The sequence below is a fragment of the Chenopodium quinoa genome, unplaced genomic scaffold (genome assembly GCF_001683475.1).
Source record: "Chenopodium quinoa cultivar QQ74 unplaced genomic scaffold, ASM168347v1, whole genome shotgun sequence".
Lineage (NCBI taxonomy): Eukaryota > Viridiplantae > Streptophyta > Magnoliopsida > Caryophyllales > Amaranthaceae > Chenopodium > Chenopodium quinoa.
This window is the reverse complement of record NW_018744151.1, coordinates 4,211,566-4,355,744: the sequence shown is the minus strand read 5'-3', so window position 1 is coordinate 4,355,744 and position 144,179 is coordinate 4,211,566. Positions and strand designations below refer to the sequence as shown.

General features: G+C 33.5%; 12 protein-coding genes, 1 long non-coding RNA gene and 1 pseudogene across 15 annotated transcripts; 6 read left to right on the top strand and 8 right to left on the bottom strand.

The window, feature by feature from the left end:
- Positions 1–13,406: 13,406 nt before the first annotated feature.
- On the bottom strand, positions 13,407–14,541 carry LOC110693680 (germin-like protein). The gene is made up of 2 exons (XM_021870839.1): positions 14,324–14,541; positions 13,407–14,185 (listed from the first exon to the last, which is right to left on the bottom strand). The coding sequence occupies exons 1-2, from the start codon at positions 14,445–14,447 to the stop codon at positions 13,641–13,643; spliced, it is 669 nt and encodes a 222-aa protein (XP_021726531.1). The 5' UTR covers positions 14,448–14,541; the 3' UTR covers positions 13,407–13,640.
- Positions 14,542–22,158: 7,617 nt separating this feature from the next.
- Positions 22,159–23,417, bottom strand: LOC110693677 (germin-like protein subfamily 1 member 17). The gene is made up of 2 exons (XM_021870837.1): positions 23,201–23,417; positions 22,159–22,929 (listed from the first exon to the last, which is right to left on the bottom strand). Exons 1-2 carry the CDS (start codon positions 23,322–23,324, stop codon positions 22,385–22,387), a joined length of 669 nt encoding a protein of 222 aa, XP_021726529.1. The 5' UTR covers positions 23,325–23,417; the 3' UTR covers positions 22,159–22,384.
- Positions 23,418–26,276: 2,859 nt separating this feature from the next.
- On the bottom strand, positions 26,277–27,401 carry LOC110693679 (annotated as a pseudogene).
- Positions 27,402–41,427: 14,026 nt separating this feature from the next.
- LOC110693678 (germin-like protein 8-2) lies at positions 41,428–42,496 on the bottom strand. The gene is made up of 2 exons (XM_021870838.1): positions 42,284–42,496; positions 41,428–42,168 (listed from the first exon to the last, which is right to left on the bottom strand). The coding sequence occupies exons 1-2, from the start codon at positions 42,405–42,407 to the stop codon at positions 41,624–41,626; spliced, it is 669 nt and encodes a 222-aa protein (XP_021726530.1). The 5' UTR covers positions 42,408–42,496; the 3' UTR covers positions 41,428–41,623.
- Positions 42,497–46,101: 3,605 nt separating this feature from the next.
- LOC110693676 (septin and tuftelin-interacting protein 1 homolog 1-like) lies at positions 46,102–51,288 on the top strand. Its single transcript, XM_021870836.1, has 2 exons — positions 46,102–48,652; positions 49,951–51,288. Exon 1 carries the CDS (start codon positions 46,545–46,547, stop codon positions 48,642–48,644), a length of 2,100 nt encoding a protein of 699 aa, XP_021726528.1. The 5' UTR covers positions 46,102–46,544; the 3' UTR covers positions 48,645–48,652; positions 49,951–51,288.
- Positions 51,289–53,198: 1,910 nt separating this feature from the next.
- Positions 53,199–57,517, bottom strand: LOC110693675 (receptor-like protein kinase HSL1). Its single transcript, XM_021870835.1, has 2 exons — positions 54,564–57,517; positions 53,199–53,848 (listed from the first exon to the last, which is right to left on the bottom strand). Exons 1-2 carry the CDS (start codon positions 57,154–57,156, stop codon positions 53,457–53,459), a joined length of 2,985 nt encoding a protein of 994 aa, XP_021726527.1. The 5' UTR covers positions 57,157–57,517; the 3' UTR covers positions 53,199–53,456.
- Positions 57,518–76,978: 19,461 nt separating this feature from the next.
- Positions 76,979–78,008, bottom strand: LOC110693772. Its single transcript, XR_002505667.1, has 2 exons — positions 77,700–78,008; positions 76,979–77,228 (listed from the first exon to the last, which is right to left on the bottom strand). It is a non-coding gene; the product is annotated as an uncharacterized LOC110693772 (long non-coding RNA).
- A 21,959-nt stretch (positions 78,009–99,967) lies between these two features.
- On the top strand, positions 99,968–100,755 carry LOC110693673. The gene has a single exon (XM_021870833.1). The coding sequence runs from the start codon at positions 100,037–100,039 to the stop codon at positions 100,682–100,684; it is 648 nt and encodes a 215-aa protein (XP_021726525.1). The 5' UTR covers positions 99,968–100,036; the 3' UTR covers positions 100,685–100,755.
- A 1,831-nt stretch (positions 100,756–102,586) lies between these two features.
- LOC110693674 lies at positions 102,587–103,411 on the top strand. Its single transcript, XM_021870834.1, has one exon. The coding sequence runs from the start codon at positions 102,630–102,632 to the stop codon at positions 103,257–103,259; it is 630 nt and encodes a 209-aa protein (XP_021726526.1). The 5' UTR covers positions 102,587–102,629; the 3' UTR covers positions 103,260–103,411.
- Positions 103,306–106,568, bottom strand: LOC110693672 (pentatricopeptide repeat-containing protein At5g46100-like). 3 transcript variants are annotated; one of them, XR_002505649.1, is made up of 3 exons: positions 106,396–106,568; positions 104,177–105,843; positions 103,306–103,378 (listed from the first exon to the last, which is right to left on the bottom strand). XR_002505649.1 is itself a non-coding variant. In XM_021870832.1 (2 exons), the coding sequence occupies exon 2, from the start codon at positions 105,755–105,757 to the stop codon at positions 104,291–104,293; it is 1,467 nt and encodes a 488-aa protein (XP_021726524.1). In that variant the 5' UTR covers positions 105,758–105,843; positions 106,396–106,568; the 3' UTR covers positions 103,426–104,290. The 3 variants fall into 3 exon arrangements, 1 of the variants encoding a protein (XP_021726524.1); XR_002505648.1 differs by having other exon boundaries at positions 103,330–103,419; XM_021870832.1 differs by lacking the exon at positions 103,306–103,378 and having other exon boundaries at positions 103,426–105,843.
- A 5,626-nt stretch (positions 106,569–112,194) lies between these two features.
- LOC110693724 lies at positions 112,195–113,806 on the bottom strand. Its single transcript, XM_021870897.1, has 3 exons — positions 113,675–113,806; positions 113,325–113,625; positions 112,195–113,267 (listed from the first exon to the last, which is right to left on the bottom strand). The coding sequence occupies exons 1-3, from the start codon at positions 113,804–113,806 to the stop codon at positions 112,195–112,197; spliced, it is 1,506 nt and encodes a 501-aa protein (XP_021726589.1).
- Positions 113,807–118,218: 4,412 nt separating this feature from the next.
- On the top strand, positions 118,219–124,781 carry LOC110693671 (triose phosphate/phosphate translocator, chloroplastic-like). Its single transcript, XM_021870831.1, has 12 exons — positions 118,219–118,879; positions 118,961–119,026; positions 121,500–121,565; positions 121,713–121,791; positions 122,843–122,963; positions 123,140–123,235; positions 123,479–123,591; positions 123,706–123,783; positions 123,913–124,029; positions 124,119–124,218; positions 124,315–124,415; positions 124,518–124,781. Exons 1-12 carry the CDS (start codon positions 118,614–118,616, stop codon positions 124,533–124,535), a joined length of 1,221 nt encoding a protein of 406 aa, XP_021726523.1. The 5' UTR covers positions 118,219–118,613; the 3' UTR covers positions 124,536–124,781.
- A 909-nt stretch (positions 124,782–125,690) lies between these two features.
- On the top strand, positions 125,691–135,231 carry LOC110693670. The gene is made up of 11 exons (XM_021870830.1): positions 125,691–126,040; positions 127,059–127,186; positions 130,430–130,474; positions 130,602–130,715; positions 131,395–131,463; positions 131,546–131,602; positions 131,787–131,900; positions 134,482–134,562; positions 134,647–134,715; positions 134,796–134,861; positions 134,952–135,231. Exons 1-11 carry the CDS (start codon positions 125,848–125,850, stop codon positions 134,994–134,996), a joined length of 981 nt encoding a protein of 326 aa, XP_021726522.1. The 5' UTR covers positions 125,691–125,847; the 3' UTR covers positions 134,997–135,231.
- Positions 135,232–136,179: 948 nt separating this feature from the next.
- On the top strand, positions 136,180–136,632 carry LOC110693722. Its single transcript, XM_021870896.1, has one exon. The coding sequence runs from the start codon at positions 136,180–136,182 to the stop codon at positions 136,630–136,632; it is 453 nt and encodes a 150-aa protein (XP_021726588.1).
- The last annotated feature ends 7,547 nt before the right edge of the window (positions 136,633–144,179 follow it).

The window sequence follows — 144,179 nt, the reverse complement described above, 5'->3', positions numbered from 1 at the left end:
TTCTTACTTTCTCTTCTCTTATTGCTTTATTTAGTTGCTTTCATTATGCTTGAGTAGTTTCCCTTCTACTAGGTGTTGAGTGAGGCTTTGTAATGATTATTTGAGTTATTTGAGATAAATTTGATGATAATTGTGTGATTAAATTGATTGAATTGATGTTGGCATGTTGTTTGTTTTAGATTGGATTGATCTCCCATGATAGCACACTTAATTGCATATTGGTTTAGTTTGACAAGGGATTGTGAATTAGAATTGATATATTTGATTGCATTTTGGGTAATTTTCTTCTATGCACCTAGTCAATGAGGGATCTAGGCTAGGAATTTGAGAGATTACTTTTGAGTGTAGTTAATTCTCATTATAATTCTTTCTTTGCATGATTGATTATCAAATGGATTCTCATTAGCTTATTAATTGTTCTAAGTGGATATTTTCCCCTAGTAGACTTTATCATGCCTTGTTCTTTATATGTGTTTTAGTGTAGTTGTAGTGTCCTTTATCCGTAAATCGACTTCGGCATAGCTTAGGCATTAGATTAAGAACAATCTAGCATTACCGTTCCTTGTGGTTCGACTCCGAACTTACCACTAGACTTGTTTAGGGGTTAGTTTTAGGATTTATAAATTTATTTGATTGAGTGTGGAATGTGCGACCGTTCTAACGCCCATCAGCGGCTTTGCCCGGTCTGACCGGGCGGAGTTTCGCGAAGCGTATTTTTACTACTTTCGGGTTTCTTATTTTAAGGGTTATAAATACCCTTTGTAAATCCCGACTAAAACATACTTAGTTATTATTTTCTAGCTTTAAAATCTTCATTAGAACCCTAATATTCTCTCTAGATCTAGATTAATTTGCACTTTCAAGTTTTAATCTTTGTTCATCAACAATTGGTACTTTTCTTCATTCAAGCAATTAGTATTCATCTTTATTTCTTCTTTTACTTTTAATTGCTTATTAATCATGTTTTCTTCATTGAATATTGTTTTCACTTTCGTTAATATGTGTGAGTAGTTTTCTTATTCCAAGATCTAGCGGAACCCGAATATGATTAATGCATGATTTAATTCTTTAAATTCTCTAATAATAATTGTAATTGATATGCTTAACTGATTATGCTTATGCCAATACTAGATTAGGGATAATTGGTGTTGTTATTAATCCTTTGTTTTAATCGCAACGGGAGTTGGGTTTTGACGGATTTGAATAAATCAATTAAGGGTTTGAAGTTCATCACGGGAGTAGTTGAATGGATGATTAGGAAGTTAGAGTAATGTGCTCAAGGTCTTTAATTTACATGATTCCACGGAAGTAGGCTTGATTGTGGTTAGAGAATCCATTGATAACTCGGGAGAGACCATTGGTATTGTTCATGGATTACTTTTCCTCTTTAATCAATTAAATTATGTGTTAGGGGTAGAACGACTATTGCATTAATTGTATTCGTGGTGAAGCTTGATCTTGGATGTTTTTAGCATTGATTTGTCATATTTTTTTGATTTAATCGTTTTAATTAGTTCTTTAATTATTGATTCTCACTAATTTGAATCGGTTACTTGCTTAGTAATTGCTTGAGTCTATTTAATTAGTTGAACCATAGTCTCTTGGGATCCGACCCTTGCTTGCCCGTCTACATAGTAGTGGTCTAGTTAGGTTTATTTTTGTTAGGTACGCGACACGCCTATCAGGCACCGGTTCAAACCCGGCCTAAGGCACCGGTTTGTACCGGTTCCAATGTGGGGGGGTGCCAATAAGTGGTTTAAAAAGGCACCGGTTCAAACCGGTGCCAAAACTCGGAATTGGCACCGGTTAACCAGTGCTAAAAGTGGCAAAAAAAAATAATAATTGCTTGTTTTTGGCACCGGTTAACCGGTGCCAAAAGTGCCCCAAATTTTTTTTTGTTTTTGTTTTTTGTTTTATCGTTTTATCCACTTAAAAATTAAATAGACTAAATTAATAACCACATCAAAACATAAATCCAATATCATCGAATATTTACAGTATATGAACAAAAAAAAATTATAATATACATCAATAAAATAGTTTGATTACAACGTATAAGTATGTAAAAAAATTACAATATAAATTAAAAAAAAATTACAATATAAATAAAAAAAAACCCATTCACATCTAAATCAATATTCTTGTAACTTGTTTCTTCGATTTCAGATCTAAATAACATACCTGCACCAATTAGAACAAAAAAAACCGATTAATATAATCAAGCTTAAAAAAAAAACCTAGAAATTTAATCCCAAAAATTCAAAACCAGAAATTTAATCCCAAAAATTCAAACCCAGAAAAAAATTGAAATCGAAAAAAAACTTGAAAACCCAGTATTCGAATAAACCCAGAAAACGAAAAAAATTGAAATCGAATAAACCCAGAAAAAAAAAACAAATCGAATAAACCCAGAAAAAAAAAACCAAAAACCGATTAAAATAAAAATCAAAAACTGATTAAAATCCAGAAAATTAAAAATAAAAATCGATAAAAAAAAACTCAGTAAATAAAAATCAAAAACAAAATAAAATCGCTTAAATTAAAAAAAAAATTCGATTAAAATAAAATAAAACCTAGAAAATTTAAAAAAAAAAACGAATTAAAAAAATCGATCAAAAAATTGATTAAGACAAAAAACCAGAAATAAAAAACAAAAACGAACCCAGAAAATAAAACCTTGGATTAAAAAAAAAAACAAACCCAGAAAATAAATATAAAAAAACGAATTCAAATGATTAACAAAAAACAAACCCATAAAATAAATAAATAATAAAAAAAAAAAACCTCGAATTGGTGATGCATGTGGTGGTCTTGGTGGTGTTGCATGTGGTGGTGCAAGTGGTGGTCTTTAAGAGAAAGAAAGAAGGAGATCGAGAAAGAAAGAGAAGGAGATCGAGAAAGAAAGAGAAAGGAGATCGACATTTCTGTGGGCTGGGCTGGGCCGGAGGTGGTGGTTGTGATGGTGATTGTTGTGGCGGTGAAATGGCGGCTGAAAAACTAATTATTCGAGAAGATGGTCAGTTGAGAAGGAGAAGGAAGGAGGAGGATAGGAGAGGAGAGAGAAAGAGAAAGAGGAGGAGAGGAGAGGAGAGAAAAAGAGGAATGAATTAGGTTAGGGTTGAGAAAAATTAAGTAGCAACCGCTTTTTTTTTTTTTAATACTTAAAATACCGGTTCACAAAGGCACCGGTTCAAACCGGTGGCCTTTATGTTTTTGCCACCGGTTTGGACTGAACCAGTGCCTTTTATTCTGCTTTAACTTCCCACCAATTTTGTAGCCCATTTTTGGCACCGATTTGGACTGAACCGGTGCCAATTAGGGGGTGCCTTTTTGATATTTTCTACTAGTGCTTCAAGGTTCTAAACTATTTAGGTAACCTTGTTGAGAATAACCAATTAAAAGTGTAAAATTTGTTTTACCCCCACTCCCCTAAGATATAATATGACACCCAACTTTGGCATGACCCATCATAAATATCAAAGGTTTCATCGGGTTTTTAATTGGAAAAGAATTCTCAATATTACTGGGACCTAGATTTATTATGTTGTGATTATTTAGTGAACTCTAGCGCATCATCAATCAACATAAATAAAATCTAACATGCATAATCTACTAATACAATAAATCATGACATTAGTATGGCCCCTTAGTCCTAAGAAAACTAGAAATGAAAAAGCTCCCACTTGAATCATCACGGATCTCCATCCACCTTGCTCCTTTGGGCCTTCACTTCATGGACTTCTTTGGACTAACACTATTTAAATAACTATTCTATTTACTTTAAATAAAATTTACAAAAATACTTAATGGTACGCAGACCGTATTTAGATTACAAAAATACATCACGATGCGCAGATCGTATTTAAGAATCTATGGGCCATACTAGTCTATATACAGCAACATAATATCATATATTATAAAAGTGCAATATAATAAATCACTCAAAATGCTTGTATAAACTACAACATCGAATGTTCATAATAAAGTCAACGCATTTCCTAAAATATCTCATATTTTAATCATAATTAGATAATATCATATATTATTCATGACCGTTTATAAAATATCATATATTTAATTTAGTCATGAGATAGAATCAAATCATATTTTAATCTCGAAAGATAAATCATATTTAATCTTCCATGATTATCCTAACAAATTTAGGAGATTCTATCCTAATTACTAGCCAATCAAATAATTTTAAAATCAATTATATCCTAATCTAATTATGGGATAATCACATTATTTAAATCAATTATTATCCTTTTGGAATATGCTCAGAATATCCTAATTAATCTTATCCAAAATTAACCACTTTGATTAGGATAATTACCCATTTAACAACTTTAAATATGGATAATATCAAATATAACAACTTTTGAATATTTGATTTTATCCTAAAATAAAAGATTTTATCCAAATAAAATCAATTTTATCTTTTAAAATAAAAGACCATATTTTCAAAATATTCTAACTTATCTAAAATAAAGCTGATTTTATCCCAAAATAATTCACAATTATCTTGAAATAATTTTTAAAATAAGATAAAATTAATTTTTTTTTGAAATACCGCAAGCCACCACCGCCGACCACCGTGGTTGGCTATCCGAAGCTAGCCACGGTGGCTGGCTGCCATAACAGCAGCCACTGCCGCAAGGCAGCAGCGGGCAGCTACTCTGCAGCCGTGGCAGCTGTCGTGCAACACTTGCACGCTGCTACCCACATCCACCCCGACCGCCTGCCCTCCCTCCCTCTCGGACTGCCACCTGGTCGGCAGCCGCCGTGGCTGCGCCACCCAGCCGCGGTTGCCGACCACCTAAATCATTTTTTTTGTTTTGTGTTTTAATTTAATTAAAATAACACTTATCATAATTAAATTAAATCAGTCCATAAGATTAAATTTAAATCACATTTAACTTTAAAATTAGGGTTCTTCATAAAATCAATCCCAATTTAATTCTAACTTTTAAAATTAAATTGATGATCATACACAAAACACTTTTATGCATAAATCAATCTAATTAAAATTATGAATCATAAAATAAATCCAATTAAATCAAAATCAAGCACAAAAATCATATTTTGGGGCTAGGAATTCGAAAAATTCGAAATTTTAGGGTTAGGGTGTTCGAAATTTTCGAACAATTTAGGGCTAAAATTCGGTCTCTTCATGGCTATTTTGAGCATAATTTAATCACATTTAATCTATTCCAAAAGTTTAATCACATTAAATATAATAATTTCTCCCTCTTAATTGATTATAAAATTAACGTGGACATCAAATAATCGTATTATTATGATCTAGCGCGTTCATGCAAGAGGCTAACTGATACCACTGTAGGAGTTAATAGGTACTACGCAGCGGAAAAACATGAATCATATTCAATCAAGTACCAATCCCAAGAATCACATGCATAACACACAAGACACATAATTATACCTTTGACGCGTGAATTCCACGAAGCTATTCGACAGGAAAATCAGGAAGAGAATAGAGCCCCAAGCGTTGCTCCTCTACTTAGTCCACGAGATTCGAACGAGCCGTCCACCAATACTAGATTGGTCGAGTGATTGAGGAAAACCGCGATCACCACCTTTACGGACAACCGACCACCGCACGAACCACCACCACCGCGACACACCACCGGCGCCTAGGAGGAGGAGAGAGCTGTGAGAGAGAGAGGACTATGAGAGGGGTTAGGTTTCGTGTTTGCTAATTAGGGTTTGATCACACTGATCAGTTAATTGCTTTCCTGTACTTGCAAACCTAGGCACCTAGTCTATTTATAATCTCATTATAATTAGACTAGGGCACGAAGCCCAAAGCTCTCTTGTCCACTCCATATGGCCGGCCACCTAGAGTGATGAGGCCCATGATGGGCCTTGTCCTCTAATGCTCGATCTAGCCCTTGTGTGACCTTATAGGATCCGTTCAATTGGGTTTAGGGCTATTTTACTAGTCCAAAGATCGTTAGTACCTCTAGCTATGGCAAAACGACGACCCAAATGTACGAACTTAATTATCTCCATAATTTGATCCATTTATATATCTAGTAATTGCACACGACGAAGACATAACTCCTTCAAATAGTACTCCCTCCGTCCCCAAATAATAGTCCCTTATGGGAAAAAATCACGGGAATTAAGAAACTTAAGAAAGAAGTACAACTCTATGGGGAAAAGAAACTGATAATGATTAACAAATAAATTCTAGGGAGATAAAGTGTTTTTGCTTTGCTGTTTTCCGCTTTTCAGAAGAAACCAATTACAAAGGGTTTTATTTGCTTTTCAGAGAGAAAAAGGGGACATAAAAATTTAATGCCAGAGGAGAAAGGAAGAGTGTAGAAATTTAGGAGAAAATGGCACAAAAATATGAGGAAATTATGGGGGTAAAATGGGAAGGACAAAGGAAAAGGATAAAAAAAATGAGGGTATTTTGAAAAACTAAAATATTAATGCTACTTGAAAAGGCAAAGGGGACTACCAATTTGGGACTGAAAATAGGCCATAAAGGACTATTATTTAGGGACGGAGGGAGTAAGTAATATAATTATCCATAGTTACTTTGTCAAATCAATCATCACATCATATCATCTGTTCTTTTCCATTACTATTGTCAAATTACTTCACTATTATGGTTAAGTCATAATTATACTTTTATGACATTACTATTGTCAAGTCATATCATATTCTGACATCAAATTATTATAAATATAATTATCTCATAATATGACATCATTATAGTCAAGTCACATTACTTCAATATACTTTTATGACATCATTATAATCAAATCACATCACATTATTACACTTATATGACATCATTATAATTCAAAATTTCATGAATTTCAAAGTTAAAACTCATTCTTGGTACTGAATTTTTAGACATCTTTATCGATGTCTTATTGTTTCAAACCTCCTTATACGACTTAAGGAGTCACCCCATGCATTAAGTTCATTTTTTTAAAATGTCAAAAATTGACTCGAAATCGTAAATAAAAATTGCCGAGATACTTACCATGGATTCTAATACACCCCGGGAGTCCATTTGGACAAACTTTCACTTTTTTTTTGACCCGGAAATGAAAATTGCCGAGATGCTTACCATGGATCCTAATACATCCCGGGAGTCCATTTGGGTGGGTCCAACCATCCAATATGCCTTTAAACAGGCAATTTACCCATTTGCAACTAGCACCGATTTCATAAACTCACGCTTATCATAGACATTTATGACAACATAAAATGGTCATATATTGTTCCAAACAACATTATATGACCTTGAGATGTTTCCCCCGGTATCTCAAAACTTTTCGACACTAGGTCTCGAAACCTCCAAAATTCCTCATAAAATGTGGATAATAGCCTTCAATTTTGGAAATTTTTGATTGTTTTTTCGCTCGGAAATAAAAAATTCCGAAATGTTTACCGTGGTCTCTAATACCTTCCAGAAGTCTAATAGGATGGGTGGAACCATCCAATTTGCCTCTAAGGGCCTGTTTTGATTACTGAACTAAGTTAAACTGAACTTAACTGAACTTATTAAAGCTAAACTGAATATTTCATGAGAGAAGGAAATTAATAACTGAACTGAAATTATTGGAGCTGAACTGAACTAAAAATAAGCTGAAGAGAACATGCCTTAAACAATCAATTTACCCGTTTATAACTTTCACCGATTTCATAAACTCAAGCTTGTCACAGACATTTATGACAACATGTAATGATCATATATGGTTCCAAACGGTATTATATGACCCCGAGATGTATCCCCTAATATGTCAAGACTTTTTTACACTGGGGCCCAAAACCTCCAAAATTCCTTTAAAACGTGGATAATAATAACCTTCAATTTCAGAAATTTTTGACTTTTTTCGCTCAAAAATAAAAATTGTCGAGATATTTACCATGGTCCCTAATACCCTTCAGGAGTCCAATTGGGTGGGTGGAACCATCCAATTTGCCTCTAAACAATCAACTAACCCGTTTTCGTACATGCCTCTTGTAATGGCTATAAGCTTTCTCGGGACCTTTACGTAGCCAAATAATGGTCATATATGGGCTGAAATAATATTATATGGCCCCGAGATACATCCCGTACTGTTCCGTGAATTTCCGACACCTCCTAAATCGCTCGGATTTCATGTATTATAGCCTTCATATTTGGCTTCCGTATATCACTTTTCCACCCGGCGAGATTATGCATCTAAGTACTTCCATGGGTTCCCAAAGGACTTTGGGAGTCATAAATAGTGTCCGAAACCATCTCATTTATCCTTAATCATCATGTCTTAAGCCATAGTCGACATACCCTTAAATGACAAAAAATATCTCCATTGGGGTAGGGGGAAAGAGATGAGGTAGGGGAGGGAGTTGGGCGCCGGCACATGGAGAGGGTGGGCTTGTGGCTGGGAGAGGGGTTTTTTTTTTAAAAAAAAAATTATTATTTTTGTAATAATTTAATTATTAAAAATATATACTACCTCCGTTACACATTATTTGCAACGATTTGACATAATGTAGAGAGGGAAAATGTCTAATCGTTGCAAATAATATGTAACGGAGGTAGTAAAACAAAACTAACTATGGTTTTAAAAAAAAATTATTAAAATGGTTAATATCATTGGTAACATAATGTTAATAATAAAAAATATAAAAAAGTCGACTTTTTATCAAAGGAAAAAGATAAATTTGGATTTTTTTTTTTTTTTTTTGGTATTTAGTGAACTTTAATGGCGGATGATGATAATCGATTCCAAGATTCCCTTAATTGGGTGAAAAGCTCTAACCACATGAGCTATATCCCAAGTCCCCAGTCTCGCGATTAAATTTGATATTATCAAAGAAAATTTTCCTTTATTTTTGTGGCTTACTTATAAAAAAAATGTTACTCTGCACTTCTGCAGTATGTAATAAAATATTACTTCGTATATAGGTCTATGTTTATGTTTATGTTTGCTAGTCAAGTTGTATAAAAGCCAAAATGTTCCAATAAAATAGGAACATAAGATTGTAAAGAAGAGTTTGAAAAGGCAGAGTTGTTAGTTGTTACCAACAAATACTCGTAGAAACCAATCATCATTTCAATCCTCAACCTTCTCCCACAAATCCCCAATACAATTCCCCAATGGCCCAACCTACTGATCTGCTCTTGCAAATACTTTGTTGGGTGTCGATGTAACATTTTGTCTCAAGGGTCTCAAGGTGTGGGTTTACAATTATTCCTACTGTATCAAAATAAATGTTACATGATTGGCACAATCATCAATACGAATTTGGACCAATGATATAATTGATTTATACATGAAGTGACGATACAAACCAACAAATAACAAATAAGGTGAAGAGAATCGGGTCTAATTTGAGCTTATCTTAACTAAATTTATCATAATCTATCTAAATTCATTCAGACTTATTTTAATTGCGGCTATTTCACCAAATGTCACAGAGTACTTAAAATATTCACCAAATGCCATCAAGGTTTTCAAAATTAACCAAATGCCATCGAGCTTTTAAATAATTCACCAAATGTCATTAATGACTAACGGCCATTAACTCCGTTAATCATTAAGATTAAATCTTGACATGTGTCATTATATGATTGGTTCATTTTAATTATTTATTTTAATCAATAAAAATAAAAAAAAATTCTTCATTTTCGTGGCAAAAATTGCTCGGGTATAGTTTTGGGGGTCATTTTCACCCTTTATGGATACAAATTAAGCTCAGAATTGACAAAAAAAATCACGTAAATGCTCCGTTTTATATGTTGAAAAATATTTCGATTAGCGTGTCGTTATTTTTTAACCATCAAAATTGATCGGCTAAGGTTTTGGGGGTCATTTTGACTCTTTATGGGTACAAATTACTCACGATTGACAAAAAAACGTAAATACTCCATTTTGTGTGTTAAAAAATATTTCGATTAGCGTGTCTTTTTTTTTACTCATCAAAATTGATCGGGTAAGGTTTTAGGTGTCATTTTGATCCTTTATGAGAACAAATTAAGCTCCGAATTGACTTAAAAATAACATGAATGCCCCGTTTTGTATGTTGATATTGTTATTTTTTTCCAAAAAAAATGCAAAACGGGCCAATTTCGAGTTTAATTTGTCCCCATGAAGGGTCAAAATGACCCCAAAAATCTTACCCGAACAATATTCGTTACGAAAATCGAAAAAAAAAATTATTTTTATTCATTAAAATAAATAATTATTATGTATTAATTTGAAAAAGTAATGTCATTTGGTGAAATGATTTTCCAAAGTAATGGCATTTGGTGAAATAAAAATTGCATTAACAAAAAACTAACGTTCATATGCTATTAGTGGCACGAGGTGTCATTGTATTGTTTATCAGTGGCATTTGGTGAATTTTGAAAAGTTTGATGGCATTTGGTGAATTTTGTAAGTACTAAGTGGCATTTGGTGAAATAGCCGTTTTAATTGTAACTAGAACTTTTCCTAAAAAAAAAAAAAAAAAAAAAAAAAAAATTGTAACTAGAACTTGAATGACCCTTATTAACCTCTATCAAGATCCTTATGTTCCCCTTATTTTCACTTAATTTAGAAAAATAAATACATATAAGAGTGAAGGAGTTCAAATAAGATTTGCATGAAACATATACTTATTACCTCCATTTTTTTAGTTAATATGTATTCTGTATTTCTTTTTAGGAAGTTTTTTTTAGTTGATACATTTCCTTTTGGGTTATGTTTTTTACTTTCCATTTACTATTTACCCCACTCAGGGCCGTCTCAAATAATTTGAAGGCCCTGTTCTAATTATAATTAAGAGGCCCTTAAAATTAATTTTTTTTTTCTTTTTGAAGATTAATTTGGGTTTCTTGAAACTTAAAATTTATTAATTAATCTATAATACTCCACTGTTTATCTGATGTCTGACTTAATTTTGGGCATAAAATAAAACTTGTATAATGTCATTAATAATTACTCCGTAATATTAATCTGGGTAAATAATAATAATAATAATAATAATCTGCAGGTGATGTTCGTCACTATGCATTTCTTGCTTCTCGGTTGCAGTCTGCTGGGTTGCAGACACAACTTCTACGACATGCTGGTGTTGTTGGTCTTGGACGAGCCTTTAAGGATGCGCTGGGTCTGTTTAATGGAACAGTGGATTCTGACATTTTGAGTAATCCTAGTGAGGTTGCTGCCCCTAAACTCGTGAAGAAATTGGCAGATATATATTTCACAAAGGTTACCGCTTCAGCAGACTCTGCTTTTTCTTAAACTCCTCGGAAATCGGCATTATGGAAATCACAGCAAGGAGATCACACCTCTGCTTGGCTTAGGGCGGTCCCTATTCCGGGGTTGGGTCAGACGATGAACGCCAAGACTTATCGCTGTGTGTTGTGCTACCGGTTGGGTGTTCCATTGTTTTCTATCACGACGCCGTGCTCTGCTTGTTCAAGAGTTTTTACTGGGGATATTTACGATGATCACGCGGTGTCTTGTGCTGGTATTGTGGGCATCAAACATCGGCATAATGTTGTTCGGGATACCCTTGTTGATGTTTGCTATCGGTCAGGGATTTCAGCTAGAAAGGAGGTGGACATTGGGTTATTTTGGAGGGAACGACAGGGCTCTCAGACCTGCGGATGTGTTACTTTATTCACGGGATCGTGGTCGCGATGTCTATGTTGACTTGACAGGGTCTTCTGCTTTGACACAGTCTGGGCTTTCTGACTTTGTTCCTGGATGGGTAGTGACTGATGCGGCCAATCGGAAGCGGTTCAAGTACGAATCCAGTTGTCGAGCAATCGAATATGGCTTCCTTCCTTTCTCTTTCTCTTCTCTTAGGGAGTTAGAAAAGGAGGTTGTTGCATTGCTTAAGCGAACACAGAAGTTCTCGAAGACTCTAGATATTGGGGCGCGTGCTGCAGCTCATATCTTTACTAGGATCGGCTTTTCTATAGCTAGAGGAGTGGGGGCCCAGATTGTATCTCGGCTTCTCACTAATATTCTATAGATTGTATAACTTTGTATGGTTTTGAGTAATAATAATAATAATAATAATAATAATAATAATGTTAGTCCAACATGTTCTGTTAATGAACCGAGCCTTGAAAATTGAGCTCGGCTCAAGCTCAAGTGCTCCAAAAAGTGGAGCTCGGCTCGTGGCTCGTTATTGGCTTGAGTCATTATAAGCTCGAAATTGAAATGCTTACCCAAACAACCCAAGGCACAAACTTTAATAGTGGGCTCTTGAGTGTTGACCTTATTGTTTTTATTAACAATTTTTCTTTGACAAGATGCTTATTAACTTATTTAAACATAAAAATACATATATTTATTTTTAAGAAAATCTTCGAGCCTCTTGCGATCTTTTCGAACTGAGCCTAGCCTGGCTCGTGTATTGTCTCATTTAGTCTTGAGCTGAATCCGAACTCGAGCCTAACATTGACCAAGCGGAGCTCGAACAGTTCACAAGCAACCTCAACGGAAAATTAGCAATAAATGAAATTTTGAAGTTTTGACAACTTATGGGGGTAATTAAGTTCTATGAATCTGGTATAATTGTGTTTATTTAGCTCTGATTCTCGTGAATACAAGAAGTCAGTGGAAATGGATTTTTTTTTAACAATTGGGCTCCGAAAATGTTGGGCCCTCAATATTACGGGGCCCTGTGCTAAGGGTCTGTTTGGACATGCCCTTAGCCGGCCCTGGCCCCATTTACTTTATCATTCTCTATCACTCTCTCCTCTCCTTGATATATACAAGTATATGTCTAAATTGAACGCGTCAAAATATAAACGGAGGAAGTATACGTTATGATAAAAATTAATATATGAGAGCTACATAAGGTCATTTTACAACTAAGTTCTAATAATGTTTAATAATTTCGAACAAATTTAGAGTATCAACATTCCATTTTAAAGAAAGAGTTGATATTTTGAAATCAAGTTAATATTTCCTAATAAATTATACTTCTTTTGTTTTGTTTTGTTTTTTTTTAACACTTTAATTATGCATTTTTTGCAAACTTGACATGAAAATTTTATATTCTTTACTTATGTATAATGAATGGGAAAATACAAGTTAATATGCCAGATAAATGAATTTTTGTTAATCTGATGGCATTTTTGTAAATATATTGAAAAAGCAGGGTCATTTATTCAGTACTTTTGGTGAGCTGTCCAGTACTATTTGCTTTTTGCTTTTAATGTTTGGTGAGGAAATTACACATGTACCCCTCAACTAGTACATGAAAAGACGCATATACCCTCCACTGGTACTTGAAAAGTCAATTATACCCCCAGATAAACAAATTTTGTTTATGTGAGGAATTAACTGGGTATCCCTCATAATGAATATATAAGTGACGAATAATAAATTGAAAAGCATAAAAACAAAGTGTGACAAGTAATTAAAGAGAAAGTATAACGTAAAACTTAAGAACTTCGTTTGTTCCATTATAATTCAATAGTAACAAAACAAGCAACATGCGTGTATCAGCACGCTTACAATATAGTAGCCTATACTAGTAGGACTACTAGTCTACTAGGATATATAGATATTTAGAACAAAAGAAGTAACGTTGATAAACCAAGACCATATCAATCACTTGGTTATTATTGTATAAACACTCCAAAATCATATGAATTAGGGGCTCTTTCAAAATTTCGATTGGAGCATCTTCACTATGTGTTCATCTAGCTGGAAGGCCTTGCTTAGTACAGCAACATTAATAGGTGGATCAGCCCCGAAAACGGCGTTAGCAATGGTGACCGTACCAGGGTTTTGGCTGCTTAATCCAGCAATAGCAATAGCAGGATATTTTCCAATATTGAATTGAAAATGAATGAGGCCTTGTGGGAAAACAAACACATCGCCTTTGTTAAGCACCTTAGCGAATAACTTGTTATCGCCGTTAGCAAGGTTGGAAGTTACAAAGCCTACATAGAGGCTTCCCTCAATGACCGTAAGAATTTCGCTTGCACGAGGATGAGTGTGAGGAGGATTAAGGCCATATGGTGCATAGTCAATCCTAGCCAAGGATATGCCGAGGGTGTTGAGCCCTGGAAGTTGTAATGCAGAGACTAGAGTGACAGCGGATTGTACCCTATTGCTAGTGTTCCCGGGCTTGTCTAGCCCATCCTTAAAGAAATCCTCGGGTTTAGCATCCATTGGATTCTTACAAAACAATCCATTCACAAACACTGCAAAATTATTAAATACTCCTTAATTAGCATCAATTTTAAAAATAAAGTACAAATCAAAATTAAAATTAAATAAATTCATAATGTTTGTAATTAAATTGGACAAAAAAAAACAAAAAAAAAAAAACAAAAACATACGTTCATTATTTGGATCGTTTACCGCAACACAGAAGTCTTGTAGCTGAGTAGGATCAGTCGCATAGGCCATGTAGGAAGACATGGCTAAGAAAGTAAGGTAAACAAGAAAATAACGAGCTTCCATCTTAAGTTTTTTATGAAATTGGTATGTTACACTCAATTATGTATGAGAGTATTATTACAAAGTGCAAGTTATAATCTTCTTGCATGCTAATTGATCCTTTAATAGTTCAAAGACGTGCATAGAATTGGTCATTAATTATCATGAAAATTCTTTTTTAATTGTTTTTATTTTCAATGAGGGTAGTTATTTAGTGGTTTAATTTTTTTACTTAGCAGGTAATGACCTCGTCAGTCTTGCATTATTGACATAGTCAGATCATGAATATAGTTTTAAATAATTAACTTAATCAACTAATGTTATAAGATTAGGTTGATCAGTTAGAATAGTATGTTTTAACTAATAATGTAATATTCCAAACATTATGAGTACGTAGGGTGTTTTGATAAATGCGAAAAACAGATAAGCACAATCTAAAGTATATACTTCGTACAAGAGTAAGAATCTAAGATGCATGATTTTCTAACTACTACCTTTATTTTTGTAAAAGTTTAATCAATTACAAACTCTTAAATAAATTTGGTTCCTATATTAACATAAAGATTAATATGTTAAAATAAAAGTCATTATATAGAGTAATGAAAGATTTTTTAATGAAAAATTTAATATATATCGGTGATGAATTTAAGGGGAGTAAGATATGCTAACATATTAAGATATACAATATTTCTCAAAATTTTAATATGTTAGCATATCTTGCACTTTATATTTGTCATTCATTTTTGTTATTTTTTAATGACAATTATTTTTTTTACAGCAATAGAATATGATAACTTTTTATTCAATATTTTTTTATCAACTAGTTCAACCTAATTTGGGCAAATTCTTATATGTGGCTGGCCACATGGTGTGGCCAGTCCGTTTCATATAACGGACTCCGTTATTTTAAATTAAAAAAAAAAGTGCCTTTCTTTTTTTTCATTTTATTACATCAAAAGGTTCTTCTTTCCCAAAGTTTTCTCATTTTCTCGGTTTCCATTTTCTCTCTCCTCAAACTGTTCTTCTTCCTCTCTCTCCTCAAATTCTTCTCCTCAAATTCTCTCTCCTCTAAATTGTTCTTTTCGTTGATAATGACTAAAATCAAGATAATCTTCCCCAAGGGAAAGAAAGGATCGACATATACGCTGAACTCTCCTACTTCTGATATAAATCAAACCCTAATTTTAGTAACTTTTCGAATTTCCTGTCATCTATGCTCTATAATTTGAACAAGCATCGTGAGATTGTTTTGGATGGTGTAAAAGAATTCGTGAGTAGAAATCAAGCAATTTATGAAGAATTACTAGAGAATGAAAAGAAACAAAAGGCAGATGAAATGGAGGCTGCTAAGAAGATGCTCGAGGAGCTTGCTAATGTAGAAGATACAACAATATTTACTTTTTTCATTATGTAGGGATTACTTTTAAAAATTACAGTGTACTTGTTTTAGGGGTTACTCGTTGGTTTTATAGGGTTACTTTTTAGTGTTATAGGGGTTACTTGTTGGTTTTACAGAATTTTCTTGTTAAGTTAGAGGGGTGTAGACGCCCATTTGTGTCTCCCCAAAACCAAACCCGGTGATGAGTACCTTTCACATCGAATCATAATTGAATGAAGCGAAAGTGTGGAAAGTTTAGTGTTGCGGATAGTTTTAATTTCTTTTCTCTTCTTTCTGTTTTTGAAAACTTATTTAAGAAAACAGCCAATCCAGTTTGGTTGGTCCATGATATGGGTCCAATAGTAGTTTAGTTGGATGGGGCTTGACAAGAGCTTTCCAACGATATATTATAAGCCCAATTCCGATGAATATTGAGGAAGTTATGACCAATCTACTAAACTGGGCCCGTTTTGAGATATGCGGCCCAATGATCTTGAGGAGGGCCTAATGTAATTTATCATTCCTAATGCAATTAGGAATGATTTTAATCTTCTAGATTCTTCTAGAAGGTTCTTTTCATTCCTAATTCAATTAGCATTGATAAATTGACTTTTGTTGACTTTTCAGAGTTTTAATTAAAATCAAATAGCATTTTCGAGGAAAATATATGATTTTATCCTCCAGTACGGCAAACTTATCTGATTTTTGAAAACGCGTTAAAAACAGGCTTGGCGCCTGACTCCAGGCACTGGCGCCTGGTGCTAGCCATTGGCGCCTGGCGCCAATTAGCCAGGGTTGGCGCCAGCTCTGTTTTTCGTGCGCCAAACTTTGTTTTGTTAATTTATCTTTTTGGTTGATTTTCTCTATAAATAACGTATTAAAAACTCCGTTTTCATTCACCAATTCTCATCAACAATCAGTTTTCATTCGCAATCATTAATTCCCTAATTTTCTCTTAATTCATTCATCTCTCTCTTTTAAATTAGTCTTTTTCATACAAAATTCCGCATTCGCAAGATTTAGAAACACCTAGCCATATTCGAAGTTATTTTCGCCCTAGACGTGAAAGGTTTAATTTCTGAGGGTTTGGCCCCAAATCTCTATTTCAATTATTTAATTTGATTGTTTTGTTTATTATATTCCTTGAAGTTACTAACGTGTGTATTTTGTTATTAGAAAGAGGTACGAGGCATCAAAGTAAGTGCTTTAATGATTTATTGATTTATTGATGTAGAATTCATGTTTAGATTGTTATCATGATATTCCTAGTATCATGTCTAGGGTAACTTTAATATTAAATATGATTGTTACGATGCTTCCTATGTTCTTCCTAATATTTATGATTGTTAGTATCATGTTAGGGTTAAAGATTAGATTTTTATTGCTTAGTGACATGCTAGAGTTTGTTATTAATCTTGTTAGTATCATGCCTGGGATCTTGCTATTATTATGCTTTAATATTAACATGAACATGATTATGATCATAATTGTTATAATTTATGATGTTTATGAATATTATTATTATTATTTTGACGATTATTATTTTAATATGACGATTATTATTATTATAATTATTTTTATGATTATTATTATTATTATTATTATTATCTTGATGATGATTATAATTTTATTGTCATGATATTTATTGATTATTATTATGTTGCTTAATATTATTTACTTTTTATTGCTTGATCACACCTTTATGCATGTTAAAGGGAATTGGTACTTGTAATCACGTTTAATAAGATATTTGATAATCTTGTTAGGGTTAATTTGATTATAATTCAAGTGATCGTCAATAATAGTTTGTTTGTGCATTAATATTCAACCAACATAGATAAACAGGTTTAGGGTTAATCCTATTGATTGCATGTTAATTAGAAAGCGCACATGAATACGATCAGAATAAAGTAGAGGCCTATTATTAGGGCAGGTTCAATCTATTTTAGGTTGGATTTGTACCTTCATCCCCGAACCCTTATTTGGTTCTAGACCTTATGGAGTTCACGATCTCTTGGATCGTTAAGGGGTGTAACCTTCACCCTGTGAACGGTTTACAAGTTCCTAAAACTTGTTGGCGACTCTTTTGCTCTATCTTCTTCCCTTTTGGATGCCACCGTACTTTAGTGTATGATCACAGTGGGGTTCAAGCTAGGGGTTTAACGCTTGAAATATTCCCCACAGTTTTTTGGCGACTCCGCTGGGGAGGATTTCTATTTTAATTCCTGAATTTGTTTCGGCAATGATTTAGAATGAGTGGATGAGACTCGAAACGTTCTAAGTATTTCATGTGCGTAATTTTGATTAACATTATTGTCATATGCATAAAAAATATCTCATTGGAAAGACCATCCGTAATGAGTTAAAAACATACGATTTTACACGTAGGAAATTTGAGAAATATCTTTCACAACTAGGACCGAAATAACACCGCGCGAAACTAGAAAATTTTATCGAGCACAGAAAGCTGCTGAGGCATGTGGGAAGTAGCGTCAGGGGCCAGAGCTTGGCGCCAGCATTTTAGTCGTAGCGCCAGACGCCAGTATTGGCGCCAGGCGCTACAGTTAAAAGCTGGCGCCAGTCTCTGTTTGCTGGCGCCAATTTCCCCCAATACCGAGCCAGAAATATGCGTTCTAATTTCGACCGGTTTTCGTATTGTTTGCTCGATCCTACTTCCTGATTGAATTTTTTCTCACTTTTCTGAAACCCATATGTGTTCTACATATGGACATAACCCTCTGGGAATTCATGCTCCATCTACCCGATTGAACGCTCCGTGCAACAAAGGGTACATCCGAGATGTTGAATTCACCAAACTATGGAAGCGAGTTTTTTCTAAAGCTCGCGGTGTCCCATCCACTCGCGCCAACCCTTCACGGTTAGGCTTTCGCGCGGTGCATCCGGACAATTAACCATGGACCCTCTATTGACTAAACCATATCCCGAACTTTAGAGAACTAGAGTCATGGTTAGGTTGCAAACTCATTGCATCATATTGTGCCTACTTGACTAATTGTGCATTATTTGTTGTGCATACTCTATGTGATTTTTCCTAACCGTTTGTTTGACTTGTGTTAAGACTAAATAAACTGATTAATGACTAAAGGATTTTGTTTAATTAATTAATTAATTACTTTGAGCTAATAAATAAACATAAAATCGAGTCATAATTCCTTTAAGTCAACCCGGATTTTTATTCCCGTATACTGCACAAACGTCAACTTGTTTTGGTCATAGACGGAGTTCTAGGAAGAACTACGAGTCGTACAACATATGGATCTGTAGCCCCGAGTTTTATCTTTAATTTGGCGTTGATTTCATTCAAATCAAAGTCACAGATAAAAGGTTATGACTAAAATACCACAGTCTGTCAAGTTTAATGCATATACGTGAAGTCTTAACTTAGTCTTTGCTTGAGTCTAGTCACATAGTCTAGCCACATGGTCATGACACGAGTCTTAACGTACTATCTACACTCACTAATCTTAGCACACACTTTGAGTATATGTCACCATGACAATGTCTTAGGTTCATGCATTAGTCGGTCTTTTTCCGTCATTTGAGTTGGGGGTACATTCTATTCCTAATCCTTCATATCCCTCCATCTACATCATTTTTTCTTCACATTCTATTCCAATCTTTCTTCACTTCCTCCATCCATTGCATGTTGAATAAAGTTTGAGTCAAATAATTAACAATGAATATCCCCAAATTCCTTTTCCACAGTACTTGGTCGAGGAGAGAAAGGCGATTAATCAAGGACAACCTCTTTATTCAGGTCTCGCTTTTTGATAAACCGATTCGTCAAAAGAGGAAGGCTAAAAAGATAATGGCAACTCAAGAAGAAGTCAATGAGCTTAGGAACCAATTGGTTACCGTGACTGAGACACTGAAGCTACTCACACTCAAGATCGATGATCCCGTGAAGCAACAACAAATGAACCTCATGCAAGAAAGTTTAAACAAGCTATCTAGTGACTATAAATTTCAGGGGATGAGTTCACAAGGGGTCTCGCTGGACAAGGAACTTCTTCCCCATAAGTTCAACGCACTGACATCCCTAAATTCAAGGCAACAGATAACTTCTGGTCTGGTCTTTGACCGTGCTTCTCTGATCCGATCCTTTATTTTCTCTCTAGAATTTTCAAAAAGTTAATTTTTACCTTTAAAAATTGGTCAATTAATTTCTAAAGTTTAGTAACTTTTTACTTTCTTTAAGTAGTGTATGTTATTGTTTTTTTTTCAATAAAACTGCATTGTTTAAATATAATGAGCTCCTCATTGGTGTAATGATAGAATACTCCGTCCGTATTTTTTTAAGTGTTACACTTACCAAATCCAGTCGTGTTTTAATAAGTGTTACACTTCCTTTAAGTAGTGTATGTTATTGTTTTCTTTCTCAATAAAACTGCATTGTTTAAATATAATGAGCTCCTCATTGGTGTAATGATAGAATACTTCCTCCATATTTTTTTAAGTGTTACAATTACCAAATCCAGTCGTGTTTTAATAAGTGTTACACTTCCTTTTTCTGGCAAAAAGCTACATTAAAATATTACATATCTCTCCTCTCATGATCCCCACCCAAACCCACTACTACTTTTTTTTTATTTTTACTATATCTTTCCTCTCTCATTATTTTTCAATAAACTAACAACTAACCCTACTATATTTCTTTTACAATTTTTTAAATACTCCAACTACCCCACTTATCTCTTATTTTATTTAAGTCAATTAAATTGTCTAAAACTATATTTCGGTCAAACTGTAACACTTAAACAAAAAACACGAAGGGAGTAATATAAATTTTGCTCCTTGATAATTTCAACACCAACATTAGAGACGGGTTAGGTATTTTAAAATATTTTGATACGTTTACATACATTATTAATTAATCTCTTTATTAAAGTGTCGTGTCCAAAAGGTGTGTTACATTGAAAAGAAAACGGAGAAAATATATTCTAGCTAGTAATATAGATATTCCATGGACCATAATGTACTGTAATATCTAACATGAGTGTCAATTATGGGCATGTTTGGCGCTAGCATGCATTTGAGTAGCTTTTAGGTAACTTTTACTTAACAAAAAATGTGAGTGTTTGGAGGTAGCTTTATTTATGAAAAGTTAGAAATATTAGCTTTTGAAAGTAGAGGCCGGTAGCTGTTGAAAATTTAATCTATAGTTTTAAATATAAAATATTGATTTTTATATGTAACAACTAGTCAATCGCTACTTTATCGAACACTCATACCTAAATTATCTATATTCACAACTACATCTTGTTGACAGCTAACAAATACTTTCACATATACTTAGTATATTTTACTCAACACGCCCTAAATAATGTCTTTTTAATGAAGGGAACTACTCTATTATTTGATTTGAGTTGTTATGTGCTTGTTAAATTCATACATCGATCTTTCATTTGTAAATGTTTTATGAAGACTATCTATTAATAATTTGATTATAGTATGATAATATACGACTGTATTGTTTATCATCTACTTTATTTGAATCAATAACAATATTGTGTAAAAAAATCAATAACAATATTTGATTTTTTTTTTTCTTTTTTGACATATAACATTATTTGATTACCAAACCACGCATTCATCACTTCAATCTAGTGATCCTAGATTTGAAGGGTACAAAAGGGAATAATGATCAATAAAGTGCACCGGTCTAACTCTAATTATATACGTACAACTGTACAAGAGTTGATATATTTTGGAATTAAATTAATACTTCACTTTAAAATATATTAACTTTTTTCTGCTTATATTCTAAATTATTTCTTATATTTTAATTTTTTCAGGTTATGTTCTAATTTTTTTTTTCCTATGTTCTAAATTTAATATTCAGCTTATAATCTAAATTTTTTCCTGTGTTTTAAATTATTCTTATGCTCTAAATTTTTTGCTTATGTTCGAATCCCACGTAGGTTAATATTAAAAAAAAAATCAAATATTGTTATTACAGAAATGACATTACTAAATGATCATTTCAGATGATTAGATCAAAACTAATAAACGGCTGAAATTTGTTCATATATAAGATTGAGCTCTTATATAGAAGAGGGTTCTTGTAACACTTTGACTAATGCAATATTTTTTTTGACGGATTTTGATGATTTTAGCTAAGGAAATGTAATTAGTTGTCAAATACATAGTATAATCTTATCCAATTCCCCTTGATTTACACTTTTATAATATCAAATCTATGATATATATTTTATTCTTATTGATAATTAATAATATTGGTGTTCAATATATTGCATTGATGATTAGCATGAAATCAACCGTGCTACAAGAATAAAAAAAATTGAGGAAGTATAACTTAATAAAATGTATTGTATATTATTCAAAGTCCATCATAAAGTATATATCATTGATCATTGTTCCATAACAATTCAAAAACGATATAACAAGTAACAACTAACAAGTAAAACGTGTGTATGTATTAGCACGCACTCATATATATAGTAGGATGTGTATTTAGAACAAGACAACCATAACGATCACTAGGTTGTTTATTGTATGAAATAATACTTCAAAATCGTGGCTTAATCAATTAAAGGCTAATTTAAAATTTTGATTGGAGCATCTTCACTATGTGTTCATCTAGCTGGAAGGCCTTGCTTAGTACATCAACATTGATAGGTGGATCAGCCCCGAAAACGGCGTTAGCAATGGTGACCGTACCAGGGTTTTGGCTGCTTAGTCCAGCAATAGCAATGGCAGGATATTTTCCAATATTGAATTGAAAATGAATGAGGCCTTGTGGAAAAACAAACACATCACCTTTGTTAAGCACCTTTGTAAACAACTTATTATCGCCGTTAGCAAGGTTGGAAGTTACAAAGCCTACATAGAGGGTTCCTTCAATGACTGTAAGGATTTCACTTGCACGAGGATGTGTGTGAGGAGGGTTAAGGCCGTAAGGCGCATAGTCAATCCTAGCCAATGAGATGCCGAGGGTGTTGAGCCCTGGAAGTTGTAATGCAGAGACTAGTGTAACAGCGGATTGTACCCTATTGTTAGTGTCCCCTGGCTTGTCTAGCCCATCCTTAAAGAAATCCTCGGGTTTAGCATCCATTGGATTCTTACAAAGCAATCCATTCACAAACACTGCAAATTTTTAAATACTCCTTAGTCAGCATCAATTTTAAAAGTAAAGTACATATCGTAAATAAGTTAAAGGAAAATGTTATATATAGCTATTAGTGCTACATATAAGCATTAAAAACACTCCTGAAAATTGTTTAAAATTAGAAAATCATGACAAACGCACTATTTACACTGATCTGCGCGTATTTTTGTCATGAATTCCTAATTTTATACAATTTTCAAGTGTTTTTAATGCTTATACATTTGAAATTAAATTGGGCAAAAATCATACACTGATTATTTGGGTCATTCACTGCAACACAAAAATCTTGTAGCTGAGTAGGATCAGTCGCGTAGGCCATGCAGGAAGACATGGCTAAGAAAGTAAGGTAAACAAGAAAATAACGAGCTTCCATTTTTTATTTTTTTTTTCTTGCAAAATTGGTATGTTGCGCTTAATAATGTATGTGAGTATTACAAAGTATGCAAGTGTTATAACCTTCTTGCATGCTAAAGGATCCCTTTTATAGTTGAGGTTGGGGTTAGTACGCTATGGTGTGTCTTATTCATGAAACTTTCTTTTTTCAATTGTTTAGATTTTTAATGAGGGTAGTTAGTTATTGGTCTAATTTTTAACTTGGCAGGTAATGACTGCTTCAGTCTTGCATTTTTGACATAGTCATACATGTAACTTAACTTTATTTAAACAACTAAATCAAAATGTTGTAAGATTAGGTTGATCAGATTGAGTAGGACGTATTAATAATGCAATATCCGATTAGCAAGAGTACGCAACATAGGATCTTTTGATAAATGCGAAAAACAGATAAGTACAATATAAACTATGTAAGACTGAGTTTGCCCCACCTGGTTCACTGAAGCTTAACTCCGATTATATTTGGATTTAAGCTGGGTTACACACCTGGCTTATAGTGGATGTGTCTCCCAATAAGAGATTTTCGCATTTGGTGAGGCTTGAAACTGAGATCTCCCTTAAACGACATCAAGTTGCTTAGCACTTGAGTCAACTCTTGTTGGTTAAACTATGTACAATTAAGATGAATGATTTTCTAACTACTACCTCTAAGTTTTAATTGGAATTTTTTTTTTCTACTGTGTATATTCTATACATAACCATTTTATGGCAATCTTTTACTCCGTATTATTTTTATTTTTGGCAAAATTGGCCGAATATGCACTCAGCAACACGACTTTAGTTAGTGGAGCAAAGTACAACACAACCTTTGGCGGTGGGTGCAAACATGCATTTTTTTTTAAAGGGTAAGAAAAATTTAAACCATTAGGAAGCCCTCCTCACGAGGGGTATTTCCTAATGCATCAGAAGAAATAATAGGGTACAAAGACGAGGAGGTACAAAGAGTAATGTCCATGTTATCACTAACAAGATGACCTACATTAGCGATCCAATCAATAATAAGGTACAAAGATGTCAATGTTATCAAAGGGTGCAAACGTGCAGTTAATGACATACGGAATTAATGAATTTCAACACTGAAATTCCACCTGAGGTACGAATTCTTTTATACTCCTTCTACATTTACTAGGGTGTCCTACGCGTGTCGACACGTGATGCGCGTAAAGGGGCTAGCTCTTGCATAGAAGTTGTACGAAGGGGCTAGCTCTTGCATAGAAGTTGTATTGGCATGTATTTACACCTTCGGTTTAGGAGGTAGACCTGGTGGTTTTAATACGTACTATTTAGTTTATGTGCCTATATGGTAGGCTTTGTAGAAGTATAAGAAAGCCATTAAAATCTTTTATGATAATTATTTTTTAAAACTCATATGAAAGTTTGACAGTGTTATTTCAAAATTATTGTTAAATAATATTTAATTTGCAACCCTTCATATCTTAAGCTATTGTTAGTTTAGAACTCTTAATTGATTTCATGATTCAATAATACTTCACGTGTTTTTCTTCAAACGAATTTTTTGTGAGCTTTGGTCATACGGAGTAATAATATGTGAAATGTTCGTTGTAGCTAAAAACTTAATAATGTAATTTCAATGTTCTACGACCATCTAATATCTACATCTATATCTAATACTAAAGCAATAACCACTTAGTTATATTTTTCCTCTTAAATTCTCTCAATAATTGATACCATTTTTTTCTATCATCGATTTCCCTCGATTTAAGGATTTTTAAGTTATTTTATACCTCTTGATAACATCTGCTCAAATATCATTATTTAATATGAATGTCATTTAAATTCCATAACGTTGTTTATATGCGTGCCATAAATTAATGTACAATTTAAAAGCTAATAAACCTTAACAATAGTTGTAATTAAAGGACAACAAGATTGTAAATAAGAAGAGCAATCACAAAAGAGTAAAAATAAATAAACAGAGTCTTCATACGTAGAATTATATATATATATATATATATATATATATATATATATTTGACGATGTGTATAATTGATGATGTGTTTAATGAAAAATAAACCATTAAATATATTAACGAGTTAGTAAAAATATTAATGAGAGTTAAAACGATAAATACACAATTTTGTACATATTTTTTAGGGTATAGTTGGTATCACACTATCCCTAAGAATTATTTTCTACTTTTTATAAGGAAGGGAGGATATACACATTCCATATTTTATTACTTGCTTCATTTCTTCAAATTTCAGAGTTTTAGAAAAGTAATAAATAGAATGAAAGTGGATTAAAAAAAAAAGGCAAAAGTAAGTATATATAAGTGGTAGGAAAGAGAGTATGAAAATTGAAAAATATTAAAATACGATAGAGGGGAACACTAGTGAAGTGAAAATAGTAAAATATTGTTAAAAGTTTTCAAAAAAGAAAAAATTGAGCAAATAATAAAATACGAGAGTTAATAAGTATATAATTTAAATACAGGATTATTAACAATTGGTAATTTTCACCTTTAAGAATCTGTTACTTTTTTTTTCACCTTTAAAATTAACCCAATTGTAGTTTAGCTTTGGTTAAATAACATAAGGTAATTATGACGGAGCTGACGGTGGCATGGGGACGCGCCTAATGTTCAAAGGAAGTTAAATCCACAATATTTTATTTATTTCAACATAAAAATCTTGGCGCCCTTTCATTTCTACCTTGTTCTTGAACGAAACACAACATGTTGGAGGTAAAAGCTAAGGCAATGCTCCAAGGTGAAAAAATTTCAATATTGACATAACAAGGTACATGTGTGTATTAGCGCGCTCGTACAATATAGTAGGAAGAATGTAGGATTACTAGGATATATTTAGACCATGAAGAAGTAACGTTGATAAACCAAGTAAGACCATATAGATCACTTTATTATTATATAACTATTATAGTACTCATTAATCATACGGAATAAGGGCTTGTTCAAAATTTCGACTGAAGCATCTTCACTATGTGTGCATCTAGCTAGAAGGCCTTGCTTAGTACATCAACATTGATAGGTATATCAGCCCCGAAAACGGCGTTAGCAATGGTGACCGTACCAGGGTTATGGCTGCTTAATCCAGCAATAGCAGGGTATTTTCCAATATTGAATTGAAAATGAATGAGGCCTTGTGGAAAAACAAACACATCACCTTTGTTAAGCACCTTAGTGAACAACTTGTTATCGCCGTTTGCAAGGTTGGAAGTTACAAAGCCTACATAGAGGGTTCCTTCAATGACTGTAAGGATTTCGCTTGCACGAGGATGAGTGTGAGGAGGGTTAAGTGTTAGAATATATTGATATACATCAATATATTCTGGTAGTGTATAGTTGTTAAGTATATATTTTGTATATTATCTCTTCCTTATTTAAAGGAAGTTAGGTCCTTAATTGTAGCTAACTATACGTACTCTAGTTTGTATATAATGCCTTTGATAGGCCAAGATATATTCAAGGAATTATCTTCTTTCATTAAGGCCGTAAGGTGCGTAGTCAATCCTAGCCAATGAGATGCCGAGGGTGTTGAGCCCTGGAAGTTGTAATGCAGAGACTAGTGTAACAGCGGATTGTACCCTATTGTTAGTGTCCCCTTGCATGTCTAGCCCATCCTTAAAGAAATCCTCGGGTTTAGCATCCATTGGATTCTTACATAACAATCCATTCACAAACACTGCAAATTTATTAAATAGTCCTTAATTAGCATCAATTTTAACAATAAAGTACAAATCGAAATTAAAATTAAATAAATTCACAACATTTGTAATTAAATTGGACACACACAAAAAAAAAAAAAAAAAAAAAAAAAAAAAAAAAAAAAAAACATACATTCATTATTTGGGTCATTTACCGCAACACAAAAGTCTTGTAGCTGAGTAGGTACAGTCGCATAGGCCATGTAGGAAGACATGGCTAAGAAAGTAAGGTAAACAAGAAAATAACGAGCTTCCATGTTAAGATGAATACTCAATTGCTTGCCCTTCTCATTAATTATGATCAATATTTATACAAGAGGTCTCCTTGAGCAACAAGGAAGATAATATCAAAGATAATATTAAGGAAATTTTGACTTTTACCACCAAAAAATTTCGACAAATTGTTTTTTACCACCTACTATTTTAAAAGTTGTATTTTACCACCAAATAAAACTCAAAAAATTCTTTTTTACCACCTGCCATTTAGAAAACCGTTAAATCTAACGGAATTTTTTTAAATTCTTCGATTTTCGTGCCCAAAATATGTTCTTCATAGGTTTAGGGGGGTATTTTGGCCCTATGGGTCCAATTTGAGGTCAAAATTGATAAAAAATGATCGGAAATACCTCATTTTGCGTGTTTAAAAATATATCGAATTGCGTGAACACGCAAAACGAGGTATTTCTGATCATTTTTTTATCTTTGACCTCAAATTGGACCCGTAGGGCCAAAATGCCCCCCTAAACCTATAAAGAACATATTTTAGGCACGAAAATCGAAGAATGTTTTTAAACACCGTTAGATTTAACGGTTTTCTTAACGGTAGGTGGTGAAAAACAATTTTTAGAACATTATTTGGTGGTAAAATACAACTTTTAAAATGGTAGGTGGTAAAAAACAATTTGTCCAAATTTTTTGGTGGTAAAAGTCAAAATTTCCTAATATTAAACTAGGAAACTAAATATCCTAGCCTAAGATAATAACATAAATATAGCTAGGAAATATATCTTGCCTAACCATAAGATCTTGAATATATTCTATCATATCTTTCCTAACACCCCCCCCCCCTCAAATTAGAGCACTTGGATCAAAGATTCCCAACTTGCTAAGGAGATAATCAAACTGCTGCTTCCCCAAGGCCTTAGTAAAAATGTCCGCTAATTGCTCATTTGTGCGCACATGATGAGGAATAATTAGACCGTCTTGAATAGCATCCCGAACAAAGTGACAGTCATCTTCGATATGCTTTGTGCGCTCATGAAAAAGGGATTTTGAGTAATGTGTATCGCCGCTTGACTATCACAAAAAATGGGAATAGCACGAGGGTGTTGGACACCCAAGCTCAAAAGTAGACCCTTTAACCACTTCATCTCCATTGTTATAGAACACATAGAACGATACTCCGATTCACCCGAAGAAGTGGCCACCGTTGGTTGCTTCTTGCACTTCCAAGCAATCGGTGAGTGGCCTAAAAAGACCAACCAACCCGAAACTGAACGACGCGTGAGGGGACAAGCAGCCCAGTCCGCATCGCACCACCCCTCGAAGGTGAGATCACTGTCGGTCTTCAGCAATATTCTTTGACCCTTAAGGTAGCGTACCACACGCAATGCAGCCTCCCAGTGAGCTTCTTGGGGAGCTTTCAAGAACTTGGAGAGTACGTGCACAAAGTAAGTTAAATTAGGCCGAGTTACGGCAAGATAAACAAGGCGCCCAACCAGCCTTCGATAAGGCTCCGGATCATGTAAAATCGATGTAGTAGCACGCCCCAAATGATGATTTTGTTCCATAGGAGTCATAGCCGGTTTTGACCCTAAGAGACCTGTTTCCGAGATGATATCCAAAGCATATTTGCGTTGACACAAGAACAATCCGGTACTACTTCTTGCAACCTCAATGCCAAGAAAATATTTAAGAGCTCCCAAGTCCTTCATATGAAAGCAAGTATTCAAATAATTTTTGAATAATTTCAAAGTTGTAGAATAGTTCCCTGCAACAATTAAATCATCCACATACACAAGCACATTGAGTTGAATCGAACCCTTTGTGTAAGTAAACAAAGAATAATCCGAATATGATTGAATAAAACCATATTTCTTCAAGGTCGTAGTCAACTTGGAAAACCAACATCTAGGAGCTTGTTTGAGGCTATATAAAGATTTTCCAAGCCGACAAACAAGATCCGGCTCATCAGTGGAAAAACCCGGGGGAAGTTTCATGTATACTTCCTCATTTAAATCACCATGGAGAAATGCATTGTGAACATCCATTTGATGCAACTCCCAATTCTTTGAAGCGACAATAGCAAGGAAAGCACGCACCATGGTCATCTTGACAACCGGGGCAAAAGTCTCATCATAATCAATGCCTTCAGTTTGATGATTACCAAAGACAACTAGTCTTGCCTTTAATCGTTCAATACTACCATCCGAGCTGTATTTAATTTTATACAACCATTGACTTCCAAGGGCCTTTTTTCCGGGAGGAAGCTTCTCCAAAGTCCACGTGCCATTGACTTCTAAGGAAATCATCTCTTCTTTCATGGCCACTTTCCAACCATGATCTTGCATTGCCTCTTTGAAGGATCGTGGTTCTTTCCCACCTGTAATAGCTGCAACAAAATTTCGGTGTTTTGCAGAAAACTTATCTCAACTAACATAATTTGCTATAGGATACGGCATACCTAAGGGAGGAGTAGCAATCGGATTGAGTGATGCTTTGGATGGACTATTTCTTGCAACATGAGTATGAGTAACAAAATCCCGATACTTAGGATTTGGGAATTTTGGTCGATGCCCACGCCCCATCAAAGTGGGTGTCGTGGGGTCTTCACCAAGGTCAGCCCCTGCTGCTGACGTGTCAGGGGTGTCGGGGTGAGCAGCCGTGGCTGGGCTGGGTGGCGGAGCAGCCGCCTGTGGCAGTGGGGGAGGGGTGGCAGTCACTGGTGGCTGCTGCATTGGCTGCCCCTCCTCACTGTCGTGCATACTTGGAAAAAAATCCAAGTTGTCTCCCATATTAATCGTAGCATTCATACCACTAGTGTCTATATCAATATTGGTACTCTCGGCATCCAAATAAGGGAACACATCCTCAAAAAAACGCACATCACGAGAAACAAAAAATTCCTTTTTATCCAAGTCAAACAAATACCATCCTTTCTTCCCAAAGGGGTACCCAACAAAGATACATTTTCGGCTACGGCTTGCAAATTTATCCCCTTTTGCTCTTTGATTATGAGCAAAACACAAAGAACCAAACACTCTCAATTCACTAAACAAAGGTGGGGTACCAAACAACATCTCATAAGGTGTTTTATTTTCTAGGAGGATCGAGGGTGTACGATTAATTATGTGGGCTGCCGCAAGAGCACACTCCCCCCAAAAATAAATTGGTAACCCCCCCTGAAATCTAAGGGCTCGGGCAACATTGAGAATATGTTGATGTTTCCTCTCAACCCTCCCATTTTGTTGAGGGGTGCCTACACTTGATGTTTGAAATAATATACCCTGGGCAAGGAAATAAGTTTTCAAGCAAAAAAATTCGGTACAATTATCACTCCGAACTATTTTTACTTTTTGTGAAAATTGCCTATCAATCATAGCAATAAACGACATAAAAATCTTAAAGACTTCCGTTTGATCAATCAAAAGATATATCCATACGGCACGAGAATAATCATCAACCAAGGTTAAAAAATAATGACCACCACAAGATGAGGGTTCAACATAAGGGCCCCAAAGATCACAATGTACTATTTCAAAAATACGGGAAGCTTTATTATCACTTAAAGGAAATTTGTCTCTAGTGTGTTTAGAACGACGACACACTTCACAATCTTTATTTAAATGACCACTAGAATTTCTAAGAAAAGGGAGTAGCTTTACAACTTTTTCGGAAGGATGTCCCAACCATTTATGCTAAAGCTTCAAGGTATCTTCAACCGAAATTGCCGCAATTGATGCCTCTTCCCGAAGATAGTATAGTCCATCCTTGAGATCACCCATTTCAATCACCTCCCTCGTGCGTTGGTCCTGTATAGTACACAATGTAGAGTTAGTTATGACTTCACAATTATTAGTAGAGCACAATTGTGAAACCAAAATCAAGTTACAATTTAATTTAGGAACATAAAGCACATTGGGAAGAATTATTTTTTCCGTTATTTTTACAACTCCTTCTTTCATAGCAATCACATTAGAGCCATCCGGAAGACCAACATTGCAAGAAGGGACATCATGAACGGCCGTCAAACAAGAGAAATCACCGGTCACATGATGAGAGCAAACCGGTGTCAATAATCCACTTACCATTCACTCGATGAGATGGAGGTGGTGCATTACCCATAACGACCATCACAGTTTGCCATTGTTCGGGGGTGAGGTGCGGCATTGGAGCGGAAGCCGAGGTAGTATTAGATAGGGGGGCAGCAGTGGACGTGGTTGCGTTAGCCTTGACAGGCGCACCTCTGCCACGGCCAGCTGCTCTAGTGTCATCTTTCGAGCCGTATTTTTCCACATACCACGTGGGAACCCCGTGTTTATCAAAGCAAGTGGTTGCATCGTGGCCTTTTTTGTGACAATATGTGCAAACCAACGCTGCCCTTTCAGCATGAGACAGGCGTGGTCTGGAAATATTATCCATCCGAACCGCAAACCCAGCCACCTCCGGAGTCTCGTCTTTAATATTTGCGATGCCACATACTCTTTCTTCTTGTGCAATAGTCTGAAAAGCACAGTTCAAAGAGGGCAGGGGGTCTTGGGATAAAAGAGTGGAGCGAAGCGCGGCATAATAATCAGAGTATAACCCAAGGAGGAACTGTTGAAGGCGATCCCCTTCACGACGTTGTGCGTGTTGTTTTCCAACATCACATGTACATTTTCCGCACTTGCAACCGATCAATGGCTCGTGCTTATCTAATTCATCCCAAAGCACCGAGAGCTTGCTAAAGTATACAGCGATAGGCATTGATTTTGTTTGTTCACACCGAGAGATTTCAGACTTTAATTGTTGGATTCTAGGTCCATTAACAAGACCAAAACGTTCATGTAATTCATCCCAGAGCTTCTTCGCATTGTCATAATTTGATAGCATGGACCGCACCTCCGGATCAATCGTGTTCATAAGCCAAGACACGAGCATGCAATGGATCGTTACCCAATCGTCCTTGGTACAAGGAGGGGCATAGCTGACGATGGTACCATCCAAGAAGGAAAATTTGCGTCTGGAAGATAAGGCGATAAAAATCGCATGGGACCAATCATTGAAGTTGTTTAATTTTAGACGTTGGGAGGTAATAAAATCACCCGGACGATCTTGGGGTCCTAGGTAATACGGGGAGTTGGGTTCAATTTTAGGTGGCGGTGGCGACGGTGTGCCATCATCGCCGGGCATGGTTTATGGTGGTAAAAAAAAAAATTATGAGAGATAATCTGGCTCCGATACCATGTTAAGATGAATACTCAATTGCTTGCCCTTCTCATTAATTATGATCAATATTTATACAGGAGGTCTCCTTGAGCAACAAGGAAGATAATATCAAACTAGGAAACTAAATATCCTAGCCTAAGATAATAACATAAATATAGCTAGGAAATATATCTTGCCTAACATAAGATCTTGAAGATATTCTATCATATCTTTCCTAACATTCCATCTTAAGTTTTTTTTTTATGAAATTGGTATGTTACACTCAATAATGTATGTGAGTATTGTTGTCAAAAAAAAAAAAGTATGTGAGTATTATTACAAGTGCAAGTTATAATCTTCTTGCATGCTAATTGATCCTTTATAGTTCAAAGACGTGCATAGAATTGGTCATTAATTATCATGAAAATTCTTTTTTAATTGTTTTGATTTTCAATGAGGGTAGTTATTTAGTGGTTTAATTTTTTACTTAGCAGGTAAATGACCTCGTCAGTCTTGCATTTTTGACATAGTCAGAACATGGAATATAGTTTTAAATAATTAACTTAATAAACTAATGTTATAAGATTAGGTTGATCAGTTAGAGTAGTATGTTTTACTAATGCAATATTCCAAATATTAAGAGTACAAATTCTTAAATGGACCTGGTTCACACTAATTTATTGTGGACCACTAACATCAGGAAAACTATGGTTATTTTATTAGTTAAAAAAAGAGTAACTATAATACTTAAAAAGGTTTCTATGTTGAAATAAAGTCATTTTGGTAATATATAGGCTATAAGAGGTTAACTTTTTAATAAAATATTTTATATACCGGTTAATTAATATGAATAATAAAAGTCACTATGTTAAAATTAGGGTCATAACGTTATACTTTAAGTTCACAATAATATTAAACGTTATACTAGTTTTAATAAAGGTTACTATGTTAAAAATAGGGTTACTATGTAAAAATTAAAGGTTATTATGTTTAATATAATGTCAGTTGTGTGTGTATAAACCTCGGGTCCACAATAACATTATTGTGGACCAGGTCCACGCAAGTCTTTTTGTATTAAGAGTACGTAGGATGTTTTGATAAATGCGAAAAACAGATAAGCACAATCTAAAGTATATACGTTGTATAAGAGTAAGAATCTAAGATGCATGATTTTCTAACTACTACCTTTATTTTTGTAAAAGTTTAATCGATTACAAACTCTTAAATAAATTTGGTTCACATTAATTAATACTCCCTCCGTCCCTAAATTATATTCCTATTTCTAGCATTCCTCACATAATAGAGAGAAGTAGGAATGTAATTTAGGGACAAAGGGATACTGTGTATTAGAGACACTATGATTGTTTTATTATTAAAAAAAGGTCATTATATTTTATTTTTTTAAAACAAAAGGTCATTATATTAACATAAAGATTAATATGTTAAAATAAAATTCGTTATATAAAAGTAATGAGAGATTTTTTAGATGAAAATTTTTAAATACTCGTTGATAAATTTAAAAGGAGTAAGAATGTAAGATATGCTAACATATTAAGGGTATGTTCTGATTGACTGAGCAAAACTAAACTAAACTGAATATTTTATAAGAGAATGAAATTAGGAGCTGAACTGAATTGAACTTATTAGAACTAAACTGAACTAATTAGAGCTGAACTGAACTGAAAATAATCGTATCACAACAGGCCCTAAGATATACAGTTTTTCTCAAAAGTTTTATATGTAGCATATCTTACTTCCTTCATATTTTTGTTATTCACTTTATGCTTTCATTTATTTTTGTTATTTTCTTATGCCATTTTTTTTTAACAGTAATAGAATATGATAACTTTTTATTCAATATTTTTTTATCAACTAGTTGAACCTAGTTTGAGGGCTCAAATAATTTTTTTTTTTTGACACACTCAATTAAATTAAATAGACCTCATACTCTATATCTCTTCTATTTAAAGAAAAAGTTGTCTAATACATAGTCCTTTTTTACACTTCTCTTGATTTCTGTAGGTATTAGCGATGTTAAGTCCTAGCCATTGTGTGCCTGTGCCTGTGCCTCTCCGATCCAATCCTTTTCTGAGGAAATAGAAATAGAGGAAAGTTAGACATTTACAAATACATAACAAGAGGTATTCATGTAATTATACATATGTACAAACAAATGCATATTTTGATATCATTGGATGATCAAATGGTACCACTGAATATACAGTGATACTATATACATCCACATAATGGTATTATATATGCATTCAGTTCTACAAAATTTATGCATAAATAGTACCACTGAGGATTCAATGGTACCATATAAACTTTCAGTGGAACAATCAAAATGTGGTCCCCCATCACATGATACAATCCGACTAAAAAATAGGTGGGGTCTACCTACAGATCTCTCTCTCCTCTTTTCTCTCTCTATCATGTGTTTTAATAATATTTTAATAAATATTATGCATTTATAAGGGTGTGTTTATTGGGAGTCTTGTGGAGAGTCTTGAGTAAGTCTTACCAATAATCTTGCTTGAAATTTGGAGGAGTCTTGAAATGAGTCTTTAAAAACCAAACTCTACTCAAGACTCACTTGGCATATATTTGTTGACCAACAAAGAGGCAATTAAGTTGACAAAGTTTGCATGGCCCAATAATACCATGCAACCTCATCATCATCACCAATGTTGTTTTATGAGCAAGTGAGTCTGGAGTGAGTCTTAGGATAATGTGTGAAAATGGAGAGAGTCTTGTGTAAGTTTGAATAATAAAAAAATAATTAAAAACTAGTGGAAAGTTGATGTGGCAGAGTCTGGAGTCTTAATCAGAGTTTGGGGATAAACTTACCCTAAATGTCTAACTTTCCTCCCGTTAAAATTCTTCATCCTTTTCTCTCTAGAATTTTCAAAACTTAATTTTTATAGGTAAAATGTGGTCAATTAAATTTTAGTTATTTTTTACTCTATCTTTAAGTAGTGTATGTTCTTGTTTTTCTTTTTCAATAAAATTGCATTCTTTAAATATAATGAGCTCATGGGTATTAATTTAGTTAAGGAGTTAATACTACTTGAGAAGTTGAGAGTACTAAAATTTGTAAAAAGTTTCACTAAAGGTACTGAAGTTTCAAAAGCTTCAAATAGAGTATTCAACCCATAAGTAACCTACTACAACAGGTTAACATTTAAAAAAAATAATTAAAAAAATAAATAAAAATACTGACATGAAAGCATAAGGTACAAAAGTTTCAAATATGTATGTTCACCATATTTCATGATAAAATTTATTTTAATTTGTAAAAAAATCATAGTGAAAGTTGATACATAAATCGTAAAACAAAATCAAACGTGTTAATTATATAAGACAGAAGGAATACTTCACAACATATAAACCTTGGGCACAAACCATGTTGGAATAAACAAGGCAAGACACGATAATTTATTTACCTTAAGTTCTACAAAAACACTTGCGTGGACCTGGTCCACAATAATATTATTGTGGACCCGAGGTCTATACACACGCAACTGACATTATATTGAATATAGTGACCATTATTTTTAACATAGTAACCTTATTTTTAACATAGTAACTTTTATTAAAACTACTACAACGTTTAATAATATTGTGAACTTGAAATACGACGCTATTACCCTAATTTTAGCATAGTGACCTTTATTATTCATATTGATCAGTATATAAAATATTTCATTACAAAAATAACCACTTAGGCCTATATATTACCAAAATGATTTTTATTTCAACATAGTGACCTTTTTTAAAATTATAGTGACCCTTTTTTTTGTTAATAAAACAACCATATTTTCTCTAATGTTAGTGGTCCACAATAAATTAGTGTGAACCAGGTCCATTTAAGAATTTGTATAAGTTCTAGAGGTTAAATTATTTTGAAAAATTAAAATAAAATAGAGCTATATGTAAGAGATAAAAACATGAAAATTTTATCAATGTCTTATAAAAATGGTCAGTTTTTTTTTTATGTCGTATCAAAATACTCCTATTAATAAAGGCCATGGCTTTTTTTTTTCTCTTTCTTTCTTTTCTTGTCTCTGATCCACTTATATTGTACACCATCAATTACATAGTACTGTATAAGATTCATAACAAAAAGTAGATATTGTCATGTTGGAAATTACTCTATCCATCCTTAATTAGCTTAAGCAGTTACCTACACACACATATCTCTCTCCTCTCATCTCCTCTCCTCCTCTCTTCTAGGGTTTCTTCAAAATATTGGCCGTTTAGGCCGGAAATAGTCTAATTTCTTCGGAAATTAGACTATTTCCGACCCTTTTCCTTTAATTTTATTTAGTTTTGCAATTTGAATTTCAATAAATCTACACAAGTAGTGTAGATATTCGTCCGTCTCCCTATGGTGGAGTCGTTAGTTTCCGTTAGTTTATTTGTTTGTTTTTGTTTAGGGTTTGTTTGTGTGTTAGGGTTCATAAAAAAAGTAATCATCTTTTGCCCTATTGTCAGTTCTTTGGTAAAGATTTGTTCAGGATCGCAACGGTTGTTAATTTTTCAAATGCGTTCAGGCGAAACAGATGAGAATCATCCTTACGGCTACAACAAATCGTTAGACCGTCTCTCCGAAAAGGCTGTATATTCCAGCAATGTGTGCGAGAGATGTACCACAGTGCAAGATCTTTTCAACGACCGTAGCTCTGATGAAGGAAAACCTAATTTGATTCAATTTTATATATTTGTTAATTTAGATTTCATTTGTAGATGCCGAATGGCTTTTAATTAATGAATGATTTGTTTCAAAAAAAATATTAGCTTAAGCAGTTTGACTTTAAAATAACCATTTTAAGAAATTCTTTTTTTTTTTTTTTTTTTTGAAAAATTCTCTTTGGTAAAAAGTGAAAATCTATAATCTATCTATATCATACTATTTTAAAATAAGACACATGTCATGTTGTACTTGTCATTAAATATTTTCCCTTCAAAGCTAAATGATGTCATCGTTTTGTATTTTTATTTTATTTTATTAAAAGTTCTGGTCAATTACATTATTATTAGTATTAAATTTTGAAAATTGGTCAATTCTATATAACAATAGTAATTTAATTTGTCTTTCTCGGATACTTATTTCATCATTCAATTATGAGCTTTATTATTGCTTTTTTTTTAATATGTTATGTTTCATGTTTTAATAATAATTTTGTTTTAATTTTGGTATGAAAAAATTATTAAATTTAGAAAATTTTATTTAATCTAGTTTTCATTATCATTGATAACATTATATTAGCTTACTTATAACATTAAAAATTAATTTAATTAAATTTTTAACTAAAGTTAGAGGTTTTTGGTAAGTTTTTTTTTCTTTTTTAATAATTAAAATATTATGAGAAAATAATTTATTTTTTATTTTTTTTTAAAAAAAAATACAATATATATAAACAAATGTTACTCTGCACTTCTGTAGTATGTAAGATACGGAGTATAATTTAAGTTTATGTTCATGTATGTTATCGAGTAAAGTTGTATAAAACTATAAAAGCCAAAGTGTTCCACTTGAATAGGAACATAAGATTGTAGAAGAGTTTGAAAAGGCAGAGTTGTCAGTTGTTAGCAACAAATACTCGTAGAAACCAATCATCATTTCAATCCTCAACCTTCTCCCACAATTCCCCTATGTGGGTTTATAAATGGGAAAATACAAGTTAATCTGTCAGATAAACTTTGTTAATTTGATGGAAATTTTGTAAATATATTGAAAAAGTGGGGTTATTTATTCAGTACTTTTGGTGAGCTGTCCAATTACTGTTTGTCTTTTGTTTTTACTGTTTGGTGAGGAAATTACACATCTACCCATCAACTAGTACATGAAAAGACACATATACCCCTCCACTGATACTTGAAAAGACAATTATACCCCCAGATAAACAAAATTTGTTTATCTGGGGAATTGACTGGGTATCCCTCTTTATAAATTACAATTATTTCCTTTGTTTCAAAATAAATGTTTCACTCTAATTGGCATAATCGTCAATACGAATTTCGACAAACGATACGGAGTATAATTAATTATCCACAACTATAGATAAGAGAAAGTTTATATTAGGAAAATGTATATACATGGGACGAGACGAACGAACAAATAACAAATAAGGTGAAGAGAATCGAGCCTTATTTAAGCTTATCTTAACTTAATTAAGGACCTGTCCTGATTTATTGAACTAAGCTGAACTGAATTGAAATGAATTATTTATAAGAGAAGGAAATTAGGAAATGAACTGAATTGAAATTAAGCTGAAGAGAACAGACCTTAAATTTATTAGAATCTATCTAAATTCATTCAAACTTATTTTAATTGTAAGGCCAGTTCACTTCACCTTATTTTTTTACTGAACTTAAATTATTTTTACTAAACTGAAATTTTTTTTTGAAATTTCTTTTTTTTTTGCTAAACTGGAATTATTTTTACTTATTCTATATTATATTTCTTCATTAGAGTTACTGATTTTTACTAAACTGAAATTATTTTTACTGAACCGAAATTAATTTTACTGAACTGAACTTATTTTCACTGATATGAAATTACTTTTTACTAAATATTATTTATTTAAGGTGAACTGAAATTGTTTTTACTAATTCTATATTATAAGTTATTATTATTATTATTATTATTATTATTATTATTATTATTATTATATATAAGGGGGGTTTTCCCCAAGATTTTAGAGCGTCATGTAAGATTTTGATTTTTAAAAATAATTAGAGCGTCATGTAAGATTATAATTTTAAAATTTTTTATGTAGGATAATAATTTTATAAAAAATAACTTGAATAAAAATTTTATTTTATTTAAGAATTTTAAAAATATACAATCGCCATGTAAGCCAATTAACGAATGAGATTTTTAATTTTAGATATTAAAAACGATGAATAGGAATTTTAGGATTAAAATAACATAAAAAAATAAAATAAATTAAAAAAAAAACTTTCATATAAAAGATAATCCTACGAATGACATACCATATATAAAATTTAATTTTTTTTAATTAAAATTAAAAGTATGTACAACCCTAACAAAGAAGGTCGTATCATAAATTACATTAACTTTTTGAATAGGCAATAGCAATTTATTTGTTTATTTTAATTTATTTATTAACTTTTTTGGTCAAAAACTGTTAAATAGTAAAATGAATCATATAATTACAAAACAATCTTAGAGTCTAACTAAGGGCCTATTTCGATTTACTTAAATAACTGATTTGAATTGAACTAATTGGGGTTGAACTGAACTAAATAGAGTTGAAATGAATTATTTATGAAAGAAGGAAAGTAGGAATTGAACTGAACTGAATTGATTGGAGCTGAACAGAAGTGAACTGAAATTAAGTTAAAGTGAACAGGTTAGTTCCTTCAGTTCAGTTGAGTTCCTAATTTGGTTCGAACCGGGATAATGGAACGGGGAAATGGATCGGATTGGCTCTAGACCGGACTGGACCAAACTAATCGATCCGGTCTTCGTGTCGAGAACTTTGTTTTTCCGGTTTTTAGTTCGGTCCGGTCCAAAACCCTATAGAAACCGGTCTTGGACCGAATCCGTTTTTTGCTTAAAATTCTACCTAAAACTTTTAATAATGATTAAGATTATCCTTAATAAGCTTGAAAAAAATTAGTTGTATGAGATTTTTTGTGCTAAAATTTTTTTTTAAAAAAAAAAAGGTTAAAATATTGTTTTTCCTTTTATTTTTTTTCGAATTTTCCAAAAATTCTTAAAATTTAGAATTTTTTTTATTAAAATTCCAAAATCGGTCCAAACCGGCCCAGTCCGGGGGTTTTGGACCGAATTTTTCAATCAGGTTTGGGTTCGGTCCTAGCTAGCTTAATCGGTCCGATCTTCGTTTTTTGTAATTCAATTTTTCGACCTTCGGTCCAATCCGGTCCGGTCTTGGACCGATGAACAACCCTAACTGGAAAAAAGCTAAACAGAACAAGCCCTAAGAAATATAAAGAGTATTATTTTTTTTTATATTTATGTAGTTCGTCTTAAAATCCGTGCATCACATAGACTTTCAACTACTGTTTAATAATTTTAAACAAGTTTGGAGCATCAACAACCTCACTTATGTACGTACTACTTCCTCTATTCTTTTTTACTTGACCTGTTTTTTTTATCACGCTTGCAAAATTTTAATGATCAGTAACTTAAATTCTCCATAAGTAAAAATTATAAAAGTTATATATTATGATAGTACTTATTGAGACAAATCCAAAAAGATCATACATGAATATATTTTCCCTTACATATTATTCACAAAAGACGGTCAAAAAAAGGATGGTGAATAGTGTAAAAGTCAAAGCGGGTCAAGGAATAAAGAACGGAGTAAGTATATATTAACATTCCATTTTAAAGAAAGAGTTGATATTTGAAATCAAGTTAATATTTCCTAATAACTACTGTATACTTTTTTCGTTTTTTGAAAACTTATGCATTATTTGTAAACTTCTCGATTAGCACTTGCATAAATGCATAATATTAAAATTTTATAATCTTTACTTATACTAGTATGTATAATGAATAAATATGAGTGACAATTAATACATTAACAAACGTAAAAAAAAAAAAAAAAGTATTGCAGATTTAAAAACAACAAATGTATAACTTAAAACTTAAGAAACTTCGTTTGTTTTACTTCGTATTATAATTCAATATTGACACGTACATATAACAAGTACGTACGTAATGCACGCGTACAATATAGGACGGAGTAACTAACAAATACTTCCTCCGTTCTGTTAATATTGCAACGAGGAGGAAATTACGATCCCGAAACACCTTTTATATGCTAAATATCTATAATTGTGTAAGAGTAAAAATTATAAAAAGTTGATATTGTGGAAGTATTTTATGAGACGAATCCAACGAGATCACACTTAACCATATTTTGCTTAACGTATAACTCATATTATATGGTCAAACAAGAGTGATGAATAGTGCAAAAAGTCAATTGTTACAATATTAATAGAACGGATGAAGTATTATTTATTAGCATGCGTACAATAGAGTAGCCTATGCTAGTAGGACTACTAGGATATGTATAAATTTAGAACATAAAGAACTAACATTGATAAACCAAGACCATATCAATCACTTGGTTATTATTGTATAAATACTCCAAAATCATACGTAGTAGAAAATTAAATTAGGGGCACATTTAAAATTTTGATTGGAGCATCTTCACTATGTGTTCATCTAGCTGGAAGGCCTTGCTTAGTACATCAACATTGATAGGTGGATCAGCCCCGAAAACGGCGTTAGCAATGGTGACCGTACCAGGGTTTTGGCTGCTTAGTCCAGCAATAGCAATGGCAGGATATTTTCCAATATTGAATTGAAAATGAATGAGGCCTTGTGGAAAAACAAACACATCACCTTTGTTAAGCACCTTTGTAAACAACTTATTATCGCCGTTAGCAAGGTTGGAAGTTACAAAGCCTACATAGAGGGTTCCTTCAATGACTGTAAGGATTTCACTTGCACGAGGATGTGTGTGAGGAGGGTTAAGGCCGTAAGGCGCATAGTCAATCCTAGCCAATGAGATGCCGAGGGTGTTGAGCCCTGGAAGTTGTAATGCAGAGACTAGTGTAACAGCGGATTGTACCCTATTGTTAGTGTCCCCTGGCTTGTCTAGCCCATCCTTAAAGAAATCCTCGGGTTTAGCATCCATTGGATTCTTGCAAAGCAATCCATTCACAAACACTGCAAATTTTTAAATACTCCTTAGTCAGCATCAATTTTAAAAGTAAAGTACATATCGAAATTAAAATTAAATAAATTCACAAGGTTTGTTATCAAATTGGACAAAAAAACATACGCTCACTATTTGGGTCATTCACCGCAACACAGAAGTCTTGTAGCTGAGTAGGATCCGTTGCATAGGCCATGTAGGAAGACATGGCTAAGAAAGTAAGGTAAACAAGAAAATAACGAGCTTCCATCTCTTTTTCTTATGAAATTGGTTAGTTACACTCAAATAATTAATGAATAATGAGACTATGTGAGTATTACTAAAGTGTAAGTTATAATCTTCTTGCATGGTAAATGATCCCTTTTATAGTTGAGGTTGGATAACTAGACTATGTTTCGAAGAAGTATACGTAGAATTGGTCATTAATCATGAAACTTTCTAGTCTATTTGTTTAGTTTTTCAATGAGGGTAGTTAATTAATATTTTAATTTTCTCACTTAGCAGGTAATGACCTCGTCAATCTTGCATTGTATAGTCGTCGAGGAGAATGATATGGTTTTATATAATCAACTAATGTCGTAAGCTTAGGTTAATCAGTTTGAGTAGGACGTTTTAGTTATGCAATATCTGAATAGTTAGAGTAGGATGTATTAATAATGCAAAATACTGTACTTTAACAAACATGTACAAACAACTAAAAAATGTTTTTCTAACTAATACTTTCGGGTTTTTTTTTTTGGTATGTTTCACACTTTACTTACCTTTTGTTTTCTTTTAATTTTTTTCTAAATTCTACACTACGTACCTGTATATGATAAATTATTATTACTCCATCTATCTCTTGTCATATTTTTATGCTCAAATTTTGAAAACTTTGACCAATACTCGTAATTCTCAATAATGTGTTTGATAATTTTATAGTATAAGCCACTATAAAGTCATGTTCTCTTCACTTATTTTTATTGAATTAGAATTATTATTCATATATTTAAATTATTTTTGCTAAGTACTAAAAAAAATTCTTTATTAAAACTTTCTTTTGTTGATTCATTGTTATATTTGTTCTTTGAGAACATTGATTTTTACTAGATTAAAACTAATTTTGCTGCATTTAATTTATTTTTACTAAAATTATATTTGAATATTACTGTTCTAACATGAAGTATAACAATTATTTAGTATACATTTTGATTAATTAATTTATGGTCAAACAAAATACAAAGTAAAAATCATATTGATGATACTATTCAATCACTACAAAAATATTTAAAAGCTATGACATTTGAGCAGAGGATTGGATATGTACGTGACGATGGCAAGTAAACCTAAAAGTATATATGTCACAGAAACATGTTATTTATTTGAATAATAAGAGAAATAACAATACTAACCTACAAGTAATTAGTGCTTGTTATGTTTTCAGTGTCCAATTTTGACCGACACATACTAATAATGTTTAAAAAGTGAGTACCCGTACCATAGAATACATCATGGCATCAAAAAAGCTAATGTCATGCATTGCGCCAAAATTAATAAATTCTTCTCTTTTTCTACATCATGTTCTTTGAAGAAAAACAAATTAAAACCTTCATGTATTTGTCACTCTATACATCTTTCATTCAGAAGTCAACTTTAACATTACTTAATAAGTAAGGTGCTAGGTAAGGTACTAAAGTACCATATGCACTCCATGTCAAAATTAGATAATGATTTTATCATGATTGCAAATTGATTTCAATTCCTCCCACATAAATTAATTTAAAGTTTTGGCCTGGCTTATTTTATAAATTTTCATTTAAGACGCTCTTTGAAATTTGATCATGGTGTGCCATGGCTCATGGGCATGGCCGCATGGTTAATGTTAAAGGTTTGTTCCTCCAATACTCCTGTCAAATTAATTAAGACAAAGCACATTCAACTCTGAACCATTTCATTCACTACAAAACTTTAGTCACTCAAATTTAATAAGAAAAATTTGTAAAAGAAGGACCTTTTAACTGGTCGATTTTTTTTAAAAGAATATCTATACTATCTATTAAAAGGCGTTTCTTTTAAAGGAACGGTGCCACATGGCACTCTTCAAAGTATGTGTGTTATGTCTCAATGCCACATCATCATCCAAAGTATATAAGTCACATAAGCTAGCCAGTTCACTTAACAAAATAAAATATGCTTTGAACAAGTACTTGAACCCATAACCTCCAATACATATAGGTAATACATTTACCATCTCAACCAACTATTATTGATGTTACAAGTTTGACATAATATTATATATTTATTTCAATTATTAAGTAAATTAGAGGTAATATAATCCATTTATTTTTCACAAGATTAAATATAAATTAAAAAAAAAAAAAGGTGACATTCGAAATAATGTCCGAAACACTATACACGCTAACTATACAAATAGTCGAATATAATTAAGTACACAAACTAGCAGCCCGGGGTACACACTAGTTTTAAGTGAAAATAAAGTTGTGAAAAAAAGACCCTTTAAGTTATATTTTGTTTTCAGGGAGTACTTAGATGAGTTTTCTGGGTGATCAGGAGCTGCGGTGTTGACTTTCACGTGTTAGTCACGTGAGTTAAACAAAAAAAAAAAATCCCCCCAAATTTCCCTCATGTTCGAACTACTCCTTTCATTTTCCCCCTTTATTTCTCTTTCTTTCTCTACCCCAAAATTTTGGTTTTTTTAAAACTCACGTAAGTAACACGTGAAAGTCAACACCGGAGCTCCGACGTTGACCACCCGAAAAACTCACCCAAGTACTCCTAAATAAATTATACACTTTAAAGATCTTTTTTCACAACTTTTCACTTAAAACTAGTTATTGGCCCGGCGATTCCCCGGGTCATTATAAATTTATTACTTTAATTGAACTATACGAAGTATATATTTTGGCTTGTTTGTCATTGAGAGCTTTTTTTTTTTTTAATATGATAGCTTAAGTAGTTAGTTGTTAGTATGAGCTGGTTTGACCCTCCATATAAGGTAAATGATAAATCAATCCAATGTGAAAAAAAATATATAATTGATAAATCAAATCTGTATAAATGTCAATATATATACTACAGAGTACTCCATGATGCACCCTAAAAAATACTCTTTAATTACAATTGTAATATATATATATAAATCAAAACTTTTACTCTATATTTACAATCTTATGAATTAATGCATACAAATATGGACTAATTTTAGTTTCTTACATATTTTATTATTATGCAATTATTAAGGAGTTACATTCCAAGGTAGGGGAATTTAAATTGAGTGTTATGTATATGAAGAGTTTTTCAATTAAACAAAATATTACGTAATATATAGAGGTTATGCATACATTGAGTTTTCAATCATAAATGAATTTGTATGATGTGGGGTCACAATATATGTCAAATGGAAAAATTGGTGATACATGAAAAAGTAGCATGTATTGCCATGGGTTTTAATAATATATATTGATTGATGTCATTTTACAAAAAGTCAATCAATTAAATGGTTCTTTTTCACAAATTTAATAACGATTCAGTGCATCACTTTGAGCTAATTTCTAGTTACATTTATATATTTCAGTTAATTTAATAAAGGAAAATTTTTAAATTACCACTAAAAAATGTAACTATTTTTGAACTAACTACCCGTTTAATTTTTTATTTTAAATTACCACCCCTTAAATTAAATAAATGCTCGGATTATCACGCATTTTAAAAATTCGGTGGATTTTTTGTCTGTGGGCCCGATCTAAAGCTTATTTGGGCCCTTTTGAGTTTTGACTGATCCCGATTTTTCTCTTTAAAAACGCTCCCTTAACTTCATTTTATATTTTTCTCTTTGAAATTTGGTAGAATTTGGTGAAGGAAATGTAAATTAAAGTTTAGAGAGCGCTTTTAAAGAGAAAAAATCGGGGAAAAAATCAGTCAAAAGGGTCAAAATAAGTGTTAGGTGGGGCCTACACACGGAAAATCCACCGGATTTTTGAAATAGATGGTAATATGAGCATTTATTTAATTTTAGGAGTGGTAATTCATAATTAAAAATTAAACGGATGATTAATTCGAAAATTGTTCTATTTTTTTATGATAATTTAAAAATTAACCTTTAATAAATCAACAAATTGAAAAATAAACCTCAACACTAACCCAAACCAACCCGCTTAATTAAACGTGTGGTGTCGTATTAACCTCAACCCGCCTTTTCTTGCTGTAGTTGACTACTTGACTTCCCTCAATACCTTTTTTTTTTTATTTTGGCGACCTTGCGAGTCACGTAAGTTAGGCGGTGATTAACCAAAGACCAAAGTTTTGTCCTCCATCTTATATTAGCACCTTCAATTCGTATCCCTTTTCTAATCTTTAACAAAACCTGGGATAATTTGAGTGATTAATAATGGATGAATATCAAAAAACAGAGGAATTTGATATGGATAACGATTTTGTCGATTTAGATCAGTTTATTGAGAACGAATCCTTTTACAGAAAACCCAAAAGAAAATTTGTTCAATCAAATAATGATGTATTATTTGATAATTCAGATTCGAACAACGATGATGAAGACGAAATCTTTTTTAGGAAGAACATCAAGAAAAAGAGTAGAAGAATTGGCGGGTTAACTGATACGTTGGTTCGTCACATGAATCCTGTAAATTTTGCATCATCTTATAAGGATGATTTAAGGGAGAATAATGTTGGGGGTTTCGAGAAATACACGAAAGGTATTGGGATGAAGTTGTTGCAGAAGATGGGGTATAGTGGTGGTGGGTTAGGGAAGAATGAACAAGGTATTGTTGCTCCAATCGAGGCGAAGTTGAGACCAAAGTTAGAAGGATTAGGGTATAATGATCATAAGAGGGAGACTGAAGTGTTGTGGAAAGAACGAGGTCGAGTTCGTGTTCGTGCTGATAAGGTGCATCAGGATATTGTTGTTCCGGCAGGAAAAGACAGTTATGATATGCCTATGCAGGAGTTGCAGTATAATGTAGGGTTGGTGTCAGACTTGATGAAGCTTGATGTTGAGAATGTGGAGAGGAAATTGATGTTGGAGAAACAGACTGTCGTTTCGCTGCAGGAAGAGAAAGGAAGGCTTCAGAAAGAGTCTGCAGATCAGAAGAAGGAGATTGATTCTATGGAGGAGATAATTCAGGTTTTAGACAGTATTGAAGAGGAGAATGTATCAGGAAAATTGACTTCAGAGTCTGTTGCAGAGTCCTTCAGAGACCTGCAGAGGAGGTTTCCCGAGGAGTATAAACTCGGTAACCTGTCCTGTATCGCGTGTTCTTTTGCTGTTCCTCTGTTGACTAGAGTGTTTCAAGGATGGGAGCCTCTTCAGAACCCGTGGCATGGTATGGATGTCATAGCTTTGTGGAAAGGTTTGTTGCAGGGAGACGGCGAGGATCATGACATGTCTGAGGATGCAACAGCTCCGTATTCACAGTTAGTGGCCGAAGTAGTGTTTCCTGCAGTCAGAATAGCAGGTTTAAACTCATGGCAGGCTAGAGATCCTGAACCTATGCTTCGTTTTATTGAGTTATGGGAGGAATTGCTTACACCTTTTGTGCTGCAGTCACTGCTTGATATGATTGTGATGCCTAAGTTGTCTGAAGCTGTTAACTCTTGGGAACCTTGCCGCGAAACAATACCAATTCATGTCTGGATGCATCCCTGGCTTCCATTGCTTTCGCGGAAGCTTGAGACTCTTCATCAAGCCATCCTTGTAAAATTTGAAAATGCTCTCTGTGATTGGCATCCTAGTGATATGTCAGCTTACACTATCCTATCCCCTTGGAAGACAGTATTCGATTCTGCTAGTTGGGAAAAACTGATTGTTAGGTCCATTCTTCCCAAGTTGAAAGATGTGATGCAGGAATTTCGAGTCAATCCTGCTAATCAGAAACTTGAACAGTTTAACTGGGTTATGACTTGGGCTTCTGCAATTCCCATTCGTTACATTGTTAGTTTACTGGAGAATCACTTTTTCGGAAAGTGGCAACAAGCTCTGCACCACTGGCTTTGTACAAGCAAAGACTATAAAGAGATTGAGCAATGGTACCTTGGGTGGAAACAGCTTATTCCTGCTGATGTTTTGGCCACGGAACGTGTTAGGCGCCAGCTATGGCTAGGCCTGAAAATGATATATCAGTCTCTAGGTTCGGAGGAGGTTCACCCTGGTGTAGAGGAGAACATTAGCCCTTCAAGGGTGCCTAAACAAAGGCAATATGCAGCTCAACAACATGTTACAGCTTTCGCTGACAGTCTGCCTAAAAATTTGAAAGAAGTTATTGAGGTCTATGCACAGCAACAAGGCTTGCACTTTAAGCCTAAACCTGGGAGAACACACGACGATCACCAAGTATATAGCTTTGGCATTGTAAGCATCATTGTGGACTCCTTCAATCAGAAGATTTTCGCTCGAGTCCAGGAGAAATGGTCTTTGGTAACTCTTGGACAACTTGTACAGATGCAGAACATCTCTACTTCAAGGCGGCGCTGAATTTTGTTGTAAGTTGATGCCTTAACTTTGGTTTTTTAGCTGTATGAGATGTCTGTTAATTGTGATCACATAAATAGTAGAGCATGTTCCTGCATTAGGACTTGAAAAAACATTGAACAAACTCTTTGAGCATTATATGTTTGAGCCTTGATTTTCCTATCTTCATTTTATTCTGTGTGTTCTCTTAATTGTTCATCAATTTCAATTCTTTTGAGGTATGCAGAGGTTGACTGTATGTGAAAGTTCACTTTTGGATTTGGGTCATATAGTATTGGCTAAGTGCTAGGCATATATCATCCATACATCATGCATCCGAAATCTGATTTTATGTTCTCAAGAAAGAAATAGAAGACTGACCCAAGTGGTATAATACAATGTCCAATGCATCAAAGAAACTGAACTCAGATTTTTGAAGCAAAAAAATAAATAAATAAATAAATAAATAAATAAATGTTAAAGTCTTCTTGATATGTATATACATGGTAATTTGGATGAGGGTATAGCTTAATTAAGATTAATTCCTAAAATAACAGATAATTTACTCTTAAATGCGATATTATGATGTAACAAACCCTACTCCATCAAATCTAATAAGCATCAGGGCTTTGCTTCTGGTTCAGAACATGAATATTTATGAAGGCCAGAACATTGGACTCACAGTTCAGTTCATCACTCATTCTCAAACTCGCTAATGCTTCATCTGTCATAATTAAGTCTAATAGCCATTTAGAAGTGCTTTATTAAGGTCAATGGTGGTCTGAATCATTACAGAAAGACTGCTGTTTGATAAAGATAAATAAGCTGTACCAGTATTGTTTAGTTTCTTGTTTCTTTATTTCTATGCTAAAGTTTTCTTTTCTAAGTCATTTTTACTTGATTTAGAGTAGGTTTGATATGATATTTGAATTATCAACTAATACCCTGACCTAATATAGTTTAGTCTAGTACGTATCATGTCGAGTAGAAACTGATAAAAACGATCAATGCATAAGGTTAACTTAATTTTGGAAAGAAACTGACTGAAACGATCAATGCATAAGGTTAAGTCCTATTCCTTGTTCCACTATCTTCATGAATAATTGAATAAGTACTAATGAAAAGAGTCTAGGTATGGAAAAAGGTTCACTTCTGATCTATGACTTTGCTGTGAGACACAGATTTTGTTCGTGTTCCTGAAATAGTTGTCATTTTATGGTGATATCCATGCTATCTTTGACCTTTCATGTCTGCTAATCATCGAATTACTGCCTTAAGGAGGAACGACAATGGTACTCTGAGGTCTCTGACCTACATGTGCCTTTTGCAGTTTCTTGATGGACTAGTCAGAAATGGACTTGTGTGATCTGATGAACGTGAGAGATGACATGCTGAAAAACAGTGAGTTTGGACCTTCATGTTATTTTGCTAATAGTTTTGTTGATTTCAGCTAGAATATGGTCCTTGATAATTTTAGCTGGGAGTTCTTGTGTCACTACCGAGTGTAAGTTGCAACTGTCAAACAATGTTTCGCAACATCGGGATAGGCCAATTATGAAGGTAAATCTCTTTCTCATTTGCTGCTTGGGTTCAGTCTGTTTAGCTCTTGTATTGCTTTTGGTGTATTCGGTGTTTATCAGGCTGAGATTCACCAATTGGATCCCACCTCACCATCTATGCTACTAATGCTACTATGCTAGTCGACGTATCGTACATCTTTTGGAAGTTCTGTGAGTTAAATTTTATTTTCTTCTGACATTTTGTCTGATCTTGAGCAGATCTTGAACCAATATTGGAATTTTGTCTACTCTATTACTTGGACATGGGAAAACTGTATTTGTACAATTGTACACCTTATGATCATTTTAAAATTCTTTTATCCTATTATGCTGCTAACATGGATTTTATTTGTTATTTCAGATTTCATGTACAAGTGAAACAGTATCATCTTTCTTTCCTTACAGACAACAGCTGACAGGGTGATCTAATATCCCCCGGAAATGTCTGGTTTAAAACAATTTGCTCATTTTCCCTCGCCCATAATTATTATGAACTCAGCAACCCTTCTAACCCCCCCCCCCCCAAACCCTCCTCTAGTTGTTTAGACCAGCCAAATTGAATGAAGCAGTTACATACTATTTCTGTAATGCAAGCTCTTCTTGTGTGTTGCGCCTTTAACAATCCAACTGCCCTTATTTATCTGCCCCTTTACACAGCAATGGCAGCATAGAGCCTAGAATTAATAAGCAAGGCGGATGCTTTATAAGTTTTTGATCTACTTTTTTAGAAGTTCTTTACAATCTTGATATTTCTTATATCATTTGTAAACTCTGATAGTCTGATACAATGTAAACTTGGCAGGATCTAGAAATTGGTGTAACGGATGATGAAGCAATCACCGGCGATTTCAAATTCCAAATTCAGAGTCAGTGAAACACTTAAGGGATTAATTTGGCAAAGGTACTTGTAGTACCAATTATAGCTCTAAGTCTAGAGAATGGAAGTTCAGTAAGTTCATGCAACTGCAGGACAATATAACCTTTTGTTTGCGTCCTTTGTTTTGACTCCTATTTTGACAAGCTAACAAAGTAACAATTGAACATATGAAACTTGGCTGTCTCTAGTGTTGTGGTTTTTTTGTTCTTAATTTTACTCCCTATGTTGTCTTATTTCGTCTCCCTCATGCTAATATCGGTGTGTTTAATTTTTCAAAACCGAATTATGTTTATGTCAAAATTATCTTTCCAAACTGGCCTTAGGTTAGCCAACAAGTAATTGAATAAGATGATAAGTGATTCTTTATACTACGGAGTAAAATAAGAGATTTCGATTTCACCTCCAATCCTTATATGAGAATTACTTTTACCAAGAACTTGTCAAAATCATTCTAGCATTCCTGAAAATTAAATTTGGGCTCAGCCTTCATTGATGGTAGATGTAAAAATAATTGGGAAGTGGGCCATACTTCTGCAATTTACTATTCATTCTTCAGAAAAATATCTACATTGGGGCAGATCACATTAAATTGATATTTTGAAATCTACAAATGGGCCAAGAAGGCACAACACAACTTATTGCAAGCCTTTCAAGTCCATCAATAAGAATATAGTGGAAAAGTAGCCTTTTCTTTTCTTTTGTTGGTGCAATAGAAAAGAAAAAGGTAGCTTATGTACAATCGATTAGTCATTAATCATAAGATGAAAAGTTTGGTCTAATTAGTCTTTTCATTTTATTTGGACTTGTTTAGGGCCTAAACATGCACTTTAATGGTCAAAATTCATTAATGTCAAATGTCAATAAAGGTCAAAAATGACCACCTTGTTTATGTAATCCAACCAAATATACTCAATCATGTAGTGTATTATTTTTTGGTCTAATTAGTAATTGTTAGTCTTTAATATCACCTTTAGACTTTGCAAATTAAAGCTAAAGTATTGTTAAATTATTGGTACTGAAACCTAACTTATTAGAATTTATTGTATACTTGTATATGGGTTACTTTAATTAGTCCTATCCTCTTATAAAAATTTTATATGGAGTTATTGAGCATAAAATTTACAAGCGAATTCAATTTATTACTATGATAAACTTAAAATGTTTATCAAAGAGTATAAATATACTTTAAAATGTTTAGTGAGGGGTAAAAATTAATCGAGGCTTCCTCCTTACTTACCTATATGGATTCATTAAACCTTGAACTTAATTTTTATGAAATTCGATTTTTCTTAAGTATAAGCAAAAACAAGGTGTTGAGTGTTAACCTAATTAACAAATGAGTTTACAATTCTAATTTTACAAGTTTATGGAAGAAAATGACTATAAATACGCACTGGTGATATTGTACAAGAAAGTTTTTCTACTAATTATTAATCCCTATTATAATTTCATATCAATTAGGCCGAAAATACTTTTAACACCAAATCTTGTTGACATTTTCCTTTTACACTAATATTCACCTTAATTTAATTAATCAAGGGATCAAGCAACTAACCCTAATGATGGAATCCTTTCACAAGCAGGACCACTATCCACCATTAAAAGTCCATCTTAATTTTTAGTACACCAATTTATTTCAACTTGGTTAAAACCTATATATACTATAGTAACACATAAAGACCCATTATTTTGTTAAAGAAAGTAGGAAGATATTAGGGTACCCTACAAATATACTGGCGTCACCATAACTACCCTTAATTTACTAGCTAAAATAACATGACATAGCTGTACCATTGCATATGATTTAAGGGCTATTGGCCTAAATTTGAAGGGCCAAATCAACCGTTGCAGATGCCAAAGCACAGTTACCCATCTAAGCATTTTTACCACTTTTACAAAAGAACAGAGGATTTACAGTGGCAAAGTGTAGTCTACTGCCCTACTTTTTTTGGGGTTGTTACATCTTTCTTCAACTATCATATCCCCCAGATTAAGGGTATGTAGTTATTTTTTTACCATTGGGGTAAATTTTACATTAATTTTATCTGTGTCACCTGAGATTTGGCAGTAGATAAATATAAGTCAGCAAATCACATCACATATTAAAAGTAAATAATGCATAAAATTGGAAAATGTAGATTGCTTCTGAATTTTTTTGATAAAAAACTCTCATTGGTCAAACAAATTTACAATGTACAGCAGCAACTTATAATTAATACTTACTACAGTAATTAATACTACTACTCTACCCCTATTTATCACTTCCCTCTCTTTTTTCTTTAAAAACTTTTGAACTTTGTTTCTTGGAAATATTTTCCTCCTCACTCAATGCAAACAAAATGACACTAAAATTCCATTTCTTTCTTGTAGATATGGAGTATATATGAACCACTGACCCTCCTAAACTACACTGCCATGGTCGGAAGCATCTTCGTAATAGTACGGTGTCAATTTACCGTCTTTCTTCCCTGCTTTCGACATGGTCTCACCGCTCACTTCTTGCAACATTTTCACCACTCTTCTCATTGATGGACGGTTGATGGGAAGAGGACTAGTACAAAGTAACCCTATGTTAAGTAGCTTGCACACATCTTCCTTGAAGCAAGAATCAATCTTTTGATCAATTACATGGTCCACACCCTTCTGGTCCACAGTGGTGCACACCCACTTGACCAAGTCTTTCTCGCCATACTCCGGGTCCACGGGTTTCTTTCCGGTCACTAATTCCAGAATTACCACCCCAAAACTATAGGTGTCACTCTTCTCGTTTACTCGAAGTGTGTATGCATACTCTGTAAAACAAAACACGCCCACACAAAAAATTAAACACCATCCTGTGTAGCATTAACTCGATCGATGTATTGTAGAAATTGCCAACAAATTTAGATCGAAAAGAATGATTACTCCGTATAAGATTATCCTTAACCCAAGAAAAAACCCATATTTAGCCAATTAACTAACAAAAATCGATACTCAAATTCGCGGAACAGGATAGTAATCAACACTCAATCACACATGGGGATACGAAATAAGGCGTATAATAATAGTATTACTCATAAATTGAACATAGGTAATCCTTACAACTAAAGCATAGTACATGTAATTAATGGTATGTTTATTGTTGATAGCAACATGCATTTGGAATTGTCAAAGTAGGCAACTCAATTACTCAATTGGATCTTCAACACAATAAAATCAGACAGTACCATTAGTTAGTGAACAGAATTCATTATTATTCTGAACATATTCCAACAACTAAAATTCTGAATCTATTCCGGTAGTTCCAAAGAAATTATACTACATACCCAACTAATAATAATTGCATAAAACTATTTATTCCATATCCTTTTTCACATTCTATAATTATCCACAGAATTTATGTTAATGACAGAACATGCTACTATATTAAGTACCAAATATAACAAAAATTATTATGAGAAGCAAAGAATTTCAATAAATTATGACTAGTTGATTAATTAAACAAATTAATAGAAGTATAGGACTCACCGGGAGCAATGTAGCCACAGGAACCGGCGATGACCGACATCGATTTCGTTCCTTTTCCGATAGCATCCACCACTTTCGCAACCCCGAAATCGGCCACCTTAGCACCAAACTCGGCGTCTAACAAGATGTTATTTGATTTCACATCCCTATGAACAATAGCCGGGACACAATCATGGTGCAAGTAAGAAAGGCCTTCAGCAGCATCGAGGGCGATTTTGTACCTAGTAGGCCAATCTAATAACCCTGATTTCGGACCATGTAACAAATCACCCAAACTACCATTTGGCATGTACTCATAAACAAGCAATTTACAATCCTTAGTCTTGCAACAACACCATAACCTCACTATATTCTTATGCCTAATCTTCCCTAGTGTCTCAACCTCGGCCTCGAATCCATTGTCCTGAACAACCCCACCGTTCTCGATATCGCCCCCTTCGGCGAATTTCGATATCGCCCACAGCTTCTTCACCGCAACCGCCTCCCCATTGCTAAGCACAGCCTTGTAAACCTTACCCGAAGCGCCTGATCCAATCACATTATCCTCATCCAAGCAATCCAAAATCTCGTACTCACTAAATCCCAATTTGTGAAACGACATCAATGTCCATTTCGACTTATCGATTGTGCTCTTTACTTGCTTGAAATTTCTGTACTTGTAATAAAACCAAACTACACCCACTAAGAACACAATTGCAGCAAGAACAAATATTGTTCTTAATACCCAAAGATATCTTTCTCTTTGAACTTCCACCTTACTATCACAAAGGCCTGATATATCGCCGCATAAACCCGGGTTTCCGAGGAACGAATTCTTGTACATTTCCTTGGCGTAAAACGGCGGTAGTTCACCGGAAAGATGGTTGTTCGACAAATTGAACTCATTCAACTTCAGATTCTGCAATTCACCCGGAACTGAACCCGAAAGCCGGTTATTCGACAAATCAAGGTAATTCAGCGATGTTAGTGTACCGATTTCCTCCGGAATTGAACCGGATAAATCATTGTTTCCTAAATCAAAATCATTTAGTTTCTTCAAGGACTTAATCCCAGGTGAGATTTCACCGGATAATTGATTATTATTCAAATGTAACCGCTCTAATTGTGGCAACTTCAGCATTGAATCTGGTAATGACCCGGAAAATCGATTATTATCCGCCATGAAACTTACTAAATTGGTTAACAACCCGATTTCTTCCGGAATTTTCCCTGAAAAACTGTTGTTAGAAATCAAGATTAGAGACAAATTCGAAGCAGAAGCAATAGATTTCGGTATCTTCCCAGTAAACTCGTTGAATTCGAGTTCAAGTAGTGAGGTTCGAGGAAGCCCCCAGAAACCCGAAGGTACATTCCCGGAGAATCGATTTCCGCTCAATCGTATTCGTGTTAATGACTTGCACTCAGACAAACTCGCCGGAATTTCACCGGAGAATGAGTTCCCGATCACCAGAAGCTCAGCTAATTCACGATTTGCGCACAAATTCGGAGGTAATTCGCCAGTGAAGTTGTTAAACGAAACATCGATCAGATTTAACGGCGAGTTCTCACCGAGTTTCCGAGGCAACTCACCGGCGAATCGGTTGTTGTAGATCTTGAACTCGTACAAATTCGGCGAGTCCGCTATACTCTCAGGAACCACTCCATGAAATTGGTTCTGGTACAAGTTGAAAGAAGAGAGTGGGAGCTGAGCCAACTCGTCGGGAATCGTCCCGGTAAGATTGTTCATCGCCGCGTCAAATCGTAACAGAGATTTCATGTTCTTCCATCCAAGAGGCAACTCGCCGGTGAACTTGTTCTCGTAGAGCTCAATCTGAATAGCACTGGTCATTTCAGTGAGCGAACTCGGGAGTTTTCCGGTCAAATGATTCTGCGAAACGTCGAAATTCAGCACATTCTTCAGAGTACCGAGCGAGTCAGGCAACTCGTCGAAAAGGTTAGTTTGAGTTGCCCAGAAATACTTGAGATTCGTGAGTTTCCCGAGTTCAGGACCGAGTCGACTCGGTAGAAACGGGTTGAAACTCAGATTAAGTGTGTTTAAAGTAGAAACGTTGCTAAAAAACATGGGAAACTTTCCACTAAAAAAGTTATCCACCAACGAAACAACCTCGAGTTTCTGGAAGCTTCCAAAAGTCGCCGGAACTTCTCCGGTAAAGTTGTTGTAGCTCAAGTCCAAGTACTCGAGCGTTGGAATAGAGGACAGAGAATCCGGCAAATTTCCGGTGAACCCATTTTGAGAAAGGTCCAGATGCCGGAGACTCTGACACGTAGAAATATCCGGTGGCAGGGACGAGTTCAGATAATTATCGTAGAAAGAAAGGTATTCCAGATAACGGAGTCGGCAAACGATGACCGGAAAAGGGCCGACAAGGTTAGCACTGGTGATTTCAATGGAGGTGACAGAACCGGAAGCCGAGTCACAGGTGATTCCGGTCCAATTACAGGGGGTGCGATGAGAGTCATTCCAACCGGAAAAAAAGCCGTTTGGATCGTCGAGAGATTGTTTGACGTGTTGTAAGTAGAGACCTTCTTGGTTGATGGAGAGAGTTGGTGGTGGGAGAGAGAAGAGGAGGAAGAAGACGAAGATGGTTAGCATGTTTGGTTATGGAGGAGAGAGAGTGTGAGTGAGCATGGAATGGGAGGAGAGAGAATGAGAAAGAGGTGGGAACAAGAGTGGATGGTTTTTTTTTGGTGAATTTTGAACGTGGTGTATATAAGGGAGTTAGTAAAAATAAAGTGAGGTGCGTTTTTTTTTTTTTTTTCCATTTTTTGTGGGAGGGTGAATCATGCTCGGATGTTTTATGTGTATGGATCTCGTGATAATATTGTTGATGTGGTGTTACCATATGTCTTTGACCATAGTCTTATGAGTAAACGAGTATTGTTTGTAAATTAAGTTACCGGCAAATTGATAATAGATGAAAATATAGTCTTGTTTACATGAAAAGTTATAGAATTTCAAAAAAAAAAAAAAAAGAATAAAACACATTTAAAAGTTGAAAATAAAATAAAATGTCGACGGTCTTACAAAAAAAAATGTTCAAGACAATTTGACATTAATCTTCCTGTCAAAAAAAGACATGAATCTTATTAGATACGGAGTAACTTTTATTAGGAAGAGAGGGGACTTCACTTAAGGTCTATTCTGATTTAATAAATTGAGCTGAACTGAATTAAATTAATTGGAGCTGATCTAAAATGAATAAAGTTGAAATGAATATTTAATGAGATAATGAAATTAAAAACTAAAATGAACTGAAATTAAGCGGAAGAGAACAGGTTGAAATGGGATTCGAACACCTGTCACAAGGGTGAAAGTTCTCTACTCTCTAGCCACTAAACGAATTTGAATTTTCGGCCAGTAACATAACATGATTCATGTACATTGTAAATTAAGTACGTATATTAATATTGTATGTTTATTACTCATACATACCATATCATGTGTGTAGTTTTTACAAAATGGGTAATGTACTAATGTGCATTAAGTGATTTCAAATTTTACAAGTTATTGAGAAAAAGAAAATAACTGTTTTTTTTTTTTTTTACGGAGTATTAAATTTGATACTTACATAGAGTCGAGTATTTTAAATCAGGTGTATTTGGATACTGGAATACAGGGAATATATAAGTATATAACGGCTTGTCACTAGGTACAATAGAATTTTAAATAAAAAATTATGGGTAAATAGGGAACGGAGGGAGTAAAAATTATAAAGTGCAGAGTAAAAAAAAAAATAGGTGGGTTAACTTTGGAAGCGGTGTGGTGGGTCAAAGGAGGTGAACTTGTTTGTAGAATGGGAGAGTGTATGTTTGGTTTGATGAGACGATTCACGAGGTGTCGTTGATGATATCAAAGGGTTGATGTTTGATGTTTGATGTTTGTTTTATGTTCCCAATTCTTGGAAGCTCTCGTAATTAACTACTACTTTTTGGAAACATGGTTACTTTTTTCTTTTTATAAGGGTAATAAATTTGATACGGAGAAGCATCTCTACTTTGCCTAGTTTTTACTCACTTGAGTAATATTTTCTTTTGTACTCCCCAAGTTTTATGGTCAATCTCGGTTTTTACCTTTCACATCATACCACTTATCTTATTGTACAATTTATTTTATTATTGTTATATTAGGAAGATATTCAACTTCTTTGATTAGACTTGTATATGTAATGTACTACACTTCACACTACTACTCCAATACAACGTACATTCAACTTAAGATAATTTGTATCATATGAACTCTCCTGACAAAGAGAAATTCCTAATGTAATTACTACTGGTAGTATGTTATTTATGTAACAGCATAAACATCAATAAGAATATATTTCCGTACAGCTAATTTTTTGAATGGCTAAAAAAATCTTTATTGATGCTCAAATGGCTAATAGTCTGTTCATATTTACTTAATTTCAGTTCAATTCAGCTCCAATCAGTTCGGTTTAACTCCTAATTCCCCTCTCTCATAAAATGTTCAGTTCAGCTCCTAATTTCCCTCTCTTATAAAATATTCATTTCAGTTCTGTTCAGATCAGCTTCAATCAATTCAGTTTCAGTGAATGTGAACATGCCCTAAAAGAATTCTCTTTCAAAAAAATGATAGATCTCTATTTCTGAAGAAGAAACAAATCCTTGGTCTCTATGTTATCTGTTACGAGTATTAAAAAAAAGGAAACAAAAAAAAGTGTTTCAACTTTTGGTCGTCAGTTTTAAAATTACCACGAGTTTAATAAATTTCACTATTTTTTATTCATTATATGACAGAAAATCACAGTGATGTCAAACAAACCTTAATACTTCCGGAATTTTTTTTTTTATATAGTTGTAACAGTTTGACTTTTACACTAATCATGATATGTGTTTCACTTTGACTAGCTTTGACGATTCATGCTTAAGTAAAACCATAGTCATGTGTTATCTTGTTAGATTTGTCTCAATTTATACAATTTTAATATAAAATGTTTATAATTTTAACATACTGGTAAATAAAGATATAAGCAATCGAAAACATGCATTGCAAAAAAGAGAAATGTTGCAACTATTAAAAAAATAGAGAAAGTATTAATTAAATATATTAATAGGATATTTTCAAAAAAAAAAAAGGTACATTATATTAATGGGATTGAAAATATATGGTGGGATATACTCCGTATGTAAATAGGAAAAAAAATGAAAAAGGATCCTCGTTGATATTGAAAATAAATAAATAAGGAGGATGAGAAAAAGGATTGAGATTATAAGTAATGATATGGAGGAATGAGAGTATGATGTGTCAAATAAAGGTTAAAAAAAAAGTAAATGATAATGGATATATGAAGGGGTGTTCATAAATCGGACCGGACCTAAAAAAATGGACCCGACTAGACTGGACTGACCCAGGATTGGACCAGACCGAATTAATCGATCCGGCCTTCAGGTCTATATTTTTTTCCTGGTCTAGATCAACACCCTATAAAAAGTGGTCTTGGACCAAACTAATTTTTTGCTTAAAATTATGCGTGAAACCTTAAATAATACAGTAGTTAAGATTATCCTTAAGTTTAGAAAATTTTAATTTTATGAGGTTTTTTTGGATTAAACATACCAAAAAAAAAAAAAAAGGTTAAAATATAGTTTTTTTGCTTCAGGGTTTAGACTGATTTTTTTGGTCCGGTCCGGTTCAGTCCCATCTTAATCGGTCCATTTTCCGGTTCTTAAAATTCTAATTTTCGGTCAGAGCCGCTTGGACCAATTAGCTGCCCTAGATATATGTATTCTCTACATTGTTCAAGTTCTAATTAGAGCTGTAGTTTTATTTTTTACTATCTCAACAAAATATTTATTAAGCGGATAGTTAAAACCGCAATATGTTTTATATTCTGTCAAAACACTTCTTATTTGTAAAAAAGTCAAATATAACCAAACCAAACTAATAAAAAATCTCATACGAGTTGTTCTCAAAGTCTCAAAAACAAATTCATCACGATTAAAGGCAACTTGAACTTCTTTTAAAAACAAATTATGAGTAAAAGCTTTTATATAATTAAAGTTGGTTAGCAAATTCAGTGACAAGAGCAAGGAAACGTAGATGAATAAGCATGATTGTAAGGCTAGTGGGGTCATAAAAGAAAGAAAGCGTTGAAGAAGTAGAGACAGACGACAATAGTACGTACAAAGCAGATGCCTGTAAAAAAAAACTTGTGATGATTCTACAAAATAAGCGTGATCTGATTGCTTGTGTAAAGAAGATGACTGACTAGTGAAAATAGTAGAAGTTACTGCATAAACATTTGAATCTAATGGTCTCCAATGCACACTTCATGCCGCATTATGTATAGATTAGACTCTATTCCACTATACTCCACAGCTACCTCCTGTTTTGTTATGATGCATATTGCATGCATTTCATGCCCTCTTTTATGTTCCGTCATAGTAGTATTCCATTTGTTTGTAAATTGGACATTCAATAATAGACTTAGGGTCTGTTTCGATTGACTGAACTCAGCTGAACTGAACTGAACTGAGTTGAACTGAACTGAACTGAACTGAACTTATTAATTAGTGATTTTTAACTACGGATTAGTGATCTTTGATTATTTATTACTATAAATATGTGTATATACAAATGTACATATTATTATTAATATTATTATTAATAATAATTATTGATGATTATTATAATTATTTATTGATTATTATTATTATTATTATTTATTGATTATTATTATTAGTATTATTATTTCAATTATTATTGTTATTATTATTATTATTTATTGATGATTATTATTATTATTATTATTATTTATTACTTATTGATTATTATTAATATTATTATTATTATTATTATTGCTAATATTATTATTATTATTGTTGTTGTTGTTGTCGTTGTAATAAGAGCTTAAAAGAATGAAATTTGGTTTTATATCATTAGCAATATCATTAGACGTAAATTAAGAGCTGAACTGAACTGAATTGAATTTCAACGGAAGAGAACAGACCCTTAGGCACTTCTCTCATCAGATTCAGTTCAGTTCAGTTCAACTCTAATAATTAAGTTCAGTTTAGTTAAGTTCATATCTATTAATTCAGTTCAATTCAAAAAATGAGCCCTTAGGCCCTTAAAAGAATTGCTCTGCTCTGCTGAAATATGTTATGCGTGCTTTACTTTGCTTTGCTAAGCCCTGATGTGTTCTATTCTATTGAAATATGCTCTGCTTTACCTAGAAGCTAAAAAAAACAAGGCTTTACTCATTCTCAGTTTTAGTTGGTGTGGTCCCTAGAATTTTTTATACGAGTATTTTAATTGTCGTTGAAATGTTGATTAATAAATCTACATACCCAGTCAATATAACTCTTAATAAAGTAAAAACTGTAGATCGATCAAACTTTGAGCAGCGAGATGGATTATTTGTGGCGTTGTGGACTTGTGGGGTGATTTAAGTATGTATTTTAAGGGCCATAACAATAACAAGGTGCATATCATTTTGCCTAGCTAGTTTGGCTTTTTTGTGAGAAAGCATGTAAATGCGTTTTGATTGTGTCATGTCTCTCCTTTTTCATGATCTTATTTTTGGTTTACTCTATACATACATAAAACAAGAAAAAGTAAATGTTCTTTTTATACTGTTATGAGTAACATATTTATCTTGTTTATTTACATAATTACACTACTCGTGTTTTTTTTATGTATGATTTCTCATGAGTAACATAGTTGTCTTGTTTACATAATTACACTACTCATGGTTTTTTTTATGTATGATTTCTCATTAGTAGAGTTAAATTTACGAAATCATGCTGAGAAATATAATGTATATTCTCCCTACTTAATTAACTTAAACCCCACCACACCCTAACACTGTAATTACGTAAAAAAATTTGGACCTTTATTTTTGTTACTTTTTTAAAAAATGATGTAATGAAAAAAAAAATCTGAACTAGCATGATCGGATTGTATTACAAGTGATAGAGTGAGTGTGACTTGTAATGTTTATGATATCAATTAACAAAGGCTATGCTCAATTCTTCTAAACCTGAATTATATTCCAAGTGATAAAGGCTGAGCCTGAGACGACGCTGAGTGTATTGTTGGGGAATTTGAGTATGAACAAGGGTCACAAAAATAGCAAACAAGTTAGAACGGAAAAACTTCGAGGCGTGAACGGAATCACTTTCCCAAAAGTATAATTCTGACCCTATACTACAACCGGGTTTTCACGGAAATTTACTTAGGATATACAACGTAGAAACAATTGCAATCACAAGTAGGATGATTACAATTCAATGTATAAAAGCTTGTGTAATTATGATGATGATTATTAGAATTGCAAATGAAGGTTTCAAGAAGAAAAAGAAAATTGCCTTACTTTTCTTCAAATTATTTTGTCTTTAATAATCTTTATTAATTAGTTTACAACACCTTTGCCTAAGTAGACTAATTAATTAACATGGATTTGTTTAAATTCTCAAAATTATTCAACAATCCTCCCCCATTTTGAGAATTAAACTAGACACATTGCAAAAAACATCATCATCACAAAACAATCTTGTGCATAAATGAAAGTGTACATAGAATTGAACTCCCACTTAGTGCAATATACAATTCAAGAATCCGTATCCATTTGGTATCGTAAAACGTTTGAACCAAAACAACACATTTGGAAACTTGAAGATATTACACACACAAGATTAATTACTTAAATACATATTAGCTTGACACTATAAGCCATGTGTCCATATCTATTCATAAGTACATCAAAGCTACACCCCTAATAGATTCTTGAAGCGGCTAAACCTCGTACTTATATAGGTAGAATTTCAACATGCTCCTGTGACCAAAGCACTTCTATCAGGAATTCTATTAAGTTTAAAACAACCTCTTTTCATCACAGAAAACCGGAACTTTACCTTGGATGAATAAACAAGTTCCCAACCATCAATTAAGAGAATTAATCTCATTGAACTTAAGACCCAACGTCTTATTGGGCGTTAAGTTGAGATTCTCCTAATTGAGATTATTTAGGGCTCCAATCCTAAACCGATTGCCATCCTAGTGTTAACATCTCTAGCCAATGCCTTTGTAAAACAATCGGAGAGATTGAGATCCGTTCGAACATAATCAATAGTGATCACACTATCCTTGATAAGCCCTTGGATGTAACTATGCCGTACTCCAATGTGCCTTGACTTACCATTATAAACTTGGCTATAAGCCCTTGCCAAGGTAGCATTGTTATCACAATGTATCACTATTGGTGATATCGGTTTTGGCAACAAAGGAATTTCAAACATGAGATCCTTCAACCATTCGGCTTCTTTACCAGCCGAATGCAAAGCAATAAACTCCGATGTCATTTTGGAGTCCGCAATGCAAGTTTGTTTCTTTAAAGCCCATGAAATGGCACCTCTCCCATATCGGAAAACCCATCCACTTGTGGAGGAATGATCTTTGTTAGAGATCCAACTTGCATCCGAATACCCTTCTACAACCGAAGGATATCCACTACAAGACAAACCAAATTCCTTGGTTTTCTTCAAGTACTTCAACAAGCGTTGAACCGCTTGCCAATGTTGCATACTAGGCTTGCTAGTGTACCTGCTCAGTTGACCAACTGCATAAGCAATATCTGGTCTAGTACTTGTCATGGCATACATCAAACAACCTATTACTCTAGCATATTCAAGTTGTGAAACTGCATAACCTTCATTAGGTATCAACTTTATGCTAGGATCCATAGGTGTTGAATAAAGAGAAGTAGTGTCTTCACTCACATTGAATTTCTTGAGCACTTTCTCAATGTAATGAGATTGTGACAAGATCAACTTTTCTTTTTCCCTCTTTATCCTTATGCCCAAGATGACATCCGCTTCCCCCATGTCTTTCATAGAAAATTTTGAACTAAGAAATGAGTTTGTCTTTTCAACTTGTGACAAATCAGTTCCAAAGATCAACATGTCATCTACATATAGACAAATTATGACACTTTGACCATTGTCATCAAATTTGCTATAAATACACTTGTCTGAATTGTTCAACTTAAAACCATTAGACAACACAACCTCATCAAATTTTTGATGCCATTGCTTAGTTGCTTGCTTTAGCCCATACAAAGATTTAATTAACTTGCAAACCTTTTCTTACTGACCTTCCACAACAAACCCTTCCGGTTGTCGCATGTAAACTTCTTCCTCTAGATCTCCATTCAAGAATGTTGTCTTGACATCCATTTGATGGATCACAAGATTGTGGATAGCCTCAAGTGCTATCAACAATCTTATAGTTGAGATTCTAGAAACAGTTGCATATGTATCGAAATAATCGATACCAGGTTTTTGTATAAAACCTTGTGCCACTAACCGGGCTTTGAACTTTTCAACCGTTCCATCAATCCTCAATTTCCTTTTGAAGATCCATTTTCACCCAATTGGTTTACATTTTGGTGGTAAAGTAGCTAAAACCCAAGTATTATTTCCCATGATGGATTCCATCTCATCATTAATAGCTTCCTTCCAAAATGGAGCATCACGAGACCTCATAGCCTCATCATAGGTCAAAGGATCGTCTTCTACATTAAAAATGTATGGAAATGTGTTGAAACAGATTCCCTTGATCCTTCAACTAAGTACACATGAAAGTCCGGGCCAAAAGATTTTTCTTTCCTTGCCCTCTTACTTCTCCTAGGTTGTGATGATGATGTAGATGCCTCCTCTAAATGAGTTTGGTCATCCACCTCTTGATAAATGACAATTTGATCAATACTTTGAGCATTGGCACTTGGAGTTATGTCCTTTGGTCTAGAAATTGAAGAAAATCGATGTTCATCAAACAATGCATCCCTTGACTCAATGGTGGTGTGAACCGACCAAAAGTCATTTTGTTCTATTACATAGAACCTATAGGATTTTCTATGATCCGCATATCCTATAAAAATGCATTCAACTCCTCTTTCACCTAATTTTTTACGTTTAGGTTCTGGCACTTTTACAATTGCCCTACAACCCCAAACTTTGAGATGACTCAAGTTTGGTTTCCTTTTATACTATAGCTCATATGGGGTTACATCTTTCCCTTTCATGGAAACACGATTTAACACGTAACAAGCCGTTAAAACGGCTTCACCCCAAAATCTATCACTTAAACCTGAATATGACAACATAGAATTTACCATTTCTTCTAGTGTCCTATTCTTCCTTTCCGCTACAACCATTTTGTTGTGGTGTATATGCCGCGGTAGTTTCATGTAGTAAACCTAATGATTGGAAATAACTTGGGTCATAGTATTCACCTCCTTTATCAGTTCTTAACTTTTTAATCTTTTCATTGGTTTGCAATTCTACTTCACTTTTGTAAATTTTAAATTTATCAAGGGCTTCATCTTTAGAGAATAACAAATAAATGTAACAAAATCTTGAATAATCATCAATAAAAGTTACCAAATATTTCTTATTCCCTAAAGAATGAAGGTGTGTTGTGAAAATCACACAAGTCACTATGCACTAATTCAAGCAATGAATTATTTTTCTCAACAACTTGAGGAAATGGTTTCCTTGTGATTTTGGTTAACATGCATGTTCTACACTTCTCTATTCTTGGATCAAACACAGGTATCATATCATGCTTTGACATAAAATATAACTTTTTATAATTAACATGACCAAGTCGCAAATGCCATAGAGAAAAGTTATCATTAACAACATACACTACATCATTCAAAGTATTTGAAATACTTAATTTAAACATACCATTACACAAATAACCAAGTCCTACAAATTGACCTCCTTTAGACAAAATAAATTTATCTGACTCAAACACCATCTTAAAACCTAATCAATTCAAGATCGCACCGGATAAAAGATTCCTCCTAAGTTCGGGAGAATACAACACATCACTTAAAATAAGAGATTTTCCCGAACTAAAGACTAGCTCCACTTGTCCTTTGCCAAGCACCTTAGTTGTAGAGTCATTGCCCATATAGAGAATTTCTTCATCATCAACCTCCAAGAAGGTCTTAAACAATGATCTATCCTTGAACACGTGCCTCGATGCTCCCGAATCGATATACCACGAACAATCAGCCTGTACACAATTGATTTCAGAAATCATACACATATAATTCATAAATTAATTAAATGAAATTTGTGCACAAGATTTACCTTGTTTGTCTTGGGATTGGCTAGCATTGCCATTCCCATCTTAAGCCTTCTTCTTGCTCATCCTTTTCTTCCAGATTGTGCAATCTTTCTTGAAGTGACCGGGTTTTCAACAAACCCAAAAAGCACGTGACTTTGAACCATCACCGCTTAACTTAGGCTTTTTGCCTTTATTTTTGTTTGAGTCATTACCCCTTTTTCTCACATTTTGTTTGGCATCCTCCACTACATTTACCGTGGTAGAACTAGGATTTCCATCCTTATTTCCCTCTTGCACCCGGATTTCTTCCTCAATTCGGATGTGAGAAGCCAAACTTTCAAGGTTAACATCATCCTTCCTATGCTTTAAAATACTTTTAAAGTCTTTCCAAGAAAAAAGTAATTTGTCTATTATAGATGACACTACAAAGGTCTCATCAAGAACTATGTTATGCTGTCTAAGACTTCCTAATATTCTTTGTATCTCATGAAATTGTTCCATAATAGGCCTACTATCAATAGTTTTATAATTATTAAATTTACTAACAAGAAACTTCTTGCTAGAAGCATCTTCAGCCATATAATTAGCAGAATCAATAAACTAATAGATATCAAAGAGTTCATCAGACATACCGTTGAGAATATGACCACAACAAATATAATTGTCATTCTCCTACTTGTTGCGTTTCCTTGCTTCATCAATTGTTTCCTCCTCTTTTTCCTCGGGTTTTGGAGTAGCAAGAACATAAGTCACCCCAACTGTAGTCAAGAAGAAATGCATCTTCCTCTGCCACCTTCGGAAATCAACACCCTCGAAATTGTCCAACTTTTGAATGTTGGCCATCAATTCCTTAACATTTGCCATCTTCGGAATTATACTTTTGGATTGTTGGGGAATTTGAGTATGAACAAGGGTCACAAAAATAGCAAACAAGTTAGAATGGAAAAACTTTGAGGCGTGAACGAAATCACTTTCCCAAAGTATAATTCCGACCCTATACTACAACCGGGTTTTCACAAAAATTTACTTAGGAGATACAACGAAGAAACAATTGCAATTACAAGTAGGATGATTACAATTCAATGTATAAAAGCTTGTGTAATTATGATGATGATAATTAGAATTGTAAATGAAGGTTTCAAGAAGAAAAAGAAAATTGCCTTACTTTTCTTCTTAAAAAAAACGTGTAACCCAACATATGTACAGTAGTACATTTATATATTTGAACCAAAACAAAACCAACAGCCATGAAAATAACTGCCATCATTTGAAGGAAACCGTCTAAATTCAACCATCCAGACATGCGCGCCCGATCGGGCTGCCACCGCCCGATCGGGCGGTTCTGAAGTGACGATTCACAGCCCTTCAAAATCCCAGCAAAATTATACCTCCCTCTCGCGCCCTATCTGGCGGTAGCTGCCCGGTCGGGCGGTGGAGATGGTAAAATTTCAGCCAGCCTCGCGCTCGATCGGGCGAGCACCACCCTGACCGGGCTGCTGATCGGGCACTAAGAGGACAAACACTTTGTCTTCTCTAAACCATAGATACATGTTTCTCGTTGTCGAGAACATAATTTTTCCTTCAAATTATTTTGTCTTTAATAATCTTTATTAATTAGTTTACAACACCTTTACCTAAGTAGACTAATTAATTAACATCATGAATTTGTCTAAATTCTCAAAATTATTCAACATGTATGACCTGTACAATATGAATATGTTTTGTTCGCCCTATTTATTTTAGAAATTTATTACTTATTCTAAATCAAAACATAGAACTTTACATAATCAAGAAACTATTTTTTAATATATAACTCCAAAATATTATGATGATTATTATCACTGATACAAAAACCACAATTTCTATGCTACAAGCACTAATAATATACTCTAAAACAACTACGGAGTCCTATGTTTTAATTTATGTTAGACCATCTTTAATAATCTATACTTATTTCGCATTAATCGCATATGGTGATACTCCGTTACAACTTTTAGCCTAGGCATGACTCATATTGCTTTTTCCCACTAGGTTTGAATGGGGGATACATAGCATTCGTATGAGTCTTATACATGGTGGGTTTGGATGGAAACCATAAAAGGCAAAATATATAATATTAAACTGTAGATTTTGGTCGGAAAAAAAGGTATAACACTTATAAAAACACGTCCATATTTGATAAATGTAACACTTTTTAAAACACAAAGGGAGTAGTGCATATTAGATTTTTAATTTTTTAATGGTCTGTTCTCTTCAACTTAGTTTCAGTTCAGTTTAGTTCAATTCAACTCCAATCAGTTCAGTTTAATTCAGTTCAGCTTAGTTTAGTTCAGTTCAGTAAATCAGAACAGATAATTACTTTTTTACCATATTACCCTCGACCTTACACTATGTTATTCTAATTTGCTAAGATTCGTTACCTTAAGAACTAACAACCCTCATAAAAGAGATCGAAAAAGAGAATATATTAACCCATATAATTTGGGCTATGATCACCGGTGCTTTGGGATTAGCTAGGCCTAACTCACGACTTGACCCATGAGCTACAAGCCATGTTCAATTAGCTAGGAGTAGCTAGCACACGTGTTTTGGGATTAGCTAGGCCATACTCACAGGGCCGTAGCAAGGGGAGGGCAGCTGGGGCGGCTGCCCTGGGCCCCTTGTTAAAAAGCTCATCTTCAATACTCCATACAATACAACGCCCCAGAAAAATATACTTCGTTAATACTATGATTTTTTTTTAAAAGAAAGAAAATAAGAAGTGTGTACTATACAACACTACAATAGTACCGTAGAATTCCAAAATATTAAATGACATTTTTGGTCAACTTATTTCTTCCCTAATTTTTTTGCCCAAATTATTCACTTCCTAAGTGAATTTGATTTTTAAAAAAATGTCATTAATTTTAATTGTATCCTCGTTATTGGTAATTTTATTTTTCAAAATGTATCTCATTACAATTTTCAGTTAGTTAAATTCCTTCTCTTTCTCGATTCAATTGAAGATGAAAACTAAAATAAACGATCCTTTTACTCTTCAATTTTCAACGGAAATTTATCTAATTATATATAATTCTCTTTGCATACCCTACTTTTTTTTTTGAACGGTGCCTGTATGACTTTATTCATCAAGTTCTCTTATTTGTATTAAAATTATATTTTTCTTAAACTGTATAAATAATTTCATTCAAATATTACAAAATTTGGGGGAAAAAATCTAATTGATTGGTTGGATACTTGGTTTGAACAGTTTGGCTGGTGTAATTACTTCAACGAGACTTACGGGAATGTAATTTCAATGTTTTATAAAATCTGATATTTTTAAAGATTATTAATCATAATAAAATATGTATTTTCATTTTGCATACCCAATTTTTAAAAATTTTATATAGTATATGTTTGAATTAGGGCCCAATTTATGTTTTTGCCCCAGGCCACCGAAATTTCAGAAACGGCCCTGCGTACTCATTAACAACCTAAGCTCACGTGCCAACATGTCACGTCGCGCAGAACTTGTGTGCCTATACTAACATATGATGTTGTGCCTACAAAGTGCCGCGACTCAATCGGATTCTATCTAGTGTTATCTTTATTTAGCAATATCTATTCTCCTTGAACTAAAACAAAATACTACCTCCGTTTTAGGTTAGTTGTAACTTTGAGCTCGACACGGAATTTAAAACAAAATTTCATAATGGTAGATTAGTGAATTAAAGAATAATAAATTAAGGGTAGGAGAGAGAAAGTGAAGATAACTAATAAATTGGCCAACACCACCAACAACTGCAACACAACAACCATTGCCCAACACTAACCACCCAGAAACCACCCATTTCACAGCCTGAACTAGCCGGACACCACCCACACGCACTGGAACAACCCTAAAACCACCACCTCTCAGCCCAAAACCACCCCCTTCTTAGCCCGAAACCACCCCCTTCTTAGCCCGAAACCACCCCCTTCTCAGGCCAACCACCCACAAACACCCCCGAACAATTATAAAACCACCCCCTGCAGCCCAAACCACCCTAAAATCACCCTCTTTCAACCCAAACGACACCGAAACCACCCCTGTCTTCAAGCACCGATAGATCTCGAGCAGCGACGACCTCGAGCACCAAAAGATCTCGAGCACCGACGACCTCAAGCACCGAAATCAGATCTTGCAACGACGACTTTAACGGTGGTGGATAGTTCCGGCGGCGGCGACAAAGTTGAGAAGGTGGTGTCCAAACCACCTCGAGGCACTCCAAAACCATCCCAAACTAGCCCAATCATCCCTCAAAAAAGCATTAGATCTAAGCAATTTTATTTTTGTAAAAAAGAAGAAAAAGAAGAGAGAGAGAGATAAGAACACCGAGGGAGGAGGCGGTGACTTTGAAGGTGGTGATGAGCAACAGCGTCGTAGGTGGTGGTTTGGGGTAGCGGTGGCAATGCTAAAATGGTGGTCTAATAATTTTGTGGGAGATGATGTCGTGATAATGGATGTGAATGATTTTTTGAATTGATTATTGATTTAATTGAGTGACTTTATTATGTTAATTAAATTAGATTATAAATTTAATGAAATCTGATTTAGGTAACTAATTGTGTTTATGAAATATTTAGTAAGGGTAATTTTGTAATTTCATTTTAAAAAACTTACTAAAAAAAGAAAAGAAATGAAAGTTGCAACTGATGTGTAGCACCCCTTTATGGCAAAAGTTTCAACTAATATGTAACGGAGGTAGTACTACATTCGTTTCATATTATTTGCAACGATTAGATATTTTCCTCTCTAGTTTATGTCAAATCGTTGTAAATAATATGAAACGCAGGTAGTATACATATTACCCGTACAAGATTAGCCAAACATATCTGTAGACGTTAAGGAGTACTCCGTAGTCCGTATGGTTACCGTAGCTAATTGTAGAAAGCCAAAGCGACCCGAAACACGAAGGAATGGGATTTGGTCTCTTGAATAGCGCATGGGTTAGATTTGACACTGGCAAGTGAGTGAGTGGAGTGACACTGGCACAGCCAATTAACCAAAGCCAGAGTATGCAAGTTTTATCAGAGTAAAAAAGAAAAAACAAATTCAATAGGCGAAAGATGACAAAATATGAGATGCACGTGCTTTCTAAACTACCTGACAACCCTTCTCTTTTTATTTTTTTAAATTTTTTATTTTATAAATTTATGATGGAAGACAATTCATAGTCGGATATTCGATGAAAATTTTTCAGTGATGAATCGATAGATGTCTCATTGCTTGCTTCGGGAATCCTTATTGCATTCAATATTTCAAGTGTTACCAACAGATCAATTGTTGCACCGCCAAAAGGGATTCCCCGCGACAAATTTACTTAAGTTGCACTTTTTTTTTTCTTTTTTTTTTTTTATTGTACAAGTAACGAAATAAGTGAAAGTTTATATCGACAATTACTAGTATTACAATATATTTAATCATGTTTAAAAGTAATAATAATACAGTAGAATATTGCACATATATCAATGTATTATTTTGACTTTATTTTTATATAATTGAATTCGATCTTGCTAACGAGCGTCCCGGGGCGTTAGATAAGGATAAATTATATTGGTTAAAATAGTATTAAGTTAGGAATTTATGACAAAATCACACGTCGTTCAGTGTAATTAATGTTAATTTTACTATAATATTTACACTTTAATTCTCTTATCTAACGCCCTGGGGGCGCTCATTAGCTTTTCCCAATTTAATATTAATATTTTTTTAAAAAAACTATATTATGAAACTTTATACTACCTCCGGTTCAAATTACTCGCAACAAAGGAATATTTTATGTCTCACAAATAATACCCCTTTGTTGCGATTAATAAGAACCGGAGGTATTATTAAAACCTACAGTATCTAACAACATATTTTATGATAAATTATATTTTTATTATGTTAATAAAAAATTATGGTCAAACCTAATGCATGAATAATGAAGAAAATCCAACGTCTCATGTATTATGGGACAGAGGGAGTATTATATTCCAATAACCTACGTTAAGATAAATTTAACAATAATTGTTTTTTTTTTTTAAAAAAAATCAAAACTCTTAAGACGTTTTCATGAGTCATTCTTAAAATGACTACCACCATATATAATTTAATTTAATTGAATGATTTTTTTATTCATCAACTTTTGTGTGTGGCTAAACTCGGTAACCTTTGATTGAGTAACCCCTAACCGACCAAGTAACCCCTGATCGACCGAATAAACCCCTGACTGAATAACCACTAACCGACCGAGTAACCTGTGATCGACCGAGTAGCCCCTACTGACCGAGTAACCCCTGATCAACTAAGTAGCCCCTACCGACCGAGTAACCCCATTTCTTCATCATATATCATCATCTTCTTCTTCTTCAATGGGTCTCCTTCGAATATACTCCAATGACGCCAAAAAAGACAACGACAAACAACCCCAGCTCCAACAAACCAACCCAAAAACCCAAACAAAATGACAAAGAAATGCAACGATAAATCGCGAACATTTTTTTCTATTCTCTTTTATTTCACCCCGCGTTTCTTCAATTTCCGCTACTCTTTCTCGCTCAAACTTTCAAAACTTTATGTGGATTTTGCTCAAATTTGCTGCATACTCTAGGATTTTGCTCAATCAATGTAAGTTATTATGCTTTTGTTGTGAAATTGCTTGAGAACTTTGTCAAAAATCGCACGTAAAAACCAAAAAAAAAATTGATTTGGGGTTTTCAAATTACTTGTTTTTTGTGTAAATTTCTTGCATGAATTTGTTTGTATGTTGTACCAAGCATCCTCATGGAAGGTAGGAGAAAGAAAAACATGAGAATTGGAATACAGTGAGGAGTGAGAAGTGGGAAAACAATTTTTTAAAAAAATGTTTCTGAAGCCACTTCCTCCCTTTTGTTTAGTTGCTACATTTTTAGGGTATGTTCTTTTTAGCTTAATTTCAGTTCAGTTTTTAATTTTCTTTTTTCATAAAATATTCATTTCAGCCCAGAGTAGTTCAGTTCAACTCCAATTAGTTTAGTTTAGCTCAGCTCAGTTCAGAAAAGGCTCTTATTTTCACGATCTCCTAGATAATTTTTTTTACGATGAGAGATATAGAAATAATAATAAGAGGAACCCATGAGGGTATGTAGGAGAAACATAGAGAGAAAGAAATACTCCCTCCGTTTCTTATTTTTTGCAACAAAGGGGGGTTGCACATTTCCCAAGTCAAAAGATTTTAGGGAATAAATCATGAGTTAATAGCATGTGATTAACTTTAAAAAAGGAGGGAAGTAATAAGGGACCACCTTTTTTTTTTTTTTTTTTTTTTTTACTTTCACATGGGCAGAATTTGGGAGGGTGTACTTTTCCCTCCCAATTTTTCACCAAATTTTAAAAATTCAGTTTTCCACCTTCAAATATTTCCCTCCTCTTACTTTTTCCCCAAGCAAGAGAGGGTATAAATACCAGTAGTTCTCAGCAAAAACAACAATTCACTTAAATTCATTACACTGCCATTTTCATCTACCAGCTAATGAATACATCTTAGCATTAAAATCGGCAAAAGTTAGCACTAAACAAGTTCAAAAACTACCATAAGTACACCCAGCCTACATCCTAACATCTAATTAGTGCTAAATTAGGGGCAACAGCTTCATTTGAAATCTTCAAAAACCAGGTTCCGTTTGAGTTGTCCAAAAAGTTACATCCTCCACTTCATCACCATCGCCAGACCTAGTTCAGAACAAGGTTGTATCTGTTAATGGATATGGATATGGAAGATTTTTTTTCAATAGAACAGTTTCTAGGAGAAGAACAAGAAGTTTTATCAAGTGACTCATCACTGTCCAGTACAGATTCAGAGGATGAGTATGCTGCAGAAAGGGCATACTCTCAGATTTTACAGAATCAGCAGACAACCCAACTAGGAGAGAAGAGGAGAGACCTTACCATTGAACAGAAAAGGCAAATAGTGGATGCCATTATGTTAAAAATGCAAGGAGGTGATATGCCAAGGGGTTTTTTATCATAACAAGCAAGACAACATGACATTCATATATCAACAATGTCAAGATTGTATGCAGAAATTAAGAAGCAAATGGCCCAGGGGAATGTCATTGATGTCAGATCTAAAAAATTAGGAAGGACTGGTCCAAAACCCAAAGAGTACTCTGATGAATGGTTGCAATTTGTCCCACTATATAAAAGAACAACAGAGAGAAGTTATACAGGTGCACTGAATGTTTCACATTCAACAATTCACAGATTAAGGAAGAAAGGAAGACTGAGGACACACACAAGCACAAACCATCCTGCATTGACATCCAATCAGAAGGTGGCAAGGTTGAATTGGGTATTAAGTCATATAAACCCAATTCAAACTCAAGGGGACCCAAAGTTTGTTGACATGCAAGAAGTAATTCACATAGATGATAAATGGTTCTACTTGAACCCTGAAACCAGAAAATTCTATCTCCTTCCAAAAGAGGAAGATCCTTACAGGTGTCAACAGTCTAAGAGGTTTGAAATCAAGGCCATGTTCATGGAAATGATAGGCAAACCAATTTATGCAAGAGACGGGACTCTACTGCATGATGGAAAGTATGGTATATTTCCATTTGTCAAAAAAACAGATGGCAAAGAAAAAGAGAAAAAACAGAGAAGCTGGTACATTGGAAACTAAAGTTGTACAGAATGTCAACAAAGATGCTATCAGAGAAATGCTAATGGAGTACATCATCCCAGCAATACACCAACAATGGCTAGAGACTGTCCCAAAAAATGTCAAAATACAATGGGACAATGCAAGGCCTCATCAAATTCCTAAAGATGAAGAATTTATTTCTGCTTGTCTTGCTAATGGTTTTAATATAGAAATGGTGTATCAACCAGCTCAATCTCTTGACTTGAATGTCTTAGACCTAGGGTTGTTCAAAGTCATTTAGTCCCTACAACATCAATCCTTCCCCACAACTTTGGATGACTTAATCAAAGAGGTGACCAATGCATACAATGCTTTTGAGGCTAAGGCCAACAAGTACATATGGCTAACATTACGGTCAGTCATGATAAAGGTCCTGGAAAAGCAGGGAGGAAACAACTTCTCACCACCTAATATGAAGAAGAAGAAGCTTGACAAGTTAGGTGTACTTCCTAAACATCTACATGTTCCTAGGCAGTTGATACATGAAGTTGTGAATTATCTAGACACCATGTTCAACCCAACAACAAATGCAGCAGATGAAGACCAACAAATGGAAGTTGATGCTGACTGAAGACAGAGAAATGCAAAGACCCTTACAAGTATGTATGACTGCCACACATAACCTTCATAGTATTTTGCTGACCTAGGTAAGAATTAGTGTTTGTTATTTAAATGTTACAAGTATTTGTAGGTAATGCTTAGGTTATGTGTATTTTGATCAACCAAATGCAACACATGTAAGGCAGTCATGTAAAGTAAGGGTATTGTTATTTTGAAAACAGGGGTGTAATTGGTATGTTGTTGGTTTCTATGATATGAATGCATGAATTGAACAAATCAATGATTGAATTACCATCAGCAAGGGTATGTGTATATCAATCAGTTCAGCTAGGGTTGTTACCTCTACACTAGGGCCATAAGGCCATTGATGGAGCAATGCTACCACTAGCAACTGTTATTCATATGAGTCCCTTCATCACATGGCTCAATCTACTAAGGCTTAGTCACACTGCACAAAACCTAGGTTGGGACTCACACAAAACATACATAGGTTGGGACTCTTCACACCAACACATAATAAGGAAACAAAATATCATGGCAATTAAATTCAGTGGGTAGTCAAAACACCATCAGTCATAAAGGGGGTTGCTGAAACACAGAGAAACATAGATTGATATCCCATAAGCCAGTCAATGTGCATAAGAGTGGGACTCTTAATAGCATAAATTCACAAAGAACACAGTTTCACCAACAATATAACATAAGACTTCATCATTCATCAACATACACTGGTAGAAAATATCAATTGGCCACCGGTTCAAAACCCCCCTATGCCACCGGTTTTGAACCGGTGGGCATTTGGGGGGTGGCAATAAACTGAAGCAAGGCCACCGGTTCAAAACCGGTGGCAAAAACTATTATTGCCACCGGTTAACCGGTGGCAATACACACGTCCTGCTTTTTTTTTTATATTAAATTAATGCCACCGGTTAACCGGTGGCAATAGTCCATGTAATTTTTGTTTGTTTGTTTTGTTTTATTCACTTTAAATATAATAAAAGTGTGGATATTGAGTGCTCGTTTTTCCTAAAAAAAAAACGAATAAATTAAATAATCAAACAATTGGAAACGCAACATCATAATTTTATTACTGAACAGTTTTCTAATCTACTAATTGCTCGATATAGATCACAATTACGGACATCAAAATTACAATATAAATCAATATAATCTAACAATTACAACATACAAATAAAAAAATTTACAATATAAATCAAAAAATAAAAGTTACAACATTAAAACCAAAAAACCCCATACAACATCTATATCAATATTCATGCATCTTGATTCTTCAATTTAAGATATAAATCATTATACCTGCATCAATTAAAACAAAAAAAATAAATGGATTAATATAAATAAGCTGAGAAAAAAATAAAGAAAAAAAACCCATAAACCCAGAAATCAAACAAAAATCCAAAGAAAAAAAAAACCCAGCAATTATTAAAATTAAAAAAAAAGAAAAAAAAACCCAGATATCATGCAGGTACCCATAAACCTTCGAAAATCAATCACACCCAGCAAAAAATTAAACCCAGAAATTTCAAACAATATCGAACCAATCAATTTCGAAATTAAACCTAGAAATTTCGAAACTCAATTAAACGCAAACAACTAAACAAAATCAATTAACCCCAGAAAATTCCAAAATCAATTAAACCCATCAATTTCGAACAATATTACAACAATCAAACCCAAAAAAAAATCAAGGAATGTAAAATAAATAATTAAACCCAGAAACCCTAACCCCGAATAATTAAACCCAACTACATGCACTAAGCCACTAACCTCGAATTTTACCTAAAAATAACCTCGAATTTTACAAGTTGTGGTTGATTTCGGACTTGGTGGCGGCGGTGGTTAGTGGCGTTGGTGGGCAGAAGACAGAGGGAGGTCGGAGAGATCGAGAGGGGAAAGAAGAGGGATAGAGGGGAGAGAAGAGGGAGAGAGGGAGGTCGGAGAGATTGAGAGGGGAAAGAAGTCGACAGCGGCGGTGGTGGTGAGACGAGAGAGAAAGAAAGATAAGAAGAGGGACGGCGGCGGTGGTGGTGGTGAGATGAGAGAGCAGGAAAGAGGAGATGAGATTGGAGACGAGATGATATGAGATCAGGAGAGAGAGGAGAGGAGAGGAGATGAGAGGAGAGAATGAGGGAGGCTGAGTGATTTGAGAGTAGGGTTTGGGTTTTTATAAGGGGCCTTTTTTTTAAAAGGAATAGCCATGGGTTCAAACCGGTGAAAATAATGTTTTTTGCCACCGGTTTAGTTTGAACTGATGGCAAAAACATCTCCTCAAAATCCCGCCTATTTTTCCCCACATTTTCCCCATCGGTTTTTAAAAACCGGTGGCCTTAGGGCGGTGCCAATCTTCTTTTTTCACCTAGTGATAACAATCCCCTGGCCATTATCAAACCAACATTCAAGGCATCATAGAACAACCAAGACAGAGAGTACTAACAAACCAAATACCATAACATAGAAAAAAACAATCATGAAAATGATAAACCAACCAACACAGAGATTACCACAAGCGATATTCACACAACAATGAAACAGGGACTCAAAAGACAAGTAAGGTAGCAACAATAAAACAAATGGAGAACAAAATAAACATGAATTGAGGAGAAGTAAGGTTATACGCTGCAGGGTTAATTGTTAGAGAACCACTCAGGGTGCATATCCCTCGGAAAATCCATGTAATCCTCATCACAGAGAAGCTCCGGATCAACAGGCAGCCCTGATCTCACCCTTGAGAGGGACCATTTCTTCTGCTGTTTGGCAGTGACAAACTCACTGCCTTAAAACGGGACTCCTTCACCACCCCTTCGGAAGACCCAGCAACTTCCCCCTTCACAGATCCCTCGCCTCAGTCTCCCCTTCCAGATTTGTCACCTCAATAGGGTTTTTTAGGGTTTTTCCGACCAATTCAGATTGGACCTCACTCTCTTCATCAGAAGGTACATCAAGTTTCGCACCACGGCAAACCCTAAAGGAGAGCGGCCTCATCCTACCACGGCGCAAGGGTTTGATCTTCCCAGATCCCCTCTCACAGATGTATCGAGTTGCACCTGGAGGGAGGTCATCCTTGGGTGTTTCAGGGGGAAGATTCTCAAAGAAAAACAAGCTAGCATCATTTTTTTCAGAGGAACTCATATAGTTGCAAGAGGGAAAACGATAGATCTAGAAGGGGAGTAAGGTGGAAAGTTAGGAAGAGGGAGAAAGTGGCGATTCACAGCAAAAGAACTAGGGTTCAAAAAAAAAAAAAAACAGGAGATAGAAAGTTTCGATTTTAAAGGGAAAGGAGAGAGACGAGGAAGCCATGTAGTAAATGCAGGTTGGTGAAAAAACTGGAGATGAATTGAATGAAGTGGTTGGGAAGATGAACAATTTTGTTCAACAATCAATTGGATAAAAATATAGGGGAGATAAAAGGGTGATGATATTTTTGGTGGGAATGGTTAGCAGTTGATGATAAGTTAACAATGTGATTACAAATAGGTGAGGGTCATTTATCAAATTAATGATACATAAGCAAGGGTAATATATACGGTAAATTTACCTTTAAAAATTTACTAAATAAGGAAAAAAAAACTTGTTGCAAGAAATGTGAACCATCCAAAAATGGCAAATGTTGCAAGAAATAAGAAACGGAGGGAGTATTAAAAATAAAAAGTGTTGCAACTAATTAACAAGTTCACAAATAAGAAAGTGTAGCAAGTAAAAAGAAATGAAGGAAGTATGAATGTTTGTAATTTAATTGGTTTTTGATTTTTGTTTGTTGGTCAAACTTATTAAAAATGAATATTCTTTTTTAAATATTTATAATTATTAAATTAAAATTATATGTGGCCGATGTTATTTGATAAGGGGTTACTCGATCGGTCGATTACTCGGTTAGTCAGGAATTAATGGGCAGTTAGGATTGAAATTGGTTAGCGTTTATTAAGTGGGTCAGGGGTTATCCGATCAGTGTTTTGGTGTGTGTCTGTCGGCCACACGATGTTGCTATTGCCACACAGAAAACGTGCTACAACTAAATTGAGTACTCATAAAGGGGTAGGCTATTATATAGAATTTATGTATTTACATTTTAATTTTATAATATATTTAAAATGATGGTTAAAGTTTTTTTTTCTTTTTTTTTTAAATGTCAAAGGTGTCAATTAGGGCCTGTTCTCATTGACTGAACTCAGCTGAACTGAACTGAACTGAACTAAACTGAACTGAACAACTGAGCTGAACTGAACTGAACTGAAATGAATATTTTATAAGAGAAGGAAATTAGGAGCCGAATTGAACTGAACTGAATTTCAACGTAAGAGAACAGACCCTTATTATAGAATAGAAGGGGTAATGTATAAGTATTTATGGAAAAAAAAATCAAAGCATGTTAATAACTATGAAACGGAGGAAGTATGATACTTGTATCATATTTTAATTCGCGTTTTCTCCTTTTGAGGGTTTTACACAAGGGTGTATTTTTTTTTTTAATAAAAAAAATCATATTTATCATATTTGACCCATTTATCATATTTTTTTTACCGATTTGACCCATTTATCATATTTCGTAATGATATTATGTTTTAACATTATATGAGATAGTTTTTTTTAGTACAACCCAAAATATAACCTGAACCCGCCCTGATGACCTAAATTGACATTCATGTAAAATATATTGTATACGAAGTATATTAATTGGGATAACATGCATATTGTTAATTTGTTATACAATATCAATCTAAGCTCTGGATCATCAAAACATTAAATCTACATTCAATAGCACAATAGGCCATCAACCTTTGAAGTAAAGCATCCAAAATTAACGAAGACTTATTTTACCTTCCAGGATTATGCAAAACGTGACAATTAGTGATTTAAGTAGCAATATATATTAGTGCCTATACAGCTATTCTTATGTTAGCTTTGCTTTTAAGATTATAATTTTATCTCTTGAAAGGCTAATCTATACCACTAAATCTAGCTAATTATAGATAGTTTTGATAACATGATCCAACATTTTATCCATTATGCACCCAAAATAGAGATTCACTTCAAAAAGGCATCATATCTACCAAGTTACTTGAATAAATACCAATATGATGAACATTGTAGTAGATAATTCATGCATATATTGTGCCACAAATTTGCTAGTGGTCATATACAATTTTATATAGCTGGTCTCTCAAAATATACATAAGTGTCTAGCAGACTACAAATTAATGCGTGCAACAAGTCTCAAGGTTATAAATAAGTATTATCCTCGTTCTCTAACATGCAAGTCTCAAAATCGATCTCTAGGATTTGTGCTTGAGCTTTAACAAACTAGTCACAAAGGGAAAAAAAAAAATCAAATAAAATGAATGTGTTATATATTGTATTCTTATAACCTAATACTAAGAGGGTAGATGACTACTAACACATAAGTTTCTATCACAAATTGGTGTTCATATTAAACTCTATTAGCTTTATACATGGTTAAAGTTTCTTTTAGAGAAGGACCCTATTGGGCTAGAACCTCTCATATGTCCTCCTGGTCCGGGTTAGCGAGTTAGACACTTTAAAAGTAGGAGGGAAGGGTAAGAAAATCTTCATTGCAAAGTACCTCTAGTGAGATTTGATCCCGCAACCTCAAATTTGGGAGATACAAATCTTATCACTAGAACAAACTATGCTTGGTTTTAGAGTTGGCTTAATTGGCCTAAAGAATATTTATCAATTATATCAGCATGATGCCTCTTCTTATTTTTATCTTTCAAAATCTCACTCACTCACTCACTCACTCACATGATCACATAAATCTTAGCTTAATGGGTGCTCCTCTTTATTTTCAGCTTTAATTTAAGAATGTGATCTTAATATTAAGTGCTATTTAAATTATTTGATTCTTAACACTAATTAAACCAAAAAAGGAACACAATTAAACATAGAATATTCCCTAATGATTTCCTACGCACTTCTTGGTGACATTTGATAATATAAAGATGTAAGCATCAAATGATAAAGCATAGCAAAGCGCTAAGCACCAACCCATTAGAGTGATCATCTACTCCAGCATTATAATTAAAATTTACCAAAGAAATTAATATAAAAACTATAGTATATAATTTTATATATGAGGCTGTGGTTGACCGTATACTTTACAAGATTAGGAGTTAATTAATTGGACCTACAACCAAGATATTTGGGGTCCATAACAATGCTTTATTGCAAGCTTTGAGACAATAGAAGAAGATCTAGATAATAATTTAAGTCCTCTAAAACAAAAAAAAGGTGTAAATAGGGTCAACAAAAAAAAAAAAGGTGTAAATTTGTTTGGGTGATGCCAACCCATTTGAACTTGTCTCCATACCTCAATCATCATTATTCCTATCTTATGGCTTGGATTCCATGGTTCTTCAACTACTAGTGATATATTGTGGATCAGGCATCAATATACTAACATTAAGTGTAGTGAATTGCGATTCTCATATTATGTTTTACCGTTGTCAAATCAATGATCGATGGTATTGATTGTACATTATACACTGTATAAAGTAAAGGGTTTAGATCGGATAGTTTGCCCTCTTTTCCTTTATTATAGAAATAAAATGACCTACAAATCGAGATTTGACAAAGATTTTCTTACACTCGAATTATTATTTGAACTCGGATTTTTCCTACTTATGCATTTTAAACTGGCAATTATTTTATATTACCCTCTATCCTAAAGAAATTGCCGGAGTGATAAGTTTGATAACCCTAATTATCGACCAAAAATTATATCCCTAAAATCTTTTCTAACAAATCTTTCAAGGAGGAATTTTCCAACTTTCACACTACTTTCTCTAAATTCATGGCAAGCTCTCTGTATATGATTGATGAGTAGACTAGGAAAGACCGCAAAAAAGGATTTTTCCTCTAAATGAATACTTTTTTAGTCGTTTGGTCTACATTTTGAATTAGTAACAATGGAAATGATTATATTAGGCCTTGTTGAGTATACCTCTTCTTGCTAGTTGTCAAAGTAATTTTATCGCTATACATTATTTATTTATATGTAGAAATATTATTATTCGTTAAAACAAGGAGCTATATCCAGTTAATTCTCCAGATAAATATGGGGGTGTAATCGTCTTTTTAATAACCAGTGGAGGGGTACATACGTCTTTTATGTACTAATTGAGGGGTACATGTGTAATTTCCTCACCAAATAGTAAATGCAATTAAGTTGCAAACAGTAATTGGATAGCTTACCAAAAATAATGAATAAATGACTACGCCTTTTCAATATATTTATAGAAATGCCACCAGATTAACAAAAATTCGTTTATTTGGCGGATAAACTTATATTTTCCCTAAAACTTATAGCTAGCAATTGGATTATAAGGTAACAAATAATAACATTATTTTAATTTGTTAAAAAAATAACCTTTGTTACCTCTCAAAGATACGTATTTTTCTAAGCTTCTTTGTTTAACTTTTATCACAAAGAGAGGCATGTGACTTCATACAAGGTTACAACTCACATGAGAGTGAGGTTTTTGTAATTTGTGGAATTAATCTTCATCTGTAAACCCAAACTTTACAGATAATTCACAATAAAAGGTAAATTATTCTAAATCAGTCTTGACTTTTTCACATTTTGCTGAACTAATTAAGAACTAACTTTGATAACTAACTCATAATCTAGTAATTAACGGAAACCTACTCTTAATTTTTTTTTAGATTTTACCATAAATAACTATGACAGGTAACAACGTAAGTATGTAACACCATCAAACAAGAAGATGTAGCCAGCAACCTAAATTTTTTATTTTAATTTTTAACATATTTTATTTATTTAATTAATTAATACACAGTACATATTTTTACTACTATGGATGTATATTATTCAGAAGCAGCTTACCAAATGATGATTATATAGTATACTAAACCAATAAATTATAATTTAAAATTGAAGATGCTCCTTTTAGACCAAACTTTTGGACCATATGCTTAAGTTGGACCCTTGTTACACCTAATGCTAAGGAAGGTTCTATAATTAATATGTGTGCTTTTTAGTTAGTGATTAAAATGAAATTAAATTAAAAGGGTTGTTTTCTTCATTTTCTTTGAAGTCACTAGACTAGACATAGTTTAGTGGCTTGATTTGATAGGCTTAGTTAAACGGTAAGAAAATAACGTGTGATTAAATCCAAAATAGTGTTCAAAGCTAAACTTTGTCTTCATATTAAAATAATTAATTAAAGAAACAAGAGGAAGCTGAGATGCAGAAACCTTAAGCTTTAGCTAACCAAGGCCCACCCTTTAATTATAAAGATTGTAATTACTCCGTAGTATACACAACACACTGTTTCTTTATGGATTTTTCTCATTCAAGCTAAGCTATTTATATATTATAATAATCATATTGGGAAAGATAAATAATTTAATATATTAGACGCCACATGTCTCCTAGAAGGTATATAATTTTTTCCTGTAAATTACTCGGCTGTCACATAAATTATACGTTAGTTTTGAGTTAATTAATAAGAATGGAAAAGTAAAGAAAAGGACGACCAAATTTTAGTTCAAAATTATCAAGTTGATAGTTATATGAAGTCATGATTATGATATGTTATTGTGAGGTAATTTTACTTAAAATGATTATGTAAAAATATATACAAATAGAAGTAATTTAATACAAGATAAATACAAGTAATAGATAATTGAACCTTTATATATATATATATATATATATATATATATATATATATATATATAATATATATACACCGTATCATGCAACAATACTATTAGGCTTGACGTATCTTTAACCTAACCTAACATATATGTACATATATACATTATCTCTAAATCCCTAATCCAAATTGATATTACTAATTTAAGAGAAGCTTGAATGGGCTCCAATCAAACTCTTGTCAATATAAATTTTTCTTTTATTTATTTAATTATTTAATAATAAGATTTAACATTGTTGTTGATATATTTTAAACTTAATATAAAATTGGCTCGAGCAGGCCTGTAAAGTCGAATTACCAAACCTTATTAAATAGTGCAAATAACCTCACACAAAGAATTCTTTGTATTGCGTAAAACATATCCATTAATCTCAGCTCATTGTTTGACTGTAACCAAACCTTCCTTCAAGAATAATTCTCACTAATTATCCCATAAAATCATAAACTATATGGATAACAATCATATTGGTGACACTTAACTCATCATGTGATACATACAAATATATTCTCAACCTAAAAACCCTATACATAGATTGAACCAACCTAATGCCCTATACATAGATTGACCTTCTACACATAATAGGTGTTTAATTATACAATTATTTACTGAACTTAACTAGATATATATATTCAAATTCCGAAATTAGTAAATTGTACTATATATGAATAATAGGAGTAACAAATTGAGAAAATACACACACTTTGATCCGACATGAGAAAACAATTTTATATTATGACTCAATAAGTCATAATAGTATATACTTTTATATCGTTTCTAAATCGTGGAATAATTAATTAAAAAAAAAGACATGTTTTCCTACTAAAATGTTCTAGAAGCTTTTTAATTAGCTAAAATTAATGATGTTTATCTTCAATCAAGTCCTTGTTTAAGTCAATTGGTTAAGATTGACATAGTAAAACACATATATTGTTACAAGTGTGACTGTGTGAAAGTTTTACTAAGGCTTTAGATGGAATTCTTCCTGTTTTAAGATCTATTCTCTTAGCTTCATCGCCTTATTTAAATAGGTTCTTAATTTATATAAGAATCCAATTAAATTAGATCAGACTTGAAATGTTTGACCAAACTAAAACACATCATTTAATTGGAAATTTTTTTCGTTTAATTCATCGTTATATGAAATTTTATATTAATAAAATTATTCAAAAGTACAAATAATACAAATGATAAGAAAATAAAAAAAAATTGTGCATTAAGAGGAATCTAATAAGACCCCTTGCTTGATGATATTATGCTTCATATATATTAACATACAACCCATGCTTCATATATTAACATACAAATAATACAATCCAAAAGACGACTATAGTTAAATCAAATGATAAGAAAAAAAAAAAAAAAAAAAAAAAACCAAACCATAATAGATATTTAGAAATTTAAACCACAACATTTTACTTCAAATAAAAAAAAAAAACAAATTACTTTATGATAGCAATAGCCAAAATGCAAAGGAGGTGTTTGATTATATTTGAGTGGACGATGTAATGATTTATAGGCTTGTCAATGTAAAATTTGATGATTAGCGTCTTTCATTTTTAATAAGTAAAATGCTTACATTGTTAAAACTATTAAATAATGATACATATTTGTGTAAAAAAAGAAAAAAAAAATAGTGATACATAAAAAGACACATCTATATAGTAAGATAGCACATGTTTTGTTTACGTTACTAGTAACAAAATCTTCTAACTATACATTTTCAACATTTATTCACGAGACTCTTTCAGAATTAAATTTATAGTCATCACTCTAAATATATTATCACATCAATATCTAACAATACTTGTATAATTTAAATTAACAACATATATATTTGTTAGTAGGGAGAGATTTACAGAGCATAATTTAACCGGTAAGAAATTAAATTCAATAGACACTAACCTACCAATCGATAATTTGTGTACATACTTGGTATGTGGTTTTAAAATTAAGCAACAATAATAATAATAATAATTATCCATATACTACTCAAAGAGAGACAAGAGAAGCGTCAAAATTGGGTTACGGATCTAAAGTAATTAGTGGTTGCTTTCTGCCATATCATATGAAGTATGTACATGTTGTTGTCCAAAAGAATAAGAATCTTTATGGTAAAATAGAATTTGAAATCCAAATAAAATAAACCATTATATGTGATTTTGGGAGCAAAAAGATAAAAATAAAGTAAGGTGTGAATAATTAGAACGTACGTGTTCTAGAACTAGAGACTAGATGAGGCTCCCTATATATGGTTTTGCCTAAGCTTTTGGAATTTTCTTACTGAAAAAAAAAAAAGCTAATTTTGATGTGGAAATTTGAAAGAGACAATAGGCTTTAGGTTGACAAAGTCTAAACGAAATTGCTACTTATTGAGTGTGCCCTTGTGTCATTTTCATTGCTTTGGCTTTTTTCTACTTCACTCCTTTTTCCTATGGACTGTGGATTATTGTGGTCTATGCCTTCAATTCACTAAATTTTATACTAGTACGTATTTTTAGCTTTCTAATTGTCTCCTTTCTTTTACTATGCATATTTATAGGGCTATAGGCATATACCAAGTAGGGATTAGTTATAGGCAATTATAGATAATGGATGAGATTTAGTAAAGAATGTAGAGGTTTGAGTTAGAGTGCAATTATAATAATAGATGTGATTTAGTAAAGAATCGTAAAGGTCGAGTTAGAGCGCAATTGTAAATAACAGATGCAATTTAGTAAGGAATCGTAAAAGTTGAGTAACAGCGTAATTCTAAACAATGGGATAATTCACTAAAGAATCATAACAACTACGAACTCAAATTAATTTCTCATTTCCTTAAGGATGTCTTTGTCAATTTGTCATTTTAGGTTTTCCCCATTAAGATTTCTCTATTTCTATTTTGAATGTAAGTCCTCATCATTTATTCACTTAGCTTGCATGTACTCTATAATTATGAAAATTGACTTAAACAAGCCTTATGAACTTGGAAATTTTTTGCTTAATACTTGCTCAATTTTGTAAGACTTCCAACACTTTGGCTTTAGTACGTATATACTTGATTTAATCTTAAAAAAAATATATAATCACATGAGATCTTGTTGAATACAAGTATACAACTCGATATATACTTTTATAATATCAAATTTTTGCAATGTTTTGGAAATGTGAATTAAAAGTGATTGAAATAATATTGTATTGGTAAGCGTAAAATGAGAAGCGTTACAAGTATTAAAAAAAATAAACTAAGAAAGTACTTATTAAGTGGAGGTTAGGATACATCAACTAAGTACAACCACCACCGTGACCATAAAAGATTATCGGAATGTCAATAAAAAGTCCTATAATGACCCTTCAACATAAAAGCCCAATCACAAACTTTTATATGTGGCTAGCCACACCATCATATATAGGGGTTAGTTTGTTATTATTACTGTATAAGGATATGTCAACTACGTACAACCACCACCACTACCACACCATTACGGAAGTTACTTCGTCAATGTTATAGAGATCGATGGACTTTTTGTGAAAAACTACCTTATATATACATCAAATTTTGTGAAAAACTACCTTGTAAAAAATTGTTGTAAGAAACTACCTTATAAAAATTAAATGTTGTAACTTGTAAGTTGGTACCATGTGTTTAATTTAACAATTAAAGAAAGGGAATTGGGGGTTATAGGGGGATTATAGAGAAATTGGGTGGAAAAAGGGAGAAAAAAATGATTGAAAATGGGTTATTATGCGTCTCTTATTCAGTACAATAATTCGATAAAAGATAGCTTTTTACAACATTAATTGTTTTATAAGGTAGTTTCTTACAATATTTTTTCATAAGGTAGTTTTTCACAAAATCTGACTTGTATAAGGTAGTTTTTCACAAAAAGTCATATAGAGATTACACTATCAATATTATGAGGGTTATTTGGTCAGCCTTATAGGGGTTACTTTGTTATTTTACAAGAGGTCACATATGATATGATCAGTCACACACAAAACACATTGAAGCTCAATTTAACCTTATATTAAAAAAAAAAAAAAAAAGGGATCAAGACCTTTTAATATGCGACCCCATCCGACCCTTTTAATTGGACAAACCTGTCCAATAACCCTCTTAGCTTGTAGATGGTGGTGGTGGTGGTGGTGGTGCGTGGCTGTCAGGTTCATGAGTTGATGATGGTGGATTGGATTGTTGTGATGGTGCGTGGTTGGCATGGGTGGGGAGTTGGGGATGATGGTGAGGTTTGTTAGAGAATCTATAGTAATACTTCTTTATATAAACTAAAGTGGGGATTTAGGTGATAAATTTTACTTACCTTAAATTATGCCTCTCAACTTTTTTTAATAGTACAAGTATTATATTGTAGTATTTATCAACCGTTTTTTTAAACATTCAATAAAAAAATACTCGATGACTTCATCAATTGGTTTATTTATTTATTTTTTATTTTATAACAATTATAAAAGATTTCTAATATTCATTGTATTGTACCAACAATTTTTAAATTTGCATTCACTAATGTTTATTGTTTTTTATTAGAATGAGAAAAATAACGCTTGAAGATTCGTTCTTACATTGTACGTGCACGCATTGCGTGTGTTTCTTTATTCGTTAGGATAAAAAGAGTATTGGAGGGATAGAAATGTATCACCAAGATACCAAGGGAAATGGATGATATATTATCAGGGGTGAAGCCAGGATTATAAAGTTATGGGGGCCGGTTAATATGTTAAATTGATTATAGTCTATAATAGATATTACGGAGTATTATCTTTTATTCTTGCACTTATTGGGATGATAATTATAATTATACATTTGTTTACTATATAGTTTGTTTTTATTATTTTTTTTTTTTTCAAGGCAAGACATAGTAGTAGTTTGGGATCACACTCAAAGTTTAGTAAATATAAAATTTAATGTAATGTAAGCAAATAGTCCTTAAAAGTGAAAAAATGATTAGAATTGTTGTAGTATAATTATAAAATATATATTAATTAATCTGCTAGTTTACTTAGGCCTCTTTTTTTAACTTTGTCAAATAAGAAAGAATCTAGTCTACAGGCTTATAGCCTGCCACCAAGCAGCATCTCAGCAAGAGTTAAAAAAAATGAAAAGTTAATGATAATGAGGATCGAACTTAGTGTCACGGGGTTTGAAAGTTAAAACATGAAGGCAAAGCACCGCTATGCCAAACGCTATACCACTATTTAATTGTGAAATGTTTAGTCTATATCCAAAATCTTGTAGGGGCCAAGAGTTAAATTCTAACCCACAAAGTTGGGCCGCGGGGGCCGGGCCTCCACCAGCCCCCCGTGGCTTCGCCCTTGTATATTATGACAATAAATTGTCGGATCGCATAAATTCTATTTATGCATGTTATATAAAAGTGTAGCAACTATTTTGACAGGACGAGATTACTAAGTATCATGTTAATCATCTTCTATGGTCTTCCCTAAGCAAAGAGTCCTAATTAGCGGAAAGTTAGGCAATCAATCATATAATAGATACTGGTAAGAAGCATCAACCATGAAAACGAAAGGGAACAACCATCACATACAATGTTTGGGACAATTCATAATTATGATGACAAAGAAAAAGATAAAGAAAAAAAGAGAACAAGCATAAAAATTCAATCCTAAAATTCTACAAGGAACAAAACCTATAAGCATACGAATTTGTGCAAAAAGGGCCTTCCTATTTACTAGAGTACTACCAAAAATGAATAGCAATTGGCCCATTTATCATACTGTAACACTTTTATGGAATTATATGAAATGATGAAAATTAATGATTTTTATTTTGGAGAAAAAGCACTACTCTTTATGGTTTAGGACCTACATACTTATGTACCTTTTTTTTGTTTAGCTCAAATTATTGATGGTGAATATATTGTCAAGACAAAATGATTTTTACATTTCTGAATTTTAGGTAACATGATATAGAGGAATTTGTTTTTTTTTTTTGTTTTTTTTTTATTTATTAAAAATCTAAATAGACACTAAATTGTAAGTTTGCTAGGTATTTCCTCTATTTTTAAATACTTGCTCTACTTTTCTTTTTTAGCCTTTTTTTTTAAATTCTTGCTCTATTTTCTTATTTAGAAATCTTTTATAATATTTAATTCAATTCTCTCACTTTAGTGGAACCAGCATAAATTATATTTTATTAATTTAATATTCTCTCTCCTCCACTTCTCTCAACCTATTTTACTTTTTATAATTTTTTATTCTTCCTCTACCCACATCCATATTGTATTACTTTCTCCAATTTCTTTTATTACTCCGTGCATAAAAAAATGGAGCAAGTATTTAAGAATGGAGAGAGTATATAATATTTCATATATTTTAAAATTACAAAAGTTGTCCATGCTTTATGTAATCAGAAAAAATTGCTTATCAAACTATCTAATAAGGTTATTATAGCCTTTAATTACACATGTTGTTAGTTAAATAACATATGTTCGCCAAACAACCTAACTCGGTATTTTAAAATTTCAAGAGATACCAAAGGAGCAAAACAGTTGCATCAATTATTTGATTGCCATCTATTCATAACCTTCTAATTATAAAGAGTAAAACCTAAGCTAAGTAGCATAATATATGTTGTGGATTATAAAGTTCAAGAAATCAAGAACCTTTTACCTCAATAAGTGAAAAATGTTGCAAATTTTCACTTTCGGTGAGTTGAGCGTGTAATATTCTTGCTTTGTGTTCAAGCATTCTCAATTTGTACTGTCGATTTAGGATTTATATCATGATAATAACTTCAATATATTAATCATGGGGTGCAACTTTGAACTTTCTATTTTATAGAAATTAGTATGAGATTAATTTTGTGCAAGGCATGTAATGTTGATTGATAGAACCATGTTAAAGGATCATCTGAACCAAAGGCTCTGATACTATAAGATCATACCAATCAAAATCTTAAGCTAATGTTTAAAATACGAGAATATGTTTTATACTCTATCATTGATCAAACAATTCATAAAGGATTAAAGGGTAATTACTTTCTTTCTACGAAATTGATTGGACGGCTTAACTGATTAACAGTCTAAACAAATGTCAACTAATGTCGTTTTGTATGAAAACAACACAGTGATATGAATAAGATGACAATAACATTAGATAAGACAATTTTTTTGGCTAACTACTGATGTAGCAATAAGATTTTAATAAGTTGGTTGATTGTTGATTAATTAGGCCACTAATTTTAATTGCCTAAAATTAGTTTATTTGGATTGTTTTATCAATTGACAATTAAGTTGGTTGTTTTGATTATTTGAGTATGTTGTTAATAGGAGTAAATTAAAAATATTAGCTAAGTCCAAATATATCAGGTTGAGTGGTTGACTGTTTATCTTTGGGAAAAATAACATGTTATGGGCAACCCATCCAATTTTAAGTTTGATAAGAAGTCAAGAAGATATTTATCGATTTCCTTTATAAATAAGAGATATTTACCGACCGACAACTACCTTACAAATTTTGTTTTAGGGGAAAATACAATTACAACTTAGTCTGATTAAAACTTGAAGAGTTTTTTTAACAAAATTTTAAGAGATTGATGGTATATACGTCTTACAGCCTGTTCTCTTCAGATTATTTTGAGTTCACTCCATTTTAATTCTTAATTTCCTTTTCACGTAAAATATTCAGTCAGTTCAGTTCAATTCAGTCAATTAGAATAGGCCCTTACTCATGTAAAATAATACTTATTATGATTAAATTTAAGAACATACAATCTTTTTTTTTTTTTTTAATAAAGGTAAGAAAAATTAAGGAAAACGTTAGGCAGTAACTTTTTGGTGCGGCAGGAGTAACGAATTTTTTTTACTAGGGATTACTCGAGTTTTTCAGTCAAGGGTTTATTGAGATACTCGATCAGGTGTTACTTGAGGGGTTCGGACAGGAGTTACTCGAGGGGTTCACTTGATTAAAGGTTATTCAATTAGGGGTTACTCGAGTTTCTCGATCAGGCCGCATACAAAAAATTGTGACTCGAATAACCCCTGAACGAGAAACTCGAGTAGTCCCGGCAATTCGACTAACCCCTGACCGAATAACTCAAGTAACCCCTGATCGAGAAACTCAAGTAACCTCACAAGGGGAATGCCTTAACGCAATACAATCTTTGTGATTGAATTTAAGAACATATACACATATTACAATGTATATAAATCTAATACTTCGTACATGCTAACAAACATAGATAGAAGCAGCGAGGAGTAGGCAGCAAAAAACCTAACTTGTGAGATTACAATCAAATGTGCGTTAGGAGTTGTTTAGAGATTTAGTATATCATTTAATTATATTTGAAATTATATGACTTAAAGGACTACCAAGTTCCATGTATATTTAATATTTAAAGATGAAACATGAGTAGCGTACATATTGTACAAAATTTCTACATAGTTTATAATAAAGTCAAGATTCATTTCCTAACATCTAATAAAACTTTTTGAACTGATTAATTCTCCTATTGACGATCCAAGTGGGATAAAATGGCTAGTCTTGATTTGAAATTTAAGATAATTGGCCAGACATATTCAAAGTTTCTTTGATTATAGTTTCCTATAAATTAAATTAATTGGTTGAATTGTCAAGTTTGGAATATGTTAAAAGGGCTTTGACACATTTTTATAAAGAATGTTTATGTCGAAATATTGATATGGAGTATCATAATTAGGAATGGCTAATAAATTTGGCCATCTATAATTTAAAGGGATTTGTTAAACATCGCCCGCAAATCTTCACATAAAGCCCACAAATTAGACATGGTTTGACAATTTTGCCCATTTCTAAAATCGTACCCAAAGTGAACAAATCTCGATCTAACAAATGTGGAGTCGTACTGGGTTGCCCAGGGAGGCCGGAGAGGCGAGGGTCGCCGGAGATACGTCGTCTTCGACGGAAAACGAGGTGGCGCCTAGTTTGGACGCCGGAACCATGGCAAGGACGTTCAGGCAAGGCGCCACAACTAGTGCACTGGCGTCTAGCCCAGGCGCCTCAACCAGTGCACTGGCGTCCAGGCCAGGCGCCACCACCAGTGCACTGGCGTCTGGTTTGGACGCCGCCCTTACTTTTTAATTTTTTTTTATTTTTTTGCCTTTTTTTTTATTTTTTTAAATTGTGTTTATTAAATTTATGTTTTGATTTAGGATGTGGAAATTTATGTTTTTTATTTGATTTTATAAAAAATATATATACTAGACTTATAAAAAATAACACATAAAATTAATAAATATTTTAAAAAAAAAATCAAACACATTAAAAAAAAAATTAGAAAATTTTTCTGATTTTCCAAAAAAAAATAAATAAAAAAAAATTAAGGCAGCTGGGGCGCCTGGCCAGGACGGCCCGTGGCTGGTGGTGGCGCCAGGTCCGGCAGCCACGTCCACCGGCCTGGCGTCTGGGCAGGACACCCAGCCACAGTGACTGGCGCCTGTCCCAAACGCCACTCACCGTGGCTGGGCGTCCTGCCCAGACGCCAGGCCGGTGGACGTGGCTGCCGGACCTGGCGCCACCACCACCTTGCCGCCACGAGCCACCACTACCTTGCCGCCACGAGCCAACCACCTTGCCGCCACGAGCCTCGACATCCCCGTACTTTGATTTTTATTGAGGTTGTGTTTTTTTTTAAGGTCAAGGGCAATATTGTAACTTCAATATAAGTTTGTGGGCTTTATGTGGAGATTTGCGGGCGATGTTTAGCGATCCACAATTTAAAATGGTTGTTGGTATTCACCTATTCCTTGCTAGGTCGGACTTAAACAATGAGGGAGAAACATTGAAAGGAAATGGTGAAATTTATCTAGGATGTGAATATACTGGTGTATTTAGGCGTATAGGCTTTATGTATTTCGCATGCATATAGAAGGGCGGTATGGGATTCGATGGTACATTTTCTCTCTTAATATGGTATAGTGGTACATTTTTGTGTACTATTATCATAATATGAATGTATAATGTACCATTAAAGTATAAGTTGTCTGAATAGTACTTTTGTGTACTAATAATCATGTAGTGGTATTTTTTACCATCATATTTTCCACCAATTCTTTTTATCAAATTCCCATTATTTACAAAAATGTCATGCTATTTGCATGCGAAATGCATAGGGCCTATGCGCCAATACTTCTCCTTAATATACCGAAAGAGAATCTAGGTTTTTACTACCTCCGTTTTATATTTTTTTTTGCAACTTTGGGCATTATTTGTGAGATATAAAATGTTTCAAAGTACACAAAACATGAAACGGAGGTAATATTTAATTTGAAGTTAAACAACTACACATTATAATGTATGGGCATATGGCGTAAATAAGAATAATTATACTTACTCCCTGTTAATGTGTTACAACTTACAAGTATCCCCTCTAAATATCTTACTCATAGCTTATCTCACCTGTCGAAGTATGTCCTGATGAGGGCTGCTACTAGGGAGAATTAGGCAGATTTTGAAGTTGATGGAAGCTTCTTCATTTTCAAATTTCAAAAAGAGAATAGGAATTACTGTATGAAATAAAGGGAATTTATAACCAGCATTCATAAATTCTTCAATCAGGAATTTGTTTAAACCTATTGTCGGAAGAACATCACATCAATTTGGGTTTAATCAATCAAGTCATTTGTAAAATTATGATAAAATTACCTGTAATCAAATTTCACCCTATTCTTTTGCTATGAACATGTATGTGTTTATAAAGACTTGAACATGTACTGATCATGTTGTCACTCACAGTTAATGTTATTATATCCGTTTTTATACGATTGTCTCATATGCTAAAAGTAAATATCCCGTCAGAAATATCCTTAAAAATGTTGCTCCATAATCCATACCAACAAATTAAAATTTAGGAAAAATGTAAACTAATAATCCCACATTTAGTCGGTCTTCCATAAACAATCCCACCTTTTGAAATTCCAGAAACAATCCCACCTTAAACCCCCATCTTCCATTAACAATCCTTTACCGGTTGTATGGTTTTGATAACCGGTTTTCATAGGTTATAAGACACGTGTCAGGTTTTAATAGGTTTAACTTTTTTTTTTTAAAAAAAACAAACTAATAAAAAAAATAATAATAATAAAAAAAAACAAAACCAAAACCCCCAGCCTAGCCACCGTATCCCTTCCCCATCCTGCCACCGCATCCCCTCCCCATCCCCGCCCTTGCCTTTCCCGGCAACCCAACCTACCCCTTCAAGGCGTCGGAACCCAACCCCTGAAGCCCGAAATCAGCACTTGCAGCCGCCTAGCTTCCCCAAAAACCCAACCCAATCCGCAGCCCAGAACCCCTCTTTCTCCTTCTCCTTCTCTTTCTCTCTTCTCTTTGGTATGTTTCACTCTCCTCTGAATTCATCAATTCATTCCCTTTCAATTCGATTTTTCAGATGATTGAAATAATAATTTGCATTTAATTTCAAACCAAAAATTGAATTGGAGACGTTGGGTGACGTTTTTCAGGGCCGGAGTAGACTATTTCGTGGCTGGGGTGGAGTATTTCGTGGCTGAGGATTGAGTTTCAGCCTTTTAGGGGGCTGGTGTGGGGATTTTGTGGCAGTGGGTGGAGTTTTCGTGGTGGGGGTTGGGTTTCGGGGGTGGTTATTGGATTTTCCGACGTGGTTGGTGAGTTTCGTGGTGGCTTGGTTGTGGGGTGGCGGTAAGGAGTGAGTGTTGGGTGGTGGTTGGACTAGTGGCTTGAGAAGGAGTATAGTTAAAATGAATAAATAAATAAATAAAATAATCTGCTTAACAAGTTGTAGGTCAATGGGATCGTTAGTGGAAGATGAGGCTCAAAAGTGGGATTGTTTCTGGAATTTCAAAAGGTGGGATTGTTTATGGAAGACCGACTAAAGGTGGGATTATTAGATTATAATTTTCCTAAAATTTATGCACTTGCAACTTTGCAAGCTTTGCTTGATTTGCAACCCCATTAGGTCTCTTTATAATCGGATTTTTTGCTCTCTCTTTATAATGGGAGTTTAAAAATCCAAAAGCCCATTCTACTTTGCATTACAATTTTTAGTACAGTAGTTGCAGCCCAAAAAATCTTATTGGGTAACATAGTTATATAGCTCATAATAATTTTAAGCAAGCGTTTCTTTTTCAGTCCATTTCTTATGGTCTAACACTCTTGCCAAGAAACGGAAATGACGTACAACCAAATAATCAGATAATCTACTACACAAAGCATGGGAAAGCCACACCTTCACATCCTCCCTAATAATCCTACGAAGCTCCATGAGAGCACTACCTAGAAATCCTAGAATAACAAGATTTTCCGATTGAACCTTTCCACATTGACAAGCCAGTTAGCTGCACGATTACCTTCACATAATTTATTCATAAATGGAGAATTAGGTCACTTTATTATCACAATATGTTCAATGCAAAGGCGGACTATTGTAGAGGTCGGACGGGCGTAGGGAATAGTTTCAAGCCTTTAATCCCACTATCTTGAACCTCACTGTGATCATACACTAAAGTACGGTGGCGTCCAAAAGGGAAGAAGATAGAGTAAAAGAGTCGCCAACAAGTTTTTAAGGAACTTGTAAACCGTTCATATGATGAAGGTTACACCCCTTAACGATCCAAGAGATCGTCAACTCCATAAGGTCATGAACCAAATAAGGGTTCGGGGATGAAGGTACAAATCCAACCTAAAAGAGATTGAACCTGCCCTAATAATAGGACTCTACTTTATTCTGCTCGTATTCATGTGCGCTTTCTGACTAACATGCAATCAATAAGATTAACCCTAAACCTGTTTAATCTATGTTGGTTGAATATTAATGCACAAATAAACTATTATTGGCGATCACTTGAATTATAATCACATTAACCCTAAACAAGATTATCAATTATCTTATTAAGCGCGATTGCAAATACCAAATTCCCTTTAACAGGCAATAAAGGTGATCAAGCAATAACAATAAAAATATAATACATATCAAGCAACATAATAAATAACATCATTAATAATAATAATATCAATCATAAATAATGATAATCATAATCATGTTAAAGCATAGCATGATCCTAGGCATGATACTAACAAGATTAATAACAAACCCTAACATGATACTAACAAGAATAAATATTAGGAAGAAAATAAAAGGCATCATAGCAATCATATTTAATATTAAAATTACCCTAGACATGATACTAGGAATCATAACAACAATATAAACATGATTTCTACATCATAATATAAATTAAAGTACTTACTTGGATGTCTCGTACCTCTTTCTAATAACAAAATACACGCGTTAGTAACTTCAAGGAAAATAATAATCAAAACAATTAAATTAAATAATTGAAAGAGAGATTTGGGACCAAACCCTCAGAAATTAAAACCTTTCACGTCTAGGGCGAAGGCAACTTCGAATATGGCTAGGTGTATCTAGATCTTGCGAATGCGGAATTTTGTATTTGAAAAGCAAGAAAGAATGAAAGATGAAAGAATACTTGAGAATGAGAGAATTGGTGAAGGATGAATGAAAACTTGTGAATGAAGAGAGTTGATTAAAACTAATTGTTGATGAGAATTCGTGAATGATGATTGTAGATGATGATGAAAACGGAATTTTTAATACGATATTTATAAAGAAAATCAGCCAAAAAAGATAATTTAACAAAACAGAGTCTGAAGATCGCAAAACAGCATTGGCGCCAACCCTGGCTAACTGGCGCCAGACACCAGTGGCTAGCGCCAGACGCCAATGGCTAGCGTCTGGCGCCAAGCCTGGTTCTAGGCGCCAAGGCCTGGGTTTGGACGCCAAACTGGATTTCAACGCGTTTTCGAAAATCTGATAAATTTCCCGTACTGGAAGATAAAATAATATAATTTCTTCGAAAATACTATTTGATCTTAATTAAAACTCTGAAAAATAAACAAAGTCAACTTATCAATGCTAATTGAATTAGGAATGAAAAGAACCTTCTAGAAGATTCTAGAAGACTAAAACCATTCCTAATTGCATTAGGAATGATAAATTATATTAGGCCCTCCCCTACATCATTGGGCCGTACATGAAGCTCAAACCGGGCCCAGTTTAGTAAAATTGGCCATAACTTCCTCAATATTCATCAGAATTGGGCTTATAATATATTGTTGGAAAGGTCTTTGCAAGCCCCATCCAAATACACCACTATTGGACCCATGTCATGGACCAACCAAACTTGATTGATTGTTTTCTTAAAATAAAGTTTTCCAAAACAAGGAGAAGAGAAAAGAAATAAAACTTTCCGCAACACTAGACCTTCCACACTTTCACTTCATTCGATTATGATTCGACGCGAAAGGTACTCATCACTGAGTTTGGTTTTGGGGAGACACAAATGGGTGTCTACAACGGGGTTTGGCCCCTGATAACATTTTGGATAAAAATTTTTATTTAGTGTAAAGACCCATTTTAACTAAAAAAAAAAGATTGGTTTGCCGGAAAGCTAATTAGTAATTATAGTATATATACTCCTAATCTACCAAAACTACTCAAGCATTAAAAAAACAAATTGATTTTTAGGCAAGGTCAATAAATTATTAGGTTAAAAATATAGAGCACGTTTTGCCTTCTGGTATGTCGTTCTTTATTTCTCTACTTTGGGCATGTTCATATTTGCTAAACTAATTGGAGGTGAACTGAACTGAACTAAACTAAATAGAGTTGAAATGAATATTTTATGAGAGAAGAAAATTAGGAGTTGAATTGAACTAAACTGATTGAAGCTGAAATTAAACTGAAGTGAACATACCCTTAATCTATCAATTGACAAGTTGTTTTTAACTTTTGATTTATACTTATGATTTGTGAATTGTAATGCTTTGATAATAAATAAATCAGTCACTAACAAATGTATGCTTAATTGCTTAAAGTTAATCACTAGAAATTATTGGCCCTCGAAAGAAAAGATTTCAACATCCGCCACTGGTTCAATGTTTGAAGTTAACTGATGTCTAAATTATGTTTGAAGTCAAGTTCTTGCAGTTACAAGCAAAGCATGAACTAGATTTTTTCTTTTTCTTCAAATGTAATACGAAGTATGAATTATGAAATAATAAATAAAGATATATAAACGTTTTCAAAAGAAAAAAAAAAGGATATATAAACGCCACTTGATCCGTATGTTAGCGAGTAAACTTTGAATTCCAAATATGCATCGAAACAAATCTACAATTGAAAAGATATAAATTGCAAAAATTCTTCTAATGCTACCATAATAATTGTCAAAGTTTCAAAAATTACTATTGGTGGTCAAGAACACAAGCTAGGAGCATGTCATCGGTTATGTAACTTTGAAATGAAAAGGTCAGCATTACCTCAAATACAAACTCAATTTTCATATTTCTTGCCATCACTTAAATATATTGCCATTAACCACTTATTAAAGTAACCCAATGTGCCATAATTCATTTAAGAAATCATGAAAATTAAGAGCAAGCAAACCAAGATTAAGAAAAGAGTGAAGATGTCAAACTCCGAGCCTTTCCTCGATGATAATGAAGTTTTATCTGATACAATGATAAGGAGGAATGGAAGACATGAAATTCTTAGTCAGACATTACAAAGCACAACAAGCTTAGCCAATCTACTACCAACCGGAACCATCTTAACCTTCCACCTTCTTTCTCCTGTTTTCACCAATCGAGGTGATTGCGACAATGTAAATGTTGTGATGGCTTCCACCTTTCTCATGCTCTGTGCATTATTGGTGTTCATTCTCTGCTTCACCGACAGCTTTAGAGACAAACGTGGAAATATCTCTTATGGTTTTGCAACCTTTAATGGTCTGTGGCTGATAGATTCTGAGGTACCTCTATCACCACGGCTGGCTTCCAGGTTCCGTCTTAGAGTCCTGGATTTTGTGCACGGTTTCACATCAGTATTGGTTTTCTCAGCAATTGCGCTATCTGAAAACAATACAGTAAAATGTTTTTTCCCATCACCATCCAGAGATCTGCAGCAGATACTCACTGCGCTTCCTGTTGGAATTGGATTCGCCTCGAGTTTCTTGTTTGTTTTGTTTCCTACACAGCGCCATGGAATCGGTTACTCCTTCCATGCCAAATGATCTCGCTTGCTCAACATTAATCTGGTTTCTGTTTCTTGAATGCTCTTTCTGCTGCTATGCTCAGAGCTTCCAAATATTGTTATTAATTTGAAATTTTAGTGCAAAACTCATGTAAGACAGTTTGACTAAAGAAATCTCGACTACTGTTGGGCAAAGATGATGATGATCAGAGGATAATCATTAACTTCCTCCACTCTTCATTAATTGCTTCAATTCATAACTAGGAAAGTATGAAGCATTTTACAAAATAAAATTACTTCGTTTATTTTTATCCACTATTTCATTTGTTTTCCAGCTCATATTATTATGTAAGTCTCTCTAATTGTATAATCTCTAAGGCGTTGGACATATGTTTAAAGAAAGTAAAATATAAATCAATAAAATTGTCTCACTAATTTCAAAAGTCATCGGCAGACTCCAATAGCAAAACAAAATAATCGAATTCATAAAAGAAAGGATGATTTAACACATTTCTCTCTAATTTGGGATAGGATGGCTAAAATAATACAAGCATCCAAATAAATACAAAATTACAAATATACGCCAATATAAATGACGTCCTACAAAGTAGGCACACAAAAAAGGAGCCGTTACGTTATAAACAAAAGCAACAACACAAAAGTGATACAATCTTTATAAAAAATCATACTCTAAAATGTCTACTGTATTAAACAAGGTACTCGACATGTTTTAGAATAAAAGCAACACCCACACAAACAAAAAAAATATATTAGTAAATGCAAACAAAGCAGCACAACTGATTTTCTGGAAAACATACCGTACAAGGGATGAAAGTAATGGACAAAAACATTATATCATATCAGGTTCTAAAATAGCCAAGAGAGCTCGGTCTGATGGTGCGATTCCAGACCTTGCTGGATTTTGGTGGTGAGAATTTCTCTTCCCCCCCCCCCCCCCCTCCTTCCGGCCTACAAAAATGGACTGAGTTGAGTGTATGGACTAGTAGAGAATTGAAGCAGGATCCTCCTACCATCCCGAAACTAAAAATTCAGTACCTGCCAATCTACCATGTGTATTACATAATTTTCATGTCTTAAAGTAATAAGAATTCCAAAAAATCTTCTTAATGAGCCTTGTCAATATTACTAATTCATCAATATTTCACCCAAAACAGAATTTTCAAAAAAGAAAAAAGAAATTCGCAAACAGGTAAAATCATACTTAGTACTCCGTATATCTAAAATATATACATCTGGTGATCACATGCTATAAGGAACCACCATAAGTTATCATTATTAATAAACCACTCTTTCAGGCCAAAATTAAAGGGTTTATAAGTCCAAGAGAAGATAAATTATCATCACAAAGTTTAAGCTAACTGATATACAACCGTGCAAGTAACTTTATCCAGAAGTTGCAATCAGCAACAAATTAAGTAGAAAATTAGGTTGAACTCCAAACACCAGACAAAAATAGGATGAGATAATATATCTAAAAGCAACCCTTAGTTGTGATTTACTATAAACTTTGGCAAAAAAATATCCATTTCAGATGCTCTATAATCAATATAGTAGAATTCTCCAGCAGTTGCAAAAAAGATGCAATGGTTATACACAAAACATTGAAATAAGTTGGAATTCAAAGCAATCTCCCAAAATGTGTGCCCTCTCATCTTGTAGACCGATGTCAAATTAAGAAATGCATCGTAGCTCTTATAGTTTCATAACTGTAAACAATTTATAATATCTTTATTAACTAAATTACAGGAGCGACTTTCCCATGATTCTAATAAAGTAAGCTTTACCTCAAATATAACTTAGTTTCTTCTTTCTTGCAAGGCATTACTAACCAGCCCTCCCATTCCTTTTGCTCTACTCAATGCAATTATTAGCCATCCTCCCCCTCTTATAAAGCAGTCAGCCTCTCAAAGACCTGTAAAAAGCAGAACAGAGAGCAATCAGAGGAAAGATCAAGAAAGCGAGACATGGATGTCAATACAATCAGTGAGCAAGATCATCAGAGTGATGAAGAGCAAAAGGTTCCCCTTCTCCGAGATATACCTACAGTGGACAGAAATCCAATACAAGCAGCCATCAGCCAGACATTTCAGAGCACGGCTCACTTGGCCAATTTACTACCAACTGGAACAGTTATGGCCTTTCAGCTTCTCGCACCAGTTTTCACAAATCAGGGTGAATGCGACCCAGTGAGCCGAACGATGACTTCCATCCTAATTGCTCTTTGTGGGTTGTCATCATTCCTACTCAGCTTCACCGACTGCTTCAAGGATAACGATGGGAAAATCTATTATGGGTTTGCCACTTTCAACGGACTCTGGGTGATAGATGGGCCAGCAACTATTCCATCCCAGCTTGCTTCCAAGTACCGACTTCGGTTCATAGATTTTCTGCATGCTTTCATGTCAGTATTGGTTTTTGCAGCAATTGCCTTATTTGACAAGAATACGGTTCAATGCTTCTATCCAACGCCATCAAAAGAGACCCAAGAGATTCTTACAGCACTACCTGTAGGAATAGGAGTACTTTGCAGTATGCTCTTTGTAGCATTCCCTACACAACGCCATGGGATAGGTTTCCCTGTAACTGCTAATTGATCATTTGATGTAACACGGACGCCTTACACATGTTCTTATGTGACTAATTTCAAAATTGTATATCTTCGATATGCATTATATTGTATATAGCTCTAGCTGCTTCTACATCTCCACTGACTCTACAAAATGCTCTAATAAGATCAATTCATCCTATTACAGCCTGTGTTTGAAATAAATAAATAAATAACTGATACAAAAAAAGGAAAGAGATAGAAGGATGAAGACAGAATTACCAAATACAAGTCTGCAATAAGAAACAAGCAGCTAAACTTAAGCTACTTTCAACAAGTTGTTCACAATAGAAAAGTATCACAAGATTCCTAGTGCTATGAACAAAAATTGGGAAATAAAGGGGAGATTATAGGTAGTTGTTCAAGATAGAAAGGCAACACAGGATTTCTTGTGCTATGAACAAAAAGTGGAAAATAAAAAGGGAGATTAAAGGTTATCATCTACATTAGGAACAACCAATGACAAATAACACAGCAATATATTCCTTTTAGAGTAAAAGGCCCTAAATAATATCATTTCGCAAAAACAAAGGATACTACCAGTCATAAGACAGAAATGACTTATCACATTCATTTGCATTCAGATCTCAGACTATTCCAGAATCTAGCAAATCTTCTTTGATATGGTCTCGTTTTTTTTAGTATATGATTATACATTTATTGCTGAGAACATACCTTAATATTCTGAGCATTGGAACAAATAAAACTACCATACTAAGGTATATTTTGCACCAGATCAAATGCTGTGGTTCAAAACCGACTTTGTCAAATTAAATAATCCTTACAAATGTTTCGAGTGCCATAAAAAGATGTATAGAAAAAATAGTCAAGATACAGTAGTACCCTTGAACACGAACTGAAAGAAAAAAAAAGTAAAGGAAAACAAACCTATAAACAGCAACCCACCTTGCAGGAGATATTCCTTCAATCTAGATCATTGTTGATGGCCGAAAGCTACTAGCAAGGAGAGCCATCAAAAACTTAAACCCACCGAACTACTATATACTTAGTCTTGAGCTTTTATATTTCATAGGTATTTTGATCAATCGATAATTTCTCAAGCTCATCAATATCCTGTACCAACAGCATGTGAAAGCTTTCTATGGTCTTCAATATCTTTTTTTGATCGAGAAAAACTCTTAAGGTAGTCTTCCATATCTCCTCATCTGGTAGACAACCATCACAAACCATCTCATCAAGAATGCGGCAAACATTGTGCAAGTCTCCTTTCTTGCAGAAGCCATTGATAAGAGAACTAAACACTTCAGATTCAACAGACAGACCCCTGGTTCTCATACTTAGGTACACATGAAATGCTCGATTGAGATCAACCACACAAAGTCCTTGTATGACAGCAGCATGAGTCCTAACATGAGTACTCCAAGTTAACCTATTCGGTGAGATTCCAGCAAGGACCATTTCATCAAGGAAATTGGCAGCCTCCCGGAACTTGCCCAAGTCAGAGAAACCACTAATGATCTTAGCATACAGTGCAGCATCAGGTTTAAGACCTTGAAGTTTCATTCTGTCAAAAAGTTTTACAGCTTCACAAAGATTCCCATCTTTACAAAGTCCAGGAATTAGAGTGCTATAAGTTACCATGTTGGGAGAAAGATTATGGTGAAGCATCATATCCAGTAGATCTAAGGCATGTAAAGATCGTCCATGCTTGCAAAGACCATCCATCAACGCACTGTAGGTAAATACATTTGGCTTAATGTCTTTGCTTCTCATCTCCTCAAACAATGTCAGAGCATCACCCAACTTTTCAGATTTGCACAGACCATGCATCAAAGTAGTGTACGTAACAACAGAGGGTAGGCAACCCTTTGTATCCATTTCTCTGAAAAGTTCATTTGCTTCCTCAATTCTTCCACATTTACACAACCCACTAATCAATGTGCCATAAGTATATGAATCTGGAGGGCACTGACGATGTGGCATTTCACGAAATATATTAATGGCAGCACCAATTGTCTCATTGCTCTTACAAAGGGCTTTAATCAAGATATTAAGAGAAACAACTGATGGTGGAATACCTTTTTTCTTCATGTAACGGTAAAAACTCATGGCCATCTTTAACTGGTTTTCATCAACAAGAATTGAAAAGATAGAGATGTAAGTCTTATCAGTGAGTTCACATTCATATCCTTTCGCGTTCTTAAAAATCCTAACAGCCTCCAATGGCTTATGAACTCGACCATATCCCCTACAAATGGAGAGGATTATATCCTCATTAACCTGACACTTCTCTTCCTTCATTTTGTCAAGAAGCTCCTCTGCAGGTCTAAACTGATTAGCAGAGACTAATCTAGAGATCATTCGCCCAAAAGTAGTGTGGTCATGTTTAAAACCATTTTTGTACTCAGCTGTTGCCGAATCAAATATCGCAATAGCCTTATACAAGTCTTTTTCAGCTCGAATTAGCTGTTCCACCTGTGATGTTGTAATCTTCTTAGACCACTTCAACGCCGCCTTGGTTCCCATGATCGCGACTATTCAAGATCAACCAATCTCATATCATGGCTCAAGACGTTCTACACAAAAATAAGTCCAACAATATGTAACATAACCTGCAAGAACACAGAATGACACACTGCTTGAAATCCTTTCCGATATCTTTGACAAAAATTCGACACATACATTCATTAGATTTTCGATAAACCAATTACAACAGTTAATTTGTTTTAGCAGTGTACATAAATTTACAGTCAAATTCCAAGCATATTATGCATACATAGCAACAAGCCGAAAAATCGGCTGCCATAGCACAATAAAAAAGGGTTAATTTTCATAGTTATGTCTTACAAAAAGTATTATAAACAACAGATTGCAACAAATTAGCAATTACATTTGAAACAATAATCAAATTAAGCTCGAAACAACGCATGACAATCTTCTTGCTTACAAATTAACGTGAATTACACATAGCAACATTCTAGCAACAAAATCGATAATTATAATCATTCATAACTTGAGGAATTATAATCAAGAGTTCAATAATCGACATTGGAAGAACCCTAAATTGACAATATTGCTATTAAATTAACGATAAATTCTATATTGTGAAATTGATATTTGATGATTTGCTGAAGAAAAACGGTAAATGAAACACAAACACTTACCTTTGAAGCTGCTTCAATGGAGGAGAGCAAGCTCAGAAGCCGCTTCAATGGAGAATGAGTTCGAGCTTCAATGGAGTAGACAGAAGGAGGTGAGTGTAAAATGAGAAAAAGTTTCAAAGGAGAAAAAAAAATTTGAAAACGGAGGACGAAGATTAATGACACGCTTATATGGAGTAATGTCCACCGTCAGATCTAAGGTTATGCAGTTATGCCCAGGGGTGAGCATGGGACGGGTACCCGTACCGTTAGTACTATGGTACGGGTACCCGATAACCAAAATCACTAAAAGTGATACCTTTAACCGAAATCGATAAGTTCGGGTACTCGAATTCCGTATCAGTTATCGGGTACCCAATAAGATATCCGATAATGATAATTAAACTTAATTATGTAGTTATTATGATATAATTTACAACTAATTAAAAACAATACCAGACCAAATTATTAATAATATTACTAACATTGATATTATAAAGTGATTATGAAGTAAAGTAAAAGTTTAGATTTATATTAATAGATTTAAGTAGGGAAAAAAAGCAAAAAAAAAAATGCTTATCGGATCGGATCGGCTAACCGTTAATTTTAAAATGATACCCATAACCATACCCGATAACAAATTATCGGAACGGGTACCCGAATCGTTATGGTTATCAGATTGGGTACCCTAATTTTCGAAACGGTTACGGATCGGTTTTTCGGGTTTTTGGTTTTTCGGGTAGTTTTGCTCAGCCCTAGTTATACCCAATTGACTCACGACTGATTCTAACTTACCGTCGCAAATAGAGTCATGGTAATATCAAGTGGACCAACCGCTCACCCACTCCACCCGCCTTATCGGACAGGTGAAAATCTAATAGATGGGTGACGGATTAACGAATGCAACCATGCGGGTGACGGATTGGATCCGAGTAGACAATTTTCGCCCACTTATATTGGGCTAGGCCCAACTGAATATTTAATTTCTAACCTAATGTCCTAATTCCTAACCCTATCATTTCAAAAAACCAAGCCTCTTTAGATTCGAGTAGACAATTTTCAATTTTTTTTTTTAATGTAAAATGTATAATTGTCAAAAATCATATAACTAATATATAAGTGTCACGCTACATTGGATAGATTTCATAAGATAAAAAAAATTAGGTAAGAATTCTGTTTTCAATCAAATTAGGGTAGAATTTTAGAATAAGATTATTAGTTTAGAGTTATATTTTCGATAAAATACCAAATAATAAATTTATAATTAGGCCACAAGACAACATCATTTAGCGTTTTAATTTTTCGCCAAGTATCGTACCACGTTGGATAAATATAGATTGAATTTGTAGCAAAAAGAGTTAATTTAGAATTCTATTTTCAATCAAATTAAATTATAATAGTAGTATAATTTTATCTTAAAAGTCCATAAACTATCCGGGCATCGCCGGGGCACAAACTAGTCTTATTATTAAAGATATTCCGAGATTTATTATTAAAGATATTCCGAGATTTATTAAAGATATTCCGAGATAATATCTTGACTTTCTTGACATTGTTTCTCAATTAATATTATTCATGGATTTTCAGCATATATTTAGTCTATATCATTTGACTTTAGATTGCTTAATTCAAGGAGAGTATATTTTGTTATTTTGTACTCCGTACATTATATTTTAGGTTTCCTTATTAGCACACGTACCGTACAACTATATTAGAACAGGTTATTCCTTCAACCTAATTTTTCCTCCCCACATAATTTCTATGGCTACTAACACCATTCCTAATGATGTTGAACCTAACTATGCTCTGTTGTCAACCTCACTAATATTATCAAACTCAATTCAACCAATTATTTATCTGAAAAAATCAATTTGAGACTATACTTGTGGGATATGACCTTTTCAAGTTTCTTCATGTATCTCACCATGGCCTCCTCCATCCATATCTTTTATATTTAAGTTAAGTTTATATTACGGATTAGTAAAAGATATATTTGATTATATATTAAATCCCACTCAAATATACTAATTGTTTAAATTAGCGAGGTTGACAACAGAGCACAATTAGCTTCCACTACAAGAAAACAGCTAAATTGCGACGGAAAAAGTTCGTCGTAAACTATGTAAATTCCGTCGTAAAGTTGGTTTACGACGGAATTCCGTCGTAAATAGTTGTCAGAAAACCCTTTGTAGGAAAATGACCATTTTACGACAGAATTTCCGTCGTAAACCAACTTTACGACGGAATTTACGACGGAAATAATATTGTCGGACTTGGAATTGGCCTTTGCTGAAGATCCGTCGCAAACTTCCGACGGAAAAAGTTCCGTCGCAAACCTTAGATTACGACGGAATTTTCCGTCGTAAAATATAATTTACGACGGAATTATCTGTCGCAAAATATTATTTATTATTTACGACGGAAAATTACCTCGCAAAATATTATTTACGACGGAAATTCCCTCGCAAGTTATTATTTACGACGGAAAATTCCGTCGCAATGTATATATTTTACGAGGGAATTTTCCGTCGTAAATAATATTTTGCGACAGATAATTCCGTCGTAAATAATATTTTGTGAGGGAATTTTCCGTCGTAAATAATATTTTGCGACTGATAATTCCGTCGTACATTATATTTTACAACGGAAAATTCCGTCCTAAATATGTACATTACGACGAATTATTCCGTCGTAAATTGTATTTCCAGCCCAAAACAAATTTTTGTAATTTTCTGCATTTTCAAACCTGAATTTTTTTAATGATAAATCGACAAAAAAAAACTAAATATTGAGTCCTAAAATTGTTGTTTAAAAAAAATTAATTACCGACCTACGAAATTAGGGTTATGTACATATATATATAATAATTATGTCCTAGTACAAAAGATAGTCCACATTTTGGTATCTATACCAAACAAAAGTTCGGTTAGAGTGATTCTATGCTAGACTAAAGCTAAGCTACGCAATCGCTTGGAAACCCTGGCCTGCTCCACCACCACCCGGGTCGTTCCTAGGGTCTCGATGCTGAGGATGAATGGTGGAACATGAGTCGTTGTTGGTGAGACGACTCATCATCTCATCGAAACTCTCCTTGTATCTCCTCTCCATTTCAGCCATTCGTGCTTCCATTTGAGTTTGGAGAGTTTGCACCCTGTGTTCCATCTGGTCTTGCATTTGAGAAATGACAGACGGCGTGTATTGCTGTGAAGAACGGGAACCTCGACCCTGTTTGCCATAGTAAAGCTCTGCACTTTGGCCAAGTCCCTTCACACGCCCCTTCTTATTGCGCCCACCCACCGACTCCCAGTACAACTCATTGGGACTCTTCTGAATCCCCTGACTCCTTGTTTCTTCGAGCTTCTTCTGGTAGGTGTCCTACAAAATATTGAAGATAAAAAAAAATATTGTTAAAAAAACAACCAACAATATAAGGTAAGGTTTCTTTCTTCTAACATTCCAATATCACATACTTTTAGGTGCCTAAGGATAGAAATTAAGAAAATTAAGCACATAAGTCAATTTTCAACCCTCACTCATCCAAAATCATCCAAATTTGGGCTATATCGCTAAAACCATGCCTATTTTCTATGTTTTCAATGAAATGTAAGGTTTCTTTCTTCTAACATTCCAATATAAATTTCTTTTAAGTGCCTAAGGATATAAATTAAGAGACAAAAGCACATATGTCAAATATCGACCCTAACTCATCCAAAATCATCCAAATTTGGCCTATATGGCTAAAACCATGCCTATTTTCTATGTTTTCAAGCAAATGTAAGGTTTCTTTCTTCTGACATTCCAATATCAATTGTTTTTAAGTGCCTAAGGATAAAAATTAAGAGAAAAAAGCACATAAGTCAATTTTCAACCCTAACTCATCCAAAATCATCCAAATTTGGCCTATATGGCTAAAACCATGCCTATTTTCTATGTTTTCAAGCAAATGTAAGGTTTCTTTCTTCTAACATTCCAATATCAATTTCTTTTAAGTGACTAAGGATAGAAATTAAGAGAAATAAGCACATATGTCAAATATCGACCCTAACTCATCCAAAATCATCCAAATTTTGCCTATATGGCTAAAACATGCCTATTTTCCAAGTTTTCAAGCAAATGTAAGGTTTCTTTCTTCTAAAATTCCAATATCAATTGCTTTTAAGTTCCTAAGGATAGAAATTAAGATATAAAAGAACATAAGTCAATTTTCAACCCTAACTCATCCAAAATCATCCAAATTTGGCCTATATGGCTAAAACCATGCCTATTTTCTATGTTTTCAAGCAAATGTAAGGTTTCTTTCTTCTAACATTCCAATATCAATTGCTTTTAAGTGCCTAAGGATAGAAATTAAGAGAAATAAGCACATATGTCAAATATCGACCCTAACTCATCCAAAATCATCCAAATTTGGCCTATATGGCTAAAACATGCCTATTTTCCAAGTTTTCAATCAAATGTAAGGTTTATTTATTCTAACATTCCAATATCAATTGCTTTTAATTGCCTAAGGATATAAATTAAGAGAAATAAGCACATATGTCAATTTTCAACCCTCACTTATCCAAAATCATCCAAATTTGGCCTATATGGCTAAAACCATGCCTATTTTCTAAGTTTTCAAGCAAATGGATTCGTTCTTTCTTCTAACATTCCAATATCAATTGCTTTTAAGTGCCTAAGGATAGAAATTAAGATAAATAAGCACATAAGTCAATTTTCAACCCTAACTCATCGAAAATCATCAAAATTTGGCCTATATGGCTAAAACCATGCCTATTTTCTAAGTTTTCAAGCAAATGGACTCGTTCTTTCTTATAACATTCCAATATCACATACTTTTAAGTGCCTAAGGATAGAAATTAATAGAAATAAGCACATATGTCAATGTTCAACCCTAACTCATCCAAATTCATCCAAATTTTGGCCTATATGGCTAAAACCATGCCTATTTTCCAAGTTTTCCAAGCATTCACATTTCGACCTAGATCTCGTGTTTTTGTGTCAACTGAGGGCTGAAAGTAATTGGAGCAGAAGTTTGATATCTCTTCAGTGAGATAAGCGTTGCATATGGAACCTTCAACACGAGCCTTATTACCAATTTTTCGTTTCAGGTGATTGAGGAACCTGTAATTATGTTTATGTAGCCGTAGAAGTATAAGTAACGGAAATCAATAAAAGAGATGAAAGTAAGAGTTGAGAAAGGACCTTTGATTTACCTTTCGAAAGGATACATCCACCGATGTTGAACAGGTCCACATAACTTGCCCTCATATGGCAAATGAATTGGTAAATGCTCCATGGAGTTGAAGAAAGATGGGGGGAAAACCTTCTCAAGCTTGCACAGGATCTCAGCTATGTTTTTTTCCAATCGCTCCATGTCGCTAACTGTAATTGTGTAGCAACATAAATCGCGAAAGAATTGGCTTATCTCTGTAATTGCATTCCATATATGGGTAGGGAGCAATTCTCTCAAAGCAGTGGGCAACAACCTCTCCATGAACACGTGACAATCATGACTTTTCATTCCATGTAACTTACCTGATTGCAAATCAACGCATCGGCTCAAATTGGAAGCGTAACCATCAGGAAATCGCAGCTGTTTGACCCACTCACACAAAACCTTTCTCTGAGCCTTGTCAAGAGAAAATGGAGCCTTTGGCATGAATTCTTTTCCTCTATCATCCTCTTGAAGATGTAGCTGGGGCCGTTTACAGTATTTAGCAATGTCATTCCGAGCTGATGGCGTGTCACGAGATAGCTTTTTCACGTCCATTATAGTGTGAATCAACTGATCAAAAAAGTTTTTTTCAACGTGCATGACATCTAAGTTGTGACGAACAAGCAGATGTTTCCAATATGGAAGGTCCCATAGAGTGCTTTGCTTGAACCACCCTTTTTTTCATTTTTGAGACGTTTCAGTGCCTCGGGGCCATCTGTTGCTTTCGGGAGGTTTTTCACACATTCCCAAAGTTCCTCTCCTGACATGATGTGAGGTGGTGAACCTTTTTCGACTTTGTTTTTACAAAATGCATTTTTACTATTTCGAAAAGGATGATTTGTCGGAAGGAATTGACGATGGCAGTCAAACCAAGAAACCTTACCACCATTTTCGAGCCAAAATGCTTTGCTTTTCTCCATGCAATATGGACAAGCCTTCTTACCGGCTGTGGTCCAACCAGATAACATACCATAAGCTGGGAAGTCATTAACGGTCCATAGGATGGCTGCTCGAAGATTGAAATTTTGTTTTCTCGAAATATCGTAAGTATTTGCCCCAACTTCCCACAACTGTTTCAACTCATGTATGAGCGGCTGCATGTAAACATCCAAGTTGCCCTTAGGGTTTTTAGGACCAGGAACGAGTAACGAAAGAAACATGAACTGTCTTTTCATACACATTGACGGAGGCAAGTTATAAGGGGTCAAAATGACAGGCCAACATGAATATTGTCCCCCAAACTGACCATGTGGAGCAAATCCATCCGTACATAGGCCAAGTCGAACATTACGAGGTTCAGAGGCAAACTCAGGAAAGCAACTATCTAGGTGTTTCCACGCTTCACTATCGCTAGGGTGTGCCATTGTGCCTTGAACTCGAGGATTTTTAGCATGCCATGTCATTTCCTCAGAAATGTTTTTAGTTGCAAAAAGCCTTTGCAACCTAGGTGTGATAGGGAAATAAAATAGAACATTCAAAGGCACTAAGCTACCTTTAGAAGTCTTCTTGTATCGGTCGCTGCCACACACCCTACATGTAGATAATTGAGCATCATCTTTCAAAAACAACATACATCCTTTCGGGCATGCATGAATCTTTTCATGGGGCAGCTCTAACCCCTTAACAATTTTCTTGACCTCATAGAATGTCTCGGCCATGTGGTTGTTGTTAGGAATCGCTTCATTAACCAAAGAAGCAAGTCCATCAACACATATGTGCGACAAATTTTACTCACACTTTAGGCTACTGATTCTAGAAGCCATCTCTAACACATACAATGAACTCCCTTCGTATAACGGTTGTTCAGAAGCCCTTAACAAATCAAAAAATGGCTTGGCTTGTGCATTAGGCTCCTCCTCTAATGAAACAGGTGGCTCTTCGGAATGGCCTTGATCTTGAGACTGACCAAAGGCATCCAAAACCATTTCACGATATTCATTTGACTCCCCGAGTTCCTGGAAACCCTTCCCCATGACACATCCACTCGTAGTAATTAGGTAAAAAACCGCTGCGATACAGATGAAGTTTGACCGTATCTGGATCCCAGAGACGTTTGTTTTTGCATTTAAAACATGGACACCTAACTTCATTCGGGTTGCTACTCTCGGGATGATCTTCCACATATTTAAGGAATTCATCTACCCCCTTCAAGAACTCAGGATTAATAGAATTCCCAACCTTCCTTTCGTACATCCAGCTACGTTCTTTTCGTTTCATGATTACAAGTTCTACACAACTAACACATATGCCATTAATCACATTAGTCATAAAGCACAATATATATTCATTATAGATCAAACTGTTATGGAAATGCAAATGAGAAGAGAAATGATTTCCAAGGGTCCTTATCACTCCAACCTAACCCATCCTTGTACGTTTAATCTCACTAGTGAATGTATGCCAAAATTTCAATTCTATGGAAAATCCGGCAGCATCTCCCTACAGTTCCCCGAGTACACAATATAGGCGATTAGAAACACCTATATATGTACATAGAGAACATTGTAGAGAAATGACAAGCAAGGATCTTCCTTAGAATTAAAATTAAGGAATACATTCACCACCTAAGTGAGAATAAACGTACAAGGACGGTCCCAACTGGGGACTATTCAAGACATACTCCTAATGTGTATGCCTTGAACGGGTATCTAGGCATATGATTATGAAAATGATTTTTTAAAAAATATATATACTTAACTAACATACATAATATTAAACAAATATATCAAGATTAAACTAAACAAGAGAAACAAATCAAACCAAACCAAAGTAAACTAATATATCATATTAAACTAAACCAAACCAAACTACTGTTTTATATATTAAATTAAACTAACATATTTCTAAAAAAACTAAACTAAATTAAGATACTTTATATTAAAATAAATTAAACTACAACACATTATATTAACATAATATTAACTAAACTACATTATGTTAAACTAAACTAAACCAAACTAACATTGTTTATTTTAAAGATCAAGGAAGCAATTAATTAATTATAAGATTAATTTAAAAATATATATACTTAACTAACATACATAATATTAAACAAATATATCAAGATTAAACTAAACAAGAGAAACATATCATAACACCATACTATTAATATAAACCAAATCAAACCAAACCAAAGTAAACTAATATATTATATTAAACTAATCCAAACCAAACTACCGTTTTATATATTAAATTAAACTAACATATTTCTAAAAAAAAAACTAAACTACAATAAGGTACTTTATATTAAAATAAATTAAACTAAAACACATTATATTAACATAAACTTAACTAAACTACATTATGTTAAACTAAACTAAACCAAACTAACATTATATTGTTTTTTTAAAGAGAAGGGAGCAATTAATTACTTATAAGAGATCATCAATGTCACTAAATTAACCAAACTAAAAGTTATTGAATATCTAACAACCAAAGTAAGATACACATATACATTATATTAGGGTTTGTAATGTAACTAACCTTTAGATCTGCACTTCTTTTTAACAATTAAACCAACAAAATTGTACAAATCCTACAACAAAATTAAAAAAATAATAATTAAGGCTTTATAAGTAAACAAAATTAAATTGAAAAAAAAGGGGGGAAAGCAAAGGCAACTTACTGTCAGGCGGAGGTGGGGCGTCGCCGGAAACAACCAAGGGCCGGTGGGTTCAATCACGGCTAGGGGACGGAGGTGCGGCTGCGTTGTGGTGGTTATATGTTAGCCGTTGGTAGTTTTTTTGCAAAAAAAAAAAAAAAAAAAAATAATTGACAATTGCACACACTTACCTAGACGCGGCGGCTCGCCGGAAACCACCAGGGCTCGACAGCTCTCCCTTCCTCCCTTCCTCCTTATCTTTCTCTTTCCCGTTCTCTTTCTCCTCTCTCTTTCTTTCCCGTTCTTTTTCTCCTCTCTGTTTCCCGTTCTCTTTCTCGCCGGCTCATATGCGTCGCCGGCGTAAAGGGAAACCACCATCGCCGTTCTCTTTCTCCTCTCTCCTTCTCTCTCTCCTTCTCTTTCTCTCTCTCCTCTCGCTGCTTCAGTTCTCTCTCTGCGTTTCAATTATTTCCCCCTTTTTTTAGGGCAAGGTCGCAATTTTAATTTTCAAAAAATGACAGTAAATTTTACGACGGAATTTATTTCCTTCGTAATTTAAAACTTACGACGGAATATTCCGTCGCAAAACACTTTACGACGGAAAATTCCGTCGCAAGTTTTAAATTACGACGGAAATAAATTCCGTCGTAAATTTTATGAGGGAAAATACCTCGTAATCGAAATTTTCCGTCGCTAAATTGCGATGAAATGTTTCCCGTCGAAAATATCCACATTAACGACGGAAAAACATGTTCGTCGTAAGCATTCCGTCACAATTTAGCCTATTTCTAGTAGTGTTCTACATCATTAGAAATGGTGTTAGTAGCCATAGGAATAATGTAGAAATGTTGTGAATTGTAAATAGCTTATAAATATGTAGATTGTGCTTTCTCTAAAAAAATAAATGTAAATTGTGATACAATTATAAAGACTTTACTAATTTGGATCCAAAAAACCGAAATAACCGAAATATGAAGGAATTATTTTATAAATAAATATGGTTAATATTTATCATGTTAAACTATGTTTATGATTATACTAATATATATCATGTCAACCTATGGTTTCATACTTGTATTAATCGTGTACAACTATATTTTTAAAAATTTATTATTACATTTTTATTTTATTTTTATAATCACATTAGGACCAAAAAACTAGCAATGTATTTTAATTTGGATTTCGAATTGGATCCCAATAATTGAATTATAATTCGGATTAGATTGGATTTGGTAAGAAATTCATATTGGATTGGATTTGAAAATTAAAAATCAAATTTATTTCGGATCAGATTAAATTTGGGCTAAATCCAAACCGAAAACCGAATGGACACCCCTACCTATTATATTAGGTCACTTGACACGTATCAAGTCCTAATTGGTCCAAAATTTAAAAACAAAAAACCAGAAAACCAGCCATCTTACCTTCCCCCCCCCCCACCAATCCACCCTAACCTCCATTACTACAGCCCAGCCCGCCGCCCCTCCCTTTGTCGGACAGTCGCGTCTCTCCCACTTCTTGCGTCGTCATTTCCCCCATCTCCGAAACCCCCTTCCATTCTCCCACGCAACCACTGAAACCCCAAAATACCAGCCATTGAAACCCTAAAATCACAAATTCCAGCCAAAAACCCACCAACAAAAATGGAAGTTTCAGGGGTGGGTTTGGTGTCTTCGGGAGTAGTGGAGGGCGAGCTGTCGGCGTACATGTGGTTGGATTTCGTGGCTAGGGGCATTTGAGATGACAGAGAAAATGAAAAGGGGTTTCATAGCTGGGGGCAATTGGCCAACGGGATGAGGGAGGGGTTGGCGAGGGGAGGGGAAAACCAACGCGGTTTAATTTATTTCTCTCATCTAGCTAGTGGACCTAATATAAATTATATTATATTTTATTAATTTTATATTCACATTCTTTCAATTCTCTCAACTAATTTTGCTTTTTACAATTTTTCATTCTTCTATTATCCCACCATATCTATATTTTATTACTTTATCCAATTTCCTCTAAAACTCCGCGCATAGAGAAATAAAACAAATGTTTAAAAATAGAAAGAATATATGATATATTTATTTGAAAAATACGAGCTACAATGAATCTAATAAGATTTCAAATAAACATGTTTTTTCTTAAGTATTCATATAAAACCCAAAATAAATTAAAGTAATTTATGTGAATTGTGTTGAAGTTAAAATGTGTAAAACTGTAAACTGATGTAAAACAAAGAAAGTAAGCATGTAGCAAATTTGCCATGTCCTCCACGCTCCACCACATTTTGTTCCCTAATTTTTTTTTGTTTCCCTTTAGCCATGTAAGAATTATAATGAATATGATTGTAATTCCATCACATAATATTATTATTTATTACAAATAAACCTCTCTTTTTTTTGAAAACAATAGCTGAGTATTTAAATTATACTCACTTTATTTCCTTTCATCATAATCATTATTTTATACATAGTTTAATGCACACATTTAAAATAATCATATTTAAATACGTATTGTACAAATTTAAACTATAATTGATTGAGAATCAAATAAAATCTTTCATAGGTAGTATGTTGTTTCCTATATGTCTATGGAAACAATATAATTTAATTTGCAATATATTGAAATTTCTATGAGGATTTCAATAAAAATTAATGTGATCGTGTAACAAAATATGTCATTCGCATCACATTTACTTAGGCTTCCCGTATTCATAAGCTAACCACGAGCTCAAAACAAATTATCCTGCTACGAAGTTAATATTCACATAATTTGAGTGGATTAATTAATGCTGAGTATCCAAAACACATACGTATATTTTAATTTTTCTTTTGCCATTTACTTCTCTTAAACTATTTTTTTGTTTTCTTCTCAAAAAAATTCATCTTATATTCTAATGTTACAATCAAATCACAAATAAAAAAGGAATAATATAGATAACAAAATTGAAAAAAAATAAAATAATAAGTGTTGAAAAATTATGATTGGACAAGAATCATATATAATCACAAGACAAAACAATGCACACCACTCACTTACTATGGAGTGAGCTTGGATAAGGTTATCACGAACATCCCGCCATCTTTCAACACTCCCTCATCCTTTTCATTTTCTTCATCCAAACACACCCTTATTCTCCACAAGATCCTCTACACTCAATCCTACCTTCCATTTCCCTACTCCCTCAATCTCAACCGTCCATTTCTCAATCAAACCCCATCATTGGGTCCCTTATTCACGGTCCATTTTAATTAACATGAAATGGGATGTACTTGATAATAGTTTTCATAGAATCAAAACAAAATATCAACCGCTAGTTTTAAGCATTGTTTGGATTCCAATGCTTTAAAAAACTCTACCTCCACAAACTTAGCCATATATTCATATTCCTTAATAATTTCTAGTGTTTGTTTTTTGCTGAATTGTTCACTGTCTATTATGGAGTCGCGAGTATTGTCGCGGACTACGGCGATCGCCGCCCTCCCGAAGCTATTCCGGCCATCGAGAGAGGCGGCGAGTTTAGGTGTCGCCACCGGGGTGAAGACGCCGGTTGGATTGATTAAGGATGGTGGGAGTTTGACATGGGGAAGGCAGCTTAGGCCGGTTTTGTTGTTTGAACCGCTTCAATCCGGTTCGGTTTGTGGTGCTACTAGGAGGGAGAAGACAGCGGTTCAGCCGTGTCGTGCCGCTAGTGGTTCTTCCGGGTGAGGTTCGTTTAACTTCGTTCTGATCCGGTTCGTGTCGGGTTGTCGTGTTGGACTAATTTTTGTTTTGTTTTTGATCAGGGAAGCTAAGGTTGGGTTTTTGGAGAAGTATCCGGCTCTTGTCACCGGTTTTTTCTTCTTTATGTGGTATGCATTGCGTTGTTATTTTTGTGTTGTTCATTAGTGTTACTGTGTTAGCGGTTCAATTTAATTGATGTTGCTATTGTTAGGTGTTAGAAAGTCGATGTTAATGTCCGAAATTAATCAACCTCACACAGTCACATATTAGTATGTTAAGTGTAACAACTCTGTTAATATTTATGTATGTGAGATTGATCTATCGTGTTTTGCTTTGATTCAAAGATTAGGTTTATTAAAATAATAGTAATATTTAATAGGGACATAGAATGGAACTTATGACCAAACATTGGTGCTTTGGAGCTTGAAACTGATTCCCTTTTGTTAAAAAGTGTATAAGCTATCCTTAAATAATCTTGAACAAAATACAACCTCATAATTAGTCAATTCTATCTGATTACAATATCAAAAGCATCTGCATTTTATACAGTATTTTATCTATTTATGGCTAGAATTAAAGAATATTTATATTTTGGTCAAAACTCAAAAGAAATACGAAGTACTTGTATATATCTAGCTAATGAAAATTAAGGAGTAAGGATTTTCTAACGTGTGCAATTTCATTATTCTAATTTCTAACCAATCAAATTTGAAACATTAATTAAATTTATGTGCTGAACTTAAATTAAGAAAGAGAAACAATTTGATGTACTTAAAATACTAGTACAATTTATACAATAATTTAAGTGGCAGATAGACCAGAAACTTGCTGGTCTGGCCGGTAGTATCCAAGGTTTCAACTCAAAGGTTTTACTTTTATTTAATCGACAACTAGTTTTCGGCAAGAATCGTGCACATTTGCAGAAAATACACCATTTTGGTAGACCAAGACATACTTTGAACTGAATTTCTACCATTTGAATTAGTACTTATACGTTGAAATTCAATTCAATTCAATTCAATTCAGCTCGGTTGAGTTTAGCTCCTAATTTCCTTCTCTTATAAAATATTCATTTCAGTTCAGCTTAGCTTAGCTTAGCTCAGTTCAGTTGAGTTCAGTCAATGAGAACAAACCCTTAATTTTATAACTCTTATAATTAGTTTATTTTTTTTAACTGAGAGTGAGGGATAACTCAAGTAGTTAGAGCTCATCTCTCGATTCTTGGTGATACGACAGACAAACAAAGCATGCATCTCATTTAATCATTTAGATGTGATATTTTCCTCTCTTGTAATTTTTATAACTCGAACAAATATTTGAAGATTATAATTATAAATGATCTATAAATTTTTAGCAAGCAAATTAATTTAAATAAAAGAGAATATTCCAAGTAAACAGTAGAATAAAAATTTATAAGTAATGAATATTATAATCACGAAATTTATAACATCGATTAACATAGAGTAAATCATCATTTCATTAGTGGTAATTTTCGACTTTTTACTTTATTTTTTTTTAATTTTTTTTTAAATTTTTAACACATACACAAAATAGAGAAGAAAACATGGTAGGGTCACGCCAACTACATCGTTTTGTAAAATACGCCAAATATTTGTTTTTCTATATTTGTTTTTTTAGAAAAAATACGCCCTAAACATATGAGGATTTCAGTCAAGCTAAATTTGTTAAAATACATGATTAGATAACCGATGTACCAATTGATTGATTTGCTTTTCAACGTGCTTTACCTCCACTTCCCAATCGATTCTCAAATAAAGATATATTATAAATAATTTCAATTTAGAAAAATTAGTTTCAATTCTGTAAAAATAATTTCAATTAAAAAAAAAAACAATTACACCCAAACTTTTTCTACGCATTAATCATGCACTTAATTTTTAGTAGGGTTGATCCTCAAACATTTGCAATTTGGAGTTACAAAAGTTAAAAAATTGGTAATTATATTATTCCATACACAACTGCAAGTAGTTGTAAATTTATCAAAATTTCATATATTTAGTTATGTTTTACCAATGAATGAAATAGAATCTATAAATCATAGATTGAACATAGCATTAGGTTTTTTTTTTTGTTTTTGTTTTTTTACGAAAAACCTAGCATTTCGTTTAGATTCTTTAAATAATATGTTCATTAAAAAATTATTTTCATGTAAATCATCGATTTTCAAATGAAAATTTACAAAAAAAAAATATCTAAAGAAGAAATGATAGGAATTTTCTTAGAATTTATAATCAGTTGCATAAGTACTAGTGTTTTAATATCAATCACTCTAATCCATTTAATTTTTTCGGGTAGCATAATTCATTATTCTAGTGCATATTTTGATTCTTCAATAATTTAGCTTAATTTGCAAAAGTTAGAATGTTTAAAAAGAAGCAAAATGGCTTTACTTTTATAATTGTTAGTTACGGTTATTTTGTAACATGTGTCAACATTTAGAGGCGGATTTAAAATTTTATTGTGAAACAATAGTGAATTTTTTAAGATTTTTTTTTTGGTTGGCTAAATTTCATTATTTCTTATTTTTATTTTTTTTGGGCTAACATGTACTCATATGGTATCTCTTTATTCCTTGTGTAGGTACTTCTTGAACGTTATATTCAACATTCTTAACAAGAAGATCTACAATTACTTCCCATATCCTTAGTAAGTATTCTGCCCTTTTTCTGGTTAAATACTTCTTATTACTAAAAATAGTTTTTATTTTATTTTATTTTATTTTGTAACATTTTCTTGGCCAAACATAACTGAGTTGTGAGTCTTGTGACTTAAGATATTTGTGTGGTGTTGCAGCTTCGTGTCGGTGATCCATTTATTTGTTGGTGTGGTGTACTGTTTGGCTAGCTGGAGTGTGGGCCTTCCTAAACGTGCTGTAAGTTTATTTCTCCACAAAAGCCCGTTTACTTTTTATTTAGTCCAACTAGCTTAAATGTCCAATTAACTTTGTGGTGCTAATTGTTTCTTTTTTTTCAGTGTGAAATTTCTCCCACTACTTTTCTTTCTTCTAGGCTCCATACCTTTTGCTTAATCATGTTTAGCTGGAAATTTCTACCTCCATTTCGTAATAATTGCAACAATTTGACTTTGACTACACGTTTTACTAATACATAAAAAACTTATGTTGCTATGTAAAATATTATTGGATTAATCTTTATAGCTTTTGCTTAATCATGTTTAGCTGGAAATTAATACCTCCATTTCGTAATAATTGCAACAATTTGACTTTGACTACACGTTTTACTAATACATAAAAAAGTTTTGTTGCTATGTAAAATATTATTAGATTAATCTTTATGTGTATAATAGTATATTTCATTATATTAATCTTTTATACCTCTTAATAATATACAATTACATATACTAATGATTAAAGTTATGCATTGACACGTGTTCCAAACAATGTGAGTGTGACGAGTATTATGAAACAAAGAGATAGTTACTTGGGTGGATTTTGTTTCAAGTTTATCAAAAAATGAAAATTTCATATAAGTGAGGGAGGGGAGAGTTTGTGTTTGGTTTTGGGGTAGTACTTTTTAAAACAGCTTAAAATAGAAGTTAAGTAGTCTTTCATGAACACAGGTTAAAGTATAAGTTTGTGTTAAAAAGAAAAAAAAGAAAACAAACTATCAACTCAATTATCCATGAATTCCTAATGATAAGCTAGCATCTATACTATGGGATTTGTGCAGTATAACTGTATAAGAGATGGCTTAGCTTCCTGTTCTTCAGTAAGAGCTACAACCCATAGTGTTTTAGGCTCAATTGGTTTAAGGTGACTAGCAAATGAAGTATTTTGCATAAGAATTTGATTATCATAAGGTGCATTTAGTAATCATGCGGATTTCTGCTTAATATTGACCATAAATTTTACAGAAAGATATTCAGCATTCTAACAACGTGATAATTTTTTGATATGTTTGTAGCCTATCGACTCAAACCTTCTGAAGTTGCTCATTCCAGTTGCAGTATGTCATGCACTAGGCCATGTTACCAGCAATGTCTCTTTTGCTGCTGTTGCAGTTTCTTTCACCCACACTATTAAAGGTGACACTTTAAGTCTTTAACTCTAATTTCCATTATGCTAGCAGTATGCTACCATCCTTCCAAATGTGTCTTTAAAACTTCTGTGCAACTGGTGTGGATCGATATTATTTGTTGTGTAACTATATTTGTATTTATAGTCTTTATATGAATATGTGCTTCTATTTGGTATTGTGCAGCCCTGGAGCCCTTTTTCAATGCTGCTGCTTCTCAATTCGTTCTTGGACAGTCTATTCCCATTACTCTCTGGCTCTCCTTGGCTCCAGTTGTGATTGGTAGGTATCTCTTTATAGCTATCATCTTCATTATGTTAAACACAGGAAGGGTAAAGTTACTACTTAGTAGTGAGCTCTTTTAACTAAAAGATTTTTGTTGCTGATTTCTTTTAAGTAATGGATAAATATAAAGTAAAAGATAAATTACACAAATGCATAAAACTTATGCAAAAATACTATATAAAAGATTTGTCCAATGAAATCTTGTATACACTCTTACGAATGGTAACTTGTTGAGTGCAGGTGTTTCCATGGCTTCCTTGACTGAGTTATCATTCAACTGGCTCGGCTTCATCAGCGCTATGATTTCAAATATTTCCTTCACCTACAGGAGTATCTACTCAAAGAAAGCCATGGTTATGCTTCTCTTGCAACTTCTTCAATTACATCTGCATTTGGATTTCGCTTCCTAACAACTTATTAGTGTATTTGGCTTTCGCTTCATAACAATTTTTCTCCCCTTTTTTCAGACTGACATGGACAGTACTAATCTCTATGCCTACATTTCCATAATTGCTCTATTTGTGTGCCTTCCCCCTGCAATAATTGTAAGTACACAGAAATGTGTTTGTTCAGCAAATCTACTATTGTGTTTTCTTTTGATAAAATTGCGAGTTGTTCTATCATTCTAATTGTTGTTTTTTTTTGTTCATGTTTGCTATGTATGATGTATCCAGGTCGAGGGTCCTCAACTTATCAAGCATGGTTTCAGTGATGCCATTGCGAAAGTGGGGATGACCAAATTCATATCAGACCTCTTCTGGGTGGGAATGTTTTACCACCTCTACAACCAGGTCCATTTTCGTCCTCTTTTCTTTGTATTTTCAGTGATTTACATTATTTTCATGCTAACAAAGATATTTGACCTCTCTTCTATTTGCAGCTAGCTACCAACACCTTGGAGAGGGTAGCACCACTTACCCATGCAGTTGGCAACGTTTTGAAACGAGTGTTTGTCATTGGATTTTCCATCATCGCCTTTGGTAATTATCATTTTCAACCATTCGCTCCGTACAAAATCTTTCTTTGGGGAAAAAATGTTTCTTGGTGGTTTATAACTAACATGTTTCCCCTTGCAGGCAACAAGATTTCAACACAAACCGCCATTGGAACCAGCATTGCTATTGCCGGTGTAGCCATGTACTCTTTCATTAAGGCCAAAATGGAAGAAGAGAAACGAGTAAGACACACTTAACAGTTAACACCAGTCTAATGTCAAAATTGTTGTCCTGTAATAGCATTCAGACATTCAATTAACTTGATTCGAAATTGTTGTTTGCAGCAAATGAAGACTACTTGAGTAGAATGACTTGGCCCGAAACTGCATTTTCTTGGAAGGTGCTGTAGATGTGATAATTTTCCTTCCTGAAAAGGAGAACAACAAAAAAAATGTTGTAAAATTAATTTTTTTTCGTGTCAATTTATTCGATTTGGAGAATGAACCATTGCCAATCTGTAATCTTCTTGTATTCAATAATAAGCATATATCGTACTGTCTTTGGTCCCTCAACTCGAGGCAAGTGTTTGAATGGGCATTAGAGAAGAAGCAAATTGTTATGGTTGTCTTAGGAGATTTTGAAAGGTTAATCACATTACAGGTTACCCTGAATCATGGTGTTTTCTGATGGTTGAATACTTGAATAATTATATAGTTTAACATTCTCTAGTATGTTAAAAGTAAGTTTAAAAGGGTTAAATAAAAGAGTTGAGCTCGACTTCCTTTTATTTTGCCCAAACAATATGAATTTTTTGAATAGGATGTTTGCTTAAGAATTGGAAGTTGATGGCCTTGATTGCACTTCTATTTGATGATCATTAATATATAAAAAGTAATATTAATCCAAAACTAGTTATTGAAAAGATTTTATAGCTACAAACCTAAGAAGCGTATTCTGATTTGAACTATAGCTAGTAACCAAAAAAATATAAATTTTACCAAGAAAACAGTAACTATTTACTAGATAATTTATGCAATTATTGCAACTTTTCAATAACTTTAGTATGAAATATATCATATGTTTATGTATATATTCAGGTATTCTCGTGAAAATTACTAAAAAACAAGAATGAATTCACAAACGAACTATTAGCAAGCCCAAATGAGTCAATATATAGTTATTCAAAAATCCATATAAGGTCACTGGTTAGTGGTCACATAGCGACTTACTGCAACCGCAAGATTTGACCACATTTTAACTAGACTTAATTTACATTCCTACCGGATTCTATAACAAATTAGGGTAAAATCGCTTATAATGTTAGGGTTTTGCACGTGAACAATGAAGTTTGCGACTAGATTAATTTTGCGAGATTATCAAATTCTTATATGTGGCTAGCCACACCATGTGGCCAACTATCATGAGAGCTACTTCGTTAATGTTATAGGGGTTACTTGATTTAGCATTATAAGAATTACCGGTCAGTAAAGAGTTACTCAATCGGTAATATACAAGTTATTTTGTCGATGTTATAAGGATTAATTTGTTTTTTTCACAAGCGGCCACAGTAGCTAGTCGCATACAAAGAGGCTCTCTATTTTTTTCATTACGAGAAGAACAGAATTGAGAGGGAAAGTGGGAAGTCAAGACGTGAAGAGTAGCAGCAAAGTGGCAATGGCGATGACCTTACCAACGGCGTACCTCGCCATCGCATTCTTCCTCTCTCTCTTCTCCACTTCCAATGCTGTCACTGTTGATTCCACTGAGATCAACCATCCTCAATTTCAAAATCACCAAATTTGCTCAAATTCTGACACTAATTTGGAATGCGAAATCCAGGATATGAAGCTCAAAATTGCTCGATTAGGTATCTCTTCTCGATTTCTTCCTAATTTAACAATATTCATGATTGCTGATTATTACCTTTGTAATTTCGACTGTATTTGAGTGTTTTTGATTGGGATTAATCTGGAAATTTTCCGTACATTTGATTTGATTTGTGAGTAATTAAGTTCGATGATTGATGGAGCATAATATCATATTATTGAAAGTATTTTCATTATTAATTTCATTGATTTTGTAAATTGGTACAGTTCATCGCATTGTAATGTACAAGTACTTCGTAAATTGGCTTATAATTGAAAATTGATTCAAAATAGTGATATTTGAAGTTGCATTCATATTGTAGAATGATTTAATTTCTTGCAACAGAAGAAAGTTGTGAAACGACTAAGATTTTGAGTAGAAAGGAGAATAAGAATAGCTAAATTCTCTTGTAAATTGAAGTTTATGCTAATTTCTGATTAGTTTGCTTGAATGTTGACATTTATCTGCAATTTTGTCGGTTTCAAAGCTGATTTCAGTCCAACTGAGCAATGATACTCCGTAAAAATTATAAAAGTATATAGTAGTTTTATATTATGATTCAAAGTTCTCTGTGTTTTTCATTTCCTGCAATTTTAGAAACGATTGATAATATTTTGCTAGATTGATAAATAGATAACCCTGCTGATTGTCTTGATTCGAGGCTTTAACCAAAAATGGTGTGAAACGAATAATAAGGCTGCAATCTTCTGCAAATTCTGCTGATTTTGGCTTATCACTTTTCCTCAGCTTAAAGTTTGAAAAGATTAAATTATGTTATACCTTTCTGTGTACTGACTAATTTTGTTTTTCTTATGTTTGTGGTCACTTTGTTCATTGGTATATGAATTAGGTCACTTTGTTCATTGGTATGTGAATTATTGCAAAATTTGGAAATGTTATCATTTGACGTTGTTTTAAGTTCTGATTTGCTTATCATTCCTTGCAGACGTTTTAATTCCTATAGATATTTGTTCTGAATGATATCTACTCATATATGTTGTGGATCAATATTGCTACAGAACATTTGACTGAGATGACTGGCCAAGAACTCGACAGTAAAAGCCTTCTTATTGGAAATTGTGAGATGAAAATTGAGGAGCTTAGCCGTACTATACAACACCTGGATTCTGATTTGTCCAACTTAAAGGTCAGCAGCTTCGTACCTTTTTCCATGATCTGGAAGTTGTCAGTTGTTATTCCCTTCATTCCAAAATAGATTGTTAGCCACTTAGCCAAAATCTTTTGATCCTAAATGTTTGTTACTCTACAACATTAATGCATCGTTACATGTTTTTTTTACTTTTTTATTTTTTTAACATCAATAGAAGATTGTAGGTCATTTCATGATATCGATGTAATATTAGACACCACTTTGTCATGCTAATGCAATTTTAACTAAATTGAACTGAATTCCTTACAAGTGTATGGGATTAGAGGTGTATATCATTTACACATCTGCATTGTTGAGTTTGCTTGACTATACAAATATACCTATGTTGTCTTTGCGAAATTAGGAGGAAAGTTGAAAAGAGGTGAGAAAGCCATGATTTGCCAATGCAAATGTTTATAATGTGATAACGCTTGTATAAGTTTTTATGATTTTGTAATATGCTACATCAAGGCAGTGGCGATTCCAGGAATTTGTCATTATGGGTTCGGACTCTCGAAGTTCTCGAATATACCAGGTTTTTTTTTTTTTGGACTAGAAATATAGTTAGTTAACTGATGTTTATCCAAAAATATTATATACTACTCCCCCCGTCCCTAAACTACATTCCTCCTTTCTATTTTTGGTATTCCAAAATTACATTCCTCCTTTCTATTTTTGGTAAGTTTTTTTTAGTAAATCAACTCTCTTTTTCTGTTTTATATTTAATGCTTTCTCACTCATCCTTACCTAATCTCACTCATAATCCTTGTGCCAAATTACAATGAATATGATTGGTTAAAAATTTTCAATTAGGAGCATGTGATTGGTCCTTTTTTTTGCAAAGGATTGATGACATGTCATGAGTAATAACTAATCTATCTTTGTACTTCCCATTGCATTATCTAATTATTGTTATTTGTCTTATTCTTTCCTCCTTAATTTCCGTGTAAATTTCCAAAGAGGAATGTAATTTAGGGACGGAGGGAGTACTTCCGTTTCATAATTTTTGCAAGTTTGGAGTATTATTTTTAAGATATAAAATATTTCAAAATTGCAAAAAAATATGAAACAAAGATAATATAATACTTGTACAAAATAAAAGTATGATGGTGTAAAATAATACATGTATAAATTCTTTGATTTTAATGAAAAGGAAAAAAGTAATCCTAAGTATACAATAGTAAAATAAAAATAAATATAATATAATACTTTTTTTCAAAGGAAAAAAATATAAAATAATACTTGTATTAACTAAAAGTATGATGGTATAAACAGTAAAATACTAAAATAGGCTATTGTGTTAGGGTTTGGCAAGGGGTTTGATCCCGCGTCCCCATCTAAGAGAATACTTTGCACGTGAATTCTTTGACCGCTGAACCACAGAAGGTATAAATGATATAAGAAGTTGCATTTTTTATTTAACTTAGAATTCTTTTTCCCCTCTAAATTACGAATTTTCCCCAAATCCAGTATGGGTTCAGCTGAACCCATACTGGAATCGCCACTGCATCAAGACTGCATGATTTATGACCTTACCCATGCCTAACCAAATTAAAGTGCCTGAAGTGATAGTTGTTCTAGAGACTTTCCAACTATGCTGAGGAGCTCATCAACACTGCAAAAAGCTTCTTGATATTTCAGTGATTGGATGGCATCTAATAATCAAGTTCAGGCGCATTTAAAATTAAAACAATCAGGGGATTGAAAACTAAGCATATTTTCATAACTGTTCTAGCTACAGCTTCAACAAATTAAAATGGAAGGATCAATATGCAGCTTAGCAGTGTCTTGTTGGATTAGTACTTGTATTTGTAACTTGTTTTCTCTGCCTTGGCTTGGTCATTTACATTGATTAGCTAGCCATGTCTTCTAGATTGCTCTTTTTTACTGAGCTTTTCAGCTATAGTCTTAGCTTTCTATGTTTTCATTGCTTGTTGGTTCTCATGGTTGACACCTTAGCTGTGAAAGAAATATTTCCACAAAATGGATTGCTTCCATCTGTGTTAAACCTTGGCTGTGGATGGCAAAAAAGTGACTTTTGTATGGAAGATGCTCCCCTACATTTTTGGAGTGACCGGTGTCATTCTTCTACTTCTAGAGTTTTCCTTCTAGAGAGGATGAATACATTTGATATTTATTTCCCTCAAGTTAATTCATATAAATCAAATCTCATCACTGTGAACGTAATTGTGTGCATATTTTGAAAGGTAATATTGACATTAGCGCTTTAGGATTGAGCATTATATTTTAGTATATCGTAAATAGATATGGAAATTTTTAAATAGTTCAAAAGAGTAAACCTACCTACATCTTCAAGGAGACAACAAGGAAAACAAAAATTCTATTGTGTTTTTTCCATTTACACTGTCTTTAATGCAATCAAATTATCAAATACTATCTCAACCAGCCTTCTTTATTTCAGCAATGGATTGTCAATTTAGCCATGTCAACTATTTACTAGAGAATGTATATTAGTTATGCTAATAAAATCTGCAGTACATAAATGGATTCATTTTTATGCACATCCCAGTGTGTATTCTTGGTTGTTTTCTGCATACGTCATCCAAAGACCAAACAAGAACAACAAAAATGTTCCAACAAAAATCAAGATCCTGTTGCTCTGTAGATAAAGTGATTTTCTCTTGTAACAAATTGATGTTTTTTTACCACTAACTCATTATGCAAGTGTTTTTGGATGTCGGTTATCTATTAATGAGGCTGGACAGTGGTTCAAGGGTCTCAGTTATCTTGTATGATTGATAGAGGCAGCAAAATCTTCATGCGAGCCAGGATTTCTGTACCCTCCAAAATTTGAATGTGAAAGTTGTTTGGATGTATAGACTATAGAGCCTTGGTAGCGAGAGAAAGACAAATTGCCGAGCGCATGAAACCTAATAGAGAATGTATTTTAGTCATGATAATAAAATCTACAGTACATAAAGTGGGTTCATTTTTATGCATATCCAAATGTGTATTCTTGGTTGTTTTCTGCATGTCATCCTTCATCGTTTGGTTGATATAAATGATCGCTTATGAGTGTTGACTATCTTTTTGGCATAAAACTTTGCTGAATAATTTTGACCTATGGAAGCCTTTTTTTGTTTGATCTTGTCTAATGTGATTGAATGTTTACTATCTCTTACTGTATTAATGATTAAATAAGCTGGAAGCATTGGTGTTCGGATCGCGGGATCGGTATAAAGTTTATCATCTTTACTCATCTTGTAAAATAATTTGCAGGATGCACCAGACTATGAGGAAATGATAAATTTGCTTGAAGAACAGGTATGCTAAAGTTTATTGGTTTGGTCCACTTTGGTGCTTTTTAAATTGGGTTTTCCTTTTTAATGATCAATTGAAACCATTGAAAGGGAATAAATACCACTATATTTATTCACTTGGGCATCCTTAGGTACGAGAATTGGAGGCTGTCGTTAGAAGAAATGACTTGAACATCAGTCAATTGAAAGTCAGGGTTAAGGATGACAAGAGATCAGTGGAATCGCTTGCTTCAAAAGTTGAATTGGTAAGGCATAAGCTAGAACAGAGTAAATTCATCAATACATGCAACTGAAATGTTCTCTGAGACTGTATAGTCACTTTTGGAAAAGTAAAAATTCCGCTTGTCACATTGACATGAAAAGTTCATCCTGAGTAAGGCATATGCAGGCTTTATGGAATGAAAGCAAAGTTAAGAAGAGAATTTCACGAACATTACTGCCCAAACTAGCAAGCAAGTCTTTTTGATTTTCAAATAATACGAAATGCTTAAAACACTAGAATTTTCTGCCTGCAAATTGCCGTACATTCCATGTGTGCCAACAGGATCTGATTTAATTTTAATTGTTTTTCTAGCATGCTGCCCATGCAAGATACTATACAGTTTGTTTGTGACCTTTAAGGTTCTGATTGATGGTATATTCCAAAATACTTGTCAGTATCCTAAAGTTACAATGCCACTGAGATGTCCTCCTCTTGTAAATTATGTATGGAGTATATAAACTAGGTATTACTACTTTCTTATAAGAGACATTCAGGCTGTAATATGCCTTTGTTGTTACTGATTAACCGTTGAAATTGTTAAGCTATCATCGTACATTTCCTGGGTGACAACAGGTTTTTTGTTTTTTTTTTGTTTTTTATAAACAGTATGCCGTATCAGCTATTTCATTCCTAGCCTCATCTAATGGGCTACTGTTTCACAGATGGCAAAAATCATCCCAGAACTCTGGTTTCATGTTCAGAAGCTTGAGCAGGCTCGCGAAGTCATAGAAGTATGTCTCACCTAGCTGAAGTCTATGCTTTCTGTTCACTATATCTTTTATGCTGCCTACTGAGTTTATAACTTTTTGGCAGAGAAGAACAGGGGAGCTACGATGGCACTTACGCAATGAAAGATGTTTATTCTTTAAGGTTGTAGCTATGCACGTGTTTAAACTTTTTGTTTGATTCTTTCTCCCCCCCCCCCCTCTCCCTCTTTTCTGTGAAATTTGTATATGTTAAATGTGTAGTGCTTAGTGATTTAAATGGCAGCTTCCCTTTGACTACTTCTGTATGTTTTACATTTCCTTGGTTAACCTTTCTGTGTCTCTTGTAGTTTATTAACAAATTGCCTGGTAGAAGATATCATGATATGCTAGTTGCCTACTCTTCAGAAGCAATAAACCTACTAAGAAGATCATATACTGCTATCAAAAAGTATCACCATCAGGTTTGTCATCTCTGAATTGAGTCCCCTTCTCTTTATCATTCACTCTGTGGCCCTTTTTTTTTTCCTTTTTCTTTTTGGGGTGGGGGTTGGGAAGGGTGGGGAGGAGATTTTTCAGAATTGCTTGTTGATGCTTTGGCTCGAGTGATTTTATTTGTTAAAATATGCCTTGATTTGTTTGCTCCTATAAATAAATTTAATCATCAATATAGTTGATGGAAATCAATTCGATCAATCAAAAATTACTTAGTTCAATCAAACAAAATTCATGAGAATAGCAGATCTTACATGGGAACTAGTTACATCGTGTGATCTCCAGGCTTATTTCCTGAGGTTTTAACCTAGCCTATTCCATGACTTTATTTCACTCAAGATCAATAAAACATCTTCTTGCTTGCCGGTGGACCTAGCTCACACATTTTTAGTGAAGCATGTTTGTGTTGTTCTTGTTTATGTTCCTTGCATCTGTGTAATAGATTGATATTCCTCATGCTAATAACAGTAAAATAAAGAGAAAGATTGTTTGGTAAATTAATTTGTAAAGAAGAAATAAGAAAGATGGAAGCTTTACTATTGGTTGATAATGCTGGAAGGGTTACAAAGGATTAGTTAATAGCTTAAGGATATTACTCTCAATAGTGATTTTGCTCATAACTCTCCAATGAGTGACTTGAGGTCACAACTCTCAACAAGTTTCAATCCAATTTCTGCCTACCTTCTTCTTTCTACCCTCCCTCTATTTATGCTAAGGTTACAAACTACTAACCTAATAATACTAGATTTACCAAATTGCCCATACTACATTTGATAACTACTAACATACTAAACTACCCATAATACCCTCCCTTAAGTCACTTCATTACTATCTGTTACAACAGCAATCCTTAACACATTGTTTGGATTGAGAGAATTGGAGGGAAAGGAAGAGAAGGGAATAGAAGGGATTCATCCCCCCCTTCTTTGGATACCTTTTGGTAGGAGGGAAAGGAAGGATCCATTTCCCTTCATCTTTCATAAAACAAATCCTTCCAATGCTGGAAAGATTTGGAGGGAAAATGTGACCTTACCTTCTCCCTCCCCTTCCATTCCTTCCCCTTCCTTCTTTTTCCCTCCCCCTCCCTTTCTCTTCTACTTTGTTATCAATCAAACCGTAGAGATAGACTACTTGTTTGTGAACTTGTTATGACTCAACTTACATAGCTTTTCCTTGCTACCATTAACAAACATCTCTTGTATATTTTCCCTAGAAAGATAATGCAAGGCAAGCCCTTAGTTACAAAACTCAAGTGGTGATTAGGATTTTTGGCTAGCAATTTCTTCACCGTAGGTACCTGCCTGCTGATAATGATTCATATTTAGCATTTTCAGAAAATTTATTCATATCAAGCCAAAGGGACATGGATTACCTAAAACATAGTACCCCTATTAAGCACAATTTATTTATGTGAAAATTACTAGATTTATTTTTTCTTTAGGACCTAAACCATGTGGCCTGGTGTTGGAAGTAGTATCTTACAATCTAGCATCCAACTTTCATCTTGAAATGAGGATTTGATTCTTATTGGATGTGGGAGTATTTTCCCAATCTTTTACTCCCCAGTTCCCACCTCATGACCTCAGATGTCGTCCTAGTTCCTACTTTATTTCTTAATTTTTGGTCATCTATTTCGATTTTCGAAGTACAGAGAATGAAATGCAAAACAAGTAAACTAGAAAAAGGTGTGACATAGCTCCAATCACTTTTCTAGTACATATCAACATAGCTCCCTTGATTTTCTCTGACTACAGTAATTTGAACCCTCTGCTCTGCTATTTTATTTACCCTAGTCTGGCAGAAGCTATTTTAACAGTTTTTCATTACAAGTGAGACTAATCTCATCTATTCAGTTTCAGTGGTAGGTGAACTCACCACATGGACTTACTAGGACTTTTAAGTTCAATAGTCTCTTAAATATCAATGTCGGATTAGAGGCTTATCACTTACGAAGTATGTTATAGTCTGCTAAATCACTAAAGCTTTATAGCCTATCATTTGGCAAGCCATGATCAAAGAATTACTAGATTGGTTTTTATTGAGCTATACATCAAAGTATGTAACTTGATCTGGTTGAAGCTTACATCTCATAATAAGGCAATATGAGCTGGAGCTAATGTGATTTATGTCCAAAATTAAAATTATGCATGAAAAGCATGCTGTGTTTGACATTAGATTGAATAACTGAACTCTGATAGATTTCAGGCTTTCTTGTTGGGTTTAGGATACTAATGAATTCTGGTTTCTGATTTGAGGCTAGTTCTGTGCTTCTGTCACATATTATGTATAATGGTAATAAATTAGTAAAATCGATGTTGATGAGATTTGACCAAAAAATCAGATTCAGCTTATTATTCTTTAATGGAGAAAAAATCACTATGCTTTTTCTCTTACTTGTTTATTTGGCAGTTGTAGACAGTAGCCAGGTGCGCTTATAGCCTTAGTTTGACGTGCACCTGAACTGAGCATGCTTTCCTACTGCTTTCTTGACATTGAGCTTTTGTATACTATATTTCGTTGTGTGCTTGTTGCTAATAGATATGCTTATAGTTGCAAGGTTTTCTCAGACAAAAGATGGAGATAAATGATTTTACTGCTGTTTTTGCCAGTGAAGAGTTGGTGTTCTATCTGGTAAGTTAACTTACTTAACTATGGACCCTTAATAAACAAGTTGTCTCATAATTGAACTGATATTTTTGAGTTGGCTTATTCCAGGTGTCTGTTGTAGTTGTATTTCCTACCATTCTTTTTCTGAGATGGTTGTTATCAGTTTTTTTTTCTCTGGTAAGTTTATGATGAGCCTGGATTTTTACAATTCTTTGTCGTGATTGAGCTGAAGCAAATTTCGAGTTTGCTTATCGTAGGCATCTTCTGTGGCTGTTTTCCTGCTTACACTTGCCATGAGCGTGTTGTCGTTGGTGCCTTTTCTGGTAAGTCTAATGTGGATCTTCTTGTTTGTTGAATACTCTCTCGTAGTCATAATTAAGCTGGAAGCTGATCTTAAGTTGGATTTAATTCAGGTTTCTGCTCTAGCTGTTTTCTACCTCTTGTTTGCTTTGAGATGATTGTTGCCACACTGAAGATAACTAAGAACAATGCACATACAGAAGAACCCTAGAAGAAACGACAATTTTGGCGTTGATAATACGTAATTCAGGATTATAGGTTGTAGGCTAAATATATCATTACTGCTATACGCGAAATTTCAGTGTAACAATGTTAATGTGCAGACTATTACAGATTGTACAGTGTTTTGCAAAACATGTTCTCGTGATTATCATATTGCGGCGGTTGAATTCAGTCTGTCTCAGCACATGGAACACAAGTAACATTACTAGGAGGAAGCCTTTTGCAAGCTTATTATATAAGAAAGCTGCAAACAAAGAAAAATATGGATTATGTCAGTCTGTTAGGCTTGCCTTTTCACTTTTCTTCTTGTTTCAGGTATCATTCTTCTTACAGTTTCTTCAACCCTCCTGAGCTATTGAAGAAATCTAATTAATGAAATTTTACTTGGTCCTTCGGTGATCTATCCATGTTTTAGTTCAAAATATGAAGTATTAATAAGCGTGCAAGTTTAGTAAACACTAGCTCAATATCAAGCTTATTAGAAGAATAGAAGACACATGTAAAAATAAGTAAAAATAAGCTTATTCAATTCAATCAAGTAAAAATAAGTATCTGTTAAGTAAGGGTAAGAACTTTCAGACACAAGGACATTGTCCTAATTTAAATGTGGACACTAGTGAGAGGGAACGACATAAATGGAACATATTCCTAATTTTAGATAGTTCTACTCGAATTGCAAGTATTATGTCGTAAAAATACTTTACACACATTTTAAGCGAACTTGATTGTTAATCTTGTTAAAATGTTATTTAAAGCCTATTTATAGCACATACTTCTTTTCGTTCCTTTTATTTCTATATTTTCTATGGTTTTGTGGTTAAAGATGATTGAAGCATCTAAATAAGCATTGAAGTGTAAAGTAAGGAATTTATGTCCTCGTGTGAGTGTCGAGTGTCCAACCCGGATACAAAATAGAGTCGAAATAGCGTACTTTGACATGACACAATGTGTAGCACGGCATACATCCAACCATAAGACATACATGGTGGGCACGAGGCATAACCCAAAACCATCTTACACTGGACTAATGAATACAAGAGTGGACGTATGGAACAAAAAATTCAAACCAATCCTCTCACTCAATACTTTCATTTCTAGCTTTCTCCCAAAGCAACAAAAATGGAGGATACAACATGGGAGCAAAAATTCACAGCCCTAACACACATCTTAACAAACCCAACTACAAACCCATCACTCCACTCTCAATATTTCATTGCTAACCAAATCCCCTGTTATCTAAACTGGGATTTCCCACCTTTACTCTGCCCCAAATACCAAAACAACCCAACATTCAACTTAAAATGGAGTTTCTCTCTCTTCCTTAAAAGATTAAGGGCACCTCCTATTTCTTGGAGGTCAAAGTGCCCTTACAGTCAACCCCCACCTCTGATTTTGGGCAAAGGAGTTGAAGAAGCTAAATGGGATGATGAAAGTAAAAGATTGTATTTCAGGAAAAGATTGTTTAGAAAGAAGCTAGTGAGTGAAGTTAATCCTTTGATTCCAATTTTGGTTCCTAATGTCTTGTTGGTTTGGGTCCTCTTTTGGGGTCCAATTCCTCTCGATGATCCTTGAAGGTGTTTGATAATGTTGGTTGATGAAACTTTTTTTTTTTCCTTCTTTGTTTTTGTGTATGTGGTGGAGAAACTCTCTTGGTTGCGTTGATAATGTTGAGTTGTTGACAACTTGCACATTGCAAGTTTTATTAATATTGTCTTCTTTTATTAATATTGTCTTATTTAGAAATTTGCACAATTATATAATGTACTCCGTAACATATTGTTATACTCTTTTATCAAAAAAAAAAAAAAAAAAAAAAACATATTTGTTATACTCCTAATAATAATAATAATAATAATAATAATAATAATAATAATAATAATAATAATAATAATAATAATAATAATAATAATAATAGTTCTAGGTACATGATATTAAAAATATATTTGTAATACTCCGTATTTAAGAAATAAAAATAGAGATATAATAAAATGTCACTTCAACGTCTTTTGAAGTATTTATTTTCTGTTTATTTCATTTACTTTTTACATAATTTCAATCAATATAATTAAAATATACGAAGTATATAGTTTTAACTATATTAAAAATATATAGATTTAGGGTCAAACAAGAAGAATGAGAAGGATTTTTTGTGCATAATTTGTACTAAATGTGCAAAAAAATATTTGGCTCAAATTTGATGTGCATATTTTTTGAACAAATGTGCATATTTTTCGTTTTTTCAGGAAATTAAATTTTTTTATTAGGTTGAAACACAATTATGCACATTCAATATAAAAAAGGACATTTTGTGAGAAACTACCTAATAAAGCCTAAATTTTGTGAGAAACTACCTGATAAAAAAAATGTTGTAATAAACTACCTAATAAAAGATAAAATGTTGTAATATACTACCTTTGACCAAAATTCCACCGTTAACTTAATTTTAGGATGTTGATCCACCTTAGAACACCCCCAAAACCACCGTTAGGGTTGGTTTTCAAGGTGGTAATGTTATTTTCGGGGTGGTTGGAGGATATTTTGAGTTGGTGAGGGTAGATTAGTGCTTCGGGATGGTGGTTTTTAGGGTTAGAGGTGGTGGCTTTGGGGTTGGAAGGTGCTTTAGATGTGGTGGAGACGATTTCAAGCAAGTTGTGTTAGTTTTGGGAATGAAAACGGTGGTTTTAGAGTGTTTTGAGGTCAATCAACGGTGAAAATTCGGTATAGATAGTATTTTACAACATTTTACCTTTTCTTAGGTAGTTTTTTACATCATTTTACCTTTATTAGGTAGTTTATTACAACATTTTTTTAATAGGTAGTTTCTCGCAAAATATTGGTTTTATTAGGTAGTTTTTGACAAAAAGCCCAAAAAATGCACATTTAGTGTAAAATATATGTACATTTGTTCCTTCTCATCCTTCTCATTTTAAGGTCCTTCTCATTGGATCTCAACTATATTCTATTAGAAAAAAAAAATGTTGAATGCTAGATTATACTACCTTAAAATGAGAAGGATATATCTAATGTTTATAAGTGAGACAAACATTTCAAATGGGAAGGAGCTTTATGCACTTTTATACTACTTCGTACCATATATACTACCTTCGTTTCATATTATTTGCAACGACTATGTCAAATCAAATCTCTTAATAGCTCCAAATAGGATTATTAAAAAAATTAATAGTAAAAAAATTTGTTGGATTTATTTGAACAAATTCCTAATTAATATTGTACAATCACATTGCATTGAACTCAATTTTTTTAAAAGTAGGTTAACGATGTTAGGATCCAAACTACAAATTAAAATATGCGGGTGTTCAGGCTCCTATTTGGTACTTGGCAAGTACTTAGGGCATGTTCTCATACGTTTATTATCAGTTCATTTCGGCTCAGCTCAGCTCAATTCAGTTCAGTTCAGCTGAGTTCAGTCAATGAGAATAGGCCCTTAGTTGGTATAAGTTATTTTAACTGTTTGATTAGCTATATGACCGATTACATTAAATGATTTGACTAACTCCTTAAATCATCTATCTTATCAAATGCTAAAATAGCTTATAGCTCTTTCTAAAAAAAAATTATAAAAAAAAAAAAAAAAAAAAAAAAAAAAAAAAAAACTATCTAACTTAATAACATTAAAATAATAAATAAATACAAATATTACATAACAAAAAATGGTATGACTTTTTTTATTCATATGGTGAATTTTGTGATTGTCTTAAAATTGGAATCTTGATATAAGCATTAGTATAATTTATAATTTCTAGAAGAGAAGGATACACATGACACACATATATACTTGATTTAGATCATTTATTTAAAAATATATTATTACTAGTATATGGCCTGGATAGTGCCCAGAATTGCTACGCTGAATGTCATATCATAACTTATCGAAATAGTAATCAACGATTTATTAAATATATAAATCAACTAAGAATAACAAGTCATATAATATTTCAAAGATATATATATATATATATATATATATATTTATTTATTTATTTAATTTTTTTTTATAAGATGCCAAACAAATTATTATAGTTAATGATTTCAAAGATATTATTGTGAAGTACTCCTTCCGTCCCTAAATACAATGCCTCTTTTAAGCAATTATTCCTCACATAATAAAGAGAAAGAGGCATTGTATTAAGGGACGGAGGGAGTACTTAATTTTGAAATGGGTAGTTTTAGGTTGTTCTTTTATTTATTTATTTATTTTCTTTTTTTTGGCCAATAATAACACAACACGTGGCTTATGGGCCCACTTAACGGATTCCTAAAGGGAATCAGTTAAGTGGTGGTAATACCAAATTTTTGGAAATTTATTTGGTGTTAAAATCCATTTTTTTATGGGGGTGTTAAAATCAATTGTTGCGTTTTTGTGAGGTGCTAAAATCTAAAATTTCCTAAAATTTACTACTCCGTTGGAGTGATTTTTGCTGTCTACAAGACTATTACGATCTAGGGGTGAGCATGGGACGGGTACCCGTACCGTTAGTGCTAACAGTTCGGGTACCCGATAACCAAAATCACTAAAAGTGATACCCATAATCGGAACCAATAAGTTCGGGTACCTGGATTTTGGGTACCCGAATTTTCGGATCGGTTATCGGGTCCCCAATAAGATATCCAATAATGATAATTAAACTTAATTATGTAGTTATTATGATATAATTTATAACTAATTAAAAAAATACCATATGATCTTGACCATATTATTAATAATGTTACTAATCATTGATATTATAAAGTGATTATGAAGTAAAGTAAAATTTTAGATTATGTTAATAGATTTAAGTAGGGAAAAAAACAAAAAGAATGCTTATCGGATCGGATCGGGTAACCGTTAATTTTAAAATGATACCCATAATCATACCCGATAACAATTTATCGGAACAGATACCCGAACCGTTATGGTTATCGGATCGGGTACCCTAATTTTCAGAACGGATTTTCGGGTAGTTTTGCTCAACCCTATACGATCAATGAAGAAGTGAAAATCCTAGCTTTTATTTCTTTCCTTCTTGTTATAGGTCACCTCTTTATAATTACATGAATGTTGGGCCATTGTATATTTGTATAGTTTTCTTATTATAAGTTATAAACACACACCAAACGACCCAAGCCCAATAGTCTCCACTCTTTTTTCTTCACTAAACAACCCAACTCATTTTCCTCTTAGCCCATTATACCTCATTAGTTATTTATAGGGATGTACAAAATCCCTAAACAATTGAACCGAATATGCAGCCAACTTAACCAAACTACTAGAGTACTAGGATTAGGAACGATTTTTTAAATCTTAAGAGATATCTTGTACATTACAATTATGTCTGATTTAGTAAAGATATTAAGAGATAGAGATATCATGCATCTCTTGGTATCTTGGCCATTGTGACATACTTCATCCGTTTCTATTTAGTTGACACGTTAAATTTAGGCACATATATTAAGGAGAGGAGAGAGAGTGAGAGAGAATGAAAAAGCAAGTGGGGTAGCCTGTAAATACAAGGTAAAAAATTTACCCCAAAGGAAAACGTGTCAATTAAAAAAAAACTTCCTAAAAAAGAATACATGTCAACTAAAAAGAAACGGAGGTAGTATATGTTAATATTGTGAGAATACCTTTGATATTACTCTATTTTTTTTTTTTTTTTGGTGTTTAGAGAGACGCAAGTATAGGTGATGAGAACTGATCCTCAAATCACCTAGAATCGGGAGGAGAGCTCTAACCACTTGAGCTACTCCTCACTCTTTGATATTACTCTTTATAATCGTAAATGTGTACTTTGTATCTTAATAATATTATATAATCTTATTTACTTCTTCCTTTTTTATTTAATTGACACGTTTAATTTAGGGGAGAGGAGAGGGAATGATAAAACAAATGAGGTAGACTAATAAATACAAAATATAAAAACTTACCAAAAAAAAAATTGTCAACTAAAAATAAACTTCCTAAAGAGGAATAAGTGTCAACTAATAAAAAAAACACTTTTATTCTCTCTCAAGCATTGACTTAGATATCGGAGATTCTGAATAGATATTCTTGAACACCCCCAACCTCAATTCAATCTCCTTTCAAAAAAAAGTAAAACACAAGCAACTAGAACAAAAGCCTTTCAAATTCTACATGAAATTAGGGTCTGTTCTGAGTTATTGAACTGAACTAAACTGAACTGAGTTGAAATTAAGAGTCTGTTCTCATACGTTTATTTTCAGTTCAGTTCAGTTCAACTCCTAATTTCCTTCTCTTATAAAATATTCAGTTCCGTTCAGCTGATTTCAGTTTATTAGAACATGTCCTAAGTCCAAGAGAACATGCCCTTAATCCCTAACTTTAGCGAATGTTGTATAAGATAGGTTGAATCAACATCACTTTTTATCAGGGGCTCCCTTAAGGAAAAGTACGAAAAAGTACTGTAATTTCACTTTGTATTACTCTTCTTTGAATGTTAAGCAACAAATTAAGGCAATCATACCCTCCGTTCATCACGCAAGAACTTCGCACGCAACCCAAGACATGAAAAATAAGAGGTGGTTGTGCATAGAGTTAGTAAAAGTTAGTAACCCTCTATAATTTGGGTCATCAATCACACATATTTTGTCCACCGAATTAAATATAAATCACTCCTGCATTCAAGCAGAGAAATATTTCAAAAAGGAATTGAAAGACTTTTTTACATTGTACAAATTAAATTAATTAGTAATCATAAATTAATTTTCTATACTACTAATTACTAAACATAGTACTTGTAATGTTTTAGTATTGTTTTGACAATGACTAAAGTCAATCGTATTGTTTAATTTACTTCAATTCCATGCATTCATTATTTGTTGGTTAGTTAAAAGCTGTTGAAATATTAGGTTTTGAAATATTGCATGGGTGAGGGTTGATGAACTAAAACCTGGTATGTACAAAGTCATGACACTATATTGTGACACTCCAATATGTCTGAATCCCATGTTAAGGACTTACGGTACGTGCTAAGCTAAGTACTCCGAAAGAATTTATTAGTGTTGATATTTTGTACACCTACTCATTACACTACTTAATCTTTTATTGTCACCTCTAATTATATGTGATTATTTGAGATAGAATTGTTGTGGTTCATGTTATGGACATTATCATGCTTTAAAAAAAAAAAAGTAATTAGGCTCCTTGCCAAATTAATTATGAAACTCTTATTAAGAAATTGGTGCTAGAAGGGCCAAGAAATCTAGAATCACTATCCAATGGCTTTCAATTTTTTCTTAAATACCGACCACATCTATATAAAAGCAATTACAGTTCATTAAACTAGCTTATGAACATTATAATGGACCACTTCTACAGTCTACAATCCTACTACATTCATTATTCAATGGCCAATTAATATTTAGGTCATGTTGAAAATTTTTAAGTTGACTCTTCTAGAGTAGCTAGGAAAAAATCACTACTATTCTAAAAATAACTCCATTACTGTACTTCGTATGTCAACTATCTTAGTTGATTAGCTGCATAGTACTATTAAGTACTATCAAATCCCTAATTATAATTATATTTTGACTATATCTTTTACCGTTTACACCTCTTTGTATATCAAAAAATTAATTAATCCGTGAAATAAAAAATAGTATGTACCCCGGATTGATCCACATACAAAAGTATAATATTACTGTGTAGTTAATGGATTGTTAATGACCTCACAGTCCGGTAATTAATGGACCATTATAACTTATAAGTAGTGACTTTTATGGAGATAACATATGATCGAGACCTATTGACGAATTGGCGCACTGATCCACTATTCTTAGCATTCATTGGAAAAATGTTGGTACGTGGAGTATGCCTAATTCCATAACACCATGCTTTATGTGTACTCAATTTTCAACGCCTTATTTATTTGGTAATTGGTAGTCCGATTTGTACCTGCTCACTTCTCTGTTTTTTCCTCAAGAACAAAACAAAAAGAGGTCAGAAAATGTTGAAATTAATGATGTAGTTTCATACTATTATAATTACCAGTAGGATAATTTGCCAATTACTACCGCAAGTTAATACCACTTTGTAAATTACTACCGCAAATTAAAAAATTTGTGAATTACTACCGCAGAATTTTTTAAGATGTTGCGATTACTACCGAACCTCCATTAAACCCAACTATGACGTCATTATATCCCTTTAACCCGTGTTTGACCATGGTTAAGGGCTTTAACCAGCCCCCCCCCCAAAAAAAAAAAAAAAGAAAATGGATTAGGGATATAATGACGTCATGGTTAAGGGTTTTTAACCATGGGTTAAAGTGATATAATGACGTCATAGTTGGGTTTAATGGGGGTTTGGTAGTTATCGCAACATCTTAAAATTTTTTGCGGTAGTAATTCACAACTTTTTTAATTTGCGGTAGTAATTTACAAAGTAGTATTAACTTGCGGTAGTAATTGACAAATTTTCCTTATCAGTCAATATACTCGTATCAATTTTGTCATGATGTGTTAATCAATCCACACTTTACGCCTTAAGGAACTTATTTTACAAAGAATTTTGGTACTAGAATTATATATACTCTATGTGTCTACCAAATCTTGTTCAAATGGTTTATTTATTTATTTATTTTAAAAAAAAATTTAAGTCAAATTACTACATAGGAATAACGATATAGATAAAGTATATATGATTTCAACTTTAGAAAAAACCTACACACGTACTTAATTTTAGAATCAAATTAAAACACGTGAAATTTAAAAAGTCACCACTATTTACTGGATTATCCATGTTATGGACCATAAATTTTCACAATGAATATGATTTGCAAATGTAGCTATGATTGTGAAAGTATGTATTAATCCTTAGCTTGCAAGTAATTTTTAACCTTAGAAGTAAAAATTAAATACGTAGCACAAACAATGATTTCCGTATTGGCATAGAACAATTCCTTTATACATTGACCTATATAGTATATTTAGTATATACATACTACTTATATTCTCTTCTCCCCAAAAAAGGACAAAACCATTTCTTATGTTGGTTTAACTTGTGTGTATAGCTTATCTTACTATTTAATACTAATCAAGAAAGGACATACACTAAACTTGATTTACACAATGCTCAATGTTCATAACGTAATAATAAATCC

What these genes read in the sequence shown, in the direction of transcription:
- LOC110693680 (XM_021870839.1), bottom strand. Translation starts at nt 14,447, where the DNA reads ATGGAAGCTCGTTATTTTCTTGTTTACCTTACTTTCTTAGCCATGTCT. An exon ending in AAACGATCCAAATAATGAAC is followed by an intron (nt 14,186 to 14,323) that starts GTATGTTTTTGT and finishes ATAATTTTGCAG; the next exon opens with TGTTTGTGAATGGATTGTTT.
- LOC110693677 (XM_021870837.1), bottom strand. Translation starts at nt 23,324, where the DNA reads ATGGAAGCTCGTTATTTTCTTGTTTACCTTACTTTCTTAGCCATGTCT. An exon ending in GAATGACCCAAATAATCAGT is followed by an intron (nt 22,930 to 23,200) that starts GTATGATTTTTG and finishes AAAAATTTGCAG; the next exon opens with TGTTTGTGAATGGATTGCTT.
- LOC110693678 (XM_021870838.1), bottom strand. Translation starts at nt 42,407, where the DNA reads ATGGAAGCTCGTTATTTTCTTGTTTACCTTACTTTCTTAGCCATGTCT. An exon ending in GAATGACCCAAATAGTGAGC is followed by an intron (nt 42,169 to 42,283) that starts GTATGTTTTTTT and finishes AAAAATTTGCAG; the next exon opens with TGTTTGTGAATGGATTGCTT.
- LOC110693676 (XM_021870836.1), top strand. Translation starts at nt 46,545, where the DNA reads ATGGATGAATATCAAAAAACAGAGGAATTTGATATGGATAACGATTTT.
- LOC110693675 (XM_021870835.1), bottom strand. Translation starts at nt 57,156, where the DNA reads ATGCTAACCATCTTCGTCTTCTTCCTCCTCTTCTCTCTCCCACCACCA. An exon ending in CTGTGGCTACATTGCTCCCG is followed by an intron (nt 53,849 to 54,563) that starts GTGAGTCCTATA and finishes TTTGTTTTACAG; the next exon opens with AGTATGCATACACACTTCGA.
- LOC110693673 (XM_021870833.1), top strand. Translation starts at nt 100,037, where the DNA reads ATGAAAATTAAGAGCAAGCAAACCAAGATTAAGAAAAGAGTGAAGATG.
- LOC110693674 (XM_021870834.1), top strand. Translation starts at nt 102,630, where the DNA reads ATGGATGTCAATACAATCAGTGAGCAAGATCATCAGAGTGATGAAGAG.
- LOC110693672 (XM_021870832.1), bottom strand. Translation starts at nt 105,757, where the DNA reads ATGGGAACCAAGGCGGCGTTGAAGTGGTCTAAGAAGATTACAACATCA.
- LOC110693724 (XM_021870897.1), bottom strand. Translation starts at nt 113,806, where the DNA reads ATGAAACGAAAAGAACGTAGCTGGATGTACGAAAGGAAGGTTGGGAAT. An exon ending in AGAGTAGCAACCCGAATGAA is followed by an intron (nt 113,626 to 113,674) that starts GTTAGGTGTCCA and finishes TCTGGGATCCAG; the next exon opens with ATACGGTCAAACTTCATCTG. An exon ending in TAGAATCAGTAGCCTAAAGT is followed by an intron (nt 113,268 to 113,324) that starts GTGAGTAAAATT and finishes TGGTTAATGAAG; the next exon opens with CGATTCCTAACAACAACCAC.
- LOC110693671 (XM_021870831.1), top strand. Translation starts at nt 118,614, where the DNA reads ATGGAGTCGCGAGTATTGTCGCGGACTACGGCGATCGCCGCCCTCCCG. An exon ending in TTTCACCCACACTATTAAAG is followed by an intron (nt 122,964 to 123,139) that starts GTGACACTTTAA and finishes GGTATTGTGCAG; the next exon opens with CCCTGGAGCCCTTTTTCAAT. An exon ending in GCCTTCCCCCTGCAATAATT is followed by an intron (nt 123,784 to 123,912) that starts GTAAGTACACAG and finishes TGATGTATCCAG; the next exon opens with GTCGAGGGTCCTCAACTTAT.
- LOC110693670 (XM_021870830.1), top strand. Translation starts at nt 125,848, where the DNA reads ATGGCGATGACCTTACCAACGGCGTACCTCGCCATCGCATTCTTCCTC. An exon ending in GCTCAAAATTGCTCGATTAG is followed by an intron (nt 126,041 to 127,058) that starts GTATCTCTTCTC and finishes ATATTGCTACAG; the next exon opens with AACATTTGACTGAGATGACT. An exon ending in TCAAAAAGTATCACCATCAG is followed by an intron (nt 131,901 to 134,481) that starts GTTTGTCATCTC and finishes ATATGCTTATAG; the next exon opens with TTGCAAGGTTTTCTCAGACA.
- LOC110693722 (XM_021870896.1), top strand. Translation starts at nt 136,180, where the DNA reads ATGGAGGATACAACATGGGAGCAAAAATTCACAGCCCTAACACACATC.